General features: G+C 52.7%; 8 protein-coding genes across 13 annotated transcripts in view; 4 read left to right on the top strand and 4 right to left on the bottom strand.

The window, feature by feature from the left end:
* The window catches only part of RAB11FIP5 (RAB11 family interacting protein 5), a 43,364-nt gene extending 39,052 nt beyond the window's left edge, over positions 1 to 4,312 (bottom strand). For 2 of the 6 annotated variants that reach the window (XM_065060180.1, XM_065060182.1), the window contains exon 1: positions 3,787 to 4,310. In XM_065060180.1, coding sequence (XP_064916252.1) covers positions 3,787 to 4,154 — 368 coding nt within the window. In that variant the 5' untranslated portion in view covers positions 4,155 to 4,310. Of the gene's footprint in view, positions 1 to 3,786 lie in introns of all 6 variants that reach the window. The other 4 variants (XM_065060176.1, XM_065060181.1, XM_065060177.1 and 1 more) reach the window with 4 other exon arrangements.
* Positions 4,313 to 17,620: 13,308 nt separating this feature from the next.
* On the top strand, positions 17,621 to 20,254 carry LOC102093035 (T-cell leukemia homeobox protein 3). Its single transcript, XM_065060190.1, has 3 exons — positions 17,621 to 18,134; positions 19,274 to 19,458; positions 19,906 to 20,254. Exons 1-3 carry the CDS (start codon positions 17,930 to 17,932, stop codon positions 20,119 to 20,121), a joined length of 606 nt encoding a protein of 201 aa, XP_064916262.1. The 5' UTR covers positions 17,621 to 17,929; the 3' UTR covers positions 20,122 to 20,254.
* A 9,897-nt stretch (positions 20,255 to 30,151) lies between these two features.
* Positions 30,152 to 37,460, top strand: LOC102092852 (homeobox protein not2). The gene is made up of 3 exons (XM_065060194.1): positions 30,152 to 30,383; positions 33,759 to 33,967; positions 34,751 to 37,460. Exons 1-3 carry the CDS (start codon positions 30,158 to 30,160, stop codon positions 34,907 to 34,909), a joined length of 594 nt encoding a protein of 197 aa, XP_064916266.1. The 5' UTR covers positions 30,152 to 30,157; the 3' UTR covers positions 34,910 to 37,460.
* Positions 37,461 to 37,963: 503 nt separating this feature from the next.
* SMYD5 (SMYD family member 5) lies at positions 37,964 to 46,954 on the top strand. Its single transcript, XM_021296822.2, has 13 exons — positions 37,964 to 38,132; positions 38,321 to 38,429; positions 39,459 to 39,598; positions 40,337 to 40,458; positions 41,133 to 41,202; positions 41,617 to 41,721; positions 42,448 to 42,510; positions 42,681 to 42,751; positions 43,052 to 43,158; positions 43,818 to 43,874; positions 44,667 to 44,761; positions 45,007 to 45,077; positions 45,650 to 46,954. Exons 1-13 carry the CDS (start codon positions 38,052 to 38,054, stop codon positions 45,786 to 45,788), a joined length of 1,230 nt encoding a protein of 409 aa, XP_021152497.2. The 5' UTR covers positions 37,964 to 38,051; the 3' UTR covers positions 45,789 to 46,954.
* Positions 46,955 to 47,223: 269 nt separating this feature from the next.
* PRADC1 (protease associated domain containing 1) lies at positions 47,224 to 50,561 on the bottom strand. Its single transcript, XM_005509144.4, has 5 exons — positions 50,315 to 50,561; positions 49,572 to 49,672; positions 49,032 to 49,141; positions 48,494 to 48,661; positions 47,224 to 47,760 (listed from the first exon to the last, which is right to left on the bottom strand). The coding sequence occupies exons 1-5, from the start codon at positions 50,367 to 50,369 to the stop codon at positions 47,640 to 47,642; spliced, it is 555 nt and encodes a 184-aa protein (XP_005509201.2). The 5' UTR covers positions 50,370 to 50,561; the 3' UTR covers positions 47,224 to 47,639.
* A 150-nt stretch (positions 50,562 to 50,711) lies between these two features.
* On the top strand, positions 50,712 to 65,229 carry CCT7 (chaperonin containing TCP1 subunit 7). The gene is made up of 12 exons (XM_065060192.1): positions 50,712 to 50,884; positions 52,535 to 52,688; positions 54,048 to 54,154; positions 54,571 to 54,696; positions 55,313 to 55,365; positions 56,335 to 56,506; positions 58,574 to 58,738; positions 60,247 to 60,435; positions 61,037 to 61,134; positions 62,494 to 62,626; positions 63,620 to 63,826; positions 64,650 to 65,229. The coding sequence occupies exons 1-12, from the start codon at positions 50,879 to 50,881 to the stop codon at positions 64,872 to 64,874; spliced, it is 1,635 nt and encodes a 544-aa protein (XP_064916264.1). The 5' UTR covers positions 50,712 to 50,878; the 3' UTR covers positions 64,875 to 65,229.
* A 64-nt stretch (positions 65,230 to 65,293) lies between these two features.
* FBXO41 (F-box protein 41) lies at positions 65,294 to 87,470 on the bottom strand. Its single transcript, XM_065060191.1, has 13 exons — positions 86,909 to 87,470; positions 84,018 to 84,947; positions 80,537 to 80,765; positions 80,160 to 80,239; positions 79,232 to 79,542; positions 78,322 to 78,563; positions 77,415 to 77,530; positions 76,695 to 76,847; positions 74,664 to 74,759; positions 73,579 to 73,697; positions 73,212 to 73,370; positions 72,045 to 72,160; positions 65,294 to 71,007 (listed from the first exon to the last, which is right to left on the bottom strand). Exons 2-13 carry the CDS (start codon positions 84,737 to 84,739, stop codon positions 70,945 to 70,947), a joined length of 2,406 nt encoding a protein of 801 aa, XP_064916263.1. The 5' UTR covers positions 84,740 to 84,947; positions 86,909 to 87,470; the 3' UTR covers positions 65,294 to 70,944.
* A 2,479-nt stretch (positions 87,471 to 89,949) lies between these two features.
* EGR4 (early growth response 4) lies at positions 89,950 to 92,402 on the bottom strand. The gene is made up of 2 exons (XM_005509142.3): positions 92,198 to 92,402; positions 89,950 to 91,912 (listed from the first exon to the last, which is right to left on the bottom strand). The coding sequence occupies exons 1-2, from the start codon at positions 92,334 to 92,336 to the stop codon at positions 90,585 to 90,587; spliced, it is 1,467 nt and encodes a 488-aa protein (XP_005509199.2). The 5' UTR covers positions 92,337 to 92,402; the 3' UTR covers positions 89,950 to 90,584.
* Between the last annotated feature and the right edge of the window lie 31,105 nt (positions 92,403 to 123,507).

Here is a 123,507-nt window from a genome sequence, read left to right on the forward strand (position 1 = left end):
GGGTCGGGCTCTGCTCCCCAGGAACAAGCGCCAGGAGCAGAGGAAACGGCCTCAAGTTGCGCCAGGGGAGGTTGAGGTTGGATCTGGGAACAATTTCTTCCCCAAAGGGCTGTGGGGCATTGGAACAGGCTGCCCAGGGCAGTGCTGGAGTCACCAGCCCTGGAGGGGTTTAAAACACACAGAGATGAGTTTCTCAGGTACATAGGTTAGTGCTGGGGGTGGGGGAATGGTTGGTCTTTATGATCTTGAGGGTCTTTTCCAACCAAAACGATGCTATGATTCTATAGCTCAAGCAGGAAGGGAGAAATGATGCTCAACACCGGTGCTTTGCTTGCCGACCCCAAGCCCTGGAATGCCCAAAAAGGTCATGAGGCTGCTCTCGTGCAAATCCAAGAGTTGATTTCCACCCACTCAAAGCACTGAAAGGACCGAGATGTTCAGCCGAACAAGGCAGCTCACAAACACCCGCAGACGCCAGCTGACGGCTCGTTCCCGGAGAAGAGTCCAAGTTTGACAGAACATTTTCCACCGAGCTGAAAACAAGTATAAAAATCATCGCCGGTAAAGTTTCCGTACAACAAGAATCAGCAGGAAAATGAGAGCAAGGTCAACACGCTGACAATCGAGGCCTTTTTTTAAAGCGAGGTCCCGTTCCAACTGGCAGCAGTTTTATGCCCAGGAGCAGAGACCGCAGATGGGCTCCTAAAAACCATTGTATGGCAGAGACTCGACTCACACATCCCTCGCTCAGGGGCCGAGTTATCTCCGCTGCACAGGCCTGGGCGTGCTCCGCCATGCAGACCGTGTTTGTTTTGCCACTTTTTTAACCTGGGACTAAAATTTCCTCCTAAACAAAGTTGTTTGCAAAACCAGTACATCAGAAGTTGGTCGCAAGCTTAGGTCAGATGTTTCTCTCCCCTATGCTTCTCCCTCTTGGCTGGACAAGCTCCAGCACTTGGGAATCCTCTCCCAAAAATAAGCGCAGCTTGTTCCACACCACAGACCCACCACCCATCCTCAAGACACCTTCCAGCTCTGAGCAATCAGAGCTGCTCAGGACGCAAGGCGAGAGCTCTCCGTTGTGTTTTCTGCGCTCGCTTCCATCACCAGGGGCCACGGGCAAAGATAAAGAGGCTAAAAAGCTCTGAACGGCGCAAGGGGAAGTTTATTTTCCTTATGCAAGCAAAGCTCAGGAAGGGAGAGAGATGGGCAGCAAAAATCCTGATTATTTCCCATCTCCCAGCACAGATCCCCCTGTGGGCTGCACCGCCGGGGTCACCAGCAGCCTCCAGCCGCGCTGGACGTTGCACCCGCGGGATTAACAGCCCTTGACGTTGAGACCTTTGAGATGAAACCACAGGCTCCCAAAACCTTGGTGGAACTGTTGCAGGGCCCCCCCGGCTTGCACAGTGTTGTAAACGTCTACTAACAGGAGCTTTTCCTCGAGACACAGCTCCCGGCGCAGGGCTCGCCACCCAAACCGCAAAGAGGACGGAAAGTCATTTCACGTCGTCCTGTGCCAAAACAACGCGTCTCTCCCGGCGCACCCAGATCGGCTGGCCCGCTCTGAAGTCTGTGCACGACGCTGGTTTGAATTAGAAACGACGAATTCAGATGCAGCTCCTCCGACACCGCCCATTCTCCAGGCAGCGCTAATAAAAGCAAAATAAACGCTGGGGGGGAAACACTCAGACACTAACTCCGGGGTTAGTCACTTTTCCTCCCTCCCCACGCTCCCATTTTAGGGCAAGCAGGAGTCCCCATGGGCTGGGGATGCAAACAAGGCGCGTTTCTCCACAGGAGAAGTTTTTCCAACCCCTTTTCCACGCTAATCTCACCCTGCGGGAGCAAGGCTGCGTCGTGCCCCGGGTAGGAGGGCGAGGGAGGCTCCTCTCCCCACCCTGCAGCTGAATTCCTGGGGAGCTGGCGAGGGGCAGGGACGCTCCCCGAGGCGTGTGGCGGCACAGCCAGGTCTGCAAGGAGCAAAGCTCCAAAAAACTTCTTCCCTAAAGGAACTGCATCCACATTCCTGCATTTCTCTGCTTGGCAAAGGCTAGAAAACATTATTATTGTTTTAAACCCTTCCAGGGGAAGGAGGAAGAACAGCAAATCCCACACACAAAGGGATTTATGCTGGAGGTGACACAGGGCTGGGGTTCGCCTCCCTGAACCGGGGGACCCTCCTGCAGCGGCCCGGTGATAAACCAGGTCACACCAACGGCCCCACCGAGCCTGGGGGGCGTTGCAAAGCCACCGCAGCCATGGGAAGGACAAACCACCGCCCGCATCTGTGCCACATCTTCCCAGGAGTGACAGACACCATGGGGACCCTCCCAGGATGTGCCCTGTCCCCTGGGACACCCTTTCCTGGGAGAGGAAGGATCCTGTGATGCCCTGTCCCACACGACACTCTTCCTGGGGGGATGGAGGGACCCTGAGCCACCCCAACCTCCACAACACCCTTCCTGGAGCACACGTGAAGTCTCGTCCCCCATGATGCCCTTTCTGGAGCATCCACGGGCCCTGCGATGCCCTGTGTCCCCCAATGCCCTTCCTGGGTCACACACGGGCCCTGTGCCACCCCATCCTCTGTGACACCCTTCCTGTGCACCCTGAGATGTCCTGTTCCCTGTGTCACCCTTCTTGGGGCATGCACAGCCCCGTGATGGTGTGTGACCTCCTGCAATGCCCTTCCTGGGGCACCCGTGGCACCCCATCCACTGTGATGCCCTTCCTGGGGCACCCGTGGCACCCCATCCACTGCAATGCCCTTCCTGGGGCTCACATAGGCCCATGACACCCATCCTCGGGCATGAAGGACCCCTGACACTCATCTCAGGTCATGTAGGGACCCCTGATACTCATCCTTGGGCACATAAGGATCCCTGATGCCCATCCCGGGGCACGTAGTAAGCCTGTGACACCCATCCTGGGTCACACAGAGACCTCATGACCCCCATCCTGAGGCATGTAGGGACCCCTGACACCATCCTGGGTCAGGTAAAGACCCCGTGATGCCCACCCCGGGTCATGTAAGGACCAGGGGCACATAGGGACTCCATGACCCCCATCCTGGGTCACACAGGGACCCTGTGACACCCATCCTTGGGCACATAGGGACCCCATTACACCCATCCTGAGTCATGTAGGAGCCCCTTACAACCATACCAGGTCACGTAGTGACCCCTGACACCATCCCAGGTCACGTAGGGACCCCATGATACCCTGTGCCACCCATCCTGGGTTACATAGGGACCTCATGACCCCCATCCTGAGGCACGCAGGGACGCCGGCGTCACCCTGGGTCATGAAAGGACCCTGTGACACTCACCCTTGCGCACATAGGAACACTGTGACACCCATCCTGAGTCATGTAGGGGCCCCTTACAGCCATACCAGGTCACATAGGGACGTCTGACACCATCCCAGGTCACCTAGGGACCCTGTGACACCCATCCTGAGTTATGTAGGGACCCCCAACACCCATCCCAGGTCATGCAGAGACCCTGTGACACCTATCCTGGGTCACATAAGGACCCCATAACCCCCATCCTGAGTCATGCAGGGACCCCTGACACCATCCTGGGTCACGCAGGGACCCCGTGACACCCACCCTTGCACACGCAGGGACCCCACGACACCATCCCAGGTCACACTAGGACCCCATGACGTCCATCCTGGGGCCCACAGGGACCCCATGACAACATCCAGGTCACATACATAGGGACCCCACGACTCCCCCACCACGGGTGTCGGGCGCTGCCCGGCCGGGCCGCACTCACTCACCGCTCGTCGGGCGCTCGGCCCCGCTGCAGCGCGGGCTCCAGGGGCACCATGGCCTGGCCCAGGAACCGGTCCATGCCCACCAGGGCCCGGTGCATCACGGTGAGCACCAGCCCGCCCAGCTCGGGGGGCAGCTCGAAGGCGCATTCCTCTCGCCACTCGGGGTTCCCGGGGCTCTTCTCGGCCACCGAGGTGCTGTACTTCTCGCGGCCCAGCTGGATGATGGTGTAGGCGTCGCTGGTGCCCGCTTTGCCGCCGCCGCCGCCCTTGCAGCGCAGCCCGCGGGCCCGCACCACCGTCACCTGGACGTGGGTGGGCAGCCAGGCCGGGGAGCCCTCGGCGGGGAGCGCGGCCGCCCGCAGCAGCGCCATGGCGGGACGGGGAGGCGGCGCCGGGCCGGACAGAACCGGACACAACCGGACCGGAGCGAACCGGACCGGGCCCCGCGCCGCTGCCGCTGCCGCAGCCGGGCCGCAGCGCGAGCGCCACCGGCCGCCCCCAAGCCACGCCCCCTGCTCTGACCACGCCCGGCTGTAGTCACGCCCCAGTCACGCCCCTTCAACCCTTGGTCACGCCCCCTATGCCCCAGGCCACGCCCTTTCCCTCCACCACGCCCCGCTCGCCGGATCAGGAGCGGGATTCACAGAATGACGGAGTGTCAGGGGTTGAAGGGCCCTGGAAAGCTCATCCAGTGCAATCCCCCCATGGAGCAGGAACACCCAGATGAGGTTACACAGGAAGGTGTCCAGGCGGGTTGGAATGTCTGCACAGAAGGAGACTCCACAACCCCCTGGGCAGCCTGGGCCAGGCTCTGCCACCCTCACCCCCGACAAGTTTCTTCTCAAATTTAAGTGGAACCTCCTGTGTTCCAGTTTGAACCCATTACCCCTTGTCCTACCATTGGTTGTCACCGAGAAGAGCCTGGCTCCATCCTCCTGACACTCCCCCTTTCCATATTGATCCCCTTGAATGAGTCCCCCCTCAGTGTCCTCTTGTCCAGCTCCAGAGCCCCAGCTCCCTCAGCCTTTCCTCACACGGGAGATGCTCCACTCCCTCCAGCATCTTGGTGGCTGCGCTGGACTCTCTCCAGCAGTTCCCTGTCCTGCTGGAACTGAGGGGCCACAGCTGGACACAATATTCCAGGTGTGGTCTCCCCAGGGCAGAGCAGAGGGGCAGGAGAACCTCTCTGACCTACTGACCACCCCCTTCTAACCCACCCCAGGTACCATTGGCTTCCTGGCCACAAGGGCCCAGTGCTGGCTCATGGTCACCCTGCTGTCCCCAGGACCCCCAGGTCCCTTTCCCCTACACTGCTCTCCAACAGCTCATTCCCCAACTTACACTGGAACCTGGGGTTGTTCTGCCCAGATGTCACACTCCACACTTGCCCTCAAAGTGAAGAAGTTGCTCAGATCTATGGAGCTCCTTGGTGTGCAAAGTGACAAGTTGGATTTGCCCTTGTGAGTGAGGGCCAGAGGAGGGGCCGGTAAAGGTGACACCACGGTGGGAGACGAGGAACCTGCAGTCGGGGTGGGTAAGCAAAGCCATGATGAACCACCCAGAGTGTCACAACAGGTCACTTGTCACCACAAGGCAAGCTGGGAAGAGGGGGATGTGGCTGTGTGCCCCATATCCCGCTGCAGCTTCCCCAGTTCCACCCCAGGTGCTGCCATTACCGGCGTTTTACGTGCTCTTGCCTGTTACCATGCCCAGAGATGCACGTGTGTGCATGTGAGTTTGTGCACGTGCATGTGTGTGCAAGCACGTGTGTGCATGTGAGTTCATGCACGTGTGTGCATGCAAGTTTGTGCACGCGCATGTGTGTGCAAGCACGTGTGTGCATGTGAGTTTGTGCACGCTTATGTGTGCAAGCACGTGTGTGCACGTGAGTTCATGCATGTGCGTGCATGTGAGTTTGTGCACGTGCATGTGTGTGCAAGCACGTGTGTGCACGTGAGTTCATGCACGTGTGTGCATGTGAGTTCGTGCACGTGCATGTGTGTGCAAGCACGTGTGTGCATGTGAGTTCGTGCATGTGAGTTCATGCACGTGTGTGCATGTGAGTTTGTGCACGCACGTATGTGTGCAAGCACGTGTGTGCACGTGTGTGCAAGCACGTGTGTGCATGTGAGTTTGTGCACGCGCATGTGTGTGCAAGCACGTGTGTGCACGTGAGTTCATGCACGTGTGTGCATGTGAGTTCGTGCACGTGCATGTGTGTGCAAGCACGTGTGTGCATGTGAGTTCGTGCATGTGAGTTCATGCCTGTGTGTGCATGTGAGTTCATGCACGTGCATGTGTGTGCAAGCACGTGTGTGCACGTGAGTTCATGCACATGTGTGCATGTGAGTCTGTGCACGTGCATGTGTGTGCAAGCACGTGTGTGCATGTGAGTTCATGCACGTGTGTGCATGTGAGTTCGTGCACGTGCATGTGTGTGCAAGCACGTGTGTGCATGTGATTTCATGCACGTGTGTGCATGTGAGTTCGTGCACATGCATGTGTGTGCAAGCACGTGTGTGCATGTGAGTTCACGCACGTTTGTGCATGTGAGTTTGTGCACGCGCATATGTGTGCAAGCACGTGTGTGCACGTGAGTTCATGCATGTGCGTGCATGTGAGTCTGTGCACGCGCATATGTGTGCAAGCACGTGTGTGCATGTGAGTTTGTGCACGCGCATATGTGTGCAAGCACGTGTGTGCACGTGAGTTCATGCACATGTGTGCATGTGAGTCTGTGCACGCGCATGTGTGTGCAAGCACGTGTGTGCATGTGATTTCATGCACGTGTGTGCATGTGAGTTCATGCACGTGCATGTGTGTGCAAGCACGTGTGTGCATGTGAGTTCATGCATGTGCAAGCACGAGCATGTGTGTCCACGGACATGCGGGTATGTGCATATGTGTCCGTGCAAGTACATGTATGTGTGTACGTGCCCATGTGTCCATGCACTTGCAAGCATGAGCACAAGTTTGTGCACGTGCAAGTACGTGCATGTGTGCCCGTGCATATGCAAATATGTGCATGTGTGTCCATGCACGTGCAAGTATGTGTTTCCATGCACGTGCAAGCTTGAACATGTGTCCATGCACATGCAGTACATGTATGTGTGTTGATGCACGTGCAAGCTCAAGTATGCGTGCCCATGCATGTGCATGTATGTGCACGTGTGTTTGCGCACATGCAAGCATGAGCACGTGTGCCCACGCACTTGCAAACTGGCACCGGTGTCCATGCCTGTGCAAGTAGATTTGTGTCCATGCATGTGCAAGTAGGTGCATTTGTGTCCATGCGTGTGCAAGCTCAAGCATTTGTGTCCATGCACATGCATCAACACACATACATGTACTGTATGTGCATGGACACACACGCTCGTGCTTGCATTTGCCTGGACATACATACTTGAGCTTGCACAGGCACATATGCATGTGCAAATATGTGCGTGCATGTCCATGCACATGCAAGCACAAACGTGTACCCATGCACGTGCAAGTATGTGCATGTGTGCCCACGAATTGCAAACTTACACCTGTGTGTCCATGCACGTGCAAGTAGGTGCATTTGTGTCCGTGCACGTGCAAGCTCAAGCATGCACGTGCAAACGTGGGCACACGTGTGCGTGCCCCTTTTGCTGCTGGAGCACCCCCTGCACCCCGGGACGAGAGTTCTTGCAGCGCACCCACACCAGGAGCAGTTAATTTGCTTCAACTCTCAACACCTGCACACAGGAGCGTATTCCTGGTGTCCCCACGGGACTGTTCCTGAGGACGCTGGTGGCATCAAGCCATGCACAACCTTCCCGAGCTTTGCCTGAAATATCCCGCAGCGTTTCCCACGCAGCAGCAGCCAGGCAGGGGGACAGCAGTGTCCTCAACAGGGCCCCAACCCTAATTAGCAATTAAACCCTCTCCGTGACCCTAATAACGACCAAGCCCGCAAGGTCAGGCCGAGCGGCCGTGCCGGGGTGCTGGGTGCCGGCAGTTTGGGTGCTCATGGCCGGTGTGGGCCCTGGGGCTTTGATGTCACTGAGATAAGGGACGTTCGGGGCCACCTCGGTTAACAGGAGGGGACTGGGCTGCTCTGCTCTATCGCTCCCATCTCCGCCAGCAAACCTGCAGCAATTTGGGTTTTTTTTCCCTTATTCTGGTTCGTGTCCCCTTCCTGGGGCCCGGGGCCATCTGTTCCGCTCGGCCGCGGGGACGCGGGGTGCACCAGTGGGGTCGGGGGCATTGCACGGGTCTGACAGCCCCTTTGGGGTCACTGGGTCCCCTCTGAGCTCACTGTGTCCCCTTTGGAGTTGCTGTGTCCTCTTGAGGGTCACTACATCCCCTTTGGAGTTTCTGCATCTCCTTTGGGGTCACTATGTCCCATTTGGCATCACTATGTCCCCTTTGGGCCACTATGTCCCATTTGGGGTTACCATGTCCCCTTTGGGGTTGCTGCATGCCATTTGGGGTGTGACTGTGTTCCCTCTGGTGTCACTAGGTCCCCTTTGGAGCCACCATGTCCCCACTGGGCCCCTATGTCCCATTTGGGGTCAGTACGTCCCATTTTGGATCACTATGTCCCCTCTGAGCTCACTGTGTCACCTTTGAGGTTTATGTGTCTCCTTCAGGGTCACTATGTCCCCTTTGGGGTTTCTGTGTCCCATTTGGGGTCACTGGGTCTCCTCTGAGCTCACTGTGTCCCCTTTGGGGTTGCTGTGTTCCCTTCAGGGTCACTATGTCCCCTTTGGGGTTTCCGCATTCCCTTTGGGGTCACTATGCCCCCTTTGGTGTCACCATGTCCCCTTTGGGCCACTATGTCCCCTTTGGGGTCACTGTGTCCCTTTTGAGGTCACTGTGTCCCCTTTGGGGTGACTGTTTTCCCTCTGATGTCGCTAGGTCCCCTTCTGGGATCACTATGTCCCCTTTGGAGTTACTACGTTCCTTTGGGGGTCACTATGTCCCCTTTGAGGCCACCATATCCCCTTTGGGCTACTGTGTCCCATTTGGGGTCACTGTGTCCCCTCTGAGCTCACGGTGTCACCTTTGGGGTTGCTGTGTCCCCTTTGGGGTCACTGTGTCCTCTTTGGAGTCACTGTGTCCCCTTTGGAGTTGCCGTGTCCCCTTTGTGCTGTGACTGTTTTCCCTCTGATGTCACTAGGTCTCCTTTGGGGTCATTATGTCCCCTTCAGGGTCACTGTGTCCTATTTGGAGCCACTAGGTCCCCTTTGGGGTTGCTGTGTGCCCTTTGGGGTCACTACATCCCTTTTTTGTTTTCTGTGTCCCATTTGGGGTCACTGTTTCCCTTCTGAGGACACTGTGTCCCCTTTGGGCTTGCTGTCCCCTTTGGGGTCAATATCCCTTTTGGGGTCACTATGTCCACATCGGGACCACCGTGTCCCCTTTGGGCCACTATGTCCCATTTGGGGTCACTGTGTCCCCTTTAGAGTCACTTCTGAGCTCACTGTGTCCCCTTTGGGGTTACTATGTCCCCTTTGGGGTCAATATCCCTTTTGGGGTCACTATGTCCCCATCGGGACCACCGTGTCCCCTTTGGGCCACTATGTCCCATTTGGGGTCACTATGTCCCCTTTGGGGTCACTTCTGAGGACACTGTGTCCCCTTTGGGCTTGCTGTCCCCTTTGGGGTCAATATCCCTTTTGGGGTCACTATGTCCCCATCGGGACCACCGTGTCCCCTTTGGGCCACTATGTCCCATTTGGGGTCACTGTGTCCCCTTTAGAGTCACTTCTGAGCTCACTGTGTCCCCTTTGGGGTTACTATGTCCCCTTTGGGGTCAATATCCCTTTTGGGGTCACTATGTCCCCATCGGGACCACCGTGTCCCCTTTGGGCCACTATGTCCCATTTGGGGTCACTGTGTCTCCTTTGGAGTCACTTCTGAGCTCACTGTGTCCCCTTTGGGGTTACTATGTCCCCTTTGGGGTCAATATCCCTTTTGGGGTCACTATGTCCCCATCGGGACCACCGTGTCGTCTTTGGGCCACTATGTCCCATTTGGGGTCACTGTGTCCCCTTTAGAGTCACTTCTGAGCTCACTGTGTCCCCTTTGGGGTTACTATGTCCCCTTTGGGGTCACCATGTCCCCTTTGTGGTCACTCTGTCCCCTCTGAGCTCACTGTGTCCCCTTCGGGGTCACTCTGTCCCCTTTGGGGTCACTGTGCCCCCTCTCCTTGCTCTGGGGCTGACACAGCTCCTGCTCACCCCAAACAGCCCAAAGCCGCTGAGTGCAGGAATAGCCCAATTCTGCCCCAAAACCCTCCCAGCAAGAGCATAAACTGGGGAAAACAGCCCAAAACCCCCTCAGCACCCGTATTTTTTTGTGGGGTGCTGCACTGCCCCAAAATCCCACATTAAAATACGCTTCATATAGGAACAAAAAAAAACACGTCGGGAATTTCTTATCGCCCCTGATACGACCTAAAATCCAATTATCCCTGCAGGCCGGTGCTTATCCCCCCTCAGCATCTGCTCTTTATTTTACCTTCTTCTGATTGTTTTCCCCTTCTTTTGGAACTTTCTGATTATCTCTCCTCCCGCAGTATCTCCTCCTCTCCATTTTCCACCCTTGCCCCCCGTAATTGTTTTGTGTTCTGCCTCCCTCCACCTTCCCTCCCCTGCTCTGATTTATTTGATTTCAGCACCACCTCCGCATTTGAGGCAGAAAGAGGTTTTCTAATTAACCCCCAAATCAATGATTTTCCTCCTATTCTTCCCTTGAACCGCGGGGAAAACGGGGCAGCGGTGACACAGGGACCGCGTTGCTGCTTTACGGGTCCCTTAAGCCCAGTCTGCCTTAAACTTTGCTTTGATTTTGCTTCGGCTTTTGCTTGAACTTTAATTTTTGCTGTACATTGAATTTTACCTTCCACTTTAATTCTTGCTTTAATGCTTCAATTTCATTTTTGCTTTAAATTTCATGTTTGCTTCAAGTTTTGCTTCAATTCTAATTTCTGCTCTTTTCCCCCCTTCACCTTTAATTCTCCCTTTAAGTTGCATTTTTCCCTTAACCTTAATTTTTGCTTTAACTTGATTTCCTACTTCACCTTTTTGTTCCTTCAACTTCCATTTTTATTTTAACCCTAATTTTTCCTTTAACCTTAATTCTTCCTTCAACTCTCATTTCTCCTTTAACCTTAATTTTGGCTTTAACTTTAACTCCCGCTTCACCTTTTTGTTCCTTCAACTTTAATTCTTCCTTCAACTTCCATTTCTACTTTAACCTGAATTTTTGCTTTAACCTTCATTTTCCCTCCCACTTAAACTTTTTCAGTTCAAACTTAATTTTGCTTTAATTTTTCCTTCAACTTCCATTTTTGCTTTCATTAAATTTTGCTTTAATTAATTTTTGCCTCCTCCTCATCGCTGCATCTCCCCCTAAATACCAACGCAACAGCATCCCTGCCCAAAGCATCTCACCCAACCCAGCGAGAAGCTGGAAAACGATGCTAATGGCATCATTTTGCCTTTTTCCCCCCACTTTTGGTGCAAAAACCCACTTTCCATCGCAGCGACAACCCCCCCTGGGATTAAAGGGGTGAAGGATGAGCCCAAATTGGGGCTGCATCACCACACCGCCACCCAAAACAACCCCAAAATCCCCCAATTTGAGGACGGACACACAGCCCAGGCCCAACAGCAGCACCCAAACCTCCCCAGGCTTTAATTTTATGGGGAAAAAGCTGTAAAATCTCCCTAAAAATGTTTTGAAGGGGATGATTTCCAGCTGCAAAATCCCATCTGGAATGCCCAGGAATAAAGGGAGGGATAAAGCTGGGGGGGGGGGGGCTGGAGCCAAGACAAATAAAGAGTTCAAATGGGAAACGATTAAAACTAAACTCAACTCAAATAAATCGAAAGCGAGCGAGATAAGACGCGGGCGCCCTCGCTGCCTATTTAACATTCATTGGATTGAATAATCAGGCCTCATTATCTCAAATTGTCTGCATATTTGCCCTCAAAATGCTAATTTGGAAGTTGGCTGCGAGCGCCGTCTGCCTATTTTGACTAAAATATGATTTTGCTTTATTGTACGTGGTTTGTAGCTCCGGGGGCATTTCCCCTTGCAAAGCGAAAGGGAAATAGACAAAAAGGCAAATAAAATATCCCCCCTTTATCAAAAGGCGGCCGGGGAGGAGAGCGGCGCCCTGTTTTGCGTAGAAATGGCATTTCTAGGCCTTGCGGTAAAATTAGAGGCGTTATCAGTTTCTTTTGGGGATGGACAGTTTATCGTTCATCTCGGGAAGGAAAATAGGAGAAATAATTTGCTTTTATTCTGATTGTTCGGCGGAGCGGGGAGGGACGAGCTGTTGCTCCTCATGGCTTGTACCCCCCGTTTTTCCCCATCCTTGCCCCTATCACCCCTTCGCCCCCATCCCCAATTTGAGCAGGGGGTTAAAATCCAAACTCTGAGCTTTATCCATCAGGAGAATCAACCATTTGATCTCGGGGCACGATTCAGAGCATCAATCTATTTACATTATTACCCTTCCTAAAAGTCAATCAATAGATAATAAGGTGGGAATAATGGCCAGGAGTTAACCCCCCCCCCATTCACGGCTGAGGATTTAGGGTTATTGAAGGGCAATTGCTTCCAAAAAGTCATTTCAATCCGGCGTTAGCGATGCCGCCGTCCGCCCGCCGGCTTACCCGCAAAGCCGCCGCTCGCCCCCAAATGACACATTTCTATGCAAACCCCATGCTGACCCCCCCCCAAAAGCTGTTTGCACAGCAAACTGCAATTGTACGGGGGATTAACGGGGCTTGGCGGGGCCGGGGGGGCGGCCAACGGGCCTTGTTGACAAATAAAGGTGGAAATCCGGCGCCATCAATTCCGCGGGTGCCTCTGGATTTGGCAATGACACTGCTTTTGACTTTTCCCGGCTTGGGCAGATGGACACGGGTTTGGACTCGCTCTTGGATTTTAGGGGGGCAGGTGGTAGCGCAAAAAAAGGGGGGGACCCAGAGAGATGCTGGTTGTCCTGGGGATGCTGCAAACCCCCCGTGTTGGGTTCCAGCCTGGGGGAAATGGGAGTAGAGACGCTGCCGTGGGATATTTTTGGCCCCGTTGCCCCATAACCAGCATGTGGAGAAGGACAAACCTCAGCCTTCCCCTGGCCCCCACTTGGTGCTGCCCCATGGGGCGGTGGGGACAGGTATGGCCTGAGCGTTCTGCCCTGGGATGTGGCCTTTTAGGGTCGATAAATGGGATTTTGGGAGCTGGTTCACAGAATCACAGAATAGTTTGGGTTGGAGGGACCTTCTCAGCTCCCCAGTGCCCCCCCTGCCATGAGCAGGGACATCTTCACCAGCTCAGGTTGCTCAGAGCCCCATCCAGCCTGGCCTGGGATGTCCCATACTCCAGTGTCCCTCCCCAGTGTGTCCCACCCCAGTGTGTCCCATCCTGGTGTGTCACACCCTGGTGTGTCCCAGCCCAGTGTCCCTTCCCGGTGTCTCCCATCCCAACATGTCACATCCTTGGTGTGTCCCAGCCCACTGTGCCACCCTGGTGTGTCCCACCCTGGTGTGTGTCCCCCACTCTGGTATGACCCACCCTCTGTGTTTCATCCCAGTATCCCACATCCTACTGTCCCAGCCTTCTGTTCCACCCTGGTGTGTCCCAGCCTGGTGTCCCCCACCCCGATGACCCCACTCCAGTGTCCCAGCACAGTGTGTCCCATCCCAGTGTCCCCCTTCCTGCCATCCCACTCTGCTGTGCCCCACCTGCTGTCCCAGCCCTGTAACCCACACCAGACTGTCTCATCCCAGTGTCCCTCCTCTCACTGTCCCAGCCTGGGGTCCCTAGTCCGGTGTCCCCAGCCCGGTGTCCCCTCCCATGGTCCCAGCCTGGTGTCCCAGCCTGGTGTCCCCAGCCCGGGGTCCCCAGCCTGGTGTGTCCCCTGCCGTGGTCCCAGCCCGGTGTCCCCAGCCCAGTGTCCCCTCCCGCGGTCCCAGCCGGTGTCTCTCCCAGTGTCCCAGCCCGGTGTGTCTCATCCCAGTGTCCCCAACCCGGTGTCCCCTCCCGCGGTCCCAGCCCGGTGTGTCTCATCCCAGTGTCCCCAGCCCGGTGTCCCCTCCCGCGGTCCCAGCCGGTGTCCCTCCCAGTGTCCCAGCCCGGTGTGTCTCATCCCAGTGTCCCCAGCCCGGTGTCCCCTCCCGCGGTCGCAGCCGGTGTCGCAGCCGCGGTCGGGCAGTGGCCTCTGCCGGTCAGCGGCGGAACGGCCGCACCGGGACCCCAACTGGGACCTACTGGGACCTACCAGGACCCTGCCCGCTGGGGTGCCTCCCAACTGGGACCCTCATTAACTGGGAACCCACTGGCTGGAATTGTGCTAACTGGGATGCCTGTTAACTGGGATCCATGCTAAATGGGATGCTCACTAACTGGGAATCTTGATAACTGGGAGCCCGCTGACTGGGATCCCTGCTAACTGGGATACTTCCTGCAATGCTCACTAACTGGGATGCCTGCTACTGGGGATGCTCACTAACTGGGATGCCCACTAACTGGGATACTAACTGGGATACTCAATAACTGGGATTCTCACCAGCTAGGATCACACTAATTGGGATGCTTGCTAACTGGAAAGCCCAGTAACTGGGATGCCCAGCAACTGGGATGCCTGTTAACTGGTATACTCACTAGCAGTGGTACTTGCTAACCGGGCTCCCCTCTAACTGGGATGCTCTTGGGTCCAAACCCCACAAACCACAGCTCTAAAAAGCCAGGAGACAGAACTAAAGATCATGGAAAATAAAAACGTACCCGTTTTCCTTCAGATGGGGACCCATCCCAGCCCTGGGGGACCCGTCCCAGTCCTGAGCCCCCCAGTTCTGCTGCAGAACTCCCCCAGTTTAGAGCTCAGCACATTTTACCCCATATCACACAGCTACAAATGTTATTATTTACAGCAGCTCCTGTGTTGAAGCTCTCAACCTCCATCAGCACCTGAGCAAGGAGTTCCCCAGGTCAATTATTTGCAGGATTTAAAAAAATATACATTTTTCTTTATTCTTTTCCTGCCTTTGCAGCCACAAGCAGCCCCCGGCGGTGGCGCTGACCTGCGCAAGTCTAAGTCCGGCCTGCAAAAACCTCCCTAGAGCTGGGTCAAGTCTATCGAGAGCAGAAGCGGAGCTGCATATCTTATGATGCTTAAGGCAGAGCTTCGTTCTGCATCCCAAATCCGGGCGACAAGACCTTTAATAACACCAAAGGGACAGTGGATTGAATCGGGGGGGTGTCTGGGATTCGGATAAAATTATCTGCAGGACCAAGGGTTGGGCCTGGAGCCTCCTCAGCCACTTGATGGCAGCGGGTGTCCAAACACTTTAGTTTCTTCCAATAATTTCAGCTGAATTGGTAAAAAATACTCATTTGCCCTGCAAATTGTGGGTGTCCACAGCAAAGTATCAGCGGTAGGGTGCAAAGTTATTTATAGTGGGTGAAAGGCTCCAAGAGCTGGGACGGACAGACAGACAAGGGCCAGACAGAGGGATGCTGCGGGACAGCGGATGGACACGAGACCAAGGGGGGACCCTGGGGGCTGGGGGGTCACCCCGGCAGTGTCCTGGCTCAAGGGGGTGACCCTGGAAGTCCCACTGCTCCTCAGACAGACAATCCACACCCTGCCCAGACAGCCGGGCTGAGGGCTAATGAGCAGCATTGTTATTAATTAGCTCAGGAGCCGGAGCCTTGGGGGCAATTTTGCCTCAAAATTAGGCAAGAGCCATCCCGGGGTTCACTCCCCCACCCAGATCAGAACCTGCTATAACGTGACACTCGGTTTATAGGCAGCGACCCCCCCATTCCAGCACTCTCATACTTTTTGCACAGCATCACCCCCCCAAATCACTAAATCCCCCCCTCTCCAGGACAGGATTTTCCCACCTGGCTGTCCCAAAGCATCACTGGGTACCAGTATCCCCAGTTTGGCCCCGTGTCACCTGGATCCCAACCCCATGAGCATCCCACCCAGCACAGGGGTGCCAGGCAGCCCCCACCCTGCAGTGGGGGGATACTGGGTGGGGGGTGATGTTTGCTCAGCTCCATCCAACAGAGAGGAAAGAAAAAGGGAATAAAAAAAGGGAAAGCACCTCCTGACCAAACAACCAAACACACCAGAGCCCACCGAGCCCTTCGGGGGGGGCTCCTGCCTTTTTATCTCGGCCTTTTCAAGACTGTAATTAAGATCTAATAACACCAAATCTGCTGCCCTTTCATCTCTCCCCCCACCCAGGGCCTGTATTTGCCCCCACCACAGTGGCGATGCCCCCATGATGAGCCAGGGAATGTGGCATCGCCAGCGGTGCGGTGCCCACCACGGGTTTTTAGGGGTTTTTAATGTAAAAACAATGCCGGGGAGCCCTCACTCACTAGTACCGGGCTGGGATGTACCCCGGTAATGTGGAATTGCGGGGTCCCTGTCCCCGTCCCCACCCTGAGGTGACCACACACCCCCCGGGGCAGAGCCCCGTAATGATTTTCTCAGGACCGGAGCGATCCCTTGGGATATTGTTTTATTTTCCCAGCTTTGAGGGGGCCACACGTGCGCGTGTTGGGTTCTGGGGAGCCTGTGAAAGCCAAGCGGGGGGGGGGCTGCGGTGCAGATGTGGGCCCCAGCCCCCCAAACTCCCCCACGCCCCCATTTCCTCCCCAATAAACCCCCAGCCCTGGTGCAGTCCTTTGACCGGGGTTCGCCCCCCCGCGGCGCCAACCCAAGGTGTGACTTTTCCCAGCTCATTAGGAAAAGCTGCGCGATTTTAAGAATTTCAGACCCTAATGACCATCTGAATCCCATCAGCAGAGAGGGGCGAGCTCGGAGGGGGGGGGATGCGAGATCACCCCCCCGCCCCGTCTCTGCCACTGCCTCTCAGAGCATCCCTGGTCCTGTCCCTTTGCCTCGCTGGCCCAGGGTACATTGTGCCCTCCAAAAACCAGCTGCGAATAGGGGTTTGTGCCAGTACGGTGGACTCAGAGTGACAAGGGGGACCCCAAGTCCTCCTGGGGACTTGAGTGGCTTTTGAGGTGACACTGGCTGTCCTGTGGTGTCACCTGGGTGCTGGGATCCTCCTGCCGAGGTATTTCAGAGGCAAAGCCACTCCAGGCTGGGGGGGGGACATGAGGGTCTCTACTTCAATGGCAGGAGAGTGGAGGGAACACCCCAGTTGAGAGCACTTGGACATGAGGGGATACCCTGATAGAGGGCAGTGGAAAGTGGGGGTCAGTTCCACCGAGGGCAGGGGGACATGGGCAACACCTCAGTCGAGGGCTGGGAGCCATGGGGGGGCACATCCCCATTAGATGGCAGTGGGATATGGGGGGGACACCCCAGCTGAGGGCAAAGAGACGTGCGGGACACACCTCACTAAAGGTCAGAGGGACCTCGGGGGACATACCAATTAAAGGCAAGGAGACATGGGGGGTACACCCTGTTTGGGCGCAGTGAGACATGGGGGGGGAAACCCCATCAGGGGCAGGGGACGGGGGGGGACATCTCATTCAAGGGTAGGGGGACGGGGCAGGGACACCCCAGTAGAGGGCAGCGGGACATCCCCATTGAGGACAGTGAGACATGGGGGTGACATCCCCATCAAGAGCAGTGGGACACCGGGGTGACACACCGGTCAAAGACAAGGGGACATTGGGAGGATACACCGGTTGAGGACAGAGGAACATGGGGGGTACACCGTGTTCAAGGGCAGTGGGACACGGGGGGACACCCCAGTCAAGGCCAGTGGGACATGGGGGGACACACCGGTGGAGGGCAGAGGGATATGTGGGACATGCCAGTTGAAAGCAGGGCAACATGGGGGGACATCGCCATCGAGGGCAGCAGGACATGGCGGGGACACCCCAGTCGAGAGCAGGGGGACATGGGGTGAGATCCCCATGGAGAGCAGTGAGACATGGCGGGGACACCCCAATCGAGGGCAGTAGGACGCGTGGGGGACATTCCTTTGGAGGGCAGAGGGACCCCGGGCTCCCCCGTCCCCCCGCCCGGGCCCATCCCGGTGCCACCGCTCCCCGCCCGCCCCGTCCCGCCCCGTCCCCTCCGCCCCCCGCGTTCCCTGGGGCGGCCCGAGCGCCCCGGGGGGTCGGGTCCGTATAAAGGCGGGCGGGCCGGCCCCGAGCACAGCCCGCCATGCCGGCCCCGCCGCCCGCCGCCCGGCCCGGCCAGGCTTTCACCATCGCGGCTCTGCTGGGAAGCGCCTCCCCGGACCCCCGGGACCCCCCCCCGGTTCCCGGCCTCGCCGCCGCCCGGTTCCCGCCGCCCGCCGCCCCCCGGCCGCTCTGCACCGCCTGCTGCGGGGCGCTTCCCGCATGGGCCGCCCGGCTCGGGGCTACAGGTACCGCCGACCCCCGGACACCCCCCGCTCCGGCTTTCCCGTGGGGACACCCCCAAATGGGGACCCTTCCAAAGGGATCTCTGCCTGGGGACCCACCTTTCCTGTAGGGACAGCTCCAAACGGGGATCCCCTGCCAGGACCCCATGCCAGGACCTTTGGCCACCTCTCCCGTGGGGACATCTCTGAACAGGGATCCTTCCAAAGGGGGTCTCATCCAGGGGACCCACATCACCTCTCCCATGGGGACATTTCCAAACGGGGACCCCTCCAATGAGGATCTTATCCAGGGGGACCCAAATACACCTCTCCCATGGGGACATCTCCAAATGGGGACCCCTCCAAAGGGGAGCTTGTCCTCGGGGACTCACATCCACATCTCCTGTGGGGACACCCCAAATGGGGACCTCCTGCCCACTCCCCAAGTGGGACACCTTTGGCCACCTCACCCATGGGGACATGTCCAAAAATGGACCTCTCCAATAGGATCTTGTCCAAGGGGATCCAAATTCACCTTTCCTGTGGGGACATCTCCAAACTGGGACCTCCTGCCCCTTCCCCAGGGGGGACCTTTGGCCACCTCTCCAAAAATGGTGGACCCTACTCTATGGGACCTGTTCTAGGTGGGGGCCTGTCTACCTCTCACATGGGGATGTGTCCAAATGGGGACCTGAATGCGCTGCTCCCACAGGGACATCTCCAAGTGGGGATGTCCTTCCATCTCTCCAAGGGGAGGCCATTGGCCACTTCTCCAAAGCAGGGACCTCCCTTGCAAGGGGACTTCTTCCAGGATGGGGACTTCTGCCCACCTTCCCATTTGATGTCTCCAAATGGGAGACATCCTCTGTTTCCCTCTCCCAAGTGGATCTCTCAAGCAAGGACCCTCTTCTGCCCCTCTGGCCTCTCTCAGGGGGACATCTCCAAATGGGGGAGCTCCTTGTCTCCAAGAGGGACCTGTGTTCACCTCTCCAAGGAGATCCTCTCTATATGGAGGACTCTCTCCAAAGGAGACATCTTCAAATGGCAAGATCCTTTTTCCCTCTCCAAAAAAAGGACCTTCCAAGGGGGTCCCCACTCTAAAGGAGACCTCTCCAAGGGCTCCTCTCCACACTGACCCCCCCCTCTTTCTCTCTTACCTCCAGGCTTCCTGATCTCCAAGTGTTGCTTCCCTGCAGTCAAAGCCAAGCCCAGCAAAGCCAAGCGAGTCCGGACCATCTTCACCAGCGACCAGCTGGCGCGGCTGGAGAAGGAGTTTGCGCGGCAGCAGTACATGGTGGGCACGGAGCGGTGCCTGCTCGCCTCCTCCCTGCACCTCACCGAAGAGCAGGTGAGCCCCACCGTGGTCCATCTCCACCTGCCCCCACCACCAGATCCAGGGAGGGTCCCAAACCTGGGTGCCAATGGTTGGGACCTGGACAGTGTCCCTCAGCCTGGGACAGGAGACCTGTGGGGTAGGAATCGCTGATAATTTACATTAAAAGAGTGGAGGACCACAGATGGGGAAACTGAGTCACAAAGTGTCTGTCCCAAGGCCACACGGAGGGGTTGAACTTGACCTTCTTGTTAAGGTGGATCTTCACCATGGGCAGGTCCCATCTCACCAAGGCGGGCTTGGCTCCTGGGTTGCAGGGGACAGTTTTCCATCTTGGTGGGGACCTCTGAAGCTGTGGGCACCTAACGGTTTGGGTAGTGTCTGGGCATTGACCGAGTTTAGCAGACCATGAGGTCCATGGAGAAAACCAGGTTTGAAAGCCACACTTTACCTCTTCCTAAGGTGAAAGTCTGGTTCCAAAACCGGAGGATCAAGTGGAGGAAACAAAGCCTGCAACAGCAACAAGCCCAACTGGCCAAAATGCGTTTGGCCACCCCGCAGGGGAGCCCCGACTCACAGAGCCACCATGGCGAGGAGGACGAGGACTTCGCGGTGGAGCTGGAGGACACGGCCTCCTCGGGGACAGCACCCGCACGGACTGTGACAAAAAGCTGCTGAATCGTCCCCTCGGGCTGCTTTTGCATGTGTATTCTATGAATGTCTCATAGCTGGCAATGAGCGTAATTAATATAAAAGGGGCACCAGTTATTTTTGCAGTGCAAAAATAAATTATTTATGCAAGGCTTGGGCTCATCTTTGCAGGAGGAACAACAACAACACGTGCCTGCATTGGCAGCAAGTGTTTAATGGGGGTCGTTCATGGAAGCAAGGTCTGGAGGTCTGGGGGGCACCCGGACCCACAATCAGCCCCATAGCCAGGCTGGTCCCAAAGGTGCTGGGTGCTCAGGTGCGTCCTTGTGCTCTAAAATAGCTCAGGACCTTCACAGAATAGAATAGTTTGGGTTGAAGGGACCTTCCAAGCTGATCCAGTGCCCCCCCTGCCATGAGCAGGGACATCTTCACCAGCTCAGGTTGCTCAGAGCCCCATCCAGCCTGGCCTGGGATGTCTCCAGGGATGGTTCATCCACCACCTCTCTGGCCAACCTGGGCCAGGCTCTCACCACCCTCAGGGACAACAATTTATTCCTCATGTCCAGCCTGAATCTCCCTCCTTTAGTTTAAAACCATCACCCCTTGTCATATCACAAGAGGTCCTGCTGAAATGTCTGTCCCCACCTGAGCCCAGGTCCTTGTTGAGTATCTCCACCTCGTCCATCCACCTTCTTACCAGCAGCATCTTCACCACAGCCCCCATCTCTGCCCACAGCTCCCACATCCCAACCCAGCAATTCCAACCTGCTCTGTGGGGCTTTTGGAGCCGGGAAAGTTGGGAAAACCAGGGAAAATGTACCTGGAGAGAAGAACAGGGTGGTGGCTTTGTGAGCTGGACACCTGCGGTCCTACCTCAGCTGGACAACGATTAGCCAGGTTTAAACTGTAATTGTTTTCCCCTGCTTAGGCAAATGGAGAGGTTTCAAATTCAGCAGGAATGAAATTTCCTTGGTGATTGGGCTGGAGCAAAGATGGGACCCAGGTAGAGGGTTTATTTGGGCAGGTGTGAAACCTGGTGCAAGGAGAGGGGATGAAGAAAAGAGAAGGGGATGGTGCAAGGAGCAGGGGGACCACTGAAGGGGACAGTGCAAAGAGACAGGGACAAGAAGGGGACAGTGCAAGGAGAGGGGGACAATGCAAAGAGAAGGAGATGATGCCAGGAAAGGGGGTGACACCAGGAGAAGGGGATGGTGCCTGGAGGCGGGGGGACAGTGCAAGAAGAAGGGGCTGGTGCCAGGAGGAGGACGATGTGACGGAAGCTGCTCTTTGTTCTGGCTGTTTTTAGAGCTGGGATTAAGCCGGCGAGTCTCAAAGAGCCCAAACTGTGCTAATGTCTTCACATGTCTGCTGAGAGCCCAGGCGGGTTTAATCCGCTAATCTCGCCTGCCGGTGGGTTTATTGCCACTGTCCCCAAGACAACAGGGTTTACGGGGGATGTTTTAATATCGCCCGGCCGGGGGTCGAGCTGATTGCCAGAGTTAAGTTGTTCTCAGGACACCTTTAATCCCCTGGGAGCTGGCAGGATTGGGACTTTTTGGTGGTGCTGGGTTCATCTGGGATGGACAACGGGGGACCAGCTCCGGGGGGGATGCTCCTGGGGATGGACACCCCCCTGCAGGCAGTGTCCAACCGGGGAAATGACTGCTGGGCTTGATTGAGTTTTGTTTCAAAAGGTAGTTTGTATATGAGATGAGTTAAACCGTGTCCAGCCCTCTGGCACCTTGGGGTTTGGCTGGGAGGGTTTTCGGATGGTGGGTGAGGGGTTGGCCGGTCCCTGGGGGTGCACAGGGCTCAGGACACCTGTGTCCCTTTTCCTATCCCCTGCCTTCCTCCCACCCAGTGATTAACGTGTTTGCAGGTTCCTTTGGGTGGGAAGGGAAGGTGTCTGTGCAGCTGATTACTGCACGGGTGGGGATTAGAAGAGCCCAACGCCCAGGTCTGACCCTGATAAGGGGCTGGAGTTGATGGTTTGCAAAATCTGGGTCATTTTGTGCCCTGCCAAGCCCCCGCCAGCCCTGGAATCCTGGAAAGGGGGTGGAAATGCAGGTTTGCTTCTCTGTCTCTGGTCCAGGGAGCAAGTCTCGCAGCTGAGCCCAGCTCCCACAGCTCGACTGGGGCTGGTGGGCTGGGATCAAACCCAGGGACAGCGATTTGGCACCAGGGAAAAAAATGGAGAGAGAGCTTCTTTGGGTCTTGGGCTGGATCGACCCACCTGGGGCAGAATCTGGGCTCCTCTCATCCCCCAGAAAAGTCTTGCAGAATAAGAGCTGTGTCCTTACCAAACCTCACACGCATCCCAAAAAATGCCACTTAGTCCCTTTCCAATCCTACGTATCACGTTGCTTTCTTAAAGACACTAATTTTTTCACCTCTCTGCAAAAAACAACTTGCCTTCCAGTGGCAGATAATTATAAGGAAGTGAGAATTAAGCAGCATTATTAAGAGGATAAAGGTTTATCTGCTAAAGACACAGCGCTGAGCCCTCCCCAGCAAACCTCTGCTCTGGAGATAAGCGGGTTTGTAGGGCAGGTAGGCTGTGAGATGTGTTAGGATGGGTCATTTACCCAGAGCCTGGTCTGCATGTGGACGGGTGAGGATGAATGCAGGGAATAGGTGCAAATGGGTGGCTGGGTAAATGTGATGGGGGGCGGAGGGATGGAGGGATTCCCGCCAGGATTATTCCTGCTGAGCACACGGCGACGACGGACGACTTGTTTGCACGAGTCGCGTTTATTCAGGGTGGGAGAAGTTTGCGGGATGAAGCATTTGGATGCTGGAGCAGCAGGACCCCTCCAGCCCCCCAAATCCCCATGACCCAGACGGTGTCCCAGGTGCCTTTTGCATCCCAACCCCGAGCCGGCAGCCCCGTTCTCCGTGTCTGATTGTCCCCTCGCACTCTCATTTTTGGGGGGTTTTGCTAAATGGGATTACCATGTGCCGAGGAAAGGCTGGGGCGCCGGGGAAAGCAACTGGAGCCGGGACACGGGGCGCCGGGGTCGGCCGTGCGTGTTTGCAGGCTCCGTCTCATCGTGTAATCTCGTTAAATGGTCAGGGAGCATTTCCCCTGGCTTCTCCCTCCCCTTTCATTCCCGATTAAAACATCAAATAAAGCCGGGCAGCTCCACCCGCTCTGCGCTGCCTGCTCTCGGTGGAAATTAAAAAAGATATCATGAGCAATGGGAGGAAATGTCACAACATCCCACCTTTTGGGGTCTTTCTGGGGTGAATTTGCCCCAAGCTGCCTTGCTCAGCTGAAGAGCAAAGGCATGGATTCTTTGCATTAAAGTCTCAGCTGGGAAGTAGCTTTTGGTTGCATGAAAATCGGGGTGAAGTGTTGGGAAATGCAGCGAGGGAACCGGGCAATGAGGGAGATCACTCACATTGCAGTGGCCAGAGTCTCTGGGCTTAAATCTCCAGGTTTAAAAATCTCAGGTTTAAAAGGTATTTATCCTGCAACAAGGAACATGGGATGTCAGAGGGAGGATGAGTGGCATCCTGTCTAAATCCTGCATAGCGCTCCACGGGGAGGTTCGGGGTTTGTTTTGGGAACACCATCAACCTCGGGCTGCGTCTCATCCCAGTCTCGAAAATGGACAAACTGGGAGGAAATCCATCCCTGGCTCTGCTCTCAGACACACACACGGCAGGGCCTGAGATAAACCAGTTTTCCTTCTTGCGGTGAGATGAACTGTCAGGAAAGAGAGGAAAAAAAGATGGATATTGCACCATTCCCCCTTTGAAAGTGGTTCGTGGCACAAAATCCCTCGGCCCTGCGGCACATCCACCCTGGCATGGTTAGGCTGGGCTGTAGCTCAGAGAGCCCTGGCACCAAACACCCTCTGCAACAGTGTGATTTTAGTTTTAAAAGTCGATTAAATTGTTAAATCAAGTAAGCCCTGATGGTATGGGATGAATAAGAGGATGTCGCCGGGAGGTGTGAGTCTGCTAAAGTGCTCCCGGCTCTGCTAAAACCTCCTCCTGGGACTTAGGCTGGGATCCCCTCGTGCCTCAGTTTCCCCATCAGGGTAAACCCAGCCTTGGCCACGTGTGGTATCAGCTCAACTCACTTACCCAGGTCCGATCCCTCTCCCTCCCAGCGCCCCTGCTGGGAGCTGAGCCGGATCCGACCCTTGCTCTTCCCCATCCTTCCCCCCAGCTCCATCTCTATTGATTTAATAAGATGGAGAGGAATTAACAGGGCCGGAGCATTGGAATAATGAAAGATGAACAAAGGGGCAGCGCTAGCAAAGATGCTGCCAGCTTTTAATGATGAGGCCGGGCAGATCCCCTGCTAGCTGCCCCTTTGGAGTGGCGATTAAGAACATACTGTTTATTGTTAAGGCAGAGAGATAAATCCCTGCACCGTTTCTGATGTGATCAGCCGAGGCTTCTCCCTACAATTTGTGATCCTATTGTGGACGGTGTTTGCCCTGGGCAAGGAGAGTCTGGGAACCACTTATGAACCATCCTTTGGTCATTAGCCTCCTCATTAGGAGAGAACAATCCGGGAGGAAAAGAAACAAAAAGATAATTGAAGGGAGCGGCAGGCTGAGGGTGCACCCGGGACTGTACCAGGGGCTGCCTCGTTGCTTAGTTTGGATATAATTCCCAATTAATTTTAAATGTACGGTTTGGGGATGCTCTTAATACCTGGAATTGCACCCCCTGTGAACACGATGTTTGGGTCTGATGGGAGGAGCGTCTTCCCAGGCCTTGCAGGAAGGTATTAGCTTATTTCTGGGGGGAATCACCCAGACTTGGCTGCCAGTTTGGCACAGCCCCATTGAGGGGTCGACCCACAGGATATTCGGGCTTGGGGAAATGGGGGGATGCCAGCAGCTGGAGTGGTCCCCAGCAGCCAAGGAGGGTGATGTGTTGGGATGCAGAAAGTCCAGCTCCATCATTTCAAGCTGGACATGAGGAAGAAATTGTTGTCCCTGAGGGTGGTGAGAGCCTGGCCCAGGTTGGGCAGAGAGGTGGTGGATGAACCATCCCTGGAGACATCCCAGGCCAGGCTGGACGGGGCTCTGAGCAACCTGAGTTGGTGAAGATGTCCCTGCTCATGGCAGGGGTGGCACTGAATCAGCTTGGAAGGTCCCTTCAACCCAAACTGTTCTATGATTTCACATCTGGCTGAGATGTGAGGCCAAACCAGCCCCCGCTCCCCAAAACAACCCGCCTTGTACCAGTGACAAAACCTCCCCACCCAAAGGCCAGGGCAGGGTCGAGCCTTGCTGAGCCACATTGCAGCCTGAGCTTAATTCAGACCTTGCCTGGAAACATCAACCTGGGTGACAAATCACTGGAAAGCCCCAGGCTGTGGGGGGAGAGGTGCTTTGCCCCACAGGTTGGGCAATGGAGAGCAGCAGGTCCTGTCCCCATCCCCAGGGACTCCCCGGCTGGGCACAGGGCTCCGTGACCTGGGGAGGAGGGGGAAGAGCCACAATTCCTCAGGATGCGTGATATTATCAAGTGCTAATGAGACCTGGATGGGGCTGAGGTGCTTTGCAGGCCATTATCCCAAATTAACCTGACAATGCAGCCGGGAGCAGTGTCTGAAGGGCGGCTGGGGTGTGTATTGGCTGTCTGGGGCTGGGTGGGGGACATGTTGACCTCTGCCTCCCCCCACCCACACCCCCCAGCTGAAAGGGTTTTGCAGAGTTAATTTTCCATTACATGAACATGTTGAATCAGTTCCCCGAGAGTTTTGCCAATCAGGGCTAAGGTGATAGGGATGGAGAGGAGAGCGGGGTTATCGCCTCCCCAAACTGGTCGTAGAATCACAGAATAATTTGGGTTGAAGGACCTTCCCAGCTCCCCCAGTGCCCCCCCTGCCATGAGCAGGGACATCTTCACCAGCTCAGGTTGCTCAGAGCCCCGTCCAGCCTGGCCTGGGATGTCTCCAGGGATGGTTCATCCACCACCTCTCTGCCCAACCTGGGCCAGGCTCTCACCACCCTCAGGGCAACAATTTCTTCCTTGTGTCCAGCCTGAATCTCCCTCCTTTAGTTTAAAACCATCACCCCTTGTTGATGTTTGGTATGTCCTTCTTGGGCGAAACTCTTATGTTCCCAAATCCTGACGTCCACCCCAGGCTGCCAATTGCACAGGACTTTTGTGGCCCATCCAGCGCTTGGGCAGTGGTTCAAACTGGGGAGCACTGGGCTGAAAAGTGCCTGCGAGCTCAGATGAAGCATTAAAAAATAAAATCATTTACAAGACATATAGATGAGGTTCTTAGGGACACGGGTTAGTGCCAGCGTTGGGTTAAGAGTTGGACTTGATGATCTTGAGGGTGTCTTCCAAACAAAATGATTCTATGACTATTTGCCCGGAGCTGGTGGACCCTCAAAGTGGGGAGCTGGCTGGGCTCTTGTCACCTACAACAGGGGACATATGGGGCTCACTGTGCTCTTGCCACCTATAACAGTGGACATAAAGGGCTAGTCGGGCTCTTGCCACCTGCAATCCTGTCTCCCATTGCCGTGTGATGCCCTCAGAGTGCACACAGTGTTGTGTCACCACTCCCATCCTTACCCCAGTTTGGGGCTGTTAATGAGATCCCACGAGGTGTCGAGGACATGGAAGGCGAAGAGGACATTGTTTTTTGTCCAGGGAGAAACCCCATGCTCCTCTTTTTGCAGTGCAGATGAACCCCCATTCCCCTCTCCCCATAGTATTCCATGGCATTCGGCTGGGAAGGGACAAATCACCAGCTCCGGGAGCCACGTGGTTTGAGGATGTTCCTCATTGCCTTTCTATTATTGTATTATGGATTATTATTTATTATTACAATGGATTATCCCAGGAGAAACAGCTGCAGAAATGTGACACAAAGCTAAAAGCTAGTGTTCCAAACCCCATTTTTAGGCCAATTTTTTTTAAGAGTAAAAGGCATGAGATCACAATTTTGGACTCGTTATGTTGGCAGTGCCGGGCTAGTTATCCTAATGAGCGCAAGCACACCTGTCTAATCAGCAACAGGAGCCCTGGGATCCGTCTTCTCCCTAATCCCAAAAGATGCTCTTGGGTGGAGAAGATGTTTTCCCACTTGCAGAAGGACTCAAATGCACGAAATACAAATCCCTGTCATGTTTTTTGCTTGTTCCTGAGGTGGCGTTTGGGGAAATTTCCGCCAACTTCTTCTCGCCCGCTGGGCTGGGTTTTTGCGACTTTGGGAGAGGGATGGAAATGGAGCCCAAAGTCTCCCCAAGCGATGGGGGCGAGGTGTGAAATTTCTCATGGGCGAACAAGCGAGAGCTGCGGGGTGCCCGGGAGAAAGGGGGACGGAAAAGATGAAGAGGGGGGAGAGGAGGAGAAAAAGCAGCCACCAGAGAGAAAGAAAATCCCCAAAGCAGCAACCTGAAGAGTTTTCTATGGGGGGATTGTAAAATGCGCTCTCTCTTTCCCCTTTGCAGGGGGGAACAAGGGCCCCCACTCTATCTGATAGTCATTAGCATCAATTAGCCCCGTTTGAAGTAGGCAACATCTTTGTCTCTCGGCAAAAAGAGAGAAATAAAAAAACCTTTCAGGGAGCCCATAATAACATCTGGAGCAAGGGAGAGGCTGAGCTCAAGTTCCCCACTTTCATCTCTTGTCGAGGTACTTGGAATGTTAATGCAGCCTCATTCTTTAATGGAGTTATCAGGAAATGCTTTTCACCCCCTTCCCTTTGCTCAGGGGGGATGTTTACAAAGGGCTGGGGGCTTTTGTTGTTGTTGTTGTTTTGTTGTTAGGATTTTTTGGGTTTTGCCCCCTTAAGAAACCACCTCGCTCTCTCCTTTTATTTCTTGCGCTCTTGGGAAAACAAAACCGGACTAAAATTAAAATAAAAAACCAAACCCCCCACACAAATAACAATTAACAAAAATAAAGGGGATCAGGGCCCATCCTTTCATCTCCCCTGCCAAAATCCCCTTTTCTGGGAGCAGATGGAGCGGGTGGTTGTGGCTCCTGGGTGCTACATTTCCCAAGTCATTACCAGCGAGTGAAAATTTCCAGCTTTCCGAGCAAAATGCATTAGCTGAGCACACAGTACTAATGGGAAAGGGCTCGCGTCATTAGGCAGCGGGTTCGGAAAATCAGTCGGGGTTTTTGTGGCTGGTTGTCCGTCCCTCCATCTCGCTGTCTGTCCGTCTGTCCGTCCTTCTCACCGTAACCCCCTGCTCGATGGTTCACCCATCCCAACAACCACAACGTAAAACGTCTCCTTTAATAACCAGAGCATCTCCAGCACCTCTTCCCAAATGAACTATTCCCAAGTGACAGTGGCAGTCACGACCTATTATAAAGATGAAAAATAACTGAGAGATTTAACAGGATTTTAACACAACAAATCAAAAACTTGTGCAACAACATCTGCATTTTAATCCACATCCATATTTCAATCCACCCGTGTTTCAATCCACCCGTGTTTCAATCCACCCGTGTTTCAATCCACCCATATTTCAATCCAGGCAAACCCAGATGCTGTGAATCTCTGCGGATGATTTTATTTCTCAGTGGAGGGTTTATTTTGGGGAGGGGGGAACAGGTTTCGGCCCTTTTTCAGCTTTGAACGTGTGATTTCAATTAAGCCCAAAGTTACACGGCGGCGGGACTGGGGCTGGCTGTTTGGATAAGCAGCAATAAAGCGGCAGCTGTATTTATTCACTTATTTTTGAAGCTGCTGTGGAAGACAGGATGCTAAATGGGAGAAAGAAAGAAAAAAGAAGTGTTTTAAAGGCAAACTCGAGGGACTCTTTTGTCTCCCGCGGGCATCCTCTTCCCCAGGTTCCCGATGCCATCACCAGGGTGCTTCCTTGCGAGCGGGATAATCCTGCCCCTGCATTCCCGTCATTTCCATTTGCTTTGAAATGCTCAAAAAATATAGAGATGCTCATTTATAACGTGGTCTATTTCTAGGGCTTGGGCAGTGAAAAGAAACTTTAAATGGCACAAATCTCTTATCTAAGGCAGGATTTACTGGGTGAGGACAGCTCGCCCATTTAATGCTGGGTTATTAAGCCAGGGGGGATTTTTTCTCCGCATTTATTAACCTGGAGACTCCGTTTTGGGGATTTCTCTGTGTTTGCGTAAATCGGAGTGAATTTTAGGTGCTCATTTGGTGCTTGCGGAGACATGAGCAGGACAGTTTGTGCGTGCGCAGGGCTGCAAATCCCCCTTGGTGAGGTGTATGTGGCACCCACAGCTCCCATTGCACCCTACCTGGGGCGTCACACTGGATGTCACCCAAACCAGACCAACAGTTAAATTTCCATGGCACAGTAGATGTTGGTGTGGGTGTCTGTGAGGAAGGAACGGGTGTTGGGATTCATGGGGAAGGAGCTCAGGTGCCTATAGGGGAAGATATGGGTGTTCAGGTGGGTGTCAGTGAAGGCACAAGCAGGGAAGGGTGTCCGTGGGGTGTTGGGATGGAAGGAGGGGTGTCCGTGGCACCTGGCATGGAAGGAGGGATGTGCTAGAGTTAGGTTAAGATTTGACTCAGTGATCCTGAGGATCTCTTCCAACTTAAAAGATTCTGTGATGTCCATGGAGGAGATGGTGGGGAAGAAGTGATGGCAGTCAGGGTATCAGTGGGGAAGAAGGGGTGTCCATGGGGGTGCTGGTGGGGAAGATGTGGTGTTGGTGGGAAAGGTGTCGGTGGGGAAAAAGGGGTGTCTGTGGGGCTGTTGGTGTGGAAGGAGGGATGTCCATGGAGGAGCTGGTGGGGAAAAAGGGGAGCTGGGGGGAAGAAGGGGTGTTGGTGGGGGTGTAAGAAGAGGTGGTGGTGGAGAAGAAGGGGTGTCAGTGGGGACGTCAGTGTGGAAGAAGGGATGTCGGTATAAGAAGGAGTGTAACAAGGGGCATCAGTGGGGATGTCAGTGTGGAAGAAGGGGTGTCAGTGGGGCTGTGGGTGGGGGTGCCGCTGCAGACCCGCGGGGCCGGGGGCAGCCCCCTTCCGCCCCCCCTCCACCGTTTTGCATAGGAGCGCGGTTCATCCCAGCCCACCTCACCCTCCATATAAGCCGGCGGGCCCGGCAGCCGCCCCACCGGCCCGGCCATGCTGCGCAGCCCCCAGCCCGCCCCGCCGCCCTCCAAGACGCCGTTCCACATCGAAGCGCTTCTCGCCCGGGACCCGCCGCGCCGCGGCCCCGCCAACGCCTCCGCCCCGCCGCCAACCCCGCGCTGGCCCGCGGCGGGACCGGGCCCCGGGCCGGGGCTGGGGCCGCTGCCGGGCGGCTGGAGCTGGGGATGGGGTTGGGCCGCGGCCGGGCGGGGCGGCGCAGGTGAGCGGGGGCCGAGGGGCTGCGCCCGGCTGGGGCGGCGCGGGGGAGCGGGGACTTATCGAAGGGGTGCGGGGGGGACATAGAAGGGGGACTGGGCATGGTGGCCCCCGCGCTGGAAAACGGGGCTTTGAGTCACCAAAAATGTGATTGATTGATTGATTTATTCTTTCCCTACGGCTGTAGTTTCACTTTTTGCAGCCTTTCAACCCACCCCAGGGTGAAGGTTGAATTGGGGCTGTAGGATCTAATGGCGGAGGAGAAAATTTCCTAATAATGATTTTTCCCTTTTGTAGTAATTGATAAATTAACACTACCCATTTACCCCCAACAATTAATGACGGGGTGAAGTAATACCCCAATAACACAATTTACATCTCTCAGGCTTGGCTTTAGTAGAAGGTTTCAGATCGGGGACAGTCGCCCCATCTCCCTGGGTGCCCCGAAGTCCATTTTAAGGGCTGCTTTGCCTTTATTTTGCTTCTCCTCTACTAGAAATGCCTTTGTTTTCGCCATGCTTCCAAAAACCTGCTATACTTTCCCAAAACTCCAGCCCTGCAAGTGATTTCTGCCCCATTCCACATCCTCTTCTCCCAGAGCTGCCCTGGTCCAGCTGTAATTTTGCTCTCCCTGGGACCATTCGCAGAAGTGTAAATGCTGAGTATTTCACAGCAGCCAGCTCCAAAAACTGTCTGGTTTTAGGGCAAAAGCACCCAAAGGTTTTTTGTTCTTAATCCGTGGGTAAAATTTACGCAGTGCTGTTGGGTGATACCGGACAATCCATCAGGCTCTGTCACTGAGAATTGGAGCTTTTTATAAGCAAAATTACTCCTCTGATTTAACGAAGTGCCTCTGCTCAGGGTAGCTTGTATTTCTTGACATCTAAATTATCTTTGTAGCATTCAGAGCCTGATCTTGTTGCCCAGGCAAATCCTGCAGCCAAGCACGGATTTTCCTTGTATCAGGAACTCTTGATTTGATCCTGGTAGCCAAAATATCCGATACCAGAACTATTTGCTACTCTTAGAATGACTATTTAATCCATTCATTCTTTTATGAGACAGCATCTGCATACTTGTGCTTTAATTTATGTACTATATCCAATGTACAGATAGGAAAATATAGTTAAACAATTTGCAAAGCTGTTTCCACAAAGTATTTAATGTTTGAAATTACACTTGTAATCTGGGTATTAAAACAGAAAAAAATGTGACGGTGAAATTATTTTAATGATGGAAATAGTTTAAAGTGCAATTATGTCTGTTAAGCTGTCAGGTCTCCATCCCACAAATCCTTAAACACACACAGAACTGACACCAAATTAATGAAACAAAGTAGGTCGAGGTGCCTGTTTGTGCCTGGAGAACATGACAACATCAGTCACTACAAGAGAGACAAGTCGCGGGTGTGAATTGGCATAATTATGTAGAGTATTACTATAGAAGTTAAGCTGGGCTTGACATGATGTAGATAAATCTGCTGAAACCAACGGCTGCTCAAAGCAGATCTGGGATGGCGTTGAGGTTTCAGTGGGGAGCGTTAATGCCCTGATGATGCAAATCATTCTTGCATAAAATGTTTTCTACCCAGAACGGTCCCACTGGCTCTACTGGTGGGTTCTTCCTGCAAGTTGAGCGTGTGCTCAGGTGCTGGCAGGAGAAAAGCTGAGGCACCATCAGACAAATCCCAGTGCTGGCCTTATCTGGTTCCTAACACCTTCCCGGCTGTGCCGTGGTCCACGGAGGTGTTTGTTGTGTCACCTCTGCAGGCAGGTCCTGCTGCCCGGGGTCTCGCTGGCGCTCAGGACGGGAGCAGAGTCCCTGACAGTGTGTTCGGTTTTGGGCCCCTCACGCCAAGAAAGGCCTTGAGGTGCTGGAGCGAGTTGAGAGAAGGGAACGGAGCTGGTGAGGGGCTGGAGCACAAGTGTGATGGAGCGGCTGAGGGACCTGGGGGGTTCAGCTGGAGAACAGGAGCTGAGGGGAGACCTTCTGATCTCTGAACTGCCTGAAAGGAGCTTGGAGCCAGGGGGGTCGGGCTCTGCTCCCCAGGAACAAGCGCCAGGAGCAGAGGAAACGGCCTCAAGTTGCGCCAGGGGAGGTTGAGGTTGGATCTGGGAACAATTTCTTCCCCAAAGGGCTGTGGGGCATTGGAACAGGCTGCCCAGGGCAGTGCTGGAGTCACCAGCCCTGGAGGGCTGGACAGACGGACAGGAGGTTCTCAGGGACATGGGGCAGGGACAGGGGTGGGTTAATGGTTGGACTCAGTGATCTTGAGGGGCTTTTCCAACCAAAATGATTCTATGATTCTATGCAGTGGCTTTTGGCATTGAGCAGGAGGGGCTCAACCATCCTTCCAGTGCTCCACACTCAGATGGGCAAAGCCTGTGCTATTGTTTCCATGCATGTTGTGACTCCAGAACCAGCCTTGGGGGCTGCAGAGGCATTTTTTCCTTTCCTCAGCTCTCTACTGTGGTGTCTCTCTCTTCAGGTCTCCTGGCAGTGAGACCTGGCTGGAGTGAAGGTCTGAAGGTCCTTCAGCTGGACAGAGCTGGCTGGGATGAGCCCTGTGGCTCCTGGGGGGTTGTCGAGGTAGTTTTGTACATGGAGATGTGTGTGAGTCACAGTCTGTGCTGGAGAAAGCAGACAGCTCTTAGGTTGGTGCCAGCCAGTCCTGGGACACTGCTGGTGTTGTATTGTATGTTGATTAGGTAATTATGCTTCTGATCAGGCCACAGCTAGATAGGAGACTGAGACCAGATCCACTTGTTAGTCCTGCTAATGCCTCTGCACAACTTTATGGATCAGTTGAACCTACTGAGACCAAAGGACTAAGGTCCAGGATGGTAAACTGCACAAGGGCTGGTGACTATTCATCAAGCCTGTCTGCCAGGTTGTGTCTTCTCCTGGGCACTGCTGCCCACAGGTGCCAAGGGAAGGGTAAAACCAGGCCCCAGCATGGAGTGAACTCCCCCAACCTTCACATGTTTGTGATTAGGGGCACCTTGAGACAGAGATGAGATTTTTGTGTTCAGCAGCTCTTTATTATTCTGTTACAAAGATGGAAATGAGACCCTGCTCACCTCATTGAGTGGTGACTTCTTTGGGTCTGATTACACATCTCCTAGGTTGTGTCTGTGGGTAAAATCATAGAATAGGTTGTAAGGGACCTAGTCCAACCTTTTGTGGGAAAGGGAGCCTTAGATAAGATGATATATGTAGGGACATCCCTGCTTTTTGTTGCTACTTTCTCCCAGCCCCCTTTATAGAGCATTTGGATTTCAGCTCCAGGTGAAGCAAACTGGGTTTGGCACGTCGCTGCGGCTGGAGGAACGTCCTCAAACATGCAGAGACCCCTTCAACTGCTGCTTCTTTCTTGCAGGTCTGGAGTTGTCTCACTGCGTAGGGGCCAACTCGCTGGGCCCTGCGGTGCCCTGGAGGTCCGGGGGGCCCTGCAAGATGAAGAGGGTCCGGACGGTCTTCAAGCCTGAGCAGCTGGAGCGGCTGGAGCAAGAGTTCCTCAAGCAGCAGTACATGGTGGGCACGGAAAGGGTCGATCTGGCCGCCACGCTGCATCTCACGGAGACTCAGGTAAGAAATAAGGGATGTAGGTCCCAGGTCTGGGGTTGATCTGTGGTGGTTCCCCTGCAGTGGGAGGAGGATGTGAGCCATCGGACTCCCCGCTGCAAGATGCTGTTGAAACCACATGCCCAGAGGGATGAAAGATGGGTTTGGATGGTTTAGGAATAAGAACATCCTTTTCATCCTTCAGATGGAAGCACAGGAGGTTCTATCTGAATATGAGGAGAAACTTCTTTCCTTTGAGGTATCAGAGCCTGGCCCAGGCTGCCCAGAGAGGTTGTGGAGTCTCCTTTGGAGACATTCAAACCCACCTGGACCAACCTGTGTGATCTGCTCTGGTGACCCTGCGTTAGCAGTTGGGGTGGACTGGATGATCTCCAGAGGTCCCTTCAACCCCAACCAGGCTGGGATTCTTAATTCATGAAGTGGAACAAAGAGCATTTAGGAGTGTGAACCTCAGCTTGGGTTGGACTAGTGTATCTCCATTGTTAAGATCCTCCAGAGAGACTTCATACTTTAAGTGTCATTTTATGACACTGGATTTATTTTTTTTTCTGCTCCTCCCAGTATGTTTCTGCCCCTCCCATTGACAACTGCTTGTTTATTGTGGAGAGGAGGAGCCACATGGTTTGGTGTGGTGGGATCCAAATTCAGCCGGAGGAAAGGGAGAGCAAAGCAAGGGCAGTTTGGGGGAGTCAGGGAGGGTGTGAGCAGCACAGGGAGCAGGGGGTAGGTGGGAAAAGGGGCTCCTGGTGACCTTGTGCTAAGCTGTTGGTGCTGTTTCCCTGCCAGGTGAAAGTCTGGTTCCAGAACCGCAGGATCAAATGGAGGAAGCAGAGCATGGAGCAGAAGGCGGCCAAGCTGTCCCAGTTTGGGGTGATCCAGCCGGCCAGCGCGGACTCCACGGACATCAAGGACCACGAGGAGGACACTGTGGATGTTGAGCTTTGAACAGATGCCACTGTTGTTTTTTTTTCAGCTGCGTCTGCTTGATGGAGATACCAGGGATGCAGGCGTGTCTGTGCGTCTTTGGTCCAAGTGAGACATTGTGCTCTCCATCTGAGAGTTGGAGCTACAGGACAAACTGCAGCTGGCTGGGAAGAACCCCTCAAATATTTTATTTCGTAGCCATGTGCCATAATTCCCAGGGGTTTCATCACCAGGCCGGTTGTCCTTGATGTTGCCATAGCTGTAGCAAGGCATGTGATGTCCTGTTGGCTCTTGAAGCACCAGGACACACCAAGTTCCCAGCAGAGAGGTTGGGGTGACAATCAGTCTGAAGGACATTCAAACACGGGGTCACTTGCATTTTGTTGTGTCCTCCTGTGCAAGAATCAACCCTTGACTCCCACCTTTGATGCTTAGATCACAACAAAACAAACAAAAAAAAGAAAATTTGAAAGCCCTTTGCTCCCACCTGCAGGCTCTCAGTACTCTTGCAATAAGATGATCGGAGTCTGATCCTGCCCCTGAACAGAAGTGCCTCCTCTTGTCCTGTGCTTGGTGTTATTTGTGCCTTTGTTTTGGCTTCCCAGACCCAGAGGGCAGAACCCGGTGGGTCTCTGCCTTCTGGCATTGCCTTATTGCGAGGTGTGCGTGCGGAACGAGGCACCCGGGTTGGCTCAGGTGTGGGGATCGAGGCTGTTAGAGGAAAAAAGCAGATTTCTAACACCTCTGGTGCTTCAGACGACCCCCTGCCCCTCGTCCAGATGTGCCGATTCTGGCCCAGACGGCAGCCGCACTGTTTGCTCCTCATTATCCATCCAGGTGCCACGGGAAATGGCACCTGGAGCGTTTGGCCAGCACATCTGGAACCACCCGATGGAGCTTGCGCTTGTGTTTCTGGAGGGTGGGAGGATTTTTGAGGGGTCAGGATGAAGCACTCGAGGCTCCCCGGCTGTGTGTGAGCAGCTCTGTGCCCTTAGGCCAGGCTGCCACCACTCGGGAGGTGACAGCCTGAGGTGACATCCCATCTTCAGTCTGCTCAGGGTACCAGACACCATGTCCCGTCGGCTCAGCATAAATTATTGCCTCTCTTTTTGACACAGAACACTGTATATCACTTTACTTTTATATTGTTATTTATAGAAATAACTTTTTTTTTCCTTAATAAGTGTCACTTATTTATTTGCTTTGTTTGTTAATAAAAATTAGTGTATTTTAAAAAGAGATGGGGCTGGCTGGGGGAGGGAGGGTTGGGCAGCTCCGTGGTTTGAGCAGGCAGCGATGTCTCTGTGGCTTCTTGTCCCACAGCTGCCAGGGATGGGTTATTGATCCTTTTTGCTGTGTTTCTGAGGAAATGGAGGAAAAAAAGAGGAAAACACACCTATTTCTCCTGCTAAGACCCTTGTTGGTAAAAAGCAATAGCTGCTTTCTAACAGCAGAACTCACAAAAGGGTGATTGCTTCTCTCACGTTTTCATTCCTGACATGCCAATGCAAGTATGAAAGCAGCTTTTTTTTCCCCCACACTTGTGTGTTTGCTGGTAAACCTGTGTGTTCATCTCAAGCTTGAATATCTGAAGTGGAGCAAGAGCTTTTGAAGAGATCGGCTGAAAACCTCTGTTAAAAAAAAAACACAGGAAAACACATTTCTAACTACTCTCTTTAAAATTTCCCATTGAGATTATTAACAAAAACCTCCAGTGTGTTTTCATCCTCCCCAAAAGTTTGAGGTTTCTTTTTTTCTTAATAAACCATTTTTGACAACACAAAAACAGGGAAAAAAGGGTTTTTTTTTTGAAATTGATTGGTAACCTGTATTATGAGTGAAAGTAGATAACAGCAATTATCATTTCTGGCCTAGTTCCTGCAGAGATAGAGCTATTAATATATTTATAGAAAGAAACATAATGTCTATAACAAATATTGTGGGCACCGGGGCTTGTTCATAAGACACGAAAGATGCTTTGAAGTGTTGCTGGTCTGGCCACAACTCAAGCTGATGCTCTATGGATAAAACACCAAAACCTTAAAAAACAGGACCTGTAATGCAATTATTACGACAATGGTTATATGGTGTCCCTGCACGAGCCAACAGTGACATCTAGTGACACAAAACACCCCAAATATTAAATCTTCCCGTATTCCCAAACCCGCCTGGTTGATGAAAAGTAAGTCGGAGGCTGAACACGCACTGTGTGAATTAGTAAATACAACTAAACACGCGTGTTTGTGGATTTTAGGCAGTTGTAGGCAGCCTAGCAGGAATCAGTGATGGTGCAGGGGACAAGTTGGTGTGTTTTGAAGGTTTTTTGGGGAAAGCTGGGCCAGTTTTGGGCATTCTTTATTTTATCGGCGCTGGGGAGCTCTGGGGATCATCCTCCCTAAGTGCTCCAATGACTGGATGCTCTCACGTTGCTTATATTCACATAATTATTACATATGCATTACAATTTTTGGAAGTTTTGACATACATCTATACTAAGAAATATTTTATGATGTTAGAATTGTTTAGTTTCTTACTTGCAATACATCTATCAATTATTAAATATAAACTAAGCACTCTGCTTCTAGACAGTGTTATCATTTAATCTTCTGTCTCCCTCCTGTCATGCAGAAGGATCTAAAACTTGAAAAATATCCCGTTTTGCAGGTGGTTAGAAAGCACTTATAATGTCCATTGGCTAATGATGGATACGTCTTTTGTAACTTAATCACAGTACACATTAATTTAGCAGCTTCTCTTCAGACCATCCCGCTTTCCCAGCTTGCAAGCCAAGGACACCCTGCTTCGCCTCACGTCCAGTCTCTACAGAGCTGTTGTTTCTCTGTTTGGTTTCTGTTACATTACGCCTGGTCTTGCTACATTATGCCCAGGGGTTTATAAAACATTTTTGTTCGTCTTATCAGTTTTTTTCTTGCGTGGCTGTGGATTTTAGCGATGGTTTTGGAGGGTGGCGGGGGGCTGAGGGGAGGGACAAGATGGCGGCCGCTCCCGCCGCGGGGCTGAGGGGGGGGATGGCGGGCGCGGACCCCGGAGCCGTGAATCGATCGCCATCTTCGTGTGGGAGGAGGAGGAAAAAAGAGGAGGAGGAAGAGGAAGAGGCGCTGCCCGCCCCGGGCGGGTCAGAGTTGCGAGTCGCCGCCCGAAGATGGCGGCCGCGGCGGGGAACGTGTGCGGCGCCGCCGGGGCCGGGGCTGCGGCTGAAGCGCGGTTCATCAGCAGCGCCAAGGTGAGCCCGGCCGGCCCCTCCGCCGCGGGGGTTCTTTCCCTTCCCTCATGCTTCAGCAAAGCAAATTTTGACGGGGCAAAAGGGGTGAAAAAAAGCCCGGCAGCCTCCCCTCAGGCGGGGCGGGGGGTTCCCTCAGCCGCCGGGTGGGTTTCGGCTTCGCTCCCTGACCCAGCGTTCTCCCTCGGCAGGGAAAAGGTTTATTCGCCACCAAGAACATCCGCAAAGGAGAAACTGTGTTCGTGGAGAGGCCGGTGGTCTCGTCGCAGTTCCTCTGGAACGCCCTGTACAACTACCGAGGTGAGGGGGGGGTGGTGGCGGCGCGTCCCTGTCACCTGCCCCGCGGAGGGGACCTGGGGGACCTGCCCGGGTTGTGAGGAGCGGGTTTGGGTTTGGCTTGTCACCCCCTGCTGCCATCGCTGCCTCTGCGCTGAATGCACTGGTGATGAGTGACAAAAGTACTGCGAGGGATGGTGACTGGTGTCAACCCTGGTGAAAAGCATCATGTGCCACCATCGCTTGGAACTCCAGTTTTTTAATGGCGTGGGTCTTATCCCCGTCTCACCACAGCAGGGTACAGCCCGCAAAGGTGGCAGCGCTCTCCAGAGGCATCAGAACAAAAAACAAGGGTTTTGAGAGCAGGATTTTCAACTTTTTTGTTCTACCTAGACCATGCTGTGTGCTGAGCTCCATCACAGGTCAGCAACGTGGGGACACTTGGAATTGTGTGTCCCTTAAGTGTGTCGCAGTGCTACAGAGCTGGGGGGGTTAAACTGCGGCAGAAATGATCATGGAATCACAGAATAGTTTGGGCTGGAAGGAACCCTCAAAGCTCATCCAGTTGGTTTGCCAGGGGAGGTCTAGATTGGATATTAGGAAAAGAATCTTCACAGAAAGGGCTGTTGGGCATTGGAACAGGCTGCCCAGGGCAGTGCTGGAGTCACCATCCCTGGAGGGTTTAAAAAGCATTTAGATGAGGTTGTTAAGGCCATGGTTTAGTGCCAGAGTTAGGTTATGGTTGGACTCATGATCCTGAGTGACTTTTCCAATTGAAATGATTCTGTGATTTTATGATTCTATCTTCACCAGCTCAGGTTGCTCAGAGCCCCGTCCAGCCTGGCCTGGGATGTCTCCAGGGATGGTTCATCTACCACCTCTCTGGCCAACCTGGGCCAGTCTCACCACCCTCAGGGACAACAATTTCTTCCTTGTGTCCAGCAAGAGACTGGTGGCTCCAGCTCGGAGATGGTGTTGGTACCAGTCAGGCTGTCTTGCTCTGGTCCCTTTGCTTTTCTCACTGTGTCATCTGTCCGTCTCATCTCCCCACAGCCTGTGATCACTGCCTGCGGGCTTTGGAGACAGCGGAGGAAAATGCCCAGCGGCTGCTGGGGAACAGCTCGCTGGTGCTGCCTCACCCCGAGCAGTGCAGCATCCGCAAGGACCTGCACCAGCAGTGTCCCCGCTGCCAGGTACGGGGCTACTGGGAGGGGCAGTGCTCTTGTTGGGGTCACCAGTTTCTTTACAGCACCTAGCCCAGTGCTGCCCTCAGATGGGTGTCTTTCCTTTCTGCAGCGCGATGGCTAAAGAGCCGGGGCTGAGATGGTTAGAGAAGGGGGCGCAGCTGGGCCTAGGACCCTCTTTTCACAGAATCCCAGAATGTCAGGGATTGCAAGGGACCTCGAAAGCTCATCCGGTCCAGTCCTCCCACCAGAGCAGGAACACCCAGATGAGGTTACACAGGAAGGTGTCCAGGCGGGTTGGAATGTCTGCACAGAAGGAGACTCCACAACCTCCCTGGGCAGCCTGGGCCAGGCTCTGCCACCCTCACCAGGAACAAGTTTCTTCTCAAATTTAAATGGAACCTTTTGTGTTCCAGTCTGCACCCATTGCCCCTTGTCCTACCATTGGTTGTCACCGAGAAGAGCCTGGCTCCATCCTCCTGACACTCCCCCTTTCCATCTTGATCCCCATGAATGAGTCCCCCCTCAGTGTCCTCTTGTCCAGCTCCAGAGCCCCAGCTCCCTCAGCCTTTCCTCACACGGGAGATGCTCCACTCCCTTCAGCATCTTGGTGGCTGCGCTGGACTCTCTCCAGCAGTTCCCTGTCCTGCTGGAACTGAGGGGCCACAACTGGACACAAGATTCCAGATGTGGTCTCACCTTTCCTGCTGCTGTAGCCAACGCCGGGCGCTGTGCCTCTCGCTGTAGGTGATGTACTGCAGCGCCGAGTGCAGGCAGGCCGCCTGGGAGCAGTACCACCGCGTCCTCTGCCTTGGCCCATCTCGTGACGACCCCACACACCCCCTCAACAAGCTGCAGGAGGCATGGAGGTAGGGAACCGACCTGCCTGTTGCTCCACAGGCAGAGGAGGTGGCTTTTCTGGGCTGGGTGACATTACCTGAGGACTGTCCTTGCTTTGCATCCTTGCATGGGGTGGCTGGAGGGTGGTGGTGGCCCTGGGACACGGCCCAGCTGGTTGGGCAGCAGGTTAATTTGTGTTGGCAGTGCGAGTGTTTGGACATGCGGCTCAGCAGTTCTTATTTTTCTCCCAGTAAAGAGTTACAAAGCACTGAGCTGTGCGTTCCTCACTCCTGCAGTTCTATAGTTGTCCTCAGATCCACAGCCCCTCCTCGTGTCACCCCTGCATATACGTGAGTTGCTGTCCCTGCTTGAAGATGACAAAATGGGCACAGAGGGGAGAAGTGACATCCCTGACCCAAAGCTCATCACAAACCCCAGCTCTTGTTGCAGTCCTGGGCTTTGTGTGGGACCCGCGCTCCAGTTTAAGGGGTTGGTGGGGGATTATTGATATGCTCAGTGCAGGCTCTTCCTTGCTCGGAGCGGTGCTGGATCCCCGTGCAGTGATGCTGCACTGGCCGCTTTGGTGTGATAGATGAGTGAAACCCTGACCACATGGATGGCAGCTGCCTCTGACTCCCTCCAGCTTTTTATTTCCGTATCAGTGCTGATCTGCTCATCCCTTTTCGTCATTCTTCTCTCCCAGAAACATGCATTATCCACCAGAGACTTCCAGCATCATGTTGATGGCCCGAATGGTCGCCACCGTCAAACAGGTACGTCTGCAGCTTGGAGCTACAGATTTTCTCATCCTGGTGGGTCTGTTAATCCCAAGGGTTGATCTCCGATGACTGGTGGGGTCCTACTTGGAGAGATTTCAACATCTAGTGGTCCCTGGTGCTGGAGACAGCAGGCAGCAAAGGAGGTTCCTCTCTCCTGAGCCAAGCAGGTCTTTTTTTCCTCCAGCAAAATAGTCAGAATGGAACCTTTCCTTTGGCTCTGTTTCTTTGGCTTTGCTTTCTCAGTGTTTATTTTTACAATAAACTGCCATGTAACTGCTTCTGGTGGTTCTTGATGGCAGGCTGGATACCTCTGAGCTCAGCAGGGCTTGTCCTCTCCTCCCTCTGTCCTGGCTGGGCAGGAGAGCGGTGTTGCTGCAATTCTTTCCCTTGTTCTCTTTTTTTTTTCAGGCTAAAGACAAGGAGTGGTGGATCAAGACCTTCTCCCAGTTCTGCAGTAAGACGGCAAATGAAGAAGAGGAGATTGTGCACAAGCTGCTGGGCGACAAATTTAAGGTAAGAGCTTGGTGGCGCTTGAGGTGTTGAATCCTGAGCCTGTCCTGTCTCTGCATGTGTCTGTGAGCCCGTGGGTGCAGAGGCTCTGTTCCAGCTGGGATGGGAGACACTGGAAGTCCCAGGCTCAAAGTGGGGGGACAAAACCCCCCACGAGGGGCTGGCTGACCCGACAGAGACAAAACGGCTTGTTCAGAGAGCTTTTCAATTGATAGAGTCTTAGAATCGTTTTGGTTGAAAGAGACCCTCATGATCATCGAGTCCAACCATAACCCAGCTCTGGCACTAACCCAATGAGAACCTTGTCTAAACGCCTTTTAAACCCCTCCATGGATGGTGACTCCACCACTGCCGTGGGCAGCCTGTTCCAATGCTTCACGACCCTCTCCGTGAAGAATTTTTTCTTAATATCCAATCCGAACCTTTCCTGATGCAGCTTGAGGCCTTTTCCTCTTGTCCTATCACTTGTGGTGCTTCAGTAGGACACGCTGCTCATTCCTGTGCTGGAGGTGCTGCTGCTCTGGGGTGGGAGAGGGTGATATTTAGTTGCTGAGCAGGTGGCTTTCGCTGCTCAAACACATGGCTTTCCCTGCTCTGAGGGCAGCAGCCTCCAGCCTTGCAGGGAAGGATGAGCAGCCTGACTCCTGAGCCGTCTAGCGCATGTTTTTAGCCTGGGTTTGACTCCCAGCGCCATCTCCCCACCCTCACGCTGTTGCCATGTCCTGCCAGGGCCAGCTGGAGCTGCTGCGGTTGCTCTTCACCGAAGCCCTTTACGACGAACATCTGAGCAGGGTGAGTTGAACCATCTCCGGTTGTGTCTGCCCCGAAGGCCAAGGTTTTCCCTGGAACTCTGCCCCTTCCTTGCTTCCCCAAAAGCTCCTGTGGGATCTGAGGCTCTTGCAGAGTGGGGTGCTGGCACACGCTGGCCTGGGCTTAGCTGCTTTCTCATCTCCCTTGTGCAGTGGTTCACTCCAGAAGGCTTTCGATCCCTCTTTGCCCTCGTTGGGACCAATGGCCAAGGCATAGGAACAAGGTAACGGGGCTTTCAGGGTGCTCCTTGCAACGGCAGCAGAGAATTGGTGTAGAGGGGATGTACAGTCTAGAAATCTATGCTGGCCTGGAAAATGGCTGGGTTCAGATGTAAGACAGGGGACGGAGAGACAAATTTAAAAGCATTCCTTCATCTTGGCTTCGTCCAACCCTTTCGCATCCCTCTGCCAGCCCTTGGCCACTCAGAGCCACTGAAATTTAACCCTTAGATCCCCAAGGTGAGGTCCCACTATGTGCTGACAGCACTGTGGGGCTGTAACCCTGTCCCTCTGCTTCCTGACAGCTCCCTGAGCCAGTGGGTTCACGCTTGCGATGCGCTGGATCTCCCCATGCTGCAGCGAGAGGAGCTGGACGCCTTCATTGACCAGCTCTACAAGGACATGGAGAAGGGTGAGCCCATGTGCTGTTCGCACAACCTGGTGGTGTTCCTGCTGCGGGAGATTCCTCCCAGTGCTCAGGGCCTGGGCGAGGTTCCCACTGGGGACAGGGACGTCCTGCGCGTCCTGCTCCACGCGAGCCGTCTCTGTTATCTTTGGCTCACTAATGGATAGGCCAAGTCCAAGTTTGTGGGCAGCACGACTTGTGGTGGGTTGGAGTGGCTGGAGGGCTGATCCTGTGCAGGAAAGTCCCATTCAAGTCAAAGTCAGCATTCAAAAACCTTTTTATCACTTATTTGCCTGATGCAGGGACAGGCCAGGGAGCGCACACTCAGACTGGGGGCGTAAGTCAGAGAATGGTTTAAGTTGGAAAGGACCTCAAAGCTCATCTAGTCCAACCCCCTGTCATAAGCAGGGATGTTTTCCACTAGACCTGGCTGCTCAAAGCCCTGTCCAACCTGGTCTTAATCTTCATGTCTCTCATCCCCTTGTAGTGGGGAGGGAAGGGGGTTCTGGAAATCACCCTTGAGCACCCAGCCCCCAAAGTGGCACTGGCTTGGTGCGTTCAGCATTGACAGACGTCCTTTCGTGAGAGCCCAAAAAGCATGAGCTGCATGTGTGAAAGAGCCAGAACGGCCCATGCAAAGCGTTAACCCCTTCTCTGTGCTGCAGAGTCAGGAGAGTTCCTCAACTGCGAGGGATCAGGTCTCTACGTGCTCCAGAGCTGCTGTAAGTAACACAAGGACTTGGGAGGGAAATGAGTAGTGGGGAGTGGGATGTCCTGGGCTAGACTGGCTCATCTCGTCCTAAAAGCTTCTGGAGAAATGGGTTTATTCTTCCTGTCGATGGGATGGGTGCTGCCCTGTGGCCTGGCTGCTCTCTCGGGGTCTCCTGGCATCTCATTTAGCTGTGAAATCATAGAATCACAGAACAGTTTGGGTTGGAAAGGACCTTCCCAGATCCCCCAGTGCCACCCCTGCCATGAGCAGGGACATCTTCACCAGCTCAAGTTGCTTGGAGCCCTGTCCAGCCTGGCCTGGGATGTCTCACCTGGAGCTGTTGTCTTTCCCTCCTAAATGTTAACGGCAGAGCAGGGATGAGCAGGGCCTCGGGACTAGCTGCTGGGAGAGCTGCGGAGCCGGGAAAAAGCGCCGCCCTGTGCATCCTTCCCCTGGCACTGGAGGCAAAAGTGGTGCTGTGCATCCCTGAGCTTGATCCAGGGATGGATCCACTTGCTCTGAGCAATTTATGTGGCTCTGAGGGACAGCCCTGACCCTGCACACTGCTCTGCTGGACCCCAGAGTCCCCAGTCTGAGTGGAGAGTGTTGTGCTGGTGTCCCTGAGGCAGATGGGTGGCCACAGCATCATGCTACCTTATGCTTAGCCAGGCTATAACCCTCCCAGTTGGAGGCACTGGTTCCTGTGTGCCTGAGCCGCACAAACGGGCAGGCAGGAGCCCCGTGGGGTCTCCAACTGTTCCTGTGGAGACACCCTCACTACCACATCCCATCTTCCCCATAGGTAACCACAGCTGCATCCCCAATGCTGAGACATCCTTCCCCGAAAACAACTTCCTCCTGCATCTGACAGCTCTGGAGGACATCGAGGCAGGAGAGGTGAGACAGCAGGGCCTGGGTGACCGTGGGGTGGCATCACACCTTGGCAGGAGGTCGCTGTGTCCCCTACATCCCCTGCAGACCCCAGCCCTGTACCTCTTGCGTTGTCCTGGCAGAGGAATTCGTGCCTTGTCCCATGTCGGGGCTGCCACACCCCACGTTTCTGCCTGACCCCAGTACAAATCCTGCTGCTTTGGCTTCGTGGGAAGTGATTAGCTGCTCAACCTTGTTCTCTTTGCTCACAGGAAATCTGCATCAGTTATTTAGACTGTTGTCAGAGGGAGCGGAGCAGACACAGCCGCAACAAGATACTCAGGTAGGGGCTGTTTGGAGGAAGCTGGGGCAGACACACAGCATCCCTTTGCACCCCCAGCCAGTCAGCATGGGCTGTGTCCCCCACTTGGGGACCTGTGCGTGCCCTGGTGTGTGGCTGTGCTCGTGGCAGGGCGTGCAGGTGGTACATGGCACTTTAAGGCTTTGTCCACATGTCATCAGAGTGTGGGGACTTGTCCGTGAGGCTGGAGCTCCCTGCTGTCCCCTGTCGGCGGTTGTAGCCCCCAGAACTGAGGATTTGGGCACCCCCTTTCTTGCACTGCTCTGCAGGTGGCTCCTGCAAACTCTTGCTGTCCTCACCAACCATCCTCTTGCTTCTCCACCCTTCAAGGGTCAGGGTTCTTGCTGATGGTCACCATGTCCTGTCACCCCTGCGGCAACCAGAAATCCCCCTCCCCACCCAGATTTCCTCCACCCCACCTGAGCCCAGTGTGATTGAACTCGGGTATAACATCTTTAGCCCCTTCCTGGCTGCTGTGTCCCCAACCCCCTTCCCAGCAGCAGCGTTGGGCTCAACGCTGTCACTGTTTCTCCTTCTTCCTTCTCTTCTTCCAGGGAGAACTACTTGTTCACCTGCTCGTGCCCTAAGTGCCTGGCGCAAGCCGACGATGCCGACGTGACGTCAGATGAGGAGGAGGAAGGCGAAGGGGAGACGGATGATGCCGAGCTGGAGGATGAGATGACTGATGTTTGATCCTAACCTCCCAGGCGAGAGGAAAAGGGAAGAGACGGGGAAGGTTCCTTCGAGAGGCAGCAGCTTTAATACTAGAAACAGGGTTGTGTTGTGGGGTCGGGTGGGAGGCCACGGAGCTCGGGGGAGCAGGAGGCTGGCCCTGCTCCCGCCCGGTCGTGTTGTGTGTGTGTGTGTGTGTGTGTGCGTGTCAGGCCGTCCCCGTCCTTCCTGCGAGGACAGGCTGTGAGTTGGTGACCCCGCTGCCACATCCTTAGTCCCCAGAAGGGCTGGCCGGTGCTCGCAGGGGAGGCTGGAGGAGAGCAGGGTCCTGCCAGCCCCCGGGACATCACCATGGTCACCTCGTGGCCACCTCTGAGGCTGCTCCGCTGTGTCCGTGCTGGCCATGGGTGCGGAGGAGCGCGTCCTTTCCAGCCCCGCAGGGACGAGGGGAACGTGAGTGTGTGTTTGTGCACGAGGATACTATTTAATGTCTATCTAAGCACTATCTACACACCGAGGCGCTGGGGTCTGTATATATGTTCCATTCCATGCCTTGGCTCAGCGAGCAGTGAGGGACAAAACGATTTTGCAAGTGGGACAGAGACACTTTAGAGGGTGGATGTCGAGCGGGGCCGACGCTGGCAGGTGCCTCCCGTCGTGCCAAGCCCCGTGCAGCCACCACCAGGCTGTTGCTAGCCCAGAGCCAACACATGTCACGGTGTCACCGTCCAAAACCCAAAAGCTATTTTGAGTTTTGCAGAGTGTGAGTTGTCCCGCTGGGCCACTTTGGGAGGAGGATGTGCCCGAGCGGGAGCTGCCATGCCCAGGGACACAGCGTGGTGCTGGGAGCTTCCCCGCACCAAGGTGTCACCGGCAGCCGAGCGTTGTCATCCCTCCCATGCGGTCACACCACTGTCCCTGTCCAGATCTTGTGCCTGGAGGGAGAACGTGGCTCCAAACGACAGGTTGGGGATGTGCCCAGGGTATTTTCCTGCCATTCTGGATTTTTGGGGAGCTGTTTTCCTGCCGCTGCTTCCAGTGGCAGCTGGATTGTAGGACCGAGTGCGACACTGTAGATGGGCAGCTGTGACACCGCCATCACTGCCACCCCACTGCTTGTCCCCAGCCATCCCAGGGCCGTGTCCCCTTCAGTATTCATAATAAACCGAGACCAGTGAGACACGGGACAGAGTCGTTTTGTACTGGTAAAGTGAAGGGAGGTGAGTGCAGAGACAAGCGCTGCAATCCAGGGGCTTGTCTGGGTGCTGGGTGTGTGACCAGCCTGCCCTTGGAGACAAGTGACAAAGGTAATGCTGTCCCCTGCGGCTGTTGCTGTCCCAATGCCTGATGTGAGCCCTGCCCTGGCTGCAGGCAGCACCCCAGGAAGTTCACTAGGAAAAATGGGATGAAATTTGTCAATTCATCCTCTGGCTGATGGAAAAAAAGAAACTCTCTGTAAAATTTGTTCACACTTCATTAGCTCAGACAAGAATCTTATCCAGCCGTTGTGCCAGCCTTGCTAGTAGAGACCAAGCCTGCATCTCACTCCCATTCCTGCCAGACTGCATCCACGCAACCCTGCACCTAAATCAGCAGCACAAATTCCTGGTGGCATCTTACACACAATTTAAAATGTTTCTCGAGGGAGCGCTGCCCCGTCCTGGGCCATCACCTCCCTCCCATAAAGTCACTACAGAGAGTTCTCGGTGCCCCGCTCAGCATTCCTGGGGGTTTGTGTTTGCCGGCAGCAGCAGAATGATCTCTGTGCTCAATCCTGTGAGATCTCTGGACTCTTTCCTCAAGCTTTGTCCCTGGGGTGAGCTCTTGGGATCCGCTGAGAAGTCCTTGATCCACCGTGGCGGCTTCCTGCTGCTACCAGAAGGTCCAGGGGGGCTGCATCGTTTCGTACGTGGGGATGCTGGTGACGTTGACGGGAATGGAGATGACGGCCCAGGGGAGCCCGTGCTGCTCCAGGGAGCGTCTGATCATGTACCTGGAAGGATAAAGAGGTGACGGGCAGGGCTGAGCCATGAGAGTGGAGCCCAGACATGAGCATAAACCACAAACCAGCTCAAAGAGAAACTCTGCAGGTTAATTATGGCTGAACCTGCTACAACTCTGTCTCACAAAGCCCAGATGACACATGCTGATCACTGGGACCTCTGTGTTTTGTGGGGACAAGGCTGTTGCTTGGCCTTTCCCATGAGATCATGGAATTGTTTTGGTTGGAAAAGACCCTCCAGATCATTGAATCCAACCATTAACCCACCCCTGGCACTGCCCCATGTCCTGAGAACCTCATGTCCGTCTGTCCAGCCCTCCAGGGCTGGTGACTCCAGCACTGCCCTGGGCAGCCTGTTCCAATGCCCCACAGCCCTTTGGGGAAGAAATTGTTCCCACATCCAACCTCAACCTCCCCTGGCGCAACTTGAGGCCGTTTCCTCTGCTCCTGGCGCTTGTTCCTGGGGAGCAGAGCCCGACCCCCCTGGCTCCAAGCTCCTTCCAGGCAGTTCAGAGATCAGAAGGTCTCCCCTCAGCTCCTGTTCTCCAGCTGAACCCTCCAGGTCCCTCAGCCGCTCCATCACACTTGTGCTCCAGCCCCTCACCAGCTCCGTTCCCTTCTCTCAACTCCCTCCAGCACCTCAAGGCCTTTCTTGGCCTGAGGGGCCCCAAAAACTCAATTCCACACTTGGGGAGACCTGATGTCTCCTGGGCAGGACACCCACCCGTCCCTGCCCAGCAGGAAGAGCGCGGGGATGTCGGCCGTTCTCCGGGTGCTGTCCTGGATCATCTCGATGTAGAAGCTGTCGTTATCGTAGGCGTTATCCGCGATGATCACCGCCCGTCCGCCGTGCTCCTGGATCACACGCGTCTTCGACAGGAACGAGCAGCCCCTGGGGACAACAGTGACAAATCTTTGGTGGCCACCAGCAGATTTTTGGCAGGTAGAAAACCTGCAACCTGGAGCTGCGCAAACTAGGGAGCCCCGTGCCTCCCCCAAATCCCGCTCCTCTTTTGAGTCTGTTTTAGTCACAGGCTGCCCACACTCTGCCATTTTCTCCGAAGTAAAAATAAAATAAAATAAAATAAAACCAGGGCTTTTTCCACCGTAGCACAAGCTGTTTCCTAAGAGACACAACGTGAAGCTCTCTGGGGTAAGAGCATCTCGACGTTTTCCTTCAGGAGAAGAAGCTGGAGGTGATGCCAAAACGTGGCCCCTGCCCTAGTGTCCCCCCAAAACAGCTCCCGTGTCCCCAGACATACCCCCTCTCCACCAAAGCGATCTGGTCCTGGATGAACACCCCATTATTCAGCTCTCCGCAGGCTTCGGGAGGATCCGCCGGCACCAGGTAGATCTGCTCGTACCTCGTGTTCTCAGAGAAGGAGACAGGGGTGAGCGAGGAGAGTTCCTGGGGACACTGCTCCCTGTCCCCAGCCCTGCTCAGCCCTGGGTGGGGTATATTTTTTGGGAGATTTAGGCCTCCTGGGTGCTGGTTGATGCTTTCGAGCCCCTGCTCAACACCTTGTCTACATCTTGCTGTCAGCACGGGGAGGGGAAACTGAGGCACAGCACCGTCTCAGCCCTTGGAGGAGCAAAGAGTGGGGCATGTGTTCCCTGAACACGCGTGGGGCCAAATTCCCCCTCCCAAAACTCACTGAGGCCAAAGGCAACAACCAGCATGTGCCTCCTTCCTAAATTAATTGCTCACGGATGAGTAATTAAAACAGCTTCAAATCACTGGGCCCAGCAAGGGAAAGATTAGGATGGAGGGACCCAAGGCAAATTAAAGTCTTAATACTTACAAACACGCCCCCAAAATCCTTGGCCAGGGTGGCGGTGAAGATGTAGCGGATGTCCCCAGGGCTCAGCACTTGGAAATACAAATATTCATGGATGCGCAGACCTGGGTGTGCGCAGAGAGGGGTGAGAGGTAGAGAAAACAAAAGGGGAAATGTAACAGGGCTGGGGTGCAGCGAGGGGAGCGCACCTGGATTGGGGTGCTGGGTGGGGAATTGTAATGGGGCTGGGGTGCATAGAGGGAAACGCACCCGAATTGTGGTGCACCGAGGGGAAATGTAACGGGGTCAGGGTGTAGCGAGGGGAATGTGACGGGGCCAGGGTGCAGTGAGGGGACATGCAGCTGGATCGCGGTGCACGGGGGTAAAATGCACCCGGATCGGGGTGCGGGAAGGAAACGCACCCAAAATGAGAAGCTGGAGGGGGAAATGCAATTAGGGCGGGATGCAGCGAGGGGAAACGAACCTGGATTGGGATGCACCGACGGGAAATGCACCCAGACTGGGGTGCAGGAAGGGAAATGCAATGGCGCTGGGGTGCATGGAGGACAAACGCAGCCAGATTGGGGTGCAGGAGGGAAAATGCACCCGGATTGCGGTACATGGAGGCAAAACGCAACGGGGCCAGGGTGCAGCGAGGGGAATGTGACGGGGCCAGGGTGCAGCGAGGGGACATGCAGCTGGATCGCGGTGCACGGAGGTAAAATGCACCCGGATCGGGGTGCGGGAGGGAAACGCGCTGGACTCACCGCGGGCCGGGCAGGAGCACAGGCACAGGCAGAGCCACAGCGACCTGCGGAGCATGGCTGCGCCCGGCGCCGCCAGACGCCCCGCCCCCGCGCCCACGCTCCGCGCCCATTGGCCGCGCCTCCCCCCTGCGCCTTGCTATTGGCCAGCGCCTGCGGCTTGCGCCTTTCTATTGGTCAGCGCTGCCATCAATCTCCTGAGAGACACGCGCTGGGGTCTGCGCGGCCCGCGGCTGCGCGCTCGGTCGCTGTCAGCTCGGTGTCCGCTCGCGGGGCGGCGGGGCCCGGGTGTTCCCCCACCGGCCCTGCCAAATAAAGCTCCACCCGCCAGCCCGGCTTGCGCCCTCCTATGGCAAATAGTGAGCCTGCCTCTCTATGGTTGTTCGGGGAGGATGGACACCTCGCCGGGGCCGCTCTATCCGCCCGTACCATAGAGCGCGGCCGGAAGCGGTCGCCTAGCAACATGAGCTTCCCCTCCTGCCCCGGGGAAGCTTCTCGGCGGGCGCGGTGCATTGTGGGGTGGGGTCTGTGAGACGCGGGGGAGGCGCAGCCAGGAGCTCCGCCGGGATGATGGTGAGTCCCATCCGCCGCCATCCGCGCCGCCGTCGCGCCCCGCTGCCCGGGGATGGCCCGCTGGGCCTCCGCCAGCCTCCGGGGACCGTGTTTGAAGGGTTTGCGGTGGGGCCGGCGGCGGGGCGGGGTTGATGGAGGCCGCGCTGCCGCTGGGGCCTGCGGGCGGGAGGGAACAGCGGAGACCCGGGTCCCGCCGGCTTCCCGGGCCCGGTCGGGTGGCAGCGGTGAGTGCTGGGAGTTGTAGTCGTGCCCCCCGGTGTGTGGCGGTCCTGGAGCCCCGGCCCCTTCGTTGTGTGTCCCGCTCCCCGGCTCTGAGCTCCGTTGCTGCCGCTCAGGAGCGGGCGCGCTGCGGCACATGGGTGGTGTGGCTGCCCCACGCTGATTTTTTCGGGGATACAAGGGTTTATTTTCCATTGAGCTCTGTGCTCTGGTGGGTGTGGACGAACTGTGTGTGTTTTTTTTTCATAGAATCCAGGATTTAGGGAGCCCTGACTATGATCCCCACGCTCCTCTCTTACTCGAATATCAGGCCCTCAGCACCGGCTTTGTCACTCTGTAGTGCAGCGGTCATAGGATAATTTTACTCTCTGCCTGCAGGTGGTTGTTTAAAGCTGGGTGTCTCCCCAGCTTCGGCCGTTTGGTCTTTGTTTGAGCTTTGCCTGTAAGGCAGGTCTGTTTTCTGAAGAAGGCTGGGGCGCTCTCAGAGCAGGGAGAATCCCTTGTCTGCTGTGGGCTCTGATATCCCCTCAGCTGCCTCCAGCACAGTTTGCTGTCAGGCAGGTGTAATCACTTCAATTGTGTTCGTTTGACCGTGCCCCCTCTGAAAGTGCATGTGCCATCCTTGGGCAGCTTGGGCTCTGATGTGAGATGTGACAGGGAAAGGGCCATTGTGCCTGTTCTGAACGTGTTGCTGGCACTAAAATAGGAAAGCACTGATGTGGTCGCAGCACTTGTGCAGTTCCCTGCTGCCTCAGTAATTACTGCAGTAGAATCACTGGACAGTTTGGGTTGAAGAGACCTTCAGAGCTCCCCCAGTGCCCCCCTGCCATGAGCAGGGACATCTTCACCAGCTCAGGTTGCTCAGAGCCCCGTCCAGCCTGGCCTGGGATGTCTCCAGGGATGGTTCATCCACCACCTCTCTGCCCAACCCGGGCCAGGCTCTCACCACCCTCAGGGACAACAATTTCTTCCTTGTGTCCAGCCTGAATCTCCTTCCTTTAGTTTAAAACCATCACCCCTTGTCCTATCACAACAGCCTCTGCTAAAAAGTTTTTCCCCATCTTTCTTATTGCCCCCTTTTAAGTGCTGAAAGGCCGCAATAAGTTCTCTGTGTACTGGCTTTCCCAGTTTAGCATCAGAATTGGCACTTGGCTGAACTACTCTGTATGGAGGAAACCCACGTATTTTAGGGACAGTTATGGTACAGTCCCAGAGCATGTACTGGAGACAGCTGGGTGAATCCCCGTTACACTGTGGGAGGTGGAAGCAGTTAGATCCTGTGAACGCAGAGGAATTTTAAGGAGTCTGCGGGTTTTGATTTTAGCTTTTTTGCCTGATGGGATCTTGCTGGGCTGTGTGAGGATTTAGCTCCAGGTTGTCTGCAGGCTGTTGGGATTTGACTAATGGCTCTGCTGTGGGTTCTCTCTCCAGCCAACACCGGTTATCCTGCTGAAGGAGGGGACGGACACCTCGCAGGGGATCCCCCAGCTCGTCAGCAACATCAATGCCTGCCAGGTTATTGCGGAAGCTGTGCGCACCACCCTGGGACCTCGGGGCATGGACAAGCTCATTGTGGATGACCGGGGTAAGTCCTGGGCTGTGGCTTTCCACAGACACCTGCAAAAGCCACTCGGAAAGAATCTCCCAGCACAGGGCACAATGTCAGCATGCGTATTTACTCATATCTTTATATCAGTTAAAATCAGCAGACTTGAACTTCCTTACCCCATATTAAACTGTCATCCTAGAGGTTCAGTTTCTGTCTCGACGTTCAGTTTAACACCTTGGCTCTGATCTGTGCTGTTGAAGAGAAGGTAGTTGTCAGAACTACCTGAGAAACTACCTGTTTGCTGCCAGCTGGCCGGAGTCAAGGTGTTTGTGGTCTTTGTTGTATGATTGGGTAGATCCAGGGTTCGTGGGACTAGATGTGAGAAAATCTGTGCCAGAAGGGAGAAACTGCCTTCAACTTGGTCTTCAGGTATCTCTGACCATCCCTATGTAACTATTTTTTTAAAGTATATATAATAATATATGTAATGTGTAAAATTACTCAGCCCTTGTGGCAGAGTGTGAGGTCAGTGGGTGTTACTACATTGATTTATTTTATTTTATTTTAATGTGTGTGATTTAGGGATGAGACTCCTCCCTCTCTGAAAAGACTTGTATGAAGTCACTAAATTAATGTATTGTTTGTGGGTTTTTTTAATTGCTGTTACTGAATGGTGGGGTGAAAGGTCTTAGTATTAATAATTACAAATAGGGCTCTAATAAATCCAGTTATCCTCTTGAATAAAAGTTAACTTTACCTAATAACTAATACTCACTTCTAGTCTCTTTCTTCACGTGAGTCTCAGCCTAGAATATCTTTTTCTATATGTCTGGGGAGGCTTTTGAGGAGAAGGAAATGAATTTAAAGCCCCTGTTAACTGGTGTGAAGAGTCATTCTGCACTCAGATAACTTCACTTAATCTGCTCCAAAAGTGGACTAAAAAGGCGCTGTTAATATGCTGAGACACCCTCTGTGAAACTCGTGGGGGTGACCCTTTCACTTTCCTTTTTGGCCAGTTTATAATTGTGTATCTGTAGGAATGTATGAAAATATTGTGGTGGTCACATCTCAGATCATACAGGAGGAAACAAAAAAGCAATCTGGCTGAAGAAAAATGACTTTTAAGTGGAAATTTTGGGATGAGAGCCTGTGGTTGTTTAGGCGTAACAAAATTCACTGTGGTGCTGGATCAGGGCTTGGCCAGGGGACACTGTAGCATAATGATGGGTTGGGGACACATTTGACCTGCCAGGTGACCTGGTGGAGCGCAGTGAGAGTTACTGTTGTGTTAACATCACTGTGAGGTCTGACCAGCTCCTTGGGTGCCTTTAGAGAGTGACCAGGGCTTTGCTTGTGGCAGCTGAACTTGAACTTCCCTTTCTACATCACTCATAGGCAAAGCCACCATCTCCAACGATGGTGCCACCATCCTGAAGCTCCTCGACGTCGTCCATCCGGCTGCCAAGACCTTGGTGGACATCGCCAAATCACAAGATGCAGAGGTAGGAGGGCGGCCTGACTGCGCTCGGAAGCACAAAACGCAGCAGTGAGCTTGTTCCCTTTAGTGGTTGTGTGGACTTTGTGGGAATTGTTCATGGAATATCGACGTTTTTTCTGGTTTATTTCTCGAGGCCTTATCTTCTGTGATAACTTTCAAATCTTTTCCACCTTTTCAGCCAGATCTGATGGGTGGTTTGGAAATTTTAAAGCTACGAAGTTCACGTTTTGTGAACATAAGTGACTGGGTAATGGTAATTCACCCTCAAACGGGATGCAGTCTCAACCCAGCCCTTCTTAATCATTAAAGAATCCAGCTGCAAATCTTCGAGCAGAGAAAATAGTGAAATCAGATTTCCTCTGGAAGCCCTGGTGTGTTTTTTGAAGCGTGTGGGTGACACAACGTTTCCTCTCCGTGCAGGTTGGTGATGGTACCACCTCTGTAACTCTGCTCGCCGCCGAGTTCCTGAAACAAGTGAAGCCCTACGTGGAGGAAGGTCTTCATCCACAGATCATCATCCGTGCCTTCCGCACAGCCACGCAGCTGGTAAGGCAGCGCTGCTCCTGGCTGAGGGGTGTATTTGGTTTCACCAGAGAGTTCTGTGATGGAAGTGGAAAAATAAAACACTTCCAGGCAAAATTCAGAAATTAATGGGCGTGGGGAGTGACAGCAGCAACCTCACGATATCTCACTGCAAACATCAGCTGCTTTCTCCGGTGTCAGTGAGCTGCTGTTACCAGCTGATACCTCTGCGGCGCTATTGCTTCCTTTGTTTTTCCTCCAAGGGTGAATAAATAAGTGGGAAAATTCATTTTCCCATTCTCCTCATCTCTGCTGTTTTTTGGTAATCCTTACATGTCATTAAGCCCACAAATCCTGTTAAGCTGAATCTTCTTTGGAGGTTAAACCACCTCAGCATCTCTACATCTCTGCTGAAAATAGTGGAGCTGCTCTAAGCCCCTTCCCCATCCTCTTAAACTTATATTGATGTGTTTCTCAGAAATACTGTGCTGGAAGGGGTGGAATAGCTTAAATGCCTGAAACTTCTGCGATGCTGAAGTAGGGAATAAAAGGTAACCTAAAATACAAAGAGAAAAGCCGGAGATGTGATCAGCTTACGAGCATGAATCATTAATCCAGCTGTCGGCTTGTGTTTTGACAGGCTGTAAACAAGATCAAAGACATTGCTGTGACGGTGAAGAAGGAAGATAAAGAGTAAGTTTCCCTTAGAGATGACCTGGTTGTGTGACTGGGGTTCAGTTCACTGGTGTGAGGGTGTTTCTGCCTCCTCCAGCTGAGGTCTCGAGGTTGTGCCGAGCAGCTGTGGCCCCACACTGGGGTTATTACTGAGCTTTTGGAGTTTCCTGCTCCTCCAAGGGAGACGCTGCGTTGTTGCTTGAACTGCAGCGAAGTATTTAGGCCAGTGTCGTGTGGAGGAAGCAAGATACCAAAATAAGTGGCCTGATTTCATTTTTTTTCCAGTGCTGGTGGAGACTTGCAGGCTTTGCTGCAGTCAGTGGTAGCGCTAAACACTGGGCGCTTCTGAAAAATCACATCGCTTTTTAGGTGTTGAATTTGTGTAGATAGCTAATAGCAGTGAGGAGATGATTCCTTCAGCTGAGGCGGGAATACTAGGTTTTTTTCTCCCTGTGTTTTAAGCTCTTGTCTGCTTGATCTGACCTTACTAGTACTTGCAGTAAAATTTCAAGTTCAGCTGCATAACCATCTTAAATACACCAAAACAAGTTCTTGTGCTGTCCTGCAGTTCTCATGGTCAGTAGTAACTTGGGTGATAGAGCCTGGGAGCTGGATCTGTATTTCCCTGGGATCCTTGATATCATCCGCTCTGTATGTTGCCAGAGTGAATTCTTTAGAGAATTGCCACTGTGAGAGGGTTTAGCAAACTTCTTACTACCTCAGGATGAAGGAGACAATGCTGTTTTGCTCAGGTTTGTGGTGTTTAAAAGCCAACAGACCCAGCCAGTGCTGGTCTGATGCTCGGGATCTAAGAGGGAGAATCGCTTTTTGACAGTCTGGGCTTTGACATTTGTGCCTTGCTTTCCCTGTTGGTACAAGGGAGCTGATCTTTGCCTCTATCTGAATGGATTAATCAGACCATGCATAATGTTTTGTGAAAAAATCAGCAGGTGAACACAACCCTGTTTTTTAATTTCTTCCATGCAGCGAGCAGAGAAGCCTGCTGGAGAAATGTGCGGCCACAGCCCTGAGCTCTAAGCTCATCTCCCAGAGCAAGGAGTTCTTCTCCAAGATGGTCGTGGATGCTGTCATGATGTTAGACGACTTGTTACAACTCAAAATGATTGGAATCAAGAAGGTGCAAGGAGGTGCTCTGGAAGTAAGTTCTGTCGAGCCTGTCCCAAAAGGAGGGACAGGAGGGAGCTATCGCCGCTCTTTTGGGTTGGCTTTAACAGAAATGTAGCCGGGCTGCCTGTTTGGGAATTACCAAAGTGAAACAAAGCTGGTGATGTGAGGAAGAAAGAGCGAGTAGAGCTGGATTTATTTTCTGCAGGTAGAGAGTCTGCTTTTTGAGCCAGATACACTCATCTCAGGGGGGTACATAGCATCATCCGTTGACCAGAAGGCCACCAGATATCCAGATCCATGAACCAGACTGCCTTCCAGCCCACTGCCAACAATGGAAGCTGCTGGGAGCTCTGTGGTAGAAGGTTTCTGAGACCTTGAGGTGCTGGAGCAAGTTGAGAAAAGGGAACAGAGCTGGTGAGGGGCTGGAGCACAAGTGTGATGGAGCGGCTGAGGGACCTGGGGGGTTCAGCTGGAGAACAGGAGCTGAGGGGAGACCTTCTGATCTCTGAACTGCCTGAAAGGAGCTTGGAGCCAGGGGGGTCGGGCTCTGCTCCCCAGGAACAAGCGCCAGGAGCAGAGGAAACGGCCTCAAGTTGCGCCAGGGGAGGTTGAGGTTGGATCTGGGAACAATTTCTTCCCCAAAGGGCTGTGGGGCATTGGAACAGGCTGCCCAGGGCAGTGCTGGAGTCACCAGCCCTGGAGGGTTGGACAGACGGACATGAGGTTCTCAGGACACGGGGCAGGGACAGGGGTGCGTTAAGGGTTGGACTTAATGATCTTGAGGGTCTCTTCCAAACAAAATGATTTTATTATTCTGAATTCAATTTTTATCTCTGCAAAGAATTAAACATTTTTTTATGGGAAGTCTTTGTTACTTCCAGAACTAGAAGTCCCACAGTTCCGTTGTATTTACGAGTACAGGGTTGGCAAAAATGCACAGAAAACATTATGGAGGAGCTAATGTAGCAGTGGGCAGGGCAGATGGGGGGTGTGCTTTGTACCGCAGAGCTGGAATACCTGTCGTGTATGGGGCTGCACAGAGTTGTGTGCTGGGGACCTGTTCCTGGGCTGTGGGAGAGCTGCTGTGTCCGTGCTCTGTCCTGTCAAAGTTCGGCTTGTTGGACCCTGTAAATCATTCTGCAGTCTCTCTGGATTATTATTCTGCAACTGTTACTGTCTGTAAACACTCTGCATGAGCATTTTCATTAAGAGACGTTATAATTATGCCATTATCTTGCCTAGACAACTAATTGAGTGAATTAGGAAGGTTTCAGCATCTGTTTTCGCAGTGCCTGGGCCTGCTGGCGTTCTGAGGCTTGCAGAAATTGGCCCCCTGGGGAGGGCGGTGTCTCCCATTCTGGGTAGAAGCGCCTCTCCCTGCTCCAAGTTGTTTTACCCTTTTATTCTGCCGTCATTGGAGACCTGTATGAGGATGAGGCAAAGAATTTATTGCTCTACTTTGCAAGGTTACTTGTGGGAGACCCTGGGTCATCTCACCATGTCAGCTGGAGCAGAAATTCTGTGCCTGTCCTTGCTCCTAAGGGATAAAGTTCCTCTGGGCAGAGCTGAGTCTGCAGCGTGGGGTTAGATACTCATGAGTTGGGAGATTTACATGCTGATTTTCTCTCCTGATCATGAAATCGAGAAGTTTGCTTCTAGGGGCAGCATTGGGCAGGGCCGTCCTGCTGCAAAACAGTCCAGGAGATGGTGATGGAGCTTGGAAAAACAAATCAGGGCCAAAAAACTCCATGAGTGTGGGGCTGTGGATGAGCAGTATCTATCTTCAAAGGGTAAAAATGGGAAAGACATCAGAGAGAGAACAGATTGCTCCATCCCTTGATCTTGAGCTTGTGTGTAGCATCTTTCGCTGCAGTGTCTTGAGGGTTAGAAAGGAAGTGATAGAAGCTGATTTTTGTTGAACAGAAGGAAGAAAATATTTGCTGCTTATTTGCTTTAAAAGTGGGTTAATCAAAGGAGACAGCTGTTGATGAGCGCTTTGTAAATGAGGCCTCTGACAGCAGGAGTCTCCTGTGGGAGTTTTTAACCCTGTTGAGAACACCTTGGCAGGCTGAGCCTAAAACTAATCCCTGTCTTCAAGGACTCTCAGCTGGTGGCTGGAGTTGCCTTCAAGAAGACGTTCTCTTATGCCGGCTTCGAAATGCAGCCCAAGAAGTACCAGTCTCCCAAGATCGCCTTGTTGAATGTGGAGCTGGAGCTTAAAGCTGAGAAGGACAACGCTGAAGTCAGAGTAAACACGGTGGAGGTAAGAGCTGAATGGGAAGATTGTCCTGTGCTGGGCACTGGGGAGGCCAGACCTTGAATCCTGGGGTCAGTTTTGGGCCCCTCAGGCCAAGAAAGGCCTTGAGGTGCTGGAGCGAGTGGAGAGAAGAGAATGGAGCTGGTGAGGGGCTGGAGCACAAGTGTGATGGAGGCTGAGGGACCTGGGGGGTTCAGCTGGAGAACAGGAGCTGAGGGGAGACCTTCTGATCTCTGAACTGCCTGAAAGGAGCTTGGAGCCAGGGGGGTCGGGCTCTGCTCCCCAGGAACAAGCGCCAGGAGCAGAGGAAACGGCCTCAAGTTGCGCCAGGGGAGGTTGAGGTTGGATGTGGGAACAATTTCTTCCCCAAAGGGCTGTGGGGCATTGGAACAGGCTGCCCAGGGCAGTGCTGGAGTCACCATCCCTGGAGGGTTGGACAGACGGACATGAGGTTCTCAGGACATGGGGCAGTGCCGGGGTGGGTTAATGGTTGGACACAGTGATCCTGAGGGTTGTTTCCAACCAAAATGATTCTATGATTCTGTTCCTCATGGCAGCTGCTTGAGAGCCAGGAGGGTAAATGGGCTTGTCCTGTGTCCCCCCTGAAAATCCCCCATGGGTTATGGTGCCTTGTTTCAGAGAAGTGTCTGTCAGACTTTGAATTTCCGCATGTTTGTGCTCAGTCACTGTTCCATAGATGTGCAATGACAAGTCGTCAGCTGTGTGATGACTTCTTTACGTCTCGGAGTGGCCTTCAGGGAAAGCTCATTAATCAGTGCTTAAAATGCTGAGAAAGCCTTTCATGTTGAAGCAAACGAGGTCACCATTTGGACAGTGGTTCTCTTTCCATCTTGTTGAAATACTTGTATGAAACATGATAATTCTCTGACGCTTTCTTGGAAAGTGCCGCAATGTTGTGTGCGTTTGGTTCCTGCATAATTGTGGCATCTAAAGATCCTTGGCTGCCTAATTTTTGGGATGTTGGCCCCCGTGGTCTCAGTAATTGTTCCCCTCTCTGCCGTGGCGAAGACAGCGGTCGTTTCTGTTGCAGTCGCTGCCACGTGTGGTGTTGCTGCTCTTGTGAGCTGTCCAGCTGTCTGTGGCTGTGATTCACAACACGTTTGTGCAGCTGCTGAAGCCTGAGGTTTCTCAGGATCTGTGTTTCTCCTCTGCGATACGCTGGAAATCTCTGCACCCCAACATCCACTCACAGCTCTGTAAACACCTCTCAGACATCACTATAATCCCGTCTTCTTCCTCTTGGGCTGTTGTTGCCTCTCTGACAGTTCATCCAGCCCCTTATCTACTCAGTTTTGCTGCTGGAAGCATTTTAGTAAAATGGAGTGACCTAAAATCACCGATGAGCCTTAGAAAGCAGCTCTTTGCCAGGCCAGCATGCGGCGGCATCCCACGCCGTGGTTTTAGCTGAGCTCTCCCTTCATGGGTGCTGTGGGTTGATGTTTGCCATCCTTTTTAACATGAGTGCTTGTCTGCTTCTCTCTCGTCCCTCCTAGGATTACCAGGCCATCGTGGATGCCGAGTGGAACATCTTGTACGACAAACTAGACAAAATCCACAAGTCAGGAGCCAAAGTCGTCCTGTCCAAACTTCCGATCGGTGACGTGGCCACTCAGTATTTTGCGGACAGAGACATGTTTTGTGCTGGCCGTGTCCCGGAAGAAGATCTGAAACGAACTATGATGGTGAGCTGCCGTGTTTCAGAATAAATAGTTTAGATTTAGTTTTAATGGTTCCAGGCTGGTCATTCCCAAGAGGGGGCAGCAATTGGTGACTGAACACATGCTCGTTATAAAGATTTAACATGAAAATGGCATAATTTTTGCCAATGTGGTTATTATATAAAGTTGCAGTATAATGAAAAAGCTGTTCCTTGATGGAATTAACAGTCGTGCACTAATTGCATCTGCGCTGCTTTTTGTTTCTCTGTTGTATAATATTAGGGACTGCACATTGCACCAGTAAAGGTTTATTTTCCATAGTTCTTGCCTGTTCCGCTGTGTTTGTTTTTTTCCCAAGCTTTGTGTAGCTGCTGGACTCTAGAGCCTGTGAGTCAGCACTCAGAAGCAGCATCATCTTATTTTGCTGTCGAGGATTATTTTTGATGTCGTAACCTGCCTTGATGCATGAGATGGGAGGGGAAGTAGAAGGATTTTTTTCCTGAGCGGCCTGTGGGCTGGTTTTGCATGGGCTAAAAGCCCAGACCATCTCTGAAGAGCAGGAGCTCGCTGGGCAAATTTGTCTTGTTTATCTCCTTTTGTCAGCGTTGATCTCCTTTCCACACAGGCCTGCGGTGGTTCCATTCAGACGAGCGTCAACGCTCTGTCAGACGATGTTCTGGGCCGATGCGAAGTCTTCGAGGAGACTCAGATTGGAGGAGAGAGGTAAATGCACCAGCTGTGAACCTGTAATCCTGTGTAAGGACTTGAATATGAGTGTGAAAAGTTAAGGTGTGAGCGTTGACAGGTTTGAGCATCTCTTGGGGTGATGGTGTGAAAACAAGATTGGATTATTGTTGCTTTTAATGAGGTGGAGAGGGCAGGGAACATGAGTAAGCTTTCATCTAAACCTTAGTGCACTTAAAATATATAGTGTAGGGGAAAGGGACCTGGGGGTCCTGGGGACAGCAGGGTGACCATGAGCCAGCACTGGGCCCTTGTGGCCAGGAAGGCCAATGGTACCTGGGGTGGGTTAGAAGGGGGTGGTCAGTAGGTCAGAGAGGTTCTCCTGCCCCTCTGCTCTGCCCTGGGGAGACCACACCTGGAATATTGTGTCCAGTTGTGGCCCCTCAGTTCCAGCAGGACAGGGAACTGCTGGAGAGAGTCCAGCGTAGGGCAACAAAGATGATTAAGGGAGTGGAGCATCTCCCTTATGAAGAAAGGCTGAGGGAGCTGGGGCTCTTTAGTTTGGAGAAGAGGAGACTGAGGGGTGACCTAATGTTTATGAATATATAAAGGGTGAGTGCCATGAGGATGGAGCCAGGCTCTTCTTGGTGGCAAACAATGATAGGACAAGGGGTAATGGGATCAAGCTGGAACACAAGAGGTTCCACTTAAATATGAGAAGAAAGTTCTTCATGGTGAGGGTGGCAGAGCCTGGCCCAGGCTGCCCAGGGAGGTTGTGGAGTCTCCTTCTCTGCAGACATTCAAAACCCGCCTGGACATGTTCCTGTGCGACCTCACCTGGGCGTTCCTGCTCCAGCAGGGGGATTGGACTGGATGAGCTTTTGAGGTCCCTTCCAATCCCAAACATACTGTGATACTGTGATATTTGTTCCCCAGTGCCATGTAGGAGGGGTGGTGTTTTGCTTTCATTTGTAACTGAAAGCAATGCATTTTGGGGTTGATGGTGGCACTCTGCTGCTGCTTTACTATCAGTGCACGTGAAGCTGGGTGCTATAATGTGTTTTTCCACGTCACTAGAGGAGCAATCCTCTCTGGGGCTCCCTGCTAACATCTGCATCCCTGCCCGGTGAAAATGAGAGCACCGGCTTAGCGCAAAGCCCTGGCAATGGGAAGAGAGTGGATTTTCCTGGCTCAGCTTGAATTTCATTTGTATATTGCCTGGCTCAGCTCCTTCTTAGCTCAAGATCTGATCAGGACGCTGTGTAGGGTGAAACGGCCTCACTCAGGCATCCGGCTTGTAAAGAATTTCCCTGTTCCCGTACTGTTGTATTGGTGCAAAGTGTGTTGAGCAGTAACGCTGCTTCTCCATCACCTGAACCCTTGTTGTGCCCTTGGCAGGTATAACTTCTTCACGGGCTGCCCGAAGGCGAAGACTTGCACGATAATCCTGCGAGGGGGCGCGGAGCAGTTCATGGAGGAGACGGAACGCTCCCTGCACGACGCCATCATGATCGTCAGGAGGGCAATCAAGGTGAGGATCAGCCGAAATACCTCCCTGTGGAACCAGCAGTGGGGGTGGTGATTGAACCTGGCACAGCTGGAGCTTTCTAGAAACCTTTTCACACAGCAGTGTTTGGCTGAGGTCTCTGTGCAGAGACCAGGAGTGCGCAGACAAGCAGCGTCTGATGGATTCACTCGAGTGCTGTTCCTTGGCCGAAGCAGCGTTTTGCTGCAGCGTTGCCAACTGCTTTTTAGGTTTTTTGCCTTCTCTGCGGCACAGCTGTAACTTGGGCTTGCTGGCTTGTGGTGTGTTCTGTAAACACCCCCATCCTGGAGGGAACACAATCTTAGAATCGTAAACCATAGAATGGTTTGGGTTGATGGGACCTTCAAAGTTCACCCAGTGCCCCCCCTGCAGGGACATCTTCACCAGCTCAGGTTGCTCAGAGCCCCGTCCAGCCTGGCCTGGGATGTCTCCAGGGATGGTTCGTCTACCACCTCTCTGGCCAACCTGGGCCAGGCTCTCACCACCATCAGAGGCAAAAAAATCCTTGTGCTTCACATGTTAATGTGGTATTTTCTGGGTAAAAACAGCTTTGTGGCTGAGCGCCGTGAGGGGATGGGAAGAATCACAGTAAGATTTTTGGAATTGTTTTACTTTTAGAAAGAACATCCCAATCTCCCTGCTGAAACAAACAGGGAAAGGGGAAAAAGTAGCAGAACTTGGCTGCTAAGTACTACTGTGAATACCTAAGATTTGGAGCGCCCTACAAAAGGGAGAGAAGCTTGTCCAGCACAAGGGGCCTGCGATCTGCTGTGTGTCCCCCCGTGTCCCCAAACCACCAGTTATCCCTGTGCGTGGCTGGAATGAGGTGCCGGTAGCTGCCACTCAAGGTTCTTGGCCTGTTTCTGAAGCAGCCTGGGCTCTAAATTCCCCTAGGCCTGGCATTTCCGCATCACCTTGACACAACATGGAGCTTTTCCTGCTCTTCACGGAACAAAAACCTTTCCCCTTCTTTTCCAGAACGACTCGGTTGTTGCCGGCGGCGGCGCCATCGAGATGGAACTTTCCAAATACCTGCGGGACTATTCCAGGACCATTCCAGGCAAACAGCAGCTGCTGATCGGGGCTTACGCCAAAGCCCTGGAGATCATTCCCCGCCAGCTCTGCGACAACGCCGGCTTCGACGCCACCAACATCCTCAACAAGCTCCGCGCCAAACACGCGCAGGTGGGTCCCACCTTTGAACCGCGGGCCCTTGGGGAGAACCAGCAGCCTGTGTTAAGTCTGTTAGGCTTGTGTACCCTCTTTGATTAAACACCGTGTTTTGTTTGCAGATCAAGCGTGGGCTTGGCGCGCGTTTCTATAAAAGGAAATGATCCGTTTTCCCTTTGATCGCAGCTGTCGGGTGATTTCTAGAGCTGGGAGTTTTGATTTGCTTTTGAAAATGGCATCATTTGTCAGGAGGGAGGCTTTTATATTAAACATTAAAGTCATCAGAGCACAAAAGTTGGCTGAGCTGTGTGTTTTCCAGAGGAGCTGGAGTCCAAAGGTCCCGATTGGGATAATTTTGGATCTTGTGGCATGTGAGTGTGCACACAGTGGTGATTCATGCAGAGGTTGCCCCTTGGATTCCCTCAGAAGCAGCTGCTGTTTTGTGGGGTCACTCCCCCTAAATCAGAAGCAGCTGCTGTTTTGTGGGGTCACTCCCCCTAATTTTCGTCTTGCTGATGACTCGGGGATTCAGAGGGACACCCCAAAATGAGCTACAAAAACTGGGGCTGTGGGTGGGAGAGTGAGACAGCGGTGGGTTGGGAATCAGTCCTGTAAATCTGCAGCTTCCTTGTCAAGCATCGCCTGTTTCCTGAAGCTTTATTGGCACCATTTGCTGACAAAAAAGGTTTTTTGGTGGTTTATTTTCTTCGTTTCCCTTCAAATATTCTTCTGTCACAGAGCAAGGTCCCATCTCTGCCTCTCCCTGAATATTCAAGTGTCTTTGCTGGCCCCCAAGTCCCAACCAGCGCAAAACTGACACCCTCTTGTCTCCCCCCAGGGCGGGATGTGGTACGGCGTGGACGTCAACAACGAGGACATCGCCGACAACTTCGAGGCCTGCGTGTGGGAACCGGCCATCGTGCGCATCAACGCGCTGACGGCCGCCTCCGAGGCCGCCTGCCTCATCGTCTCCGTGGACGAAACCATCAAAAACCCCCGGTCCACCGTGGACGCTGCGCCCAGCGCCCGGGGCCGCGGCCGGGGCCGGCCCCACAACCACTGAGACCCCGGTGAGACACTCTCCAGAGTGAAAAAATAATTGATTTCTCGCTTAATTAACGGCCCGTTCACCAGATGGTCATTTTGGGGCCTTGGTTAATTAGAGTCAAATCTTGGCCTTGGCAGCGGCGACCTCCTGTGAGCTGCGCTGCCCCGACACCTCCTACATGGCAATGATCCCCTTAGGCTCGGCTTATCCTCTGCATGGAAGCCGGGCTTAGCAGAGCCCTCTTCCACGCCGGCGGGTAGTGCAGGGGGGTTGCTTGTATTTATACTTTTTATTTTGTTTATTCCATGCTGAGGGGTTTTGAACCCAGGCTCCAAACACAATAAAACAATGATGGTGTTTCAGTGGCAAACTGGGATTTTCTTTTTCTGCTGGCTGGTTAACAAGTTAAACCTTTCAAGTGTCTTTTTTTGGGGCTGCTGGTGCCTCAGGGATGAATTGTGGGGTTTGGCAGGAAAATCCCCTCGGGGAACATGGGGGGGACGAGGGTCTGCTGGGTTGAAATGAAGGAGAGTGGAAGAGATTTACTCTCAGCCCTTGGAGATCTCATTTAATTAGGGAAGTGACACCACAAAATGCATTAATTCTGTTCACAAAGTGTGAACCAGTTTGGTGCTGGGCACCACTGGCTCAGATTCAATGTGACCCCGGGCAGAGCGAAAGCCCCACCTCCATCTCAAGAGTTTATTCACCACTGAATCATAAAATATCTCTTTACACACCTTATTTTTTTTGGTAATTCTTTAAATACACATTGTTGACACTCGGCAAAATTTCAAAGCAACAACATCAAAGTGCGTCTACAGGTGATAGTACCAACCAAAGTGCTAAAAACACGGCTTTCCCGCGGCCGAGGGGCGGCAGCTCCCACCTTCCCCCTCCTCAGCCCCCAAAACCACCCAGAGCCTCCTCCGACCCCCCAAATTCAGGCTGCTCCCCACAATCTGCTGCTCCCCCCTCCAGAGCAGCATTGGGTGGATTTAGCATCAAGGACCCAGTTTAGCATCAAGGGATCGTGGGGAAAAGGGACGTTTGGTTCTCCAGACACTGGCACGTCGCTGCGAAAAACACTAAAATAGACCTAAATTTATAGAGTTTTTAAAAAAATAACTTAGGAGGCGAAGGCGCTGCCTTTGGGGAGGGGGAGGTGCTGGATGGGGAATCACTCACTGGGGAGCAAACGCTGCCAGTTCAGGGAAACCATTGCAATTCCTGTAGATGTATATTTATATATATTTTCCTCTCCCCGGGGGCAGCGCGTCCTCTGATTATCTCTCAGCTTCCTACCCCCCCACCATTGCACCCGCTTGTCCCCGGCCCCCTTTGCCTCACCCCATTTTTCCTGCTTTCGGGCACTTTGAGCTTCACCCCGGGGGTTATTTCATCTCCCACTGACAGGGCAGGTTGAATCGCTCACCGTGCAACACCCTGTGATGCTTCATTCACAATAAACCACCCCCAGTTGCTAAAATCTCCCTGTTCCCTGTTTATTGTTTTTTTGGCACCGATTCCCAAATGCTTTCGCTGCACCCAAACCTGCAGGTTTTCAACCCAAAACGAGGGGCTGAAGTGATGCTGAAGCTCCTGGGGTGGGCTCCTATCAGAGCTGAGACAAAACGTTGTTTGACCGCTTTAAGACCCTTTACCAACGCTTTTAATGTGATTTTTTTGTTCTATTTTAACCAAATTCGGAGCCTTTTGGAGGATCCAAACAAGCCAGCCAAGCCGTGGCAGCTGGGACTGTGCCACACGGTGAGATGGGATTTATTGTCTTGCCTTTTTTATCTTGATAAAGAGGTTTAAATGGACGGAGCCAACCTGTGGGGTTCCCCGCTTTTCCTGTGGACCCCACACGAGAAAATCCAACATGCAAGGAGACAGAAAAACATGGATTTGGGATAAATTTGGCCCCTGAGGTGGCTTTGCTGGTGATGTTCCTCTGGAGATCCCAGACCAGCACCTAAACTCAAGTGAAGGGGAACGCCATGAGCATTGGCCATGGGGAAACTTTGGGCAAAATCACCTGAAAAAGGACTAAATCCCCCCAAAACTGGTCCCATGGGACTCGTCCATCCAACCCCTGCCAGACATGGTCATCACCATGACCTTGAGCATTGGAACAGGCTGCCCAGGGCAGTGGTGGAGGCACCACCCCTGGAGGGCTGGACAGACGGACATGAGGTTCTCAGGACATGGGGCAGGGACAGGGCTGGGGGAACGGTTGGATTTGATGATCTTGAGGGGCTTTTCCAACCAAAATGATTCTGTGATTCTATGAAAGTTGCTCATCGCTGATGCTCGACCCGGGTCGGGTCCTTGTGCCCTGGCTTTTGTTGGCGATTGTCATCGCAAAGTCCCTCTTGGGGCTTCTCTAGGGTCTCGTATGGGGTTGAGCTCCCACTGCGGTGATCCCTTCCCCACCAGCACCTCAATTCACCGCATGATTTCAAGGCTTTCTCGGAGGATTTGGTGCTTCTGTGCATCTCTGCCATTTCAAGAAGAAATGGGGTTGAAACTCCACGACTGACGCGGTGAATCCTACGGCCACGGGCAGCATTGCCGGAGCATCCTGTTGGGATGGGGGTTTGTGGGGGAGGGAGAGCAGCAGGGAAACCATCAATATGACATTTCCAAGGAGGAAACATGGAGCCGTTAATTAGCTCGTTGCCATTAACAACCTGGGCAATTAGGAGCCACCAGGAGGGCCAAGGAGATGCAGGGCTCTCATCACCAAGCCTTTGTCACCATGCAGGCCGCCTTCATCCCCAGGCAAGGAGGAGGAGGAAGGAACCCATCCAAGCCTGGGAAAAATGGGGAAAAAAACCCCCACTTTCCATCTTCTAATCCTCGAACCTGCTCAAGGTCTTGTGTCACCGCAGGATTTTTGTAAAAACGTGGCTTTGCTGAGTCAGAACTTGGACTTTTTGGGAATGGCCCAAGGGCAGGTGGGTGATGTGGTCTGGTCTCAGTGACACTTCAAAGCAACTAATTCAGGTGAGGTTGTCCTGCCGTGACGTACAAAACGCTTGTGGTAGCGGGGGAACGGGGACATCACGCACCCACCCACAATCCACAGTGCTGTGGCCACCAACAGACTCGGCCATTGGTGGCCACCAGCAGACTTGGCCATGGATGGCGTCAGCAGACACGGCCATTGGTTACTACCAGCAGACTTTGCCATGGATGGCCACCAGCAGACTTGGCCATTGGTGACCACCAGCAGACACGGCCATTGGTGGCCGCCAGCAGACTTCGCCATGGATGGCATCAGCAGACGTGGCCATTGGTGGCCACCAGCAGACTTGGCCATTGGTGACCACCAGCAGACTGGGCCATGGATGGCATCAACAGACACGGCCATTGGTGGCAACCAGCAGACTTTGCCGTGGATGGCCACCAGCAGACTTGGCCATTGGTGGCCACCAGCAGACATGGCCATTGGCGACCACCAGTAGACATGGCCATTGGTGACCACCAGCAGACATGGCCATTGGTGACCACCAGCAGACATGGCCATTGGTGACCACCAGCAGACTTTGCCATGGATGGCATCAGCAGACATGGCCATTGGTGGCCACCAGCAGACTTTGCCATGGATGGCATCAGCAGACATGGCCATTGGTGGCCACCAGCAGACTTGGCCATTGGTGGCCATCAGCAGACTTGGCCACCAATGGCATCAGCAGCCTCCCCAGCCTCACTGGTGGGCACAGGAGGTTTCTTCAAGAGTCCTCAGCATCTCCCCTGCTTCCCATCACCCTGTCCTTGCCTCCCCATGACCCGGAGCATCCAAGCGATGGTCCAGGCATGGACACGCAGTAAACCCAGAGCAGCCACCTTCAGTCTTCAGACACGACTCTCCAGCACGATAGTCTTTAAGCATAGAGTGTATAAACATGCTGAGTATATAATTTTCCTTTAAAATCTTTTTTCTTCTTTATAGAAATAAATACTTACTTTCTTTTTAAGGGAATATCACAAGTCTCTGCGCTGTTTCGAATGGTGACATCTCCACTGGGACCATGCTCATGGGATGGTGGCCATGTGGTCCCTGGGGGAGGTTTTAGCTTTGCTGGGTGGCTTTTTTGCTGGTTGGGGCATCCCTTGCTCCTCTTGCCCCTGGATTGTGTCCCAGCCTCCCCGGGATGGAGGTAAATCCGTGGTGGAGCTCATCCCTGATGCCAGGGAGCTCATCCAGTGCTGCCCATGGGGACGTGGTGGGACGCCGTAGTTTCTCGCAGATGTTTTTTTTGGGGCTCCCACATTTTGTGCATACAAGGAACAGCCTTCCCCTGGAAAGCTGCAGTCAGTGGGGGAACGGAGGTGCTTCAGACGGAGGGTTATGGCCAAAAACCCCTACCCTGTTTTGGAGAAGACAGCATAGAGAGGTTGAGGGGTGGATGAAATGGTCTCCTGAGGTGCTTTCTGGGGTCGGAGACCCAGGAGCTGCCTCCAGCCCACCACCAGTTTCAGTGACTTGGAACAGGTTTTGTTCTCTATTGAGGTTCGTGGCTGAGATCTGCAGCTCTCATGACATGGAAGAGGAAGGTGGTACCAGGTCTGCAGCCCAGGGGGATGCACCATGACAGCCCATCACATCGGTGGGGCTGGAGGAAGGGGAGATGCCCTGGGAAGGGTTGTCTCCTCACAGGCACGCTGGCCAACAGACCCCAAAACCTCCAACGATGGTCCAAAGAAGAGGACAAACCTCCAACATCTGCTTTTCGCAGTCAGCTCCTCGCAGCTCAGCATCTCAGGTCCAAGCGTGGCTGGTTGGGGTGCAGGGTGGCGGGGAGTCCCTGCTGCTGGCAGTGCTGTGACGGGTGTCCCTGCTGGTGTCACACCTCCTGCACCTTCTCCCTGTGATGGAGGATGGACACACCTGACCCCGCTGGATGCCTTTCAAAACCCTTTTCCTTTGGGAAATATATATATATACATATATATATATAATATATATATATATATATATATATATATATATATATTTGGGGGGGACGATGCCCTTGCAGCCAGAAGACAGCCAGAAGAAAAAAGCAGAATTAAAAAAAACCCCCAAACCATGGCCATAGATAAAGGATCTACCAGGGCAGTTGGGTTGGTGCTTTCACCAGCAGCTTTGGATTTTAGGACAATTTGGCCAAGGTTTCTCCTTCAGGCTGCTTGGGAAGGCGATGAGATGGCAAACGTGGGTGTCCCATGCCAGTCCCTCTCTCCACACGGGACAACTTGTCCCGGAGTGGGTGGTGGATGTTGGTGGGGACAGAAGCATGACCCGTGTTTCCTGGTGGATGAGGATTTTGGAGGTGGTTTATTGCCTTGGCAGGAAGGTTTGGGTGGAGAGGAGGTGAGGCTGGAAACCTCTGGAAGAGCGACCATCCCTCCTGGTGTCCTCTGGCTCCTACAGCTCCCGAGATGCAGCTTGGCCACCCTGTGCCGTGGTTGCCGCTGGTTTCTGGGTGGTATTTACCCAGGTTTTGGGTGCCCCTCTGTTCAACAAATGGAATGAAAACGAGCAGAAACCCTGCAGGAATGTGGGGCCTCATTTCTTCTGGAGGAACGGCCCCTTCTCACCCCACCTTCATCAGCTCATGGAGAGGATGAGGATGGTCCAGCCAGGATGCAGCGATGCTGACCCCAGCATTCTACAAAGAGCCCGCAGAGACGGGCTGAGCCACCCTCATCTCCAACACCATCAAACGGCCAAAAAACCCTCCAGAAAGAGATTTTTGAAGAAAAAAAGACATTCCCCAAACAAGGATCCTTGGCAATGAGCAGCCATGGGGAGGTCTGAAGCCACCTTCAGAAAGAGATTGATCTGCCTCTTTGGGCAGCTGAAAAATTTCCTTAAGTAGCACCTTCTCGCCCACGAGCTGGCCCTGGGGACAAGTGCCGGCTGCAAGTCACTAAGGCCTGCAAGAGTTTGTTGGGTTTTTGTGTGCATGGGCCAGCGTCTCCGTGCTCCAGGTCCAGCAGAGGATGAGCGGCGGATGGTGGGTTTGGTTTCGTGGGGACCTCTGGCTCCGCCGGGCCGAGGAGGGAATGTGCTTTGTGGTTCCCTGAAGGTCTAACAGCTTCCTTCCACTTTGATGTGTAAAATCTTGGAGAAGCCGGGTCTCTTCCTCAGGGCCTGGAAGAGGAGCAGAGAGTGTGGTCAGTGCAGGACTGGCAGTCTTGCTGCTCCGTAGGCTGAGCAAGAGAGAGGAGAGGACAGGACATCTCGAATGCCCAACATGGGAAATGATCCGCTCTGGTCCCATCCCCACCACCGCATCCCACAGGGATTTGGCCTCCTTGTAGGAGTGGCTCAATGCCTCTTAATCCCATGCCCTTGAAGTTAGATCTGGATTTGGGTTCTGTTTAGCTAAACCCACAATTTCCAAAGGACAGGTGGTAGTTTGGGGTAGAAGACATCAACACGCAGGACGGGTGGGATTTTCATGGCATGGAGGTGTGCACCCACACAAGGAAAGTCCTTCCAAAGTGGTTCTTCTCTGAAGGTGACCCCAGCTTGGGGTGGATGTGGGTCTGTCTCGTTCCCCACTGGTTTTCCCATGCCAGGGCTTGGTGGTGGAGCAGGAACCACATGAGCCCACTGGTGGGCCTCCATCCCCAAGTCCTGCTTTGCATCTCACGGGACTTTTGACTCATGTTCCCATGGGAGCCCAGCCTGCTGTGGGATGAAGTCAACTGGAGGATGAAGTGAAATAGAAACACCTGTTTTTTCCCCTTGGACATGGATGGAGATGTTTGCCTTGGAGACTCTGACCAGATCAAGGACAGCCCAAGCCCTGTTGAGCATCACAAGCTGAAACTCAGCATAACTAAAATTATTAATAACCCTGTTTCACGTGTGGATTTTAAATCACTTCACAGAGTCTGGCAAATAAGTTGCCCTGTGAGGGATGCAACAGCCCCTTTCGGTCCCTGGGGAAAAGCCCACAGAGGAGAAGTCCTCATTAAAGCCATGGGAAGGAATCACAGCACGTTAGATCTTGTTTCAGCCTTGGGGCATGTGTGTCTGAAGGAGCCTGAGCCTTCAGGATGTCCCAAGTGACCTAAAATGTTCTCTACTGAGAAACTTCAGCAGTGGGAAAGAATTTGTCCTCAGACCCCATGGGGACATGAGACCGGTGACACACGTGACTTGGGAACGGCATCCTTTACCTGGAGTTTGTTCACCATTTCTTCAAACATCTTCTTGGCTTCAGGGCTGTGGGGCTCCTTGAAGTAGTCCACAATGCCCACCTGCACGACGATGGACTTCAGGTTCCGGCACACACCTGGGGGCAGAGATACCACCTGGCCTTGCCATACCTGGTGTGGAGACAGCCTTGCCATAGCCAGGATGGACCCTAAAAGCCACCCAGTGCTCCTCAAAGCCTTATGCACTTGGGGAAACCTCACCCTGAAGTAGAGGTGAGCCAGTCATGGTGATCAAGAGTGCTGTAGGGAAGACAGTGGTCTATGGGTGGTATGACCACCAGGAATGGCACCTCACACAGAACCTCCCACCGTCTGCATGCCTCTTCCCTCCTGAAGCTCCTGTCTTGGCAAATGGCTTCAGGAAATGATGTGAATCCAACCTCAGATACACCAGGGTGAATCTCATGTGTGCCACAGATACTGAGGCCTCCATCACACTAAGGGGAGCATGGAGGGAGTGTCTCCATCCTCCCTATGGCCCAAGGCAAGATCAGCTTTTCTTAACCCATGCTTGGCAGGGAGCTGTTGGATCCTCTCTTGTAGTCATAGAATCATTTGGTTGGAAAAGACCCTCAAGATCATGGAGTCCAACCATTCCCCCACCCCTGGCACTGCCCCATGTCCTGAGAACCTCATGTCTGTCTGTCCAGCCCTCCAGGGATGGTGACTCCAGCACTGCCCTGGGAAGCCTGTTCCAATGCCCCACAGCCCTTTGGGGAAGAAATTGTTCCCCAGATCCAACCTCAACCTTCCCTGGCGCAACTTGAGGCCGTTTCCTCTGCTCCTGGCGCTTGTTCCTGGGGAGCAGAGCCCGACCCCCCTGGCTCCAAGCTCCTTTCAGGCAGTTCAGAGATCAGAAGGTCTCCCCTCAGCTCCTGTTCTCCAGATGAACCCCCCAGGTCCCTCAGCCGCTCCATCACACTTGTGCTCCAGCCCCTCACCAGCTCCGTTCCTTTCTCTCAACTCGCTCCAGTGCCTCAAGGTCTTAGAAACCTTCTACCATGGAGGTCACAGCACCTTCAACTGTTGGCAGTGGGGCTGGAAGGCAGTCTGGTTCATGGATCTGGATATCTGGTGGCCTTTTGGTCAACGGATAATGCTATGTACCCCCCTGGCATTGCTACTTACTGTTGAAGTGCAGCAAGGCTTTGGGGGTGACTGGTGTGGAGGTCAGCACCAGCATCTCCAGCCCCTTCAACCCTTCTCGACACATCTCTGCTGCAACCTCCTGGTTAATCTCTGCCACGTGGTCCAGCTCCAGAACCTGAAGCCGCATGCAGTTTCGGGCTAGAAGGACAGAGCATCCACCATCAGTGCTCCACAGGACAACCAACAGGAATGGGGTAGTAGGAGGGATGGGTGGCAGCAAGGAGTGACAGGGTGGTCTTTGGTGTGGTCTTCTCCGTTGCAATCCCCGTGGGCCATCTCCCAGAGGAGATACCTTGCCTCCAGCAAGGTCCCCTTCTCCTTGTCCCATCACAGAAGAGCTGCTTACCTAAGGACGCCAGTCCCTGGACACCGCAGCCGGCCCCTCCGATGCCCAGCGCCCGCAGGTGGGGCCAGCACCGGCCGATCATCTGAAGGCAGCGGTTGCTGAAACGTGTCGGCTGCTGGCTGGGGAGATGAAGAAGAAAGAGCTGGGGAAGGCTGGTAGAAAAGATCAGCCCTCACCATGAACGTTCTCACAAGCAGTGTTGGGAATGGGACCTCTTCCACCTCACCAACATGGGGTCACCACGCTGGAAGGAGGTGTCTCCAGAGCAGATGTCTCCATCTGATCAGCCACCCATGGTTGTGTTGCAACCAGGACAGGGCAGGTTCATGCACTCTCCTCTGGCGATCTGAACCAGTGCCTGAACTCTGTCGCTTCCAGAGGTCAAATCAGTAGTGGAGAAGCCAAAATGCCATGTGGCGTTTCCCCCAGGGAAGAAACAAGCCATCAGGGACTTGACAGCCAACTTCTGCTTGGAAACATCCCTCTGTACACCTCAGTCCAGGTTGATGGGGGACACGGCATCACAACAAACCTCGCATGACAAGAAGAAATGACCAGGAGGCAGCACCATGGCATGGACCAGAGGAGCTGAGTGACCTCTGTGAGCCATGGGCTCCTGAGCACCCAGATGCTATGGGGTGAGGACCCACCAGCATCTCCACATCCCCAAAATGCTTTTCCAAAGCAAGACCAACTGCAGTCGTCTCCCTGTGCAGTGACTCAACACCTTTTTGAAAACATCCAGGCCCTTCAGGGCTGCTGTTGTATGAACATCAAGGAGCTCAGACAAGCGTTTGATGTTCAGCCTCATCTACCAGACCGATCACAGCTCCTCTTTCATCTCTGGTGTCAGCAATCTCCCAGGAAACCTTCCCAGCTCAGCAGGGAGGTGCCTACACCAAACAGCTCCCAGTCTCCACAGGGAAAGATGGGGCTGAGCTTCTGGTCCCCTAAACTGGCCTCAAGAATTGCTGCTCATCCCACAAGGACCACCTCCCCAAGCAAATTGGGATCTGGTACCCACTTTCTTTCCAGCCCTGTGGTGCCCCTCACTCAGCCTGGTCTCCTCTTAGCATGACTCTTACCACGGATGCAGAGGTGCGACCTGGAGAGAGATGATGTCCCTGCAACCTGCTCCAAGGGCCCAGATGACTTCATGACCCACGGGGTCTGTAGAGCTCCTGGAACGACACAGGGGACACATGGTGGCCCCCACTGGCAGTGGTGCCACCTTGGGGGCTGTGTCTGCAGCCGCCATGCTGCTACATCTCTCTGCCCTTGGAGGTACAAATCTGGTCATTATTTGTAACACACGGACCAGACAGTCCCACCACCAACCCATGCAGGAAGGCTGAAGGTATTTCTGTCTGGAATTGTGCCTACGGATGTGCAACGTCAAGAAAAATGGAAGAAGGTGAGGTTTAAGGTAAGGCCGAAGGTGAGGTTAGTGGGTGAAGGTGAGGTTGAAGGTGAAGGCAAGAAGTCTTCCAGATGCAAAGGTGGCAAGTGATTGAACTGAGACTGCCAGGAGAGGTACCCTTGCAGAGCAAATACAACGTCTCTGAAGATCCCATTGGGGTGATTTCACTTGCCATCTGCCCAGCCTGGATGGGGAAGGTGCCAGGAGGTGGTAAAGATGGTTCAGCTGATGGGTGGTAACCTCCAGCCAAGGGGATTGGCTGCTCCATGGCCTCCATACCAGCTCCATGGTTGTGCTACCACATCTATAGGTGACTGTTGGCCAAATGTCACTGCAGATGTTTGCTGGGGGCTCCTCCTTAGTCTTTTTGGAGGTATCACAACAGACCTCATGGGATGCTGCTGGATTCGTGCAGGGATGTAGCAGAGTTGTAGGTTTATGGCACTGACCGAGCGCAGCCACAGTGCCTGTCACCCAGCTTCTGTGGCACCAGCCACGAGGAGCTTCCACGGATGCCATCGACTCCCTGCACTGAGTCAACGGAGGAGAGATGTCAGAGAGCATCGTTCTGATGCCACCAGCCCAGATAGAGGCCCCTGGCTGCTTCACTGTGCCAGGCTCCCTCTCAAAGACTGAGGCTGCACTTCCTAACTCTAAATGACCTACTTTGAAATTTCAGGCAAGCCTAAAAATAAATTATGGGTGTTATCCTGAGCATTTCACACATCTCCACTGAAGATGCCTGCCAAAAGCCGCTTGAGAGTGTGGCAGGTTGATTAGAACATGAGTCAGAGTCACAGGTTGCCAACGTGCCAGGAGCTCTTGGGCTTGCTCTAATGCCCTTGGAAGGGCCGATGGAGGAGTATTTGGGTTAAACCCAGCTTGGTCAACACGGAGGAGCTGGCTGGGCGTGCTTTCCTGCCTGAAGGATTCTCCATCGTGGGCTGGATGAGGACACCCGTGGGCTGCAGGTGGAATGGATGCAGAAGATGAAGTGGTCATCTGCAGGGCACAGTGGAGCAAGGATCATCTTCCTTGAGAACTTAGGAAAGCTAAATCCTGTCTCCATGAGAAGCAGAGACTCCTCAGGAGATGGCCAAGGCCCAGGAGCAGTCAGTGATCTTCTTCAGGACCTTCAGGACTTACACCATTATGGGTCTTGTGTTCTTGCTCTTGGGCAAGGTCTCCAAGTTGGGTCTTAGCAATCAGAGCCATTCTTCTCTCCCAGGACAGAGAGACCACAAGGTCTTCGCTCCCCATTAGGAGCCTTCATCAAGGGGTGACAGTCAGGTGGGACCTCACTGAGCCCTGGTGTTGGTGCACCTCATCTTCACCCTTCTCTAACATAAAGCAGCATCTCATTACCAAGACCCTGGTCACACCTTCAGCTGGGGTGAGATCGGTGACAGGATGGTGGGAACGGAGCTGGAAGGGAAACATCTGCATGGGAACACACCAGAAGATGATGAGAATTGCAAGGACAGCTTGCACTGGGGACATTGGGGCTGCTGCTGGGCTGGGAACATGGGAAGGTGGGTCCTTCACATCTGGCCAGATAGGCTGCGTTCTAACAGGGAATGGGGATGGGCATCAGAGGAGTCCCAGCACATCCCATGGACCTTCCGAGCCTTCTCCCAGCCAGGGAACCACACGGTCCCACATGGGCAAGAGGGGGGATGCTGGTGGCCAGCCTTACCGGTAGGTGACAGCCTGCAGGGCCCGGCAGTAGCAGCTGGCCAGCCAGAGTGAGCGGTCCGTCAGCACGTTGGGGCAGTGCGAGATGCGGAGGATGAGCAGGTTGCTGCCTGTCGCCTTCAGCAAGGACTCCAGCCCAGCTTCCAGGCAGCCCCTGCCAAGGATGGAGGCAGGGTCAGGCATGGGGACGTGATCCCACACACCCCATGGCCACCCCAGGACCACCCCAGGAGGGTGACATGTCATAGAATCAGATAATTATTTTGGTTGGAAAAGACCCTCAAGATCACTGAGTCCAACTGTTCACTCAACCCTGGCACTGCCCCGTGTCCCTGAGAACCTCATGTCCGTCTGTCCAACCCTCCAGGGATGGTGACTCCAGCACTGCCCTGGGCAGCCTGTTCCAATGCCCCACAGCCCTTTGGGGGAGAAATTGTTCCCACATCCAACCTCAACCTCCCCTGGCGCAACTTGAGGCCGTTTCCTCTGCTCCTGGCGCTTGTTCCTGGGGAGCAGAGCCCGACCCCCCTGGCTCCAAGCTCCTTTCAGGCCGTTGCAGAGATCAGAACGTCTCCCACCAGCAGGAGCTGGTGTACATTGAATGGTGTACATTGAATGTCTGTCAGTGGAAATGGGACATAGGGACTCATGGAGCATCACAATCCCTGAGGACCAGCAGCTCTGGCTGTGGGAGGAGAGTGCCCAGGATGCGAGGACTCACCGTGTGCTCTTCATGTAGTCCTCCTTGCTCTCCTTCTTCCCCCGCTGGCGTGGCTTGAGGTTTTGGAGAGTGAGGGAGTGCATCTGGGTGCACCACTGAGACAGCATGGCCAGGAACTGGGGGAACAGAGGTGGCTGTCACCAAGGAGGAAGTTCTTGGCATGCCCCATGCCCCCCATCATTGGCTGTCTTGGGCGCACACACACACAGAGGCATTTCTGTATGCACACACAATGTAAATATGTGAAAATGCACATGCAAGGTCACACGTGCAACAAAATCATGGGTGTGACCACAAAAGCAAGTGAAAACATGTGCACATGTGAACTCATACCCACAGGCATGCATGTATGAATAAACAGAATAGAATACAATAGTTTGGGTTGAAGGGACCTTCCCAGCTCCTCCAGTGCCCCCCTGCCATGAGCAGGGACATCTTCAGCAGCTCAGGTTGCTCAGAGCCCCGTCCAGCCTGGCCTGGGATGTCTCCAGGGATGGTTCATCCACCACCTCTCTGGCCAACCTGGGCCAGGCTCTCACCACCCTCAGGGCAACAATTTCTTCCTCATGTCCAGCCTGAATCTCCCTCCTTGAGTTTAAAACCATCACCCCTTGTCGTATCACAACAGGCCCTGCTCAAAAGTCTGTCCCCATCTTTCTTCTCGCCCCTTTTAAGTCCGGAAAGGCCACAATAAAGTCTCCCTTGAGCCTTCTTTTCTCCAGGCTGAATGCCCCAACTCTCTCAGCCTGAATAACACGAACATGCAACACATCCAGCCACTGGTGCAAGCACACATCTGTGTGCACGCGTGTTCCCATGACAATCAACGCAAGCGAGATGCTTGCATGGCTTCACTTTTCTGTAAAAGAGATCTCACCCCGGGCAGTTCCATCCCCATCCCTGGTACCTTGGAGGACACCCTGGCGTTCTCCAGCAGCACCCGGGTCCACACGGCTGGGTGCCGGGCCACAAACTTCCAGTCCTTGCACACCTCAGCCGCCCGGAGCAGCGTCTTGGTGTCCAGGTAGGTGAAGATGCAAAAAAGAGCCGCTCGCATCTTGAGGATCTCGGGGCTGATCACCTCGCTGGAGTGGCCTGGGCTGCCCCTCTCCAGTCGGCCCACCTTGCCCCCTGGCCCCTCGGTCCTGGCTGTGGGACACAGAATCACACAGAAAAACAGACTGGTTGGGGTTGAAGGGGCCTCTGGAGATCACCCAGCCCAACCCACCTGCTCACGCAGGGTCACCAGAGCAGATCACACAGGGTTGTGTCCAGGCGGGTTTGAATGTCTCAGAGAAGGAGACTCCACAACCTCTCTGGGCAGCCTGGGCCAGGCTCTGCCACCTCACAGGAAAGAAGTTTCTCCTCATATTCAGATGGAACCTCCTGTGTTTCAGTCTGTGCCTGTTGCCCCTCACCCTGGTGTTGGGCACCACTGAACAGAGTCTGGTCCATCCTCTGACACCCACCCTGGACAGATTTATAAACATTTATAAGATCCCCTCTCAGCTTCTCTTCTCCAGGCTGAACAGCCCCAGCTCTCTCAGTCTTTTCTCATAAGAAAGATGCTCCAGATCCTTCAGCACCTTTCTAGCACACCACTGGACTCTCTACAGTAGCTCCTTGTCCTTCTTAAACTGGAGAGCCCAGAACTGGGCACAGTACTCCAGATGGGGCCTCACAATGAGTTGCCACCAGCAGCTGGGGAGGATGATGGGAAAGGGATGCTCCTTGCAGAGCCAAGGAGTCATCTCCATCCCCCACCTTCCATCCTCCCCATCCTCTCACCACACCAGAAGATCCCGTTATGGTCTCACCCGTCAGCCGACAGCTGCCACCAGGTCGGGATGCAGCGGATCCGGGTCCCTCTGGCTCCCAGCCCTCAGCCTCTGACTCAGTGGTGCGGGACCCCACGTCGGAGACGTCCCCCTCCTCGCCCTCGGTGCTGTTGCGGTAGGGCCGGCGGTGCCAGTTTTGGATGGCTTGTCGGCGCAGCCCCGAGCCCCGGCCGCCGTCCCGCGCTGGGTAGGGATGTCCATCTGCGGTGTCATCAGTGGGACATGGCTCCGCGCTGTCGCTGTCATAGCAGCCCGAGCTCTGCGACACGGCTTTCACCCGGCTCGAGGCTCTGGGGGATGGGGATGCTCAACCTAGCGCTCACTGGGGTATGCAGGTGTGCATCCCGTCCCATCAGCCCCTCACCCACCAAAATGAGCATCCCATTAAAATCCCAAATGGACAGCGTGGATAGAATCATAGAACCATTTGGTTGGAAAAGACCCTCAAGTTTGTTGAGTCCAACCGTTCCCCCACCCCTGGCACTGGCCAATGTCCCTGAGAACCTCATCTCTGTGTATTTTAAACCCCTCCAGGGCTGGTGACTCCAGCACTGCCCTGGGCAGCCTGTTCCAATGCCCCATAGCCCTTTGGGGAAGAAATTGTTCCCCACATCCAACCTCAACCTCCCCTGGCGCAACTTGAGGCCGTTTCCTCTGCTCCTGGCGCTTGTTCCTGGGGAGTAGAGCCCGACCCCCCTGGCTCCAAGCTCCTTTCAGGCAGTTCAGAGATCAGAAGGTCTCCCCTCAGCTCCTGTTCTCCAGCTGAACCCCCCAGGTCCCTCAGTCGGTCCATCACACTTGTGGTCCAGCCCCTCAGCAGCTCCGTTCCCTTCTCTCCACTCACTCCAGCACCTCAAGGCCTTTCTTGGTGTGAGAGGCCCAAAACTGAACTGATGGGGAGACTCACCCCGTGCTGGAGGAGGAGCGCTGGTTGGACACACCGTAAGGACCGTGCACGACCACCCCTGGCCCTGGGTGCCGATCTCTCTGCAAAGAGACAATACAAGAGGAACCGATGTGGTGAAACTCAAAATGTGGCTGGTGCAGTCAAGGGAGACAACCCCAATAACCCACCCAGCACCAGCTGCGTTTTGGAGTGAAGTCATACCCCAGTGGAACGCGGAAATACAGACCCACCAAGAAACAACTTCGGGATCCCCCCACCTGGCATTACCCATGTCCCCACAGGAACGAGATGGGGGTCACTACACCTCCCCACTCAACCTTTGCAGCCACCAGCAAAGCCACATGGGTGCATGCCCGAAAACGTTGGGTTGCCCGTACCTGTGCCCGTGGAGGTACCGGTCGGCCGGTGGCCTTGGCCCCTGGCGTGCCACAGCGTCCCAAGCTGCCATTTGGGGTGGTGCCGCAGCTGCTGCTGATGATCTGGAGCTGCTTCTCGGCCCGGTCTGCCCGGTCCAGCAGCTCCTCGATGAAGTGCTGGAGGCGAACCTTGGCGTTGGCCTCACGGGCTGCTGTCTCCTTCAGGAACTGGTCGATCTGCAGCACCTCCCTGCATGGAGGGACCATGGGTGACACCTCAATCCATCCCCACCCATCCCTGTTAAGCACCTGTCTGCAATCTGGGGTGGAGGGTCATGGATGCTCAAGGATCTGGACCACTCCATCATCAGCCTGGTTTGGGTCTGGGCATGGTTTAGGGCAGAGCAGGGACCAAGGTATGCTCCAGGTATGCAGAGTGGATGTGGTCACCTTGGTTTTGGGGGACATAACATCGCCAGCACTTTTGCTGGGATATACATCAACCCCAGGGCTGGAGTCAGGACTCTGAGCACGATGGAGCAGAGGGATGAGAATGACGATGATGCCATGGGATGATGTAGGATGGCAGTGATAACCCACCTTGTCCAGGTCAGACTTAAAGATCTTAAGCCTTGAAGGCACTAAACCCCTGCTCAGCCTTATACCTCGTTAACCCCAGTGGTTGCAGGACCCTGGCTCCCTCATTAACACATTAATTAGCAGGCAGTGGGGAGCTTGGAGCCTGCAGATGGGCACGGTTCACCCTGCTGAGGTGCTGAGATGTCATCCCCAAAACGCAGCCAGCCCTGGCGTAGAATGTGCTGGTGGTTCAGTGACATGAGCGTTCCCTTCCTGTCTCGCACACACATGTTCCCAGGCACACACACACAAACCAACATCATCCGCCTCCCAAAAACATGGGCACGTACACCCAGACACATGCAGCCGTCACACACAACCCAAAACCACGTGTGGCCATCGCACAAAACATAAAAAACACAACAACCAAAACACAGAGGCCATGGCCCCTGCAAATGCATGTGCCCTCTGAAGGCAGCATGTGCACACCTGTACAGGCACACACGCATGCACGGACATCGTGCACCCAACACACGCACAGAGCCGCCCTCATGTGCACAAGCACTATGAAAACACAAATGCAGGTGTGCACCTCAACACTCCCAGCACCGACCACACCTGCACACACACACACACACACACATATGTGCACAACTGCTATCACACCTTCATTCAGCGTCCTTGAGCCTCTGTAGATGTACAAACACAGCTCTGCGTGTCTGTCTCGTGCACACCTGACGGTGCACACCCATCCGTACATAACCAACTGTGCACACCTGACCATAGAATCATAGAATCACAGAATCATTTTGGTCGGAAAAGACCCTCAAGATCATCGACTCAAACTGTTCCCCCATCCCTGGCACTGCCCCATGTCCTGAGAACCTCATGTCCGTCTGTCCAGCCCTCCAGGGCTGGTGACTCCAGCACTGCCCTGGGCAGCCTGTTCCAATGCCCCACAGCCCTTTGGGGAAGAAATTGTTCCCCACATCCAGCCTCAACCTCCCCTGGCGCAACTTGAGGCCGTTTCCTCTTGTCCTATCACTTGTTACTTGGGAGAAGAGACCAACACCCTCCATGCTCCAACCTCCGTTCAGGCAGTTGCACACCCAGCCACGCACACCTGACTGCACCGATCTGCACAGGAGCATGAAGGAAAAGAAGAGGGCAGCCCTTAGCAGCATCATTCCAATTGCCACTTATTAACTGCCATCTAATTACCAATTAACTGCCCCCCAACCTGCCATGTGCAGGGTGAGCCTGGGAGCCACCCAGTGACGATCTGGGAAAGTTCCCAGAGGGGCCCCAGCAGATTTGGAAGGCAAATGGGTGCTGGTGCAGCGGGTGTAAGGCGATGCTGATGGTTATCACCTGCATCTCTCTTGGTCCCATGGACTGGGTGGAAAAATATCCCTTGGCAAAGGAAACGGAGCTCAGGAGCAAAAGAAAACACACCGGCCTTGGGGTGTTTCGGAGCTGGGAAATGTCCTGGGAAATGTTTGGTTCTTGGGGAAACCTGAAACTGGCTTTGTCAATGGAAATGGTTTCTGATGATTTCCCCACATCCAGGTAAAATAAAAGGTTTTTTCATCAGCTCTTCCCACACTCTCTCTGCAACCTGGTGTGGGATTTTGTCACTCGGGCTGGAGGGGACTGATGGGGACAGTCAAGGGGCAGGAGGGTTTGTCTAAGGAAAGAGAGGCCCAGGAAGAACTTTTGGGGCATAAAACCAGGTTCTTAGGTGGTAATGGTGTCCAGGCTCCACCACAGATGGAACAAGATGTGTTTGACCCATTGGTCACCCTCTGTCCGCTCCAGATTTGTGCACTCTGGTGGCCATCGTCCTGCCACCACTCACCCCAATATGCCCCTGGACAACACCCCCGAGGCAGCTGGTGGCTGTTCCCCAACCGTCCCTGTTGCCTGTGTCGCACACATGCATCCAGACCAAGAGTTGTTGTCCCCATCTGGCTCTAGCATCATCCTGCTCCTCATCCCAGGACCATGCCCACCACCGGCACATCCTGTGAACCTTGTTTCTGAGCCGTGATCATTATTTTAGAGCCAAAGTCATTAACGAACATGCTGATGATGGTGGGGATCAAGACAAGTCCTTGAGGAATCCCACCAGTGTTCCCAACACAGCACAATCATGACTGTCCCTCAGTAAACCACTCCTCACTGACTTCCTGGACCCCATGGTGGCCTCCAGCTTTGCTAAGAAACTCCTGAGGAACAAGGTCTAGTTCACTTGAGCAACACCGATGGGCAAAATGACCCAATGCTCGACTGGAGGGAAACTCAGGAGCAGTGCTGGGGTGGGAAGAGGGTATTGAGCAGGGAACGTGGGATGAAAGTGAGGATGGCAATGCCATGGTACCACCAGTAAACAGAGGTCATACCCCTTGGGCTAACCCACCCTTCTTCTGGGAGAAAAACCCTGAACTGGGTATGGCCAAGGTGGCTCCTCTCGTGTCTATGACCACAGGACAGGTTGATGGGAATGCTCAGGTCATATAGGGCTGGATGATTCAGCTGCGGAGTCAGAGGGGATGACCCAGCCCTGGTTTTGGGGGACACCCTTTGGTACTAGAGATGGGTTGCAGCAACATGGCCACCACCACGTTCTTTGGCAGGACAGCGGGACGACCATGTACACCCCCAGCTTGGCTACATCCTGGGGACACTGATGGCTTTGGGACAATGTCTGGCATGACATGACCCATCTTGGTCACAGACATGGAGATGCTCAGGTCTACATGGACACTGGGAGAAGATGCAAAACCTGATGAGTGATGACACTGATGGGCATTGCCACACCACTTAGTCTGAGGGTTTGGTGATGGTGTTGGGCTCCTGGGGTTCACCACCAGGGACCAAATTCCCCCCACCCTACAGCCAGGAGAAGGGGCAAAGGACTCACTGTTGCTTGCGGGTGAGCTCCTGCTCCTTCTGCACCAGGTCCTGCTTGAGGGAGGCCAACATCTCCACACTGACATCCACTTGGCGGGACAGTTCGGATGCCCGGTCCTCCAGCTCCTGCTTCTCCCGGCTGAGCCGCAGACTCTCCTGCTTGGCCTTCTCCAGCTCTGAGCTCTTGCGGTCCAGCTCCATCTGCAGCCGGCCCACCTGCGAGGCAATCTTCTGCTCCACCTCCTCCGTCAGCTTCTCCAGCCGCTTGTCCACCTCCAGCTTCTCAAAGGCGCGGATCTTCAGGCGAGCCAAACCTTCCTCATAGGCAGCGTCCATCGTGGCCGGTGGCGCTGGGGCCGGCGTCACGGCTTTGCCCCGGGTGAAGATCTCCGTCAGCGGGATCTCGATCTCGTGGACATAACGGGGCGAGGGGGAGGAGGACGGGGCTGGCTCCAGCTCCTCGGCGGGGACGAGGTCGCAGGAGAAGCGTTGGTCCTTGCCTTGGAAGGAGGTGCTCTCAAAGTAGTCCCGCCGGGCAGCCGGCGTCAGCAAGGCCCCGTCGGCGGCCAAGGGGAAGACGGCAGCATCGCAGATGCTGTTGGTCTTGGAGAGGACATAGAGGGTCTCGTAGGTGTGGTTGTACTCCAGGTGTGCCCGCAGCGAGGAGAGGCTGCGGAAACGCTTGTGCTCCCCGCAGCGCGGACACCGGTAGGGCAGGTCCAGCGAGGCCATCCCTCAGCTACGCGTCCCTGGCGCAGGGGAACTGCATGGCCACGGTCATGGCGTGGGATGGATGGAGTGGTGGCACTTGGGATGGGTTGGGGAGCCCAGGGCAGTGGGGCCGCGGCTCTGCTGGGGCATGGCGGGGGGAGAGACCTGGCGTGGAAGTGGGGGGTCCAGTAGTTCTGGGGGATGTATCAGCATCGGCTGGTGCCAGGCGCTGCAAGAGATAGCGGGGTTAGTGATACAGGGATGGCGGGTCCCCAAAAGTCCCTGCTTGATCCTTCTTTGTCCCCCCTCTGCCTCCAGCCCACCCTCCCGTGTTTCTCCTACTCATGCACAACCCTTTGGAGGGTGCACAATGCTCAAGAAGGTGCAAAGCCCTTAGGAATGTGCAAACCCTTGGAACCATCCACAACCCTTGGAAACATCCACAACCCTCAGTAAGATCCGCTACCGTCGGAAAAGCACACAAACTTTGGGAAGCTCCACAACCTTTGGGAAGCTCCACAACCCTTGGGAAGATCCACAATATTTGGAAATGTGCACAAACCTTGGGAAGGTGTGCAACCTTTGGGAAGATCCGTAACCATTGGGAAGGTTCCGCCACCCGTTGGGGAGGTGCACAATGCTTGAGAAGACCCACAGCCTTTGGGAAGATCCACAACCCTTGGGAAGATCCATGACCCTTGGGAAGATCCATAACCCTTGGGAATGGGCACAGTCCTTGGGAACCTCCACATTTAGGAAGATCCACAACCCTTGGAAATGTGCGCAACACCCACTCGCAAAACCCTCCAAGATATCGGGGTGGGGAAAAAACCCTCACCCTTGTGAAATGGGATTAATCCAGCTTGGGAAGTCACCGTGGTCTCTTGCAGTGTGGGAGGCACCAGCACCCATCAGGGTGCATTTTTGTGGTGCTTTCACCCCAAAGCACCAACAGCACCCATGGGTGGGAGCATCTCTCACTCATCCCTCTTCGATATCTCACAAAGGGCTCTTCCCACCACCCCAAAATCTCTTCAAGATGCTTACACCCCATCACCACCAGCCTTGGTGAGCACCAAACCACCACCGAACCCTCCATGTGCTTGTCCCCCCATGGCTCAGCACCCCCCTTGGAGGGCAAAACTGGGCCGTGAGGTCTGAAAACCCACTTTTTAGGGAAAAATCAGTGAAGACAAGAAATCTATGCAGAAAAAAGATAAAAATAAGACGTGCTGGGAGGATTTCTGGAGCTGCCTGGCTGGGTTTTGGGGTCGTTACAAAATGCACCCTCGCATGTTAACCCCCGCCTGGGTGAAACCTGGCAAACACAAAGCACCGCCGGCAACTTCGGTTCCTGCTGATGGGATGAGAAAGCGCTTTTCCACTGTAGGGACGGGGCCACAGCATCATTGTCACCGATATCGCAGGCCTGGATCCCTGCCCGCGTCTCCCGGGGCACCCAATCCGCCTCGCTCCGTATTTCCCAACCATAAATGATGGCAGGATCTGGCCCGGGGTGGGGGGGTGTCTGAATGCACATGCCACCCCATCCCTGTCCACCAGGTCCTACCCTGACCACAAAACCTTTTCTCCCTCCTTAACATGACCGGGATTTAAGGGAATTATTAGTGGAGTCATTACTACGGCTGACAAAACCCACAGGCATCCGGAGCCAGGAAACGCTCCCGGCTGCCGGGAGATTGCAGCAGCGGGTGAAATCCATCCCCACGCTGCTTCACCTGCCATTCATCATGGAGCCTTTCTTTGCTTTGTTTCATATTTTTCCTTCCCCTTGCCATCCCCAAATAAAACAAAATTGCCAGCAGGCAGCTCCGCTGAAGAGGGATGGAGGGGGGATGGAGAAGGAGGGTGGCGGATGCTGCGGGGGGTGGGATGCTGCTGGTACCCGCTGGTCCCCATCATCCCCGGCTGAGGCTGCGTTGGGTGGGGGGCACGATGATGGGTGAGGGTGGCTGAGGATGAGGTGCAGGAGGTGGGTATGAAAAGTCAGGGTGCATCCAGCCCCCCACCGCCACCCCAGCATCTTCATCGAGCAGCAGGTCCCTCCTCATCTCCTGGCAATGGCTTTGTCCCCGCTGTGTCCCCCCTTGCTCCCCTGTGGCCCTGGGTGAGCAGCATCTTGGGGACAAGCCGCCGCCACCCAGCACATCATCTCGCTTCGCCCCGTACCTGCTTCTCGTCGCCGACCTCCTGCGCTCGGCTCCTCCGGCCAGGGCAGCATCTCTCCTGCGTCCTCACAGTCACCGTCCCCACCGAGCGCAACGAAAGTGGGGGGCTCCGGCGGGGGATGGACGGAGCACGTACACCCCGCTCCGGTGCACAAAGGAGGCGGGTGATCAGGGCTTTGTGGGGAAGGAGTGATGCTGGGCAGGAGGGATGCGGGCAGGAGCAGCGGGAAGCAGCCGGCTCCCCGCAGGCAGCACCTCCATGGCAGCCAGGCCCTGGGGATGGAGGGATGGAGGGTGGTGGCTGCGGGAGGAGGAGGAGGAGGAGGAGGAAGGAGGGGGGCTGAGGCTGAAGGCCCTGGTGGGATGGTGGGAGGGTGAAGGCTGCTGAGCGCCCTGGGGACGGCGGGTCCCTGGGGGCCTGTGCCTGGTAAAGGCAGCGGTGAGGGATGCAGGGGAGGAGGGATGGAGGGATGGATGGAGGGAGGGTGAGCGCTTGCAGCCGCCTCCTCCTCCTTTGCAGCCAGATCCTGGGCTGTTTCTCTGCCGCTTTCCTCCCTCACAGCTCCCTCTGCCTGTCTCCCCATGAACACGGCAGCGGGCTCTCGGCAGCCTTGCTGCTGTGCATCATCCTCTGCCCCCAAACCCCACCCTTGGACCCCCCAGGGAAGCCCCTGCCCCTGGTTTGGGCCCAGCTGCGATCACCCCAGAGCATCCCCTTGGAGGGGGCAGCTGGTGTGGGTGCAGGGACCCTGAGTAGCAAGGACCCTGACTTGGTCCTGATCTAGTCCCTAAGCACCCTGGTTTAATCCCTGGCTTGGTCCTGATCCACTCCCCAAGCACCCTGGTTTGATCCCTGGCTTGGTCCTGATACAGCCCCTGAGCACTGTGGTTTGGTCCTCATCTGGTCCTTTAATCCCTGGCTTGGTCCTGATTGAGTCCCTGAGCACCCCATCTTGATCACTGGCTTGGTTCTGATCCAGTCCTTGAGCATCCTGCCTTGATCCCCAGCTTGGTCCTGATTCAGTCTCTGATCACCTGGGCTTAATCCCTGATTTGATCCTGGTCCAGTCCCCAAGCACCCTGGCTTGGTCCCCAGCTGGTCGCCAAGCACCCCAGTTTGGACTCTGGCTTAATCCCTGTCTGGTCCCTGATCAACCTGGCTTAATCCCTTGCTTGGTCCTGATCGAATCCTAGAATTCCCTGTCTTGGTCCCCAGCTTGGTCCTGATCCAGTCTCTGAGCATCCCAGCTTGGTCCCTGGCTTGGTCCAGAGCACTCAGGCTTAATCCCTGTCTTGGTCTTGATCCAGTCCTCAAGCACCCTGGATTGGTCCCCAGCTTGGTCCTGATCTGGTTCCTGATCACCCTGGCTTAATCCCTGGCTTGGTCCTGATCCAGTCCCTGAGCACCCCAGCTTGGTCCCAGGCTTAATCCCTACGTGGTCCCCAATCACCCTGGCTTAATCCCCTGTCTTGGTCCTGATCCAGTCCCTACGCACCTCACCTTGGTCCCAGCACCAAAGGGATCCAGTACCGGTGTGTTTTCTTGTCTCTGACATGGAGGAAGACGACAGCGTTGGGACCAGGATGCTGCTGGTTTGGGGTGTGAATGGTTGCCCCCAGAGCAGGTTTTGGGGGGCTCAGTCCCATCTCACCCCAGAAGCAGCTGGGTGGTGGGTGCCCTCCTTCCTCCCACCCTCCCTCAGCAGCCGAGGCCGAAGGCTCGAGCCCGGGTGCCTTTGCAGAGCTTCCAGGCTCAGCATCAATAATAGATGCACTTTGGGAGGGGTATTAATAAAAACCTCATGCATCATGCATGGGGGAAAGCTGGGCTGATACTGCCCAGCGAGAGGTGACGTCCCGCTGAGAGGTGCTCAAAAGATGCTACTTCCTGAGGAAACCTGGGTGCCGATGTCCTTATTAACCACATCTGGGGTGTCCCCCAAGAGAAAAGGGTTTTTCCTGATGCTGGGGGTCATCTGCATCCCATGGAGTGGTCCTGGCCCACAGTCAGGCTCTGGCACACATGGGATTTAGGATGATGGGTGCCCAACAGAGGGGCACAAGCACCCTTGGGTGCTGTCAGGGGTGTGAGCTCTTAGGGACAGGTCCAAGGGGACATTTAGGATTTGAACTGTCAGCCAGGTTTCCATCTGGATTCCTTCCTCCATCCCATCCCATCCCATCCCATCCCATCCCATCCCATCCCATCCCATCCCATCCCATCCCATCCCATCCCATGTGGATTTTGCCAGCATGATGGTACAACTGGGGTTTAACCCCAGGATGCTCCAGCCCACATGTCAACAAAGGGCTGGGGGGACAACGAGGGGACCTGGGGAAGGTGACTTTCCTCCTCTGTAACACAGTTGGGGGGCAGTTCCCCCCTCTCCAAGGCTGGTGAATGGGACAAAAATCTGGAGAGAGCAGATTTGCAGCCATGCTCAGTGCCCCTTCCCTGCCTCAGTCTCCCCTTCTGCAAGACGAGGCAAATAAACCCCAAAATGCCTGAGCACTGATGGTGATCACCAAGCCCCAAGCCAGCGACATGCCACCCCTCACACCTTCTCATCCTGATTAATTAAAACCAAAGACCGGCGTGCCCCATCTGAGCAGGCATCTCCTGTTAGAAGGACAAGATTTTTGGGTGTATCTAGTTTTTGGCCAATTTTTAACTGTCAGAGGAGGGAGGTTCTGCTACCAGCAGCGCCTTCCAGGCTGCAAAAATCTCCTCCTGAGATCCAAGTAGGGCAGATCCCTCCAGGGCTCAGCTCCATCACAACAAACCTAAAGCCACAAACCTAAAGCCACATCCCCCCTTTTTCAGGGGGGGACCCACCAGCGAGGAGCTTTGCCCCAGGACAAGACCCTTTTCCCAGGATGTGCCGATTTGGGGATGCTCGGGAGGAGGGTCACCAACCTCCCCCACCGCACTGATTGATTTTTCTCTCCCTGCTAATTGTTTAAGCACATTCTTCCCCCATAGGAGTCAAAATCACAACAGAAATACCACCGGCGTCAGCTGCTGTACGGGATTGAAAAGCAAAGAGCAACCCCAGCAACATCTTTGATTAGCTCAAATTTTTAATTAGAAAAATAGAGACAATTCTATAATATTCCTGATAGATTCTTTTTACAAACAGGAAAATAATAATAATAATAATGACATCACCTTTCCAAAGGGAGCGTTATGCATCAGTTGCCGGAGCCCGGCAGCATCTCCCTCCTTCGGGAGAATGGGTCGATGCAGCCGCAGCCCCGGACCAGTGCTGACCAGTAAACAACTGGTCAGGAGCTCCACGTAAAGTGCTGGCCGGGGAAATCCCAGTCAGGCCGCTACAAACACAGAATGTCCGTGGGTTTGGGTGTATAAAAGCCCATTTTGGTGGCGATTTCTTTCTGTACATGTGGGTTTTTTTCCTCTCCGTGGCACAGGAGCTATAAAAATGGCTCAGTCCCTGCGGTTTGGAGACGGCCGGAGCTGCCACATCCCACCTCCGCAACCAGCGGTCCAGCACATTGTCTCTGCCTCCCCACGTGCTCTTCTCCTCCCCGGCACAGCCCGATCTGCCGTTGTCTTCTCCAGGGCCACCCCAGGAGGACATTCCCACCCCGGCTCTCCCGTGAGATGCTCGGGGCAACCTCGGGAAACACCATCTCCCAGCGCTCAGCTTGGGCTTTCATAGTGTCCCGAAGGAGAGACCCACCGAGAAGAAACCCAAACCTTTGAGTTTCTCCTCCGTCCGGGCTTTTTGCTTCAGGTGGACTTTGCTGTGTCGCTTCTTCTCGTCGCTCCTGGCGAAGCGGCGGCCGCAGGTGTCGCAGGAGAAGGGCTTCTCGCCGGTGTGGGTGCGGATGTGGGTGGTGAGGTGGTCGCTGCGGCTGAAGTTCCTCAGGCAGATGCGGCACTGGAAGGGTTTGTGTCCCGTGTGGATGCGGAGGTGCCGGTTGAGCTCATCCGAGCGAGCGAAGCTCCGGATGCAGTTTTCCACCGGGCAGGCGAAAGCTTTCTCGTGGGGTTTCGGGCAGAAGCATTTGGAAGAGCACTTGGTCCGCCGAGTCTTCTTCTTGGGCTCGGCCAAAGCTGGAGGGTTGGTGGGCAGCAGGGAAGGGATGGAGGAAGACGTGGGGTGGCCCAAAAAGTCCGTGGCAGGGACAGAAGGTGACAGGTGAGGATGGAGGAGCTCGGCAGAGCTCATCAGACCCGGCAGGACTTCGGGCTGAGCCAGCGAGGTGTCAAACTCCGGCATTAGCGGCGGAGGGAGGTTGTGGATCTTGGCGTCGGCGAAGTCCCCGCGGGCCGGGAAGGTTTCTGGCTCGCAGCCGAAGCCCAGATGGGTGCCGAAGCAGGCGGCATCTTCTGCCAGGCTGCCGAGCTCCGACTGGCAGCTGATGGACAAGACGTTCTCCATCTTGGAACCCAGCGGGTGGAACAACCCCTGGCTGCTTTCCTCAGCTGGGAAAGCTTCAGGGGAATGGTAGCCCGTGGGCAAGTAGGCCTGATGTTGGGTGACTGGCTCCCACTGGGCGCAGGAGGCTTTAAATTTGTCCAGAGGTGGGGAATCGGAGGGCAGCTTGATGTCCTGCTTGGTGTCCAGGAGCTTGGGTTGGAAGAAGCACTGCGAGGTGTTTCCTAAGGTGGGTTGTGCCTGGAGGGGTTGAGCATCCTCGGGTGTGGAGAAGCTGCCGTAGCCCTGCTCCGGGAAGGGATTTTGGGTGGATCCGTTCATTTCGGGTTGGCAGGTGGTGTAAAGGTCCAGCTGGCTCTGAGCCACCTCAGGACAGGGGTAAAGAGCATCCAGGTGCCTTTGGTGGCCTTCAGAGGAGGAGAAGGGGGAGATGCCCAGGATTCCAGACATCAGGTTGAAGAGGGATTCCTGGTCCTGGGGATGCTCTGGTACTGCCTTGATGAAGAAGCTGCCGGTGTAGCTGAGTGAAGGGGAGGGCTGGCTGCCCAGGAGGGGGTAATCCACCACCCCGCCGTTTATTGGGGTGCCCAGCAGCTCACCTGGGGACGCAGACGGGACGGCGGTTAGAGGAATGGAGGGATGCGGGGATGGGGGGGCGGGAGATGGAGGAACAGCAGGAGGCTGATGTTGCGTCACTGCGAGGTCCCCGTGTCCGCGTCCAAACAGGGAGCCCTGGGCTTCACCCCCCATCCCCACCGGGACCCCCAGGACCTGAATCCACCTTGAACCCACCGCTAGGGGCTGGGGGGAGAGAAGGGGGAGATGCGCGATTCCCGGCTGCAGGGGGGTTCCTCATCCCCACTCAGCTTCCCCCCTGCCCTTACCTCCGAGAAAATCAGCCTCTGCCAAAAGTTGCTGCTCAGGTTGCTCCAAACCCTGCAGGTCTCCGGTTTTCATCTCGCAGATCTCTTCGTACTTGGAGTAAAACGGGTCCGGGCAGGAGAAATCCAGAACGTTGAGCATCTTCCCTGGAGCTGGGGGAGGTCGGGCTGAGGTGAGCCGGGGGGTGCTCCGGGGAGAGCTGGGGGATGCTCAGGGCGAACGGGGAATGCTCCGGGTAGAACCGAGGATGCTCCAGGTAGAGCCGGGGATGCTCCAGATAGAGCCCGGGGATGTTCCGGGTAAAACCGGGGATGCTCCGGGAGAACCGAGGATGCTCCAGATAGAGCCCGGGGATGCTCCGGGTAGAACCGGGGATGCTCCGGGGTGCTTGGAGTGATCCAGGGGATGCTCCGGGGTGTCGGGACTGATTCGGAAGATGCTCGGGGTAGGTGCCAGGGACCGTTTGGGGGGTGCTCGGGGGTGCTTGGGGCAATGCGGGGGGTGCTGAGGCTGGGTGCCGGGAGCGATGCGGGGGGTGCTGTGCCCCGGGTTGGGGGGGGGGGGGGTCGGGGTGCAGGCGGGGTGCAGGCAGGGGCAGGCAGCGGCAGCAGCCCCGTACACAACACCCGGTTCTCCCTCCCCGCCGCCCCCTTTATAGCCGGAGCGGGGCTGCTCCGACCTTCCGCCGCAGCCATTTCTGGAGTCCCCAGTGAGGCTGCCGTGACGTAAATGCCCATATATGGACACAGGATGTAGGGAAGGGAGTCCCAATAAGGAAATCTCTCCCGTGACGTGCTGCCCCCTCCCTCCCCCTCCTCCTCCCTTCCCCTCCCCCTTTTCTCTCCCTCTCTCTTTTTTTTACATTTTTTCATTTTTTTCCCCCTTCCATCTCTCTCTTTTTTAACTAATAATCGCGATATTTTTAACAAAGCGCCGCAGGGCCCGCGGCTTCTGCCGCTCTGTATGTGTGTGCACAGCATCCCCCCCCGACCCCCCTTTTAAATCTCCCGCATCCCTCCATCCCCTCATCCGCATCCCCACACACATGTGCACACACACACACGTGTGCACGCACAAGCATGTGCATGACGCCTTTGCTTTCCTCCAGGATCACTTTTACCCCTGCACCTCCCTTGGTTTTGGGGAGGGGATGCTGTGCACCCCCCAAATCCGGCCCTTGCACCGCAGCAAAGCACCAGGGCTTTGGCTCCCCTCCCAACGTGGGCTGCAGTTCTTCCAGATTTACATCTCCCCAGGCTCTTATTCGCCTTATGCTATTTTTTTCCCCCTGTGAATGCCTTTTGTTGCTCTTGTTCCTTCTAGAAGCGTGAAAGGTGCTGGGTTTGCTATTCCCCCCCCTCGCCCTTCCTTTCCGTGCCTGATTTTGCAATAATTTCTGCTGGCATTTCGTATTTGCTTTTGATTTAGAGCCGTGAAGTGGATGCCGGCTCCTTCTGCGTTCGAGAGAGCAGCCAAAAAGGAGAAGGCGACCGCTGCAGCCAAGCTCCCTCCCCGTGCTTCAGTCATCCGAGTTCATGGCTCCCACCCAGGCCGCCGTGCCATAGGCACAGATTTGGGCTGGGAAAGGGCAAATCCACACTGCAAATCCCACCGGCTGCTCAAAGGGGGATGTTTTAAGAGGAAACCCAACACAAATAGTGATTTGGGGGGGAACCTGACAGTGCTTCCACCTGAGCATCCTTCCCACTGCGCTGGGGTGAAGCCTCCAGTGAAGCAAGTCTGGAGGTTGTTGCTTTCCCTGCTTAGTTGTTTGGAGGTTTCCAAATTTCCGGCATCGATTCGGAGCCGATTGTGGATTAGCAGCGATCCTTTGGGGAGCAGATCGCCACCAGCATCCAGCACAGGCAGTTTGGATGGGGAGGGGAAGGTTTTCCCTGGGCAATCTGTGTTGGGTTCAGAGCCCACTATAAACCACAAATATACGACTATTTACAGGTGCACACCCACTGTTTCTAAATGCAAGGCAGTCGAGAAGAAGGTTCCCTTTGCAACAGGGCCTGCTAGAAAAAGCTGCAGGGTGGAAAGGAGATTTCAATGCTTGTTTCTCCACCTGTACAGTAATTCTATTTTAGATAAGGAGGAAAAGGCCTCTCCCCAGCCCCCCTGTGCTTTTTCCTGCCTCCATGTAATTATAGCCCCTGCTGGAAGGCCAGAATCATTGGGGATGTGCAGCAGCATCAGCATCCACATCTGTGGGGCCAAAGGATGCTCGAGCCGGGATGCTGAAGAGGGGCCCTGCTCCGGTGCTATTCCTGGCTCCGGCAATGACTCACTGCATTACCTTGGGCAAATCACTCTGAAATGTGTCTTCCAACCTGGTATTCTATGATTCCCCACATTGGGGGCAGGCTGCTCATCATTGCCTCTGCAAAATGCACCGGCAAAAAGGTGCAAAGAAGCGTTAAACCCGTCGGGTGATTCAGGGAGTGTCAGGGAATGAGCTGTAAAGTTCAGGTTGGAAATAAAAAAAGGGGATGGAGAGAGATCCAGAAAATTATCAGAGTGTGGAAATGGTGAGTGGGATTCAATTATTCACCATTTCTCATCTCATAGGAGCTGGGGGGAGCCCAGTGCAATGGCCGGAAAGTGGGTTTCGAGAAAACCAAAGGCAATATTTAGCCCTGCAGTGCTCTGTGAAACTGGAACTCAGTGCTTCAGGCTGTTGCGGGCACCAAGATAATAAAACAGGTTCAAAAATAGTCAATTTGTGGCTACTAAACACAACCCCAACCTGGTGCTTGGGGGATCTGCTGGATGCTGGTGGGATATGAGCAAAGTAGTTGGACAGGATGAGAGGAAACGGCCTCAAGTTGCGCCAGGGGAGGTTGAGGTTGGATCTGGGAACAATTTCTTCCCCAAAGGGCTGTGGGGCATTGGAACAGGCTGCCCAGGGCAGTGCTGGAGTCACCAGCCCTGGAGGGCTGGACAGACGGAGATGAGGTTCTCAGGACATGGGGCAGGGAGAGAGGTGGGTTATGGTTGGATTCAATGATCCTGAGAGGCTTTTCCAACCAGAACAATTCTGTGAGTCTATGATGGACCTCGGCATCCTTGATCTCTTTTTTGCCTCTCATTGGCTGTGTTAGATGGACCCATCAGACCTTGGTCGCTCTTATTTTATTTGGCTGCACTGCATTTTAACCGATATCAGACCACCGCTGCCAGGACCAGCACCTCTCCTTTTCTCCCGGAGATGGACAAAACTGTCCCACCTTTCCTACGACACCAGCCTAACATGCCATGGGAAGGTCTCCTGGCCCAGCAGGGCAGATGCAGCTGAGAAACCTCTCTCCATCCTCAGAGATGATCCTAAAATAGTAGTGACATTTCAGTTCCCCAGCCAAGAAAATAAACAACATTGTGTGATTTATATTCGCCTCGTCTGCCTGGGAGAGAGCTGCCGACCGCACAGGGGTGGCTGCAGAGGTACTGCCTGGTGCATCTGTCTCTCTGGATGAATGCTTTTGTCTTTTAAATAAATAGACACCCACTTATATTAAAAAAACATTCTGAAGTGACCCTCTTGGATGGCAGTTTCCATGGGAGGAGCGTGGCCGCGTTAGCTCCCACCGTGGCGGTGACACCACGCATGAGGTAATGGCAAAACGTGACCGCAACCAAAGCCAAGCGCCAGGACCGGGTCCTGGCACCGCATTTCCCTTCCCAGAAGGGGCACTTGGCTTGGCGAGGAGGCGGGATAACCTTCCCGGGGTGAAACGTGTCGTCATGAAAAGACATGGAGGAAATCCGTGCCGTGGCCAGGTCCCCCCCGCCGCACACGGACACCCTGGGGAGGTACCAGCCTCTGCCCCAATTTTTGGGTCCTCTCTCTTTTTCAGGTCCCCAAGATGCTGCAGGAGGCTTTGCTTATGGGTTTTAAGAGCTGAAGCAGCTTGGAAAGCGGCCACAGCAGCTCTGAGTGTGTCTGCGGGGTGTCCCGCAGCAATTTCACCCAAGCAGAAGGTATTCGGGCTTCTGCATCCTCTGTGTGGTGAGAGCATCCTTGGGGCAGCAAACAAGGACCCCAAAGGAAGAAGCGGTTTTGCTCCAGGTGATGTCAGGAGCCTGAAATGCATCTCTGGCATTTCTGGCAAGGCACAGGTTGCTCAACCCCACACTCACCCCCAAGCTCGCCCAGGACCGCAGCCCTCCGAGCATGTCACAGGCTGCCAGCCCCGGGCTCCCCCAGTCACCGGCCATCTGGAACTGCCTGGCACAAGCCACCGTCCCCGGGTGTCCGCTCACCTCCAGGGCTAGTGCTTGCCTGGCGGGCTCCTTGCTGGCTCCTGCTGATCTGCCCGGATGTTCCTCTAGCAGAACCAGGGACAGCTTGGTCCCAGGAGTCACATTTCTGCTGCCCACCTCACCACGCCACATGCGATCCATTGCAACGGCACATCAGCATTCCTTTCACAGAACCAGAGGATTATAGAATCATTTTGCTTGGAAGAGACCTTCAAGATCAAGTCCAACCATAACCCACCCCTGTCCCTGCCCCATGCCCTGAGAACCTCATCTCCGTTTGTGCAACCCTCCATGGATGGTGACTCCAGCACTGCCCTGGGCAGCCTGTTCCAATGCCCCACAGCCCTTTGGGGAAGAAATTGGTCCCAGATCCAACCTCAACCTCCCCTGGCGCAACTTGAGGCCATTTCCTCTGCTCCTGGCGCTTGTTCCTGGGGAGCAGAGCCCGACCCCCCTGGCTCCAAGCTCCTTTCAGGCAGTTCAGAGATCAGAAGGTCTCCCCTCAGCTCCTGTTCTCCAGCTGAACCCCCCAGGTCCCTCAGCAGCTCCATCACACTTGTGCTCCAGTCCCTTCCCCAGCTTTCCCTCCAGTTTCCCAGTCTGCGCTCCCAGTATGGAAATCAAGCCTACATTCTTTTCCTGTGGTTTTTCCCCTGCCTTTCACCTTTGTGGGCTTGGTCTGTGGTCTTCACTATGGTCAGGGGAGATTTTGGCAAAGGGTTGCATGCTCCTGGGACTCCCAGCACTATTGAAGGGCCAAGGAGGGAAATAATCCTTTTCCTGCTGCTTTGCCTTGCCACAAATCAGCAAGGAGCTGGGGGGAGGTTTAGGGAGCACTTTTGCCCCCACAGAATCCCAGAATGTCAGGGGTTGAAGGGCCCTGGAAAGCTCATCCAGTGCAATCCCCCCATGGAGCAGGAACACCCAGATGAGGTTACACAAGGCAGCCCCGGAGCCACTGGCAGAGATGGGCAGCGCTGATCTGAGCCTGGATTCAGTTTTTCAAAGCGATGGGCTGTGTATCAGTTCATGGCAATACAGGTTTGGCAGCCAAAGGGGGGCCCACGTGCCCAAAGCTGGCAGAAAAAAGGGAAAAAGTGTAATTTCCACGTCTTCTCCAAGCTCCAAGTACTCATGGCTCAAGTATCTTCTTCATTCGACCTGATGCCCTATATTTAAAAGTTCTCAGTGGATTTTTCCACTGTCTGATTCCTTTTTGAACCCTTAGAGTCCTCTGTGCTGTGAGAGGAGCAAAGTTTTAGGTGGAGAAATCTCTCTGTCTGGAGCGTGCCCGCCACCTCCACGCTCGCAGCTTCAGAGAAGCCTCCGAGCAAATGGGTGTGTGTGAAATTAATCTGCCGGCTGCTCCTACGGGAGATCAGTTGCCTCCTCCTGCTCATCAAAACCCCTCTGTGCTGATGGGTTCAGCTGGGAAATCCCCTGCCCAAAGCGCTCACCCCTGCCCATAACGCTCACCCCTTCCTAGGGCATCTCTCATGGGTGAGAAAGTGGCTTTGTTGATTCTGAACTGCTGGTCCTCAATATTCAAGATGGTTCTGCTATTCAAAAGTTTGGATTCCTTTTTCTTTTTCTTTTTCTTTTTCTTTTTCTTTTTCTTTTTCTTTTTCTTTTTCTTTTTCTTTTTCTTTTTCTTTTTCTTTTTCTTTTTCTTTTTCTTTTTCTTTTTCTTTTTCTTTTTCTTTTTCTTTTTCTTTTTCTTTTTCTTTTTCTTCCTTTTCCTTTTCCTTTTCCTTTTTTCCTTTTCCTTTTCCTTTTCCTTTTCCTTTTCCTATCCTTATCCATATCCTTTTCATCTCTTTCTCTTCCTCATCAGTCTCATGGGCCCCTTTTAAGTCCAGAAAGGCCGCACTAAGGTCTCCCCGGAGCTTCTCTTCTCCAGCTGAACACCCCAACTCTCTCAGCCTGTCCTCCCAGCAGAGCTGTTCCAGCCTCGGGTCATTCCTGTGGCTCCTCTGGCCCCTCTCCAGCAGCTCCATGTGTGTCCTGTGCTGAGGACCCAGAGCTGGACCAGCGCTGCAGGGGGGTCTCACCTGAGGGGCAGAATCCCCTTCCTCCACCTGTTTGACCTCATCTCCTCCCCCTCCGATCCCTCCAACCATCTCCCCCTTCCAGGAAAACTTCTAGAAACCATGGCTCTGTGTTTCCATGGCAACTGGCACGCGACCAGCCGTGCTGCCGCACCTATTCCTGGTGCTGTGGAGGGGACGGATGGATGCTCGTGTGACAGAGGGGACAACCCGCAGAGAGGGAGCAGGAGATCACCCCCACCTCCCGGCCGTGCCACCAGCCCCAGGGGCGACGCCAAAGGGATGCTCTGAGCATCTTTCCCAAAGAGCATCTTTCCTCAGGCATCTCCATGTGGCCCCAGCAGATTTACACAGCACGTGAGGCTCTACGAAATGCCTGCCAAAAAGGGCTTCTTTTCTATTTTTTTTTGGTCTTTTTTTTTAATTACAAGGGAGGGATCGCTGGCTGGAATTTCAGCGCTTGGGCACAGCGGGAGGTCGGGGCGGATGGCTATCTTGCTCCAGGTTTTATGTTGCCGCACATCACCATATTCTCCGAGCGCTCGGCGATAACAAGCTCTTCCTGCCTTTAAAATTTACAGATCACTTCTGCATCCTTGCTTTTTTTAAAAAAAAACCCCACATACAACTGAGTTTTGGGGTAAAATCCCTCAGTTTTGGCTGCTACCTGCAGTTTAACCAAGGGGAATTACAACCTGGCAAAGACGGCGTATGGGGATGGCAGAGCAGCTTGCCAAAGCGGAGAGGTCGCTGCCTCCTAAAAATAGGCTATGGTCAGAAATAATCTCATCTCCTGCTCCCCGCTGCCCCCCAAACAATAAAATTAAACCCAATACTAAAGGCAAAGTGCTAAAGCTGCGAGCTCTCGGAGAAGCAGACGTGGTTCTTTCTATTCTCTCCTTCATCACGTGTTCTAATCACAATATTTTTAGCGTGTGCTTTTGCATGCGTTGGTCAGGGGCAGGATTAATTGAGCTCAGTATAAGCACAGAGCTGAGGCCGAGGCTGTCAGCAACACAATTATTTGACTGTAATGATATAATAAAGCAGGAGAGGACAATTTTCTCAACTTTTTTCCAAATCCACATATTTTCCTAAGAGTCTGTCTGCCTTGATGTATTGACTAGGAAGCTGCAAACACTCCCAAGCAAGCTTGCCTTCCAGTTTGAATGAAATGATTCATTGAGCCCCAAATAAGTCTTTCTCCACTCATTCCCACGCTGGTTTTAATCACCTCTAAAAACAATTATGTATATTTTTAAATAAAGCATTCTTTAAACTAAGCCACTGGACTGTTTTGTTTAGAAAAAGCTGTAAGCAAAAACACTTGGGACTTTAATTTTTGGCTTTCCAGGGGGGTTTGGGCAGGACCTGGTGGATGAAATGAGCCCCAAGCATCGTTAGGCTCTGTCCTCGTTAGGCTGCAAGACTTCTCAAGGCACTTTGCAGATGAAAACTGAGATGGTTGTCTGCTTTGTGCTCAGCTCACTGCCATCCCACGGGTTTTGTCAGGGCAAGCAGAGGCTTGCACAGCACCCCAAAGCCTCCGGCTTCACAACCGATATGGGGACATGTGTCCTAAATGACACACAAACCAATGCTGGCCCGTGTTCCCCCCGGGTGTTGTCAACCTGAGAGCTGCCTTGAAATCAGATAAAGGTGTTCATTAACAAACCATTAGAATAAAATCCTTTCTGAGAAGGACAGGGTGAGAAAAGCCAGGCTGGATGGAGAGGGAGGAGCGCGTTTGCTTGCCCAAGGAAAAGAAGAAAAAGCCTTGAGGTTGCTTCATTTCCAGCCATCCCACCCTCCCTGGGCACTCGGCTGGTTTCGAGACCCAGTTTCCCAGTGCCCATGGGGTTTTCTGGAAACTGGGGTGACCCATGGGAATGAACAGGGGGCTTCCTGGAGAGACCTGGAGTTAAAAAGGTTGGTTTTGTACCTACCGGTGTGAAATAAGTGAATTGCCCCAGGATGTTGCAGAGAGCCTGTTGCAGAGATTGGAGTGAAATCCATGCTCCCTCCAGCCCGCGTTACTTTTAGAATCATAGAATAATTTGGGTTTTAGGGACCTTCAAAGCTCACCCCGTGCAACCCCTGCCATGAGCAGGGACATCTCCAGCAGCTCAGGTTGCTCAGAGCCCCGTCCAGCCTGGCCTTGAGCCACCGACTGCACTTTGTGTCCATGAACCGTGCTCAATTATTTATCTCTCTGATTGCAATGAGGGACACAAACACACACACTTGGCCCGGTGCCTGCTCGGAGATGAATTCATCCAAAAGCTTTTTATTTATGAGCATTATTTGCTTCCTTGACCAGCTCACTGTTCCTTTTCAGGAAAGTTTCCAAGCATCCAGAAAGAGATGCTCTCCAGAATCATTAATCAGAGCAGCACGAAGATTTATTAACTCTCCTCTCCATGAAATAAAACCATCAACCTCTGAATTCAGCTTCCTGTGCCATTAATTTTTCCCCCAAGTAAATTTAAAGGCTGTCACCGTCAGCTGCTAACGAAGGCAAATCCATCTATCAGGTTCTGATTTGTTGCTTGTAGTTACAGTATCGTGATCTCAACTCGTATCCAAAATACAAAAATGAAATTATAGCAGTCCTTTTTTTGCCATTAGTATTAATTATGCTAATAAAACTTAATGATATTCATGCCAAAAGTTGGTAGTGCATGGAAATTCATGGAACTTGTCAAATTAACTACTCTGACCTCTCGGCATGTAATTAGGAAAATTATTAAATATAGTACGGTATGTAAATTAATACAAGTTCTATCTATTATATAGTTCAGCTACAAGAGGAGCAGAATTTGCCATCTCACTTGCAGGATTCAGGCTGCTCAATCCAAGCGCAAATGCGAAAAGTGTCACTGTCAGGCGTATATGTGCATTTTTTACCCCAAAATTCCATTGGGAGAACACTGATTTCACCTACTCTTACATATGTCTTAATCTGCATTTTGAAGACAGTTGCTACAGATGGCCAGAACCTGGGAGGACCTACCAGGGGAATATGAGTGTGGATGGACGGCCCCTTGTGCCATCCTTTGGCATCCATGAGTGGCCACCATCGAGGGATGAAGTACATGGCTAGGTTGGTCTTCAGCTTGACTAAAAGCGACCGACTCGACGTTCCTGCTCCAGCACATCATCCCATTGCCATGGTGAAGGATGGAGCATCACCCGGAGAAGAAAAGGCTCTGGGGAGACCTTTGCATGATTAAAAGGGCCGAGAAGAAAGATGGGGGACAGACTTTTGAGCAGGGCCTGTTGCGATATGACAAGGGGTGATGGTTTTAAACTAAAGGAGGGAGATTCAGGCTGGACATGAGGAAGAAATTGTTGTCCCTGAGGGTGGTGAGAGCCTGGCCCAGGTTGGGCAGAGAGGTGGTGGATGAACCATCCCTGAGACATCCCAGGCCAGGCTGGACGGGGCTCTGAGCAACCTGAGCTGGTGAAGATGTCCCTGTCATGGCAGGGGGATGGACTAGGTGACTTCCAAATGTCCCTTCCAACCCAAACCATTCTATGATTCTATGATCCCTAACAGCCCATCCAATGTCGCAGGCTCCTTGGAGTGAAATTCCTTATTCCCACAGCCCCAACGCATCCAGCACGGGACCAAACGTAACTCTGCTATGGGACAGGTTTGCAGCAGTTGTTCTTCCTCTCTTTGCAGAAGACGGCCAAGAGCTGCAGAGAATTAAATAAACCCTACAAGACAATGTTAGTAGAACACAACGATGTGCCTGTCGGCATGAGCCAGGGGAATCCTGTGTTCCCCCAAATGCACAGAGCAGGGCTTGGCCCATGCTGGTTCACTGACAAATAGAAATAAATATAAATGGCATGAAGCATCAACTGCCTGCCAGGACAGTGCAATGTCTCCATAGAAACCCCTGACAAGAGAACCTGATGCTAATTTAACAACGGCAGAAATAATGCTCTTGGTGTTGTAAACTTTTTGTTTGTTTGTTTGTTTGTTTTTTAAAAGAAAGTGGGATGTAATTGCTGGGTGGCTGGACACGATGTTGGGTGCAAGACAAGGGATGGATGCGGCGTCCCCGGTGTTGTGACAGGCAGTGACGACAGATGCCTGCTCAGCTCGCACTGATTTCTCCTTCGCTGCTGCAGTTCACAACTGAAAATAAGCAGAAGAAGGTGCTGAGTCTGCTTCAGGGAATTGTGGGGCAATAGATAAATAAAGATGAAAAGTGATATTCCTGAGTGGAGATATTTCTAAAGCTAGATCCACCTCCTTCAGCGCTGGCCCTTTAAATCTCTGCTCAGAAAAAAACCACCAAATCAATGAGTTCCTGTGAAAAATAAACATTCCTTTCTCATACAGCCAGAAAAAATACCCCGAGATGAAGATGCAGTCAGCATGGAGGACCCAAAGTGTTCGGAAAGCACAAAGGTGACTCCCCAGATTGCTGGATCTGTAGAGAGGGAAAGAGTTGGGGTGTTTTTGGTTGATTGGTTGGTTTTATTTATTTTATTTTATTTTTAATTTGCTTTCTGCTTTCAGGTCTCCGGGCAGCAATCGCGCGTGTCTCTGACCACTGTGATTGCAATCATCTAGGTTATATTTTAACTGGGAAATACTCTTTATGACCAAGTCCAAGTCCAGAGCCCTGACTGCTCAGTTTAGGTGTTGGGGGGGATCAGGATCCCATGATGAAAAAAACAATCCAGTGAGTTCAATTGCAAATTTGGGCACTTTGAATCACCCCCTGGAAAGAGCAGCTTTTCCTACCAGCTGAATTGTGAGATTTGAGCTCCTGAGCAAACATTTAATTGCCCAAAGTTAGCTGGGGTGCATCCCTCTCCAGCAGGTCAGGACCCCACTCCCTCTGCAGTTTCTCAGTCTCATAATTAGACGAGATTTTTTTCTGTGACTTGATCACGTTTCAGTTCCATGATGGGATGAGGCCTGGTTATACATCATCCCTCCATCAGCTGGTTGTCTATAGAGAGGAGTGTTGGTGCTCTACAGCTGTGACGTTACCAGGGCCAACTGGGTGACACTCAGGGACTGTGGATATGACTCGCATGACCCACATTAGTTACTTAACCATCCATGGGAACTTGAGCACTGATGCTAGTTGGTTAATAAACCCCTTATCCTTCAAAATAGGGGGGTTCTTGCAGCCTGGAGAAGAGAAGCTCTGGGGAGACCTTAGTGTGGCCTTTCCATACTTAAAAGGGACCGATAAGGAAAGATGGGGACAGACTTTTCAGCAGGGCCTGTTGTGGTAGGACAAGATGCGACAGTTTAAAACTAAAGAGGGGAGATTCAGGCTGGACATGAGGAAGAAATTGTTGTCCCTGAGGGTGGTGAGAGCCTGGCCCAGGTTGGCCAGAGAGGTGGTGGATGAACCACCCCTGGAGACATCCCAGGCCAGGCTGGACGGGGCTCTGAGCAACCTGAGCTGCTGAAGATGTCCCTGCTCATGGCAGGGGGATGGATTAGGTGACTTCTGAATGTCTCTTCCAACCCAAACCATTCTATGATTTTAAGCTGCCTCCGGGGACCGGTCCCTTGCCCAGCTCCCAGGCTGCGCTAACTCAGAGGAGCCAAAACTACAAAAATGTGATTGTTGTTTCCTTGTTGTGCTAATAAAACCAAGCAGGAAGGCAAGAGCAGAGCTACAGCCCCACAATCCCTTTGAGACCAGGCTGGGCAATTGAACTGCTTACTGTAAACTGGAGAGGATGGAGCGAGTGCCAGGTGGCCCCAGAGGCTGGGGGTGGATTTGCCATCATAACAATAACAACCTGATGCAGAGGAATGTTGTGAGATTTAACTAATTAATGCTTGAGCAGTGTTTTAGAAGGAAGTATGAGGTGAAAATCCTCTGCTCAAGGTCATCCATGTCACCAGTCACCTGCAGAGCCGTCACTAAGAGGATCTGAGGAGTGAGAGTTGGCTTCTGGGGGAACCTACCAGTGGAAATTTTACTGTTGACTTCAAGGGTTCCAACATTTCTGGCAGATTTCTGTCCTACATTGGACTTTGCTCACACAGAAACATTTGATGCTATATGTGTTTTTGTTTGCTTCATTACTGTTTGGTCTGAATTCTCCTTTCTTCCTCTCTCAATGGAATGAATGAAGCCCATTTCTCAGGAAATACCCATTTCTTGATTCATCCTAGGGATCACCCAGCTGTCCTTAGGGTCTGAATATGATCACAAATATTTACTCTTAGCTCTGAAACGCAACCAGTTCTGGTACAGAACATGCTAATATTTTCTACTTCAACTTCCGCATGGCGTTTTCTTCTTTCTCCCGCCCTCCTTTTAGACTTCAGATTCAATTAGTGATAGTAAAAGGTCTAAAAAACCACAAAGCAAGGGAAGCTCAAAGGTTTCAGAGGAAGAAACATGCCTGTTGTTTCCAGGAGATGAAATGAGGCCACGTTTCGTGGGCACTGCTGTGATCTTCCCACGGTGAAACGCTTTGAAGGTGTGTTACACCAAAGATGGTGGCTCGGCCTTATTCCTCATTCTTTTCAGTGATTATAAGCTCTTGTTGCTCCAGCTTCCTCTGCAGTCCCAGAATAAAGTGATTAATAATATTCAATACTTCTCTGATGTGTGAAATAAAATCCCGTGCTGTTTGGCAAACGTCAGGCTCTTGCCTGAACTGAGCCTGGAATGTTTGTTTCTGACTGTCAGGTTTCCTTTGTCATGTTTAAGTACATGAAAAACAAGCATTAAATTTTGATTTCCATTGAATCACATGGCCAAGCCAGCGACGGGAGCCAACCAATTGTCACTAACCGGGGAGCTGACTCATGAACTTGGCTGGTGTTGAGCTTCTCTTCCAGAGAAAACAGAAAGCTGAGGCTTTAAAACTTGAGTGATATCTCAGATCTTACTGTGCACTTTGCCAGAACGTCTGTATTTGCTTTTCATTACTACCGCCAGCACTTGATCAGTGTAATTTGGAAGGAAAATTAGGCAATGTGTACATTAAATGCTTCCAATCCTGTTATTCCCCCATTCACAGAGATATTTACTCCAGTGATACAAACATTCTCTGCCTATGGCATGCACAGAATGTGGCCTTGGAGGACAGATTGTCCCAAACTTGGAATGCCAGAAGTGAGGTTACCTGTGAGATCCTTTGCAGGGTGACATGAAACCATGTCAGAAGTGGTAGAGCATGCCTTGATGTCCCGGTCCCAAAATGATTTCTGGAAAGGGTCGCCAGGCTGCCCAGGGCAGTGGTGGAGTCGCCATCCCTGGAGGGTTGAACAGATGGTTTTCAGGGTTCTCAGGGACATGGGGCAGTGCCAGGGGTGGGTTATGGTTGGACTTGATGATCTTGAGGGGCTTTTCCAACCCAAATGTTTCTGTGATTCTATGAAGGACGAGGCTACAGCGAGCTGTACCTCTTTTCTTCCTTGTGCACCTGAGCTGTTCACTCCTGGAGAAGGAACAAGCATCTGGAGTCATGAGGGGTGTTCCTTGATGTCTCCAGAAGTGATGGATGGTCAGCAGAAGACATGTGACCTCGTGGAGTGGCAGGTGGAGCTCAAGCAGAGCACCTTGTCATGACACCAAATACCACAGTTTAAGTTCCTGAATCCCAGTCTCTTCTATTACCAACTCCATTTCTGCCCAGTCCATCTTCCCTCTCTTTCCTTTCTCCCAGTCTCCTTTCCTCCCTACCCCTTTGGTTCTCCTACATCAGAGACATGTACCTCACCCATCCATGGTGCCTCAGGAAGAGTCAGACTCCTGCTGTTCATGTCAGATCTTGCCCACATCATACTTGGCGCTGGCCAAGAAAGTCATCTTGAGCTCCTATATTCCTAACATATATCCCATGTGCTGGAGAAGCAGGCAGCAGAAGCACATACTGGTCACATTTAGGAACCATGGAGGACCAAGAGAGACTCATCTATGTTCACAGAAGATGCCTGCGAATTGGCCATAAATCTCATTGAACACAAGGAAAAGAGCCAGATTTTTTTGAAGGTGAAATAAGCACATTCAGGTGGGTTTTCTTGGGACAGGTATCTCCTCGATCATCTTATAACACATTTTATAACACTCCAGAACGTTTTCTAATCTGGCAAAACAACATATTTCCCCCCGCCTCCCCATTCCTGAAAACCACAGAACTGTTTCATCTGAAACTTTGCACTAAATCTCAGCGGGAGGGAGACATTTGTCCCAGAAAATTCTTGTCCAGACAATTACAGTTTGGCAAGAGTTCTGAGCAGCTGAAAGCGGGCGTTGGAAAGGGGAAAAGCCGAACAGCCTTAATGAATGGAGCAGCTGGAACAAGAGGAATCGGCAGCGGACTGTATGTGCTGTCTACAGCAACAGCTTCTTCAGCTCCACATCCTTGAAACTTCATTTTAGTTAAACAGTTGGCATCTGTCCAGGCAACACTGTCCTTGGCAAAGCGCTATAGAATCAGAGTGGTTTGGGTTGAAGGCACCTTCAAAGCTCATCCAGCACCACCCCTGCCATGAGCAGGGACATCTTCACCAGCTCAGGTTGCTCAGAGCCCCGTCCAGCCTGGCCTGGGATGTCTCCAGGGATGGTTCATCCACCACCTCTCTGCCCAACCTGGGACAGTATTTTACCACTCTTATAATAAAAAAATGTCTACTGCTTGTTGTCACTGTCCAGAGTTGCTTCTTGTTTTCTGAGTTTTACCTGCCTCAATGACAAAAACATGGGCATTTTGGTCTTAATGACTGAACTCTGTTCCAGTAGTGAGTGAACCCCAAAAGCTGGTGTCTTCTCTTTCTGAGAAAGTCGGATTCCAGGGTTTTCTAGGGATCCATGTTTAGCCATGCTTGGCTTTGTTTGGCAATAGCAAAGCCTGAACTTGAGTCGCACAGATTTTCAAAGACAACCAATTCTGAGCTTCTAAAGTCTTTACAGTAGAGTGGATGACAAATATATAAGCTGAGGGCATCTTGCTTCACAGATGGAACGATACAGAAATCATACTGATAAAATTACTGAAAACTGTAACACACCCACACCACATAGGCTTCCATATTTTTTTCGCATGCAAATTCTTGATGATCCCGTAGCCAAAAATGGCAACTAGAAAAGCAACCTGAGGGGACGCAACTCCTTCAATATAACTTTGTGTCCAAGAATAATGATGCGTGTCAGGTCTGTGGATATGTGCTGAACCAGCCAGAATGATTCAGAATGGTTGGCAAAACGGAAGCGTTAGTCACTGTGAAAGATCAAGAAATTAGTGTTGGCATATCGTGGGCATGTCACGGAGAAAGGAAAACCAAATAGGGAAAAGGGTAATGGAATGGAAGAGAAGCTGAGAAGGTGGAAGGGGTAACTTCTAAAAAAAGAAGGCTGTGGAAGATGAGGCTGGTGCTGGTACAGGCAGGTCATGGACAGGACAGAGTGGTGGCCTGTGTTTGAGCTCAGAGGAAGAGTATCTCTAGCAAGGACAAGTTGGCCAAGAGGAAAGCATCTTGCTCAACCCATTGATGCCCTCAGATGGGTTGCCTTGCATCCTCAGCCCAGCATTTCTGATTTTAAATCCACAAGCAAGCGCTGCCCCGCTGGATCTGACCGTTCTGCAGGAAAGCGTAGGTCATCAAGCCCTCTGCGCCAGTTGCTGAAGTGAGCTCAAAACTTGTCTCACGTGTGCCAAGATCATAGAATCAGAGCGCCATAGAATCATTTTGGTTGGAAAAGACCCTTAAGATCATCGAGACCAACCATTAATCCACCCCTGGCACTGCCCCATGTCCTGAGAACCTCATCTCTATCTGTCCAACCCTCCAGGGATGGTGATTTCACCACTGCCCTGGGCAGCCTGTTCCAATGCCCCACAGCCCTTTCTGGGAAGATCCCACATCAATTCTTTCCCACAGTTTGGGCTGAACACCTGTTCCAGCTTGGGATGAGCCCTGTTTTGGGTCTCTGCTGAGGAGGACAGTGGCTCTTAAGCCTCATACTCCGCTTGGAGAGCATGAACTGGAGCGAAGTCCTTCCCAAAGGTGCAGAGGATCTCCTTCTGGAGAGGGGTTTGACTAATGCCTAACACTAAGCATAGACAAATGTGCTGGCTGCAGATGGGAGAGACCTATAGTGGGGCATAAACCATTGCTTGACTTCTTTACTGGACAGGTAACTGAAATTAATTCAGGTTTAACTTTAGTATAATACTGGGAAAGCGAAACTTCCATGGTGAGCTCTGCCCACAAAGTGCGATGAACCATGTAAGGGAACAAGGTGGGCAGTGATGAGTAGAACCAGTGAAACCTGATGTCCTACTGGAGTGCAGCTCTTAATTGGGTGCCCTGGTGTCTCATAAGGCTCTAATTCACAGACCCTATAAAAATCCTTCCATGCTTGGGACATTAACAACACTTAGTTGAAGCTGCCCAGTGGCTATCAGCCACTACTTTATTCCTTTAATATTAGGAAGATGAACAGACAGATGGATGCATCATCACCTAAGCCTTGTTTCCAAGGAAGCCAGGCTCAGAGATGCCTGAGATAGCTTGAGGAATTAGGATGGACACCTCGCACCTCTCAAGTGTTGATTCATAAACCCCCACACTAGGACTGACCTGCCAGACAAAAGTCAACATCATCCTTTCTTAGTAACAGGCTCTGACAAAGCGCGTGTGTGTGAAATACCAGCCTGGCAACATCCGAACAGACACGAAAGGGAACAAAATGCACTTTTAAAATCCATCACCGCTTTAGATTTGTTTCTATATTGAAAGGAGCTGGGGAGAACATGAAAAGGTTGAGGGAGCATGGACAAAGTGATTCACCAAGAAACTGAGGGTCAATAGGTGGGGATGGGCTATACGTTTAATTTCTGTGCCAGGATTTCAGGGATGTAAATGAGGAGCTGATGATCCCCTGCAACATAAGTGGGTGTGTGACCCCTCCTAGGGCCACACTGTGGGTTTGAATTTTATCTTTGCAACTAGGAATTACAGCTTAAAACCTGCGAAAGAACACGCTGTAGATATTTGGCTCAGCAAAGAGAATTTGCAGAGGGCTACTACAATTATTATTATATTTTTTTTTAAATAAGCAGATGAAGTTCTATGCTGGTATAAACAGGCTCTGTATCTCTGGTCCCATATACACGTGATCTGCTCAGGTGGTATAAAGGAGAGCACAGCAAATACAAGCACCCGTTTTAAGGGATGTGAGTTACTCCCTAGGGCTCTGCTGCCTGATCTCCATTGACTACAAGGGAGCTTTGGTGCCTGTCGTACAAGCAGACATCCATGTGTAGACAGGTAATATCGGGATCATCTCGTGTGCCTGATTTCTTTCAGTTTACACCAGATGCCTTGGTGTGTTTCTGTAGCTTGAAGCCCCAGGAGAACCATTTCTTTGTTGGACTGCAGCCAGGGCCCAGATAACAATATCAACAATAATAGCTTTAAAAAGAAAGAAAAAAAAGGGTTGATCCAGATAACACGACATATTGTGATTCCTGCGTCATCACAGGGAATGCAGGGACTGCAAGTTGGTTTCAAATCCACAGCATTACAGAGAACTGATCACCCCAGCAGCCACCGCAGGGCCAGTCGCATTTTTCTTGTCCACCCAGGAGCACAGCAAGGATGGTTATTGAAAACTCAGGGTTGTGTATGAAGAGAACCCACTCTTTTTCTGGGATTTATTAGCCAGCACTTCATCCCGGTTGCTGGCACCATCTTTACACACAAAGCAGGTGGCTACCTAGAGCAGCTTTGAGTGAGACAAAGACAATTGGGGGGGTTAGACTACATGACCTTCGAAGGTCCCTTCCAACCCAAACTATTCTATGGGAAGATTGAGGCCAGACATGACGAAGAGATTGTTGCCCTCATTGACACTTGGTATAAGTTCAAATACTCTGTATTGTTGTCAGCAGATGGCTTCAGTTTCTTTCCTCTCAATTTCAGCTAGGTAACCCAAATGTTTTTATTATGAAGTTTCCCATCTTTGATGCACCTTGTAAGCAGAGAAGAGCAGCAGGAATTCAAGTCATCCATGACCATGACCATGAGCCAGCACTGGGCCCTTGTGGCCAGGAAGGCCAATGGTACCTGGGGTGGGTTAGAAGGGGGTGGTCAGTAGGTCAGAGAGGTTCTCCTGCCCCTCTGCTCTGCCCTGGGGAGACCACACCTGGAATACTGTGTCCAGCTGTGGCCCCTCAGTTCCAGCAGGACAGGGAACTGCTGGAGAGAGTCCAGCGCAGCCACCAAGATGCTGAAGGGAGTGGAGCATCTCCCGTGTGAGGAAAGGCTGAGGGAGCTGGGGCTCTGGAGCTGGACAAGAGGAGACTGAGGGGGGACTCATTCATGGGGATCAATATGGAAAGGGGGAGTGTCAGGAGGATGGAGCCAGGCTCTTCTCGGTGACAACCAATGATAGGACAAGGAATAATGGGTACAAACTGGAACACAGGAGGTTCCACTTGAATATGAGAAGAAACTTGTTCCTGGTGAGGGTGGCAGAGCCTGGCCCAGGCTGCCCAGGGGGTTGTGGAGTCTCCTTCTGTGCAGACATTCCAACCCGCCTGGACACCTTCCTGTGTAACCTCATCTGGGTGTTCCTGCTCCATGGGGGGATTGCACTGGATGAGCTTTCCAGGTCCCTTCCAATTTCTGACATTCTGGGATTCTGTGATTCACCCATGATACAAATCATGATACAAATCATCTGTGGGAAATGTCCATTTCTCTTATCAAATGAAGTATCTAATGTGACTGTGATACTTCAGTAGTTACCTCTGTTAAATGTTAATGCAACCAATGCCACCAATACCACCATTTTCTATGTCCACAATGGTCTAGGCATAAACACTATTTTTCTATGTACTATAACTTCTTATTTTTTAATGAATTCAGGTCAGTATTCAGAGTGGTGGAAATTCAGAACATTATTTTATTTTTAAAGGACTCACCTAAGTTCCTGCATTTAGAACTAAGCAATGGCTGTTTTAATACATTGTGGTGAGAGCCTGGCCCAGATTGGCCAGAGAGGTGGCGGATGAACCATCCCTGGAGACATCCCAGGCCAGGCTGGACGGGGCTCTGAGCAACCTGAGCTGGTGAAGATGTCCCTGCTCATGGCAGGGGGAGCACTGGGGGAGATCTGAAGGTCCCTTCAACACAAACTGTTTTATGTTTCTATGAATTCTGAGTGTCACAGCAACAAGCACAGCTTCCACTGGCTCACGACAGCAGAGGTTTCCCTCAGCAACTGCTGGATCTGAAATCTGAACGAAACAGAGGTGGCCCAAACCCTCCGGCTCGCTCATCTGACCTTGCTCCGTGCTTACGTCTCTGCATGCCATGGAGAGGAATTAGTTTGTCCACAGCAAACAGAACTTCGCCTGCAGCGCTACGAGGTCTGCAGCCAGCTCTGCCAACTTCTCTGCCTGCGGAATGAGGGAGTGATGATAGCGATATTCGATGTGAATTCCCACCTGCCTCACACGGCTGGTTTGGGCTTTAATTAATACTTACAAACGGCTTAAAGAAGCCACTTATAGAAGGTGTTATGTAAGCACAAGTTATGATTATTAAAAAAACATTACGAGCGAGTTATTGGACTGACAGATGGAATTATCAGCGGAATTATATTTTTATCAATCATCTTTCATTTAATTTCATCTCATCTTTCTTTTATCACCCTTCAGCTCTAGGCTGGCAGCCCTAACACTGTCTAAATGGACAACGTGTTGAACGTTGCATCACCGGATGGTTCTCAATAGCACAGATGAGTAAGCGAGCTCTTCCCAGGCAGCGAAGAGGCCACGTTGTAAATCCAACCAGAATTCATCTGTGGGTTGAAATGGGCACAAATGATTTAGAACTGACGATTGCTGAGCCCTGAATATACTTTTCCTCACCGAGGCTGGCTCTGAGCTTGGGCAAAGTGAGTGGCTGCCACCCTCATGGGGAGCTGTGGGCTGCGAGAAGGAAACCTGCCAACAGGAAACATTTACTGTTCCCCAGCAGTGATAGCTCTTCATTAGAACTGGCAAACCGCTGCGATGGTGAAGGATAATTTTCAGGATAATTTCCTGTCTGATCTTCTCGAGAAGTAAATGGCACTATCACATAAACGCCCCTTTCAGAGGGTGCCTTGAAGACAGGCTTACACTTGATGGAAGCAGCATAGATGAGGCTCCAAGTCCTCATGCTCTGTTCTGTCTTCCATAAGAACCTGTTGCCTCCAAAGTACAGGTCAGAAAGAGGAGTTGGGAACAAAATCTGGGAGGATGATTAGGAAGAGCTCACAACTCCTGATGGGAATCCTAGAGGAAGATCCTTCTAGTAGGTCAGTGGTGAAGCAGAGGTTCATGGGACTTTTCAACAGCCAAAGACCCCAAAGAGGTGACTGTCCTCACCACAGTGCAGGTTTGGTATCACAGAATCACAGAACAGTTTGGTTTGAAGGGACCTTCCCAGCTCCCCCAGTGCCCCCCCTGCCATGACAGGGACATCTTCACCAGCTCAGGTTGCTCAGAGCCCCGTCCAGCCTGGCCTGGGATGTCTCCAGGGATGGTTCATCCACCACCTCTCTGGCCAACCTGGGCTAGGCTCTCACCACCCTCAGGGCCAACAATTTCTTCCTCATGTCCAGCCTGAATCTCCCTCCTTTAGTTTAAAACCATCACCCCTTGTCCTATCACAACAGGCCCCACTCAAAAGTCTGTCCCCATCTTTCTTATCAGCCCCTCTTAAGTCCAGAAATGCTGCAATAAGGTCTCCCTGGAGCTTCTCTTCTCCAGCTGAACACCCCAACTCTCTCAGCCTGTCCTCCCAGCAGAGCTGTTCCAGCCTCAGGTCATTCCTGTGGCTCCTCTGGCAATAACTTCTTGTCTCAGCCTTTGCTGGGTCACTGTACAGCAAACATCTCCTTTCCCCACCCGGACAGTGCCCAGCACTTTGTTTCTGGCTGGGACATCTAAAATGACAACACATAAATATTCCATTTTATTATTAGATCTCCCCAGAGTGATTTCATATCCAGAATCTGAAAAGTTTCTGGGGTATATACAAAAACTAAAAACCGAAGGAGGCCCATGGAGAAAACATCTACTGATAACATAATCCTAATTTCTGTTCAAGGAAATCCTGTTTCCTTCTTGACTGTGCTGGGAATGACCAACTGGGACAATTGGATCCTATAAAACACATACTTGGGACTAGATTGTCTCCAAACTATTCTCCCCCTGCCCCACCATCCCATCTGTCAAAATCATCATGGATCTGTTATTTGCTACACATTTTCTTTTAATTGCTACATTTAATTTGTGATGCTATTAAATTCTAAAATAGATAACCTGCTTGGCAGCATGCATTCCTAAAATAAAGTTCATTAATATGATTAGGCGCAAAATCTTTTACTGCTTCTGGTACTCAATATTAAATTGAGGAATGAGCATTTAAATAGACAGTTTCTCATATAGGTGTCTTATTTTTATGAAGTATAAAAACTCAGTTAATTTTAAAGGTTTCTATCCAAAAATAGTACTGTACTGTACTTTAATAGTAAAGTAATAATAATAATATAAAAACCCTCTTCCATGAAGGAAGAAAGAAAGAAGCAAAATGTTAAGCATTGTAAGTTCCCAGACATTAATTGCATGACTAATATGGTAACAATTATTTTAGACCGGTCAGAAACCAAGAAATAAGGATGCTCTATAACATCGAACTATGAGAAGATGATGGTGCAGTTAACATGGGGTGATGGTTTACAATTCGTAGGATTTTAGTTATCACGCTAAATTTAAATCCTTAATTTGCTTACATTAAAATTGCTCAGTCTGGTTACAGTCTTTTCTTAGCCAAGTCTGAAAAGGAACTACAGTTGCGTGTTATTAGTCTTTCTTTGGAGGTTTATAAGTATAATATGAGGAATTTAAGGACGATCAGGATGATTAAAACTGCGGTAGACTCCTGTTACCCCCAAAGAAGATTTGGGGAATAGAGGTGGAGTCTTGTACAAATTCAAGGCCACTCTTTTTGTTTTAATTATTTTTGTGGGACTTTAAGGCTAAGCACCCATTGCTGTGGGTTCAATGAAAGAGACTATTATTCTATCAAATATTTATCATTGAAGTATCTTTTAGCCCCATTCTCAGCCAAGGGCCGCGCTGTACCCTGCACTGCAGAGAGACAGAAATAAAAAGGACAGTTTCTGTCTCGCAAAGGCTGCGGTCTAAGGATAAGGCAAGATGTAACAGATGGAATCAGACAGATGGAGGAAAGCACGAAAACAATGATCCAATGTCAGCCAGCATGACGGGAAGTCAGCTCAGCACCCTGGGAGTCTGGGAGGCAGCTTTTTGCAGGAATCACAGGAAAATGCGGGAGGCAGCACGGGAAAGAGCGTGAAGACACTTGTCTGCAGGTGAGCACGGAGGTAATGACAGCTGGAACCGCTGGCGGACACAGCCGGTGTCCTGATGCTGATGGAAGGTGAGGGATGTGCTGAGAGTAAGGGAAAAAGGTCTTGAAAATGAAGAGCAAGGCTTCAAGTTGGAGGCAACGGAGAGGAGGGAGCCGGAGGACAGAATAATAGAATAGTTTGGGTTGAAGGGACCTTCCCAGCTCCCCCAGTGCCACCCCTGCCATGAGCAGGGACATCTTCACCAGCTCAGGTTGCTCAGAGCCCCGTCCAGCCTGGCCTGGGATGTCTCAGGGATGGTTCATCCACCACCTCTCTGCCCAACCTGGGCCAGGCTCTCACCACCCTCAGGGACAACAATTTCTTCCTCATGTCCGGCCTGAATCTCCCCTCCTTTAGTCTAAAACCATCACCCCTTGTCCTTCTGTAGGTTTTGCAGCCACCCCTGGGGTAAGTAGAGGTGGGGTCAGGCTGTGATGTCCAGAGAAGGCGATGTGGCAGCATTTGGGATGGGAGCTGGCTGGGTGTGGGTGGGTGGCTGCATCTCAGAGGCTTCAGGTGGAAAGAGTCAGAGACATTTAGCCAACTTAATTGAAGGGACCAAGAGGAAGACTCGAGTCAAAGGTGCAGCCCAAATTAAAGGTTTGAGTGATGGTCAAGGAGAGCTGGCAGAAGCCATTTGGAGCTTGAATTGACATCCATAACATGAGGATAACAAACGTAGGCTGGGCTTCTGCTCTGGACTGAGGAGGGCAGGACAGAGGCAGTAGCAGTGTTTGTGTCCATGATTCTCCCAGAGGAGGTGGAACAAGGAGACCATAGAGCCCAGGGTGCATAGAGCCCCATGAGACCTACACAGAGAGCCTGGGAGCGAGAAGAGAAATATTCCCTAAATTCCATACTGAAGGATCCACTGGAGAAATAGGAAGATGCCAGAGAAGGAGAAGATTTCAAGAACATCAGTGTGACTTCTGGAATTGATTGACATGTCAGTGAAGGTGAGGGTGAAGTATTGGGTTTGAGAGTTGAAGAAATCATGAGGGACTCTGTCATGAGCATTTCTTAGGTATTGACATGAGTGGACACTGGAAGAATCCAAGATAGGTTTGGTATGTCCATCCTTGGAGACATTCAGAACTTCACTGGACAAAGCCTTGAGCAACCTGATCTAGTTGGGTCTGTTAAGTCCTTTCTAGCCCTGAACTATTCTCTGAATCTGTGGCAGCAATTGTTCAGTGTGCTCAGTGAGCTTAGATGTGGAGAGGAGGTAAGGTGGGGCAGGAATGGAGGTGACAAATTGGCTTCAGAGTGAGAGTTTTTGGAGATGACAGAACCCAGAGCATGATTGTACTGAGGAGAAACCAGCAGTCAAGAATGAGTGTGTAAGGAGAGAGTAGGGGATGGGATAACAGCAAATGCTTAAGAGTGTGAGATATTTGAGGTAAGTGTGGAAGCAACCAAGAAACTCCTGCATTGGTGACCATGGAGGAGAAGAATGAAAGGCAAGATCCTGTCCTTGGAGAGAAGCAGAGCAAAAAAGAAAGGGAACCTCAAAGAGTGAACAGTGCAAGAGTCTAACAGTGTATTACCCAGGTAGCAGAACTCGAGATTGAGTGAATCCTCTCAAAAGAATGAACATCTAATGGATGAAGTCACCCTTCCTCTTCATTGTTGCAAATAATCAGACCAAAGATAGACTTCGATAGAACAGATATCTCCATTTGAGCAAGTCACTCTAGTGTCAATAGAGAAGAACAGAAACTTTCAGGGCACGCTTCATCTCATCCTAAAATAGAGATCTAAAAGGGATCAGCTGACTCATGCCCTAATAGAGTGTAATTTTTTCCCCATGGATTAGAAAGTGAGTTTACACACCCATGTTCAGATCAGAAGTCTGAACCGTAGGAATATAACTTCAGATAAGTGCCATGCTGCTGACCCACACCAAATGCTCTCCAGTCTGGACACGGGAGCAGAGAGCTGGGATCAGGGATGAGCTAAGGCTGGGAAACCTTGCAGTGGGAAAGAAGGGTGGGAGAGACTGAAGAATGGAGATGAGATGGAGATGAGATGGCTGAGTGTAGAAGACAATTAATACTGGTCATCTGGACATCATGGAAAAACTCACTATGGGTTTATGGTCAATGCTGAAAGACAGCAGGTTGTTTCAGAAAACGCCACCAGAGAAAACATGTCTGGAGAGTATCAAGTGGCTCTTCTCGAGAGTGTGAAAGTCGACTAAGAGTTGCAAGTACAAGATTGGGGCTTCTGAAACAGGAGCACACAAACATGAGAACACCTGCACCAGAATGAGGTATCTACACTTCCTTCATGGTCAATTAAAATCTAAGAGTCAGTTCTGTTGCTCAAACACAGGCATTGAGAACTACCTGAGACACCCAGCGATGTCACATCTCCAGTTCCCATAAGGGCACAGGTCTTCTCTAGGTCTGGTGTCAGATTCACCACCCCTGCATGGACATCTTGGACACTCTGCTACCTCTCAGGTGGCACTGGATATCTGTCTGCTGGTGGGTGACAGGGGTTGAGCATAGTAAAGTTCCTGAGGTTCTCAAGGACATGGTTTAGTGCTAGAGTTAGGTTGTGGTTGGACTCGATGATCTTAAGGGTCTCTTCCAACCAAAAGGATTCTATGTTGCTAAGTGCAGGAGTGATTCAAGTGATCCCAGAGTAGATACCTGTATTTTGGGCTCCAGGCAGGTGTGGAAGTACCTTGAACTGAACTAGGTGCTATTTTCAGGCAACTGGATCCCATCCTGTGTTTCCACCAGTTATAGAGAGATTTAAATATACAGTTCATGCGTAGAAACCTCTGTGTAGAGACTTACAGACAAACAGACTGGTTGGGGTTGAAGGGACCTCTGGGGATCATCCAGTCCAACCCACCTGCTCACGCAGGGTCACCAGAGCAGATCACACAGGGTCGTGTCCAGGCGGGTTGGAATGTCTCAGAGCAGGAGACTCCACAGCCTCTCTGGGCAGCCTGGGCCAGGCTCTGGCGCCTCCCAGCAAAGCAGTTTCTCCTCATGTTCAGATGGAACCTCCTGTGTTTCAGTCTGTGCCCATTGCCCCTCACCCTGGCGTTGGGCACCACTGAACAGAGTCTGGACCATCCTCTTGAAATCCAGATTTAAACTCAGATACCTTTTCATCTGTCAGCTGAACTCCAGCCTTGGTCTTTAATTCAGATTTTTGGCATTCCTGCATGCCAACACGTGATGACATGGATGGACTCGGGAGTGTGCTCCTGAGGAAGACAAATGGAAAACTTTATTTAAACAGATCCCTTAATATTCCAAGCATAAAATAGATTTCTTGGCTTCCACAGGCACAGCCTCAGCGCCCTGATGCTACTACAGATTTTAATAGGGAGATGAGTCTGAAGAATGAGGTAGCCCTGGCACAACCAGGTCCAAAGCGTCTAAAAGCCACCAGTAGAATTAGCAGAAATTAATACATTTCTGGCAGGTGGGTGCAGCATGGAAAGCCAGATCTGGATGGGTGATGGAGGGAAAACGAGTCCACTGTCAGAGCAGAAACATCCTGGTGGGACGGCACAGCAGAAATTGTACAGCAGGAGCCTTTCTGACCCGGGGGGTGAAAGAAAGACCCCAGTTTCCAGCATTTCCAGTTTCTCAGTTTTCATCCCCACTTAATTCACTCCTTTTTAAATTGCTTGAACTTGGCACATAACTCAAAGAATGCAACATTTTTGCTTGACAAGTGGTTTATTCACCCAGCTCATTTACTAATTCAAAAGCTACTCCCTACAGACTCCTACCAGAAACGTAAGCGCTCAGTCATAAACCTCCGATTTTAATTAAAGAAAGACTTAGACCTCCAAACATTATCACAGCTGGAAAAATCCATAATTAGCTGTACATTTTTCCAAAGGAGCTTTCCCCTGATTTGCCTGAAACCTGGGGAAAGGGCTCCATGCATCTATCATAATTTCCTACCACTTTCAGCTCTGGCATTAGAGACGCTGTGTGGGCAGATTTAAGAGGTTTTAGGTATTTTTTCTCGTTTCCTGGGGAGGAGAAGGATTGCATAAGATGTGAGTCAAGACACCGGTCCTGAATCTGTGACTGCGAGACTTGCGGGAGCTGCACCGTCTGCTTGGTGATCGGGATGTCAATGAACAGCATGTTTTGCAGCAGTGGCCTTGGGTCAGGTTAGCTAAAAAGTTCTCCTTTTTCTTGGAATCGGGGGCTCAGCACTACACCCCCTCTTTGGGAGGAAGGCATTGGGGTTCCACTTCTCATCACAACTTGCCCTTCCACTCTCCTAACTGCATCCTGAGCTTTCTGACCCCGAAAATAAAGCTTTTTTTGGTGATGAGTCCTCTTGACCACTCTCTCAGGGGCTCTGTTTATTCCCAGTACCCTCTTTAAGTTTGTTTTTTCCCCATGTCCAAAGCTTTTTGATGGAAGGTTTTCCCCCTTGTATATGGAATAAAATTTTAAACAACTCACACACCATTGACAGAAAGAAATTTCAAGCTTTCTCCATGTTCATGTCCTCAAAACTTGAGTCTAACCTTATTTTAGGTGTCCTTGCTTGTAGGTGTCCTTGCTCCTATTTAACCTTATTTTAGATGTCCTTGCTCGTAGCAGGGGGTTGGATGAGATGATCTTTGAAGGTCCCTTCCAACCCAAACCATTCTCTCATCCTGTATCTCATTAGGGATGGTGAGACAACCGTTGTCCCAACATAAACACAGGAGTTTATAGCCTGAGGTCTGGTGGAGTGATGCTGGGCCCAAATCATTTTATTTCATTAAACACTTTTCTTGGTTTAATCCTGGTTTGCCCTTTTGAGATGGGAAATGGAAGCTAAGCCCAGATTCTGTTTATCCCTCAATCTGATTTAGAGAGAATCGGCTAATAAACCCTCCCGCTTTCTCCGATGGTATTTCAGTAATTCTGGCAGATCGTTAGTGCCACCGCAGACAGTGAGGAGAGAAATCTTCTTCCACTTTTCCTCAAAGCCACGTTGACTTCCCCTGGTTTTGTTCCACCCCTTCCAGCTCCTGTTTCTCCATCGTCATAAACCCCAGCACAGAGCACAGCCTCCCCATTCACACATTTCTTTCCATCTTCCCCAAATAGCACCGACTCTTCCGTGTCTCTTCTAGTCACGAGCTCTAACTCATTATTACCATCATTATCCTAATACCTGGTTTCATGTCCTGCATCCGCAAACACTAAAATAGCCAAGATTTTCCAAGCCAGCTAAAGAAACCTGTTGAGCAGCTCCCAGTAATTACAAATTTCCAACTGCCTCAGCGCATCCAAATCTGTCAGCCTGAAAACTCAATTAGATCTTCAGCAAAAGGCTTGAAAAACAGGTTAGTATTTTGCTGGCGTACCAAGAGGTCGGTTAAGGAGCGTGGTAGCTGAGGATATCACAGACATCCATGGATCACTTTTTATCCTCTTAAGCTGCCTGGTACCGTCAGTTGTGTTAACGGACAGAGACTTTTAATTAACAGGCTCTAATATTCACAGTATTGTGTATCTGCTTTTATTAAGCACTTCCACTGGGGTCACATCCAGAGTCCTCTGCGCTCGATAGAAAGAATCCGTACGTCAAAGACTTCGCAATTAACACGTCATTGGCACACGCCAGAACCTGACTTTTCAATATTCCTTTTTATAAGTTATTCACACTTGTGAGGGACACCTGCATTTTATATTCTTCTCTGGAATTAGCACGTTGATCAATCGCTGTATTTTAATACATTATATTTCAGCTTTAAAAGGCTTTGGGATTTACAGGGTTTTGGGCAAAGCCAAACCGTGCAGGGCTGGTCAGGCCCATCTCTTTCTAATAATCTCCCGCAGCGATGGCCTTTCTTAAAATTCCTCTCCGATCTTCATTTCAAGTGACATTTTATTGGAAAGGATTTTAGCATATTACATCTCCGACTGAGTAAGTCTCTGGATATTGTTAGAAAATTAATAAAGAATGCAAACAGCTTCCTGTGTGATGTGCGAGCGATAAACATTCAGAAAACCCTTCCTCCTCCCCTCTCCGCCTGTGAATTGCTCTTCTAAAAATAAAGGGAATGACAGAATTTCTGTACTGTGTGACAAGAGGAGCCCTTCAGTCACTTGCGGCAGGGAAAAGCAAATGGCAAGCTTTCTCACAGATGACATTTGGAACCGCTATTAGCGCCACAACGTACAGGCTGATTTCTGCTTTCCCTCGCGCTGCTGTAATTAGTGGAAAATGGCACTGAAATCAATCAGGCTATTCCTTGTATTTCCCAGGGAAAGCAAGCATGGAACCTCTGCTTCTCGTGGCCGTATTGACTTCTTCATTGCCGGCTCTTCCTCACCCGGTCACCCCAGGCACACATCCCACTACATCTTGTTTTCTTAAGCCTTACTTGTAAATTATTAGGTGATGATTTGGGGGGATTTGCATAAACAAGGAGCAGGATGGGCTGAGACTAGCAAATTTAATTGCATTTGTAGTAGGAGATGGGTTCAGATACAAACCTGCGTTTTCTTGTCAGCATTTTAATTATTTTAATGAAAGTTTGCCTTGACGTACTTTAGCGTTCTGATTTATGTGGTACTGAAAAATAACACCCAATTCACTGCAGAATCAACGCAGACAAAAATGAACATCCGCTGCCTTTTGGGAGATGTTACAGTGGATACGCGACAGATAACTGCTAGGAGGAGAATAAATAACTCAGGAGACAGAAAATGTTATGGAGGCAACGTTATTTTTCAGTTTATTTGAGCTTCCCTCTGCTTAGTAGAGAATGCAAACTGGTGCAGTTATTCATTGTCTTACATGCAGAGAGGTGGACAGTCTGGAGCTATATTCATATAGACAGCTAGATATATTGCTTATACCAACACCAGAAAAGCTTAATTGCTTTTGAGAAGGAGCTCAATAACTTGATGAAAGATTAAATGAGGTGAAGCACGGATGGTGAAGCTGCAGTCAGTGACCCTGGAGGCTCCTGTCCCTCCTCCGTTCCCGTAGATCTACAGGGGAAGGTCTGTCAGAGCCAGATCAATGATCTGCATCTTCTGTTGCTTCAACTGTCACCTGCTCTTGGTGCTTCAGAGGAAGGCTAAGAAAATAAAATACCGCTGGATGACTGTGCTTTTAGGGGGAAATTACAGTATCCCAGGCTGGTTGGGGTTGAAGGGACCTCTGGAGATCATTCAGTCCAACCCACCTGCTCACGCAGGGTCACCAGAGCAGATCACACAGGTCAGTCCAGGCGGGTTTGAATGTCTCAGAGAAGGAGACTCCACAACCTCTCTGGGCAGCCTGGGCCAGGCTCTGGCACATCAAAGTGAAGAAGTTTCTCCTCATATTCAGATGGAACCTCCTGTGTTTCAGTCTGTGCTCGCTGCCCCTCACCTTGTCATTGGGCACCACTGAACAGAGTCTGGTCCCTCCTTGAACCTGCTGACAACCAGCTAAAATACAGAATATTGTTATAGTCAGTACTTGTGCTGAAGGCCTCAGGGAGAGCATTATGGCTGTATCAAGGGAAATGTGGAGCTCCTTGTTCCTCCATGGCACCCAAAGGAAAGGAATGAACAACTGGGGGGCAGCTGCTGACAGCCAGACCTGAACTTGTCCTTGCAGGGGTTCATCTCATCTTCACCACGTGCCCATGTGGCAGAGTCTCCCCCAAACTTGAAGCCTGTCCTTTCACCAACCCAATGGGGAAGGTCGTCCCTGACAGACTGCCACAGACAGACCACCTCTCCAATGGAGAGCTTTGAGTAAGCTGAATGGACCTCCCACCCAGGAACTGCAGCTCATTCCCTGGTAACACCTACACTGCCCCAAAACGCCGCCGGGTTTTAGTGAATGCCCATCACCAAGTTCCAAAGCTTGTTATGACCAGGTATTGTCTCTCTACAAGTGCACTGGCACAGAACAGCAGCAGAAATGGTTCCATCACAGGAAAATCATGCAGTCACCACACTCATTTGAAAAACCTTTCACTCAAAAGAAATTTCCCCTCAGTTCCAGCAGGACAGGGAACTGCTGGAGAGAGTCCAGCGCAGCCACCAAGATGCTGAAGGGAGTGGAGCATCTCCCGTGGGAGGAAAGGCTGAGGGAGCTGGGGCTCTGGAGCTGGACAAGAGGACACTGAGGGGGGACTCATTCCTGGGGATCAGTATGGAAAGGGGGAGTGTCAGGAGGATGGAGCCAGGCTCTTCTCAGTGACAACCAGTGATAGGACAAGGGGCAATGAGTACAAACGGGAACACAGGAGGTTCCACTTAAATTTCAGAAGAAACTTCTTCCTGGTGAGGGTGGCAGAGCCTGGCCCAGGCTGCCCAGGGGGGTTGTGGAGTCTCCTTCTGTGCAGACATTCCAACCCGCCTGGACACCTTCCTGTGTAACCTCATCTGGGTGTTCCTGCTCCATGGGGGGATTGCACTGCATGAGCTTTCCAGGGCCCTTCAACCCCTGACATTCTGGGATCCTGTGATTGTGCATTTACTGCGAGTTCAGTCTGACCCAGCAAGCTGCCTTGGAAGCTGGGAGGGCACAGGATGTGTTGGTAGGGTCGCTGACATGATGGCCTCA

The sequence above is a fragment of the Columba livia genome, chromosome 4 (assembly GCF_036013475.1).
Source record: "Columba livia isolate bColLiv1 breed racing homer chromosome 4, bColLiv1.pat.W.v2, whole genome shotgun sequence".
Taxonomy (NCBI): domain Eukaryota; kingdom Metazoa; phylum Chordata; class Aves; order Columbiformes; family Columbidae; genus Columba; species Columba livia.

What these genes read in the sequence shown, in the direction of transcription:
- LOC102093035 (XM_065060190.1), top strand. Translation starts at nt 17,930, where the DNA reads ATGCCGGCCCCGCCGCCCGCCGCCCGGCCCGGCCAGGCTTTCACCATC. An exon ending in CGCCCGGCTCGGGGCTACAG is followed by an intron (nt 18,135 to 19,273) that starts GTACCGCCGACC and finishes TCTTACCTCCAG; the next exon opens with GCTTCCTGATCTCCAAGTGT. An exon ending in TGCACCTCACCGAAGAGCAG is followed by an intron (nt 19,459 to 19,905) that starts GTGAGCCCCACC and finishes CCTCTTCCTAAG; the next exon opens with GTGAAAGTCTGGTTCCAAAA.
- LOC102092852 (XM_065060194.1), top strand. Translation starts at nt 30,158, where the DNA reads ATGCTGCGCAGCCCCCAGCCCGCCCCGCCGCCCTCCAAGACGCCGTTC. An exon ending in GGCCGGGCGGGGCGGCGCAG is followed by an intron (nt 30,384 to 33,758) that starts GTGAGCGGGGGC and finishes TCTTTCTTGCAG; the next exon opens with GTCTGGAGTTGTCTCACTGC. An exon ending in TGCATCTCACGGAGACTCAG is followed by an intron (nt 33,968 to 34,750) that starts GTAAGAAATAAG and finishes TTTCCCTGCCAG; the next exon opens with GTGAAAGTCTGGTTCCAGAA.
- SMYD5 (XM_021296822.2), top strand. Translation starts at nt 38,052, where the DNA reads ATGGCGGCCGCGGCGGGGAACGTGTGCGGCGCCGCCGGGGCCGGGGCT. An exon ending in GGTTCATCAGCAGCGCCAAG is followed by an intron (nt 38,133 to 38,320) that starts GTGAGCCCGGCC and finishes CTCCCTCGGCAG; the next exon opens with GGAAAAGGTTTATTCGCCAC. An exon ending in AGCAGTGTCCCCGCTGCCAG is followed by an intron (nt 39,599 to 40,336) that starts GTACGGGGCTAC and finishes CTCTCGCTGTAG; the next exon opens with GTGATGTACTGCAGCGCCGA.
- PRADC1 (XM_005509144.4), bottom strand. Translation starts at nt 50,369, where the DNA reads ATGCTCCGCAGGTCGCTGTGGCTCTGCCTGTGCCTGTGCTCCTGCCCG. An exon ending in GTGCTCCTGCCCGGCCCGCG is followed by an intron (nt 49,673 to 50,314) that starts GTGAGTCCAGCG and finishes GCGCACACCCAG; the next exon opens with GTCTGCGCATCCATGAATAT. An exon ending in ATCGCTTTGGTGGAGAGGGG is followed by an intron (nt 48,662 to 49,031) that starts GTATGTCTGGGG and finishes TGTTGTCCCCAG; the next exon opens with GGGCTGCTCGTTCCTGTCGA.
- CCT7 (XM_065060192.1), top strand. An exon ending in ACTCAGATTGGAGGAGAGAG is followed by an intron (nt 61,135 to 62,493) that starts GTAAATGCACCA and finishes TGCCCTTGGCAG; the next exon opens with GTATAACTTCTTCACGGGCT. An exon ending in TCCGCGCCAAACACGCGCAG is followed by an intron (nt 63,827 to 64,649) that starts GTGGGTCCCACC and finishes GTCTCCCCCCAG; the next exon opens with GGCGGGATGTGGTACGGCGT.
- FBXO41 (XM_065060191.1), bottom strand. Translation starts at nt 84,739, where the DNA reads ATGGCCTCGCTGGACCTGCCCTACCGGTGTCCGCGCTGCGGGGAGCAC. An exon ending in GACTACATGAAGAGCACACG is followed by an intron (nt 76,848 to 77,414) that starts GTGAGTCCTCGC and finishes CATCCTTGGCAG; the next exon opens with GGGCTGCCTGGAAGCTGGGC. An exon ending in GTCGCACCTCTGCATCCGTG is followed by an intron (nt 73,698 to 74,663) that starts GTAAGAGTCATG and finishes TCATCTCCCCAG; the next exon opens with CCAGCAGCCGACACGTTTCA.
- EGR4 (XM_005509142.3), bottom strand. Translation starts at nt 92,336, where the DNA reads ATGCTCAACGTTCTGGATTTCTCCTGCCCGGACCCGTTTTACTCCAAG. An exon ending in AGAGGCTGATTTTCTCGGAG is followed by an intron (nt 91,913 to 92,197) that starts GTAAGGGCAGGG and finishes CTGCGTCCCCAG; the next exon opens with GTGAGCTGCTGGGCACCCCA.